Raw genomic sequence first — 144179 nt, 5'->3', positions numbered from 1 at the left:
ACAGGTTATCTCAATACATTTTCTCATGGGCAAAATACAAATGCTATTTTCCTTTCCCACTGGGTTGTGCACAGCAGTGGAGGGTTGTAAGAGCTTTACAAATGTTCAATAGCATCTTTACATTTTTGTTCCCTTTAAAAGTCTTAGTTAATTGCTAAAAGAGAGCACAAAGAAATTGATTTTTTTATATCTGTCTATCCTTTTATACTGCAAAATTCCAGATTAGCATATCAAAAAGATTATTATCTTCCTTTGTGATAGACTCCTCTGTAAATGCTGTCAATAGTTACCTACTGTATTAATCAAACTCTTGAATCTTTGAATACAGTATGTGTTTCTGTTACTCTCTCCTATACCTTCAGCTATTGATATTTAAGGCATTTCTTATCTCTGGAGTATATACATATTTTCCAAAATGTTTTTCTTTCAATATTCACTGTATGTCTTGGAATGATTTTAATCTTAGTAAGAAATGAAATTGTTGTCCTTTGGGAAGGAATCAGATTTTAGATGTTGGCTCTCATAAACTGATGTCTTCTGTATTTACTGTGTATCTTTTGGGAAAATCCTAATCTTTATGTATCTCATATGTCAGTGGGTAAAACAAAATCATGTTGAGTCAGCTCACAATACCCAAATATATTTAAGCTAAAAAGAATCAGATTTCCAACAAGGCACTGGAAAAAATATATTAAAATATCTTCTCAAGTATGATGACTTCCTGTATTGCCATTCAACACTCAACTCTTTAGTTTTTTGACTGACCCTTCTTGGTGTCTTACATTCTTATAAGCACACAGTGCTTTTCCATATATTGTCTTCTTTGACTGCAGTACAGTTCTGTAAGTCGTAAAGGCAACGTACCATAATGGTTGGGGCACAGGCTTTGCAGTAAAACTGTTACACCTCTAATTAGTTGTGTGGACTTGAGCAAGGTATTTAACCTCTCTGAGCTCAATGTTTTTGTTGTAAATAAGTAAAAATAATACTGTTCATCTCAGATCATTATTAAGAGAGTTAGACAGGGGGAAATGAACAGATAACAGGGGCTACATCTGTTGAAGCTGAGGTTCACTCATACCTACATGTGAACTTGGTCGATGTGTACACTGGCTCCAACCAGTGTGGCTTTTTCACTCAAACATGTGTTTTAAAACTCTATGCATATTAGTGCAAAGACATTGGCCTCCTGCCCTTTAAAAAGCCATAGAACATTTCATACTATAAAAGTTCTCCAGTTTGGTTTTGCTTATGTTTATGTTTTTGCTTTTATTGTTGGCTGTTCCGCTATGGATAGCTATTTAGGTTGCTGCTAACATTTTTTGCTATTACAGCCATAATGTGATGAACCTCTTATATATTCACTTACACATTTACACAAGCATTTACTAGGGTAAATGCCAACAGGTGAATTTCTGGGGCATCAGGTACACACATTTTTAGATTCTATAGGTCAAACCAAACTGCTCTCCAGAAAAGCCCTTCAGAATGCATTTCACCTCATCTTTGACAACATATTACATGTCATAAAATTATGCAAAGTTTTAGATGAAACACTCAACCAACTGGGAATAAAAAAAAATGCAGCTCCACATAATAAAGCCCATTTATGAAAACCACAGTTAACCTCATACCCAACGGTGAAAGACTGAAAGCTTTCCTTTAAGAGCGCCAGGCAAGCATGCTCTCGTTCCACACAGTACTACTGGAAACCCTAGCCAGAGCAATTAGGAAGGAAAAAAAAATAAAAGGCATCCAAATGGGAAAGAAAACAGTGAGATTATCTCTGTTCACAGATGTAGAAAACCCTAAAGATTTCACACAAAAAAAACCCTAAAAATTGGACACACAAAAATATACAAGTAAACAAATTTAGCAGTTTTAGGATACAAAATCAACATTTGCATTTCTATACACTAACAATGAATAATACAAAACAATGAAAAATTCTATATTTGATGCCATCAAAAAGAATAAAATACTTAGACCCTGGCCAGGTGGCTCAGGTGGTTGAGTGTTGTGCTGTACACCAAAAGGTTGTGGGTTTGATCTCTGGTCAGGGTGCATGTGGGAGGCAACCAACTGATGTTTCTCTCTCTCTCTCTCTCTCTGCCTTCATCTCTTTCTGCAATCAATAAAGCATATTCTCAGGTAAGAGTTGAAAAGAAAAAGAATACTTAGAAATAAACCTAACCAAGGAGATGAAAGACTTGCACACTGTAAAGTACAAAGCACTGATGAAAGAGTTTAAAGAAGACAAAACCAAATGGAAAGCCATCCTGTGTTCCTGGACTGGAAGATGTAATGCTCTTAAAAGATCCATACTGCCCAAAGTGATTTACAGATTCAATGCAATCCCTATCACAATTTCAATAACTTTTTTTTGGATAAGTAGAAAACTTTATCTTAAAATTCATATAGAATCTCAAAGTAAACTGAATAGTGAAAAACAATTTTTAAAAAGAAAAGTTAAGTGGGAAGACTCATGTGTCCTAATTTCAAAATGTATACAATGATCAATACAGTGCGGTACTGGCAGTAAAGACAGAAGGTAGATTAATAGAGTAGAACACAGAGCCCAGAAATAAACCCTCACGTGTACGGTCAAATAATCTCCAACATGGCTGTCAAGATCTCTCAACAGGGAAAGGACAATCTCTTCAACAATATTGCGAAAACTGGATATCCACAGGCAAAAGTATGAAGTTGCATCCTTACCTGAAACTTAAACAATATACAAAAATTGACTCAAAACAGTAAAGACCCAAAATTATAAAATTCATAGAAAATGTATAGGGAAGCCTTCATGACATTGGACTTCACAATGATTTCTCAGATATGACCACAAAAGCACAGGCAATAAATGCAAAAATAGGCAGGTGGAACTACATCAAACTTAAAAACTGTGTGCACCAAAGGACAAAACTAACAAAGTGAAAAGGCAGCCTATGGAATGGGAGAAAATATTTGCAAATCATACATTTGATAAAGGGTTAATATCCAGAATACACACAGAATTCCTATAACTCAACAGCAAAAGATTTTAAAAAATGGTTAAAAATGGCACTATGATTCAAATTATATGAAGTACTCAGTCAAAATCACAGAGATAAAAGGCAGAAGGATGATTGGTTGCCCAGGGCTGGGGGAGAGGAAATGGGGAGTTATTACTTGATGGGTATTGAGTTTCTGTTTTGCAAGGTGAAAGAATTCTAAAGACAGAAGGCAGTGATGGCTACCAAACAATATGAACACACATAATACCATTAAAGTCACACTTTAAAATGGCTAAGATAGCAATTTTTATGTTACGTGTATTTTATCCCAGTTATAAAAACTGGGGGAAATGGCCAAATTAGTTGAATAAATATTTCTCAAAAAAAGTTATACAGATAATCAATAAGCCCATGAAAAGATTGAAAAGATACTCAATTGTCAAGTAACATAAAAATTTTATAGACGATTTTGATTGGGATCCCATTGATTTTACTGATTAATTTGAAGAAAACTGACATCTTTACCACATTGAATTGTTCCACCCACAAACACAGTGTACGGCTCTTTTCACTCAGACCTTCTCTCATGTTGTTCAATACAATTTTGTAGTTTTTTTTCTATAAACTCTTGCACACTTACATTAGACTTCTTCCTAGTCACTTCAGAGTTATTTTCACAATGAATGACATCATTTGTCTATTATATTTTTAATTAATTATCACTGATACATATGGCTTTTTATATGTTTAATTTTTTTTTGGCTAACCCAGTATGTTTCTCTATTGGTTCTAATAGATGGTTTCATGACTATTTTCCAGAGGGGTGATAATATCAAAGGTTCTACAAGACTGCTATCAAAGTTGTTAGCCTGGCTACGCTCTCCTCTGGACACTTAAGTGGGGAAGAATCGCTGCTAATCTCACTCAGGGTGGCAGAATTCACTTCCTTGAGGCTGTAGGACTGAGGGACAAGCTTCTGTCTGGCTGTCAGGGAAAGAGCCTTCCACTCCTAAAGCCTGGCTACAGTTCCTACAAGCCAGCGATTTCCAACTGGTGTGCTGGAGAATTTTTAAAACACGCAATACCTGACTATTTTAGTCAGGGGCACTGAACTCTTTTCCCTTAGAGAAAAGAAGCCAGTGCCCTGTTTATTTTCCCTAGGCAGATAAAAAACAAATGACAACAGCCAACACAACAATAACCATTCATGTGAATGAACCAAAATTATACCTATTATTTTTGGTCAGATCGTCTAAAATTTTGTTGGTGTGCCACAGAATTCCAGTAATCAGTGCCATGAGATGAAAAAGGTTGAAAATTGCTGCTATAGGCTGTCCACAGGTCCTTGGCGAGCAGCTTTTTCTAACATGGTCATCGAACCCGCAGCGAGAATGTCTAATGAGAGTCTGCTGGTAAGACCAAGTCTTATATAATGTAACATAGTTATGGGAGTGATACCATTAACTTCCGCAATATTCTATTAGAATTACAGGTCTTCCCCACACTCAGGGAGGGAGATCACACAAAGGCATGAGTACCCAATGTCAGCGTATTACAAAGGGGACCACCTTAGACTCTCTCTGTCATAGTCTGCATATGACATCAAATTATTAGAATACATTAATATTCCCTGTTTAGACTACTGTTTGTGTGACATTTTGTAAATATATTTTGTGTATTTAAAAGTAATGTGTAGTTAAGTTCAAAATTCTACACTCAGTTATCAAAGTTATCCAAATCCTCTTTACCCTCACTTACTTTGTTTGCTTGATCTAGGGGTTTCTAAGAGGTTTTACAAAAGTGCTTAATTATTAATCTGAATTCACAAAATTATTATTGTTGTCCTTTTTTTCTTGATAAGTACTTGGAAGGTGTGTGGTCAGGTGTATACTTCAGGATGGCTGTATCTTCATGGTGAATGATTTCTTTTATCCGAACTCTCTCTCTGTCTCTTTTAATGCTCTTAGTCCATGGATCTACTTTTGCTTGGTGTTAACAGTAATATTGGTAATATTACTGTTACCAATCTTACTATACTATCGGTGTTTGTATTCCTTTTTATTATAAGAGAAATAAGCATAGTAATTTACTAATGATTCGATTTTAGTTGTTTTCCATCGAAGACATATTTCCATATTACCCAAAGAGCAAAACAGTTCCACGCCGATGGAAATTTTCAGTCCCCCCGACCTGCCACTGCACACACGCTGTGCGACCGTCCCTTATCAATCACTCACCACACAGTAGCATGCTCACAGCGCTACTTCTTGATTTTTCAGTTGGAACCATAAAAGTGAGAATACTTCCCTACAAACACACACATTCCCCCCATTGTCACCATTTGGATACACCCTTACCTCCTCTTCTCTTCATAGAGCTAAACCAACCCATAGAGCTATTGGTTGAATCTCTATTTAAAGTTTTTATCCTTCTGACAGTGTAAATGCTATTTAGAGGTGACATATATTTCATGCTATAATGAGCTTTTCTTATTTGGACTGTGTTTTTATTTTTCTTGGAATTAATAATTGTCTCGTGTTTCCATCTACGTATTATTTATCACCCAAATCTCCCCCATTTTGGTAAATCCCTCTGGATACATTTATAATCTTTTCTTGAACTTCCCTTCTTGAACATTTTCTCCCCAGAGTCTCTGACACACCCCACTCTGGATGTGTGTGAGCATGCGGCCGGCCACCAGGCCGTTCTCACAAGATGGCTTCTTGGCGTTTCGCTCCCTTCGTCATCTGTGGTCTGCCTTCCCTTCCTCTCACATAGGATCGTTATTCCCTGCATCCCACTCTCCTTCTTTCTTAGCTATCCCCACATCTTAGTGGAACACATTCTCTTCTAGCTTCCTTATAAAAGATGAATAAATAGTACATTTTTCAGACCCTTGAGTCTGAAAAGGTTGCACGAGCGCTGTGCACGGCAGGATGTTGGTAAGAGTCCTAGGCTGGAGTCAGAGCCTTGTTCTCTTGTTCCATGTTCGTCACCTTCATGATCTTGGGCAAACCACAGAACTCTCTGGGCCTTGATTTCTCTTTCTGAAATGAAGGATAATCCAAGCTGCGCCTGCTCCTAGGGTTCATGGGAAGGGGCTTTATATGGTGAAAGTTCTGTACAAACGGCATGTGCTGATACCAACTCTGCTGGCTCACTAGAGCCTGTTGTTAAACTATTGACAGTCTGAAATTGACCATGGGGGAGTATTTATACCATAGAAATTGGCAAGTGCTACAGAGCCTTTCTTTTTCTTTTTCTTCCTCCTCTTCTTCTTCATCCTCTTCTTCTTCTTCTTCTTTTCTTCTTCTTCTTCTTCCTCCTCCTCCTCCTCTTCTTCCTCCTCCACCTCTTCCTCCACCTCTTCCTCCTCCTTCTTCCTCCTCCTTCTTCCTCCTCCTTCTTCCTCTTCCTTCTTCCTCTTTCTTCTTCTTCCTCCTCCTCTTCCTCCGCCACCTCTTCCTCCTCCTGTTCCTCCTCCTTCTTCCTCTTCCTTCTTCCTCTTTCTTCTTCATCTTCTTCCTCCTCCTCCTCCTCTTTGAGAAAACCCGTTTAGGAGCACACCACTTACAAATGGAAGTGATTATTACAACTGTTTTCATTGCTGTGCCCTCCTCAGCATTGCCATGGCCTGACACATGGATCAACTGCAGCACTGATCACATTGTAACATTATTATATAATAGACCATGAACTCCTTGAGACGTGGAACTGTCTTATTCATGGAGCTACACCTCCCCTGCACCCTGCTTGGCCTAGTCTCTAACACATTGACGGGCACGTTATTGACACTTAATTCCATATAGATAAATGGCAAAAATGTTTTCTGTCTTTGTGAGTCTGAGTTGAAGACAAAAATAGGGAGAAGAGAGTTGAGGGAAGGGGTTAGGGGAGGTGTAATACCTGAAACACATTTTGAGAGGGTGCCCCATGGAGCTGTCATTAATGGGGAGTTTTCTATGAGCCAGGCATCTGGTCAAGGTGCTGTCTAGATATTACCTTATCTAATCTCGTGACTACTTACGAAGTAGCCGTTAGTCTCCCCATTCACAGATGATGAAAGCAAGCCGCCCAGAGTTGAGTAACACGCCCTCGGCCACAAAGGCCAAGGTTCAAATCTAATGAATGCCAGTGTTGCTTCTCCATATCCCTGCGCCGGGTAGCTGCAAACCACAACATCTATGAGCCTATAGATATTTAAGAATTGAGAGAAACAAGTCCATTTAAATAAGGGGAGGGGTGAGGACTATAGGAAATTCAAGAGCCCAGACCCCATCTAAAGGGAATAGCTTTATGACAGGCAAAATATGGCCTAATGAGGCTAGAACGTTGGAGTTTTCTCATGAGAAGCCAAAAATCTGGACTTTTGCCTCCTGAATTTCAGAAGTGAGTAACTAGTTCTAATTAAAAATTTTAAAGACTCATGAGATGAAACATCTGTAAACGGGCTATCTGTTTGCAAACTTGAATATACTGCCTCCCCCAAAATAAGTTTTGAGCAGCCAGGGGGCAGCATGAGGGTGGAAAGTGCCATCGGAGGATGAAATGGATAAACTGGAAGGCGAGTCTCGTCCACTTCACAGTTTTGCCCGGAGTGCAGATGAGGGCCCGCGGGGGAGGGGGGGCGGTCCAGCTGTCACGTGGCCGAGCGAGGCCCACGGAGGCTGGAGGAGGATGAGGTAAGGCCCGGCTGCTGGTGCACATTCCGTCTTCTCCCGGCATCCCCGGGGGAGGGCACATTCCTCATGGTTACGCAGCAGAGCTGTTGATTTTAAAGATTCTTAGAATATTCTATTCAATACCCCAGTTGGTTTGTCTCCCCTTGAAAACGATACAGTCAGACCATCCCTTGGACCGCGGGACCTCGGTCAAGTGAGTGGGAGGACTGTCCTGACTCCAGGTCCCCAGGCAGCGTGTCCTGGGGCCTGGCAGGTCCCTCGCCCAGGGCTTGCTGTTTCCTTCCCAGGGAGGAGCGCGGTCCACGCTGCCAAGTCACAAGCTACTTCTCCTTTCTTTCCCATAAATTTTAGCTTCTGCAGAAAATTGGAAGGTTGACAATTGTCACATGGTGAATCTGCAGTTTCCTTTTCAGTGAAGTTTTAAAATCGTTGCAAAGTTACAACTGCCCCTTGAAATTGTAAGTAGCAAACCCATAAATCCATGCTTCCTTGAATGCAACTGGCTGCCTGAGATGATTTAGGGAGTCTGGACTAAGGATGGATGAGAGATGATGAGGATGCAGAGAGAAGGTCCCCGCAGGTCCAGGTCTGAGGAAGGAGCCCTTCATTCAGGGATCTGACTGTGAGTCGGGAAGGGAAAGGCTGGGCCTGTGATGGGCTGTTTCTCTCAGCAGGAGGCCAGTTACGGAAGCCCAGCCGGATGGGCTGCTGGGATGTGTATTTGGAAAAAGCTTCTCCGCTATTTCTAATATCCTCTTCCCACTCCTGCTCATACTCCCTAAAGCCGAGCTGAGAATCCCTGCGTGTGGTAAAGAAAAGAGATGAAGAAGTTCTCCTGGGACAGCTGGGCTGTGGGCTGGCCAAGCTAGACTCAGAGAACAGTGAAGCCATCCCCAGGATGCTGTGAATAGGTCCTTACTGTTCCCTGCATCCTCACTGTGACTTGGTTGCATTCTAACCGTCCCAAGGAGGCCGGGAGGAGATAACTAGATACAGTGCTTTACAGAGCAATGCTCCTATTGTTCCCCTAGAGTACAAGGCCCCTAGAAGATGGTACCCTAATGCTATAACCATCATTTCTTTTTAACATTCACAACCAACCCACTAGTGCTTGCAGATAAACACCCCAGAGGTATTTTGCCTGCTTTCTCAGTGGAAAGGAACTGAGGCCATGCTAAGGTCTGCTGCAGAGCAGAGCAGAGTATATCTTCCATCTCGCATTCATCCCCTCCACTGCAGGCATGTAATGCAGAGCTGTCCCTACACACACACTCTCCTCCTCTTGGCCCTCCTTTCATGCCCCCTCCCATCCCACCTTCCTGCTCCAGTGCATTCCAGACAATCACCTAGCCAGCCGCTGCTCTGTCCCCATGGCCCCTGGGCACACTCTTGCCCCGCCCTCCACAGCACCAGCTCTCTGATTGGTGACTCTCAGCCATGGATTCCCCTGTTCTTGGCTCCAGTTCTATTCTCTCATCTAATCCCCACACTGGTTTTACAGATGAAGAAATTAAGGCTGAGAAGCTAAGGGAGTAAGTTATCCAGAATCACAGTTCATCCAGAATGTAAATCTGGACTCCAAAGAGTCCCTCTTTCCGTCACCATGCACTGGATTCCTCCGTGCACCCAGCCCTTCCTTTCTCTTGCCCACCTCGGCTCACCCAGCAAACGTTCAACTCTCTGTTAAACGTTTAGTCACACTTTCTCTGACCCCTTCTCTTTGCTTCCTCGTGCTCAGTTTCCTGATAAAAAGTTCTCTCGTATTTTTCCCATACGTTCAAACTGTTCAGTTTGTTCAATGCGTGAAGAAGTGGTACTAGGCAGGGGCCTATTACAGAAAACAGGAGTGGTGCCCTTATAAGAGAAAAGTAGACTTCATAAACAACAGCACTATTCAAAGACAGAGGTACCCCAAATTCCTCTGGGATTTTATAGAAAAGTGCATCCACTTTCTCCTCCTTCTCAAACGAAATATTCTTTCCTTAGCCATCAGCAGTAGGTTGTATTATTTTCAGTGTGGTTTAGTTTGTACTCCAAAACTGTGATACGTCAGCTGACCTGGGAACCTAATCACCAAACATGCCATGGTAACTCAGAAAAAGGAATTCTTCGAAACCCCATTACAGCTGCGGTAGCTTGCCTAGTTTGTAAAATGTGTGCTGTGAAAATGTATGTGTGTAGTGTCTCTAGTGAAAGCTTGTGTAAGTTGGTACAGTAGCCTCCCCTTCCCCATAATCGTATACTCCAGAGGGCCGTCACTCATGTTTTCCCACAAGGATAATGATCTAAACGTATTTATCCTCTTATCTCTCTCGATTGCCTGCCTGCTTGACCGCTGACCTCACAGTTCATTCTCCTCCCTTAGCTGCCTGCCGTTCCTCATTACACAGACCTACGCCTCACTGTGGAGTTCGCCCACGCGGCATGAAGGGGTGAGTGATGTTGTGGATAATTGAGAGATGAGACAAGATTCGGGATTTCATTTCTTACACCCTGACTCTTATTTTCCAGTTTGGTGTCAGGAAGCCATGCTTCGGTGTCCTCAGAAACTATGTTTTGTCATAAATGTATTTTTATAAAGGGCTCCTTTATTTATGAATCAACCTCCAGCTATTGTTGGTGCCGAAAAATGGTACTTGTTCAGACATGGAGTCCTAGCATAGGACTTATGAGGACCTGACCAGTTCTGTTGCAAGACCATTTGTGTGACCTCAGGCAATAAAACAATCCTGTCGTCCTCTCTATGACTGAGACACGGTTGCTTGCTTCAAAAGGAACAAGGTCCTATGGACTTATTGTTTCAGAGTATAATTAAGCTCTAAAAATTGTCATGTATCTAAAAATGCTATTGAAAATCAGAAAATGGATGTTCCCGTGGACTAACACACTTGGCAATGACTTCATGGAGCAGAAGACATGCAGCATGAGTCCAAGTGCACGGGCAGGTGCAGTGGTCTGCCAGACTAGCCATAAAACACCAGACACTGGGCGGCTCTCCCTGCGATCTGAAAGCTAGAAGGCTAAGATCAGGGTGCCAGCCCGTTCAGCTCCTGATGAGGACACTTCCTGGACTTTAAAGGCCATCTCACCATGTGCTCATGTGGCCTTTCCTTGGTGCGTAACTGGGGATAGAAAAAGGAAGTTTTTCGGTGCCTTTGCCTATGACGACTAATCCCAGGAGATCAGGGCCCTGCCCTTAAGACTTCATTTATCCTTAATTACTTCCTTAGAGGCCCCATCTTGAAATGTAGCCAACACAAGAATCTGCAGGGGGCACAAACATTCAGCCCATAACAGTACAATACGAGCAGAGTGTGGGGGAAAGTGGTTCGAACCAAGGACAGGGTGAGAGAAAATGAGGAGGTGGGCAAAGTGTGTGTGTGTGTGTGTGTGTGTGTACACACACAGAATGCTCGGTAAGCATTCTGAACAAATGCTTACCGAGTGCCTGCTCTGGACCGGGCACTATTTCAGGTATATGGGCTGCCCTGATGGAGTTATTTCTAGCAGGAGAAAACACACATATACATAATAAGTCAATTACTTAGTAAATGTTATGTTTGTATAAGAGTGATGCGAACTACGGAAATAGGAAGAAAGTGGAGCCGGAGCCGGAGGTCAGGGGCAGAAGCGGTGAGGGAAGAGGTTGGGAAGATCAGTTAGGCAGTCAACATAGGCCTCCTTGGGAAGAAGGGAACTGGGCAAAGACTTGAGGGGGTCAGCCAAGTGGATTAGTTGGAGAAAGCATTCCAGGCAGAGGGAAGATAAAGCAAGAGCATAAGAGGCAGGAAATTCTTGACATTCAAGAAAGAATGAAGATGCCAATGTGGCCAGAGGGGAGTGAGGGCGGGAGCTGTAGGAAAGGTCAACGTGGGCCTCAAAGGCCACTCTCGGGACTTTGGAAGTTACTCTGTGTGCCTTTGGAGCCTGTGCAGCGTTTGCACAAAGGAGTGACGAGATCTGACCTTTCAAACGCTCGCTCTAGCTGATGTGTGCAGGGTTCGGTGCTGGGAGGCCAGCGGGCATTTGTTGCCGTAACCAGACAAGACATGATGGCGGTCCTGACCAAGGTGGCAGGAGGGGGAGTGGGGTCCACGGTCTGAGTGTGGATTGAAGTCGACAGCAGAGCCGAGAGAACTTACTGACAGACTGTGAAAGAAGAGGAGGAATCCAGAATTATTTTGAAACACTAATTCGCAAGAATACACACACCCCTATGTTCATGGCAACACTATTTGCAATAACCAAAATATGTAAGTGCCTCAAGTGCCCATCAATAGATGAGTGGATGAAAGTTGTGATACATTAAAAAAAATTGTGGTACATTTACACAATGGGATATTACTCAGCCATAAAAAAGAATGAAATCTTACCATCTGCAACATCATGGATGGACCTGGAGAGTATGACACTAAATGAAATAAGTCAGACAGAGAAAGACAACTGCAATATGATTATATGATTTCACTCACATGTAGAATCTAAAGAGCAAAACAAATGAACAAACAAAGTACAAACAGGCTCATAGATACAGAGAACAGAGGGATGGTTGCCAGAGGGGAGGGGCTTTGGGGAGCGGGTGGAAAAGGTGAAGAGAGTGAGAAGTACAGACTGGCAGTTACAAAACAGCTGTGGCATGGTAAAGTCCAGCCTAGGGAAGGTGGCCAACAATACTGTGATAACTATGAGGGTGCCAGGTGCCACTGGGAATATCAGAAGGAACACTTCGTAAAGTGTATGGTTGTCTAACCACTATGCTATACACCTCAAATTAATACAAAATAATGTTAAATGTAAACTGTAATTGAAAAATACAATTGAAGTTAAAAAAGGATGACTGTGAGTGTTATGTCCACACATTGCACAGTATCGTTTCACTGCAGAGCCCTTCTCCCCCCTGCCCCCACCCCACCTCTGTGAACTTTGTCGGTGAGAAATGTGGGACTCGGAGACCCTCGCTGCATTAGCCAACGTCTCTATGTGAAAGGATTTAGAGCCAAAATTGTTTCTGTTTGTAACAGACAGTACAATTCCACTTTACACTGGTTCGGTGTTGTCTATATTTTCATGTATGGACATGCCCTGATCACTCTCTACGAAACAGCACCCCCGCTCGCCCCAGTTCCCTTTCTTAGTTTATTTTTCTCCCAAGCAATTGCCAACATCTAACAAACTATATATTTTATCTACATATCCTGTTCACAGTCGTCTCCTTCCACTAGAATATAAGCAGCAGTCTTTCTCAGTTTGTTCACCTCCACTGCCTAGAAGACCACCTGGGATAGGATAGGTGTTCGCAAATGTGTACCCAGTGAACGCATGCATGCAAGCGCGAGTTTGCAGTTCACAAAGCGTGTTTTATGTGTCTTACCCAGGACTCTGGGAATGTGCAGAAGAAAGGAGGGAGAGGGAAGGAAAGGAGAAGGGTCAAACCGCATTGAGAGCACACATTCCACACTTCCCTTTGCTAAGGGACGAAGGAAATTGAAACTCTCTGGCTCTTTAGGTTTCATATATCCACACACATACATGGAAATAAAAGAATGAAAATTAAAAAGTTATAAATAAATTAAATGAAGAATGGTTCATTCTTAAAAACCCAATGCAACTTTTATGCATTCGTGTCCCACAAATTATATCGAGTCTGGGCACATTTTCTTTGCTCCAAAAGATTGGAAACCATGCCATTTTCTACTGGGTGGGAGATGAAAGCGATGGTAGGAGTTAGAGAAGCTAGGATGTAGATTTTTCTTTTAATGAGGGTTGAGCAAATAAATCAACTGAGACTGTTCTTCCAAATAATGCTGAACTATATCAGCAACATTTAGTGGCTCAGCGTTCTGAAGCCCCTCACTGAAGAAACTGTGCTATGTGCTTATTATGTATGAACCAAAGAATTGAAATTTCAGGGCACAAGGTCAAGACTCAGAAAACTGACCTTTCCAACCCCTAGTCCCCATCAGTCAAAATGCAGTGTAGCCAGCAGGCAGTGACTTCCTGCCACTGCATCAGTAACGCCGTCTGCTGCAACTCTTCCTACATTTGGAAAGGGCTTGAATTAGACCTACCCTTAGATTATTTTCAGTTAAACCATATGTGAATCATGTTTTCCATTTACAGTTCACAAAGCACGTTTTATGTATCTTACCCATCCAGTTGGCAAGGTGGAGTTCCTTTCCCCTGGGAAGGGGCAAAACACTTAAGCTCTTGAGTCCCCCACGGTCCCTGTGCTGGGTGTATTCCTTTGGCCACTCTAGACCATTCTCCTTGCTCCACCCCCTGCCCCTTCTCTGCCCTCTGAACCTGGGAAGCCATTGGCCTGCAGCAAGGACCCCCTGCTGGCTTCTTACTGGGATCAGCCAATGGCAGAAACTTGTAGGAGAGAAGAGGGTAGTGGAAAGTAAGCCTGAGCCTTTATCTCCCCTGCTACCTTTCAACCAGGTCACAGTGAATGACCTGTACCCTGCTGGGCAAGCCGCAGCTCCCCGCTGGTGGCATGTCTGTGCTCCAACTCCGCCCCTTCCCCTTGCCCCTTTGGACCTAGAGATGGTATTATGTCAGTTGCCCCAAATGCCGCCCTACTTGCTGATTTTCTTGAACTTGGCCTTTGCTTTGTACATAGTCCCATTATTAAACCCACTCTCATCACTTGGTTTTAGTGTGTACTCTGTTTCCTGCCAGAATCCAGCCATACACACACTTGATGGGGGAGAGGAAGAGCAGGATTTGCACCCGAATCTGTTAACTCCAAGTCCAGGTCTCTGCCCCTCTTTAAAGATCGAGGCTGTCAAGTGATAAGGCCACATGCCTTCAAGGAAACCCGATCACCTGCCCCCTTCATCTTGCAAAAACACAAATGCCTCTCTCGCTTTGAGTACCGTTTATTCAACCTGCCCACCAACAAGTATTGAGAGTGCATTCTGCGTCAGGCAGTTTGTTGGGAGCTGGAAATACAAAGATGAACAAGGCACAGTCCCTGTCCTCAAGTTTTGCTCAGATCAGAAGGTAGGTGTCGCACCGTGGGGTCCCTGGAAGCTGACATGAGGTGGAGATCAGATTGCAGGAGACCCATGAGGGAGCTCTGGGAACCGGCACCCCAGGGAGGGCAGGAAGGAAGCAGGATTAGGGACATCCAGCTGTGATACAGGCTCAATGGAAAGCCACAGCCGACCCTGCAGAAAGTTCTGCAGCTCAGGTGAGTTTCAGATGTGAGCGCAGTGTGAGGGCTGATCCTCTCCACTCCTGCGGTGATCAGTTATTGGAGGGTGACCACCCCAGAAAAGGAGCATGACCTGGCTCAGGGGGCTCTTTTCAACAAAAACGATGCCTTCAGGGAGCTGTCAGCTGAGGCCTGTCTCCGGAGGCACTTCCAAAATCTCAGGGAATGTGTTCTTCATCCTGAAGTCAGAACCATGTCCTTTGGAGTAGGGACAGAAGAGACAGGTCATTACACAAAAATGCCATTAGATCAACCACGGAGATATACACAGAGTATTGTGGATGCCCTGAAAGGCAACCTATTTCAGCCTTGGGAGTCTTGAAAAACACTTTTGAATAAGATTATATTCAACTTGAATCCTAAAGGCTAAAGAAGACATTAGCCAGACATAGGAGGTATGGTGTGCAAGGTCGTTGTGGGTCTTACGGACAAAGACGGGGACTGAATGAGCATGGTGCATCTAGAAGAAAGACTGTCAGTGAATTATGTTTGAGGTTGGAAAGACAAGAAATTAAACTGGGAAAATAAGCAAGACCATATGAGGGAAGCTCCGGACACTGGGTCAAAAGTCTGGGGCTTTAGCCTAGAGGCCAAGTGAGGTCACTGTGAAGGAAGAGAAAGCCTTCCCCGGGACATCGCCTGCTTATGGAGGGTTTGCAGTGGCTGGGGAGGCCCTGGCTGGGGTGAGTTTCAAGTTCTCCTCAGCTGGGTTCGTGTTTCTGCCGTGATCACACGCAGCTTTTTCCTTTTGCTTAGCTCCCTCTTTTCTACTCTGAAGGATGTTCTCATGGAGAAGGTACCTGCCCAGTGGCAGTTGTTCATGAAATGTCCCACCTCTAAATGCAGATCTACTCGTAGCCCGAGTGAGAACTCAGAGGACCAGATCTCGTGGGAAACCACCCTTCCATTCTGTTCAGTGTCCTGTGCGTCCATCAGCAGCCCCAAGATGCCCAGAGGGGGAGAGTTCCTGATCCTCATGCTGTTGCTCTTCTACCACACCAGCCAAACCCACAAGTTCTTTTCTTCTACGTGATGCAAACCCGGAGTAAAACGATTTAATGTGAATCAGAAGGAGGTTAGGATCCTACAGTGGCAACTGTCGAACACGAAACTCTCTCTGGGTCAGCCAGGTGTGCGGGCACCGTCCTGCGTTGTGACAGATTCAACTGCAGCAGAGGAGACAATCCAACATGTTGTCTGTACCCTAGACAACCACACCTTCCCACGATTCTATTGAGATGACAGTTTAGAAATATGTAGGACAGTTGACCATGACCTTTAATTCCGGTTAACAGGCTTGATTTCTAGTTAAACTGTGTAGGATTTGTTTGTCAAACATGATGTTTTTCCCAAGTGAGACAAAGGCTCCGAGTTCAGTGTGTTTGATTTAGACTATTAAAGTGTTAAATATATAGTGCTATGAACAACAACAGTCCGCACACCTGGATTCTTCCATTCTCCTGAGAAGTGCCCTTGGGCTCTCCGTACTGGCGACAGAAATTTAAAGATAAAATTCCACACAGAACATTTTGCTCTCTTCCAGGGAGTAAAATGAGAAGACCAGGGGGAGAGGAAAGCAGCTTGGGCCAGGGAGGAGCCCAGTGAGGGTCAGAGTTGAGAACAACCTCTATTTGTCCAAGCTGTTGCTATAGATTTAAAATATATAGCCACGCAGTGTTTTTGGCGGATTTCCCAGGGGCATACATGCTCCAAATTCCTAGCCCATCTATCAAGAGCTGCAAGTTGTTTGATGTTGCTTAAGACACTTTGGGCGTTGCCAATACATTCTTCCCTACAGGGAGCATTTTTCCCTTTGAACGTTTTTTCGTCTTGGCTTGTTGGAGGCAAAGGCTTTCAAACACATCAAGCACTTCAGCCTGGGTATCACCACACCCTGACTGCTCCTCCTCATGCTATACCTCACAATGTATAGAAATGAGGTTTTTTTGTTCCTTCTCTCATTCACCAAGGCTTTAAGGATTATGTCTGTCCCAGATACTAAGCTCAGAGGACCGAGGCAAGTGGAAAAGATCAACAAATCAACACCAAACCATAACCCAGGGTTATTATTGCAAGAGATTTGGAACAAAGTACTTTGGGAATATTTTTCAACAAGCTTGTCCCCAACTAAATGATGGGCTCATCTCAGTGACTTTGCCTTCTTGGACTTTTCACTATGCCCCAAATAGAAACATCTCTCCTTGAGCTCAGCCCTTTCCAGAAAGGAGCATTATTCTCCAGTCTTTCCAATGAATGGGCCTAGAAAGCCTAAGCATGTGTTATACAAAGCTACTCATTGTTTATTCTGTTACAGCTCTATTATCGTCCCCCTCTCACGCAGGTCACTGGGAGATTTTTGACTCTCTTCTCTAAGGTTCCATGTCATCCCACGTAAAGAAGCACCTGGGCTTTTGTGCCATGGAATTCATGCAAGAGGAAGAGAGGCCTTCCTCTTGGAGGGTTCTGTGCAGAATATGGGAGATGGGAATCCAGTCATTGGCCGAAGCACAGGGATCTTTCAAAACAGGAAGGAGCAGCAGCTACATGTTCTTTCAGTTAAACCGTCTGAAAACATAAACACAGGAATCCCACTTCCTTATCAGTTTATCTCCGGCGCCTCTGATGGGTAAGAGAGGTGATCTCACTTTGTCTGTTTGGATGGGTAACTAACTATCTTACTTAACCTCTCTTGCAACAAGACATGATTTGGAATAGGTTATAGGAAAGAAAAAGTCATGCCAGTTTTTAAGAACAATTATGAAGAAACTGCCCAGGGAGCTGGCATTTCTTTGTAAACAGTTGGCTTTCGGGCACGCCAGTGATGAATCGACTGGAAGCAGGGATGGCCTCATCAGCCTTCACCTTGACGTCATGAAACTACCATCGCTTGCTCTTCTCTCCCTCACACAAAAGCACTCAGCTCTCGGCGAGTTTATATGCCTGCTCCTATCACCAAAAGCCCTCATGCCTTTAAATGGTGATGCCTCTCCAAAGAACCCACAGCCCTGCCGGACCAGGAAGAGGGAGAGCAAACAGATGCTTATCTCCAGGGCCAGAGGAACAAACTGCTCCCCGGCCTGAACCCGGGCCTGCAGCTGAGCCAGGCAGCTGGGGGGTGCCGTCTGGCAGCAGGCCATGGTGCGGCCCTCTGCGGAGGCCCAGCGCCCTGAAAGACTTCATTCACTCCACGTGGGTGAGCAATTTCCTCCCAAGTGGCTACTCACCAATGGCAGACCCAATTACAGGCAAGATTGATGGGTCTGCCTGGCGTGCTGATCTACCTTCATTCTTTTTTTCTCTCCTCACACACAAGAACTGAAACTCAGGGACAAATCTTGCCTCGAAGAATGGGATGATTTCTTTAAATGGAAGGAAAGAGCAAAGCCCCCAAGAAATATGGCAGAAAGTGACTCAGGAAGCACTGACTCCCACACCACACATGCACACACACGCGCACACACACACACACCTCAGAAGGACAATAATTCTCGGGGCCAAGAGTTGAAGCGGCTTTCTGACCAGTGTGGGAAAAGCCATCCGCTCTGTCCACTGGAATGCCCTGGGCTCTTGGGGCTGCGTTCTCTCCCTCCCCGCAGGGCTCCTACAGCCCGGGTCAGAAGCTAAGGGGGCGAGTCTGCCTTTGTCTCATTTTGTCTACAAGAACTTCTTGGTAAAACTCTACTCAAACCCCAAACCCTCTGAATTTCACATACTAGCCTTTTTTCTCTGCAAAATGCAAATGTGGGCCCCTTGTCCACAGAAGCAGGAAAACAAATTTTTCTCTTTTTTTTGTTGTTGTTGTTGCCTCTCTTTCAGCCTGTCAAGGTGTCTTGTATTTGCTATTTACTGCTGCACTCCCTGGAGTGCTACGGAGAACTCAGGCAAGTGGAAACCTCATGCGCAGGCATCCAGGGCCTCACTCAGCCTGCAGCGGGGGTTAGGGGGTGAGGCGTGTGCCTGGCCCCTGCCCTGTTTCCAGCCATACCTGTGCCCCCACCAGGGAGAGGAGACAGCAGCGGTAGCTGGGCTGTCCCAGGGAGCAGGAGGCAGACAACACAGAGGTGGTGGGCGACAAGAGCACAAGTAAGCCAAGGCTCCAAACCCTCTGTGCCTGCGTGGTTGTCCCATCAGACTTCACTTACAAAACACAAATTCAAAGGTAAAATTATTAAGGATTTTGCGATGATGACCACAGAGCATTAAACCCCACACACGAACCCCTTTTCTCAGCGTGGAACCCCGTGCATCCGCACAGGTCACCCACTTATGAAGCCAGTCCTGTTTTCTTCTACTACAGGAAATATGGATATGAAAGAACACATTCCAGGAGCTTCCCCAAACATGTAGGTTTGGATCAACAAAGGATGCATGCACACACGCATTTCTGTGTGTGTGACCGGGCCTTCCCTGCATTGTTTTCTTAAACCGGTTGCTCAGACGTCGGATTAGAGACAAAGGTATAAACATCGTTGATGGGCGCTGACAGATTATTTTGCTGAAGGGTGTGGTGACTTCCAGCAAACCCCAGGACCAGCTGACTGTGTGTGGTTAGACACTGGGGGCAGGGGACTGTGTGCTGGGGGGACAACAGTGTTGTTCACGCACTGTGACAAAGAAGGGCCTAATTTCATGTTCACTAGAGTTAAATATTATGTCTGTAATCTTTCTATGTCTGAAATATCTTGCAATTTTTTAAACCACCAAAACTTTTTAAAACTTTTAAAAAAAATTCCAACTGAAGCCCTCTGCTTAGTGATGTCAGGTGGTTGACACTATTTTAAAATGCCACCTTTCATGTTGATCTTAATGGGCAGGTCTGTGTCTCGCAAAAGAGGAGAGGAGAGGAGGACAGGAGAGAAAAAGAAAAGGAAAAGGAAAATTCAACCACAATGGAAAAGTAACTTTCCTTGTGGGTGTCATTGTGAAATGTGGCAGTTGGACAAGATCACTTGTCACTGTTTGGACAAAAACACCTGGTCCAGACAGCGTATGCTATTGCGGGTGTTCATCGTAAGTCCTGTATCACCTGCTGCTCTTCAGGTAGTTACCTTTGGGTGTGCTGCAGGCCTCACCCTTCCACCCTCAAACAGATCACAAGCCCCTGGGTTTTATGCAGCTCTGCATGACCCCACGATGCTTAGCAGTGGGAAGCACTGCACATAGTGGCCACCAGACTTCCTGAAAGCATCGGGAAAATTCAGACAGCTTACATGTGTTGAGGTCCCTCGTCCACTCTCTCTCCTGTGTAGTTATTACGAGATTTATGAAACTTGGGTTAGAACCAGATAAAGAGAAAAATCCCAAATCATTTGTGCTATGCATATAAACGCATACACAAATATATGCATACATAGGTATACAAATAGAGGAGAATGACGTTTTGTGAAACTTCAATACCTGCATCATTCAGAGCACACGAAAGTTGTACTTTTACCTAAATTATTTCCTAATTAATATCTACACTCAGTAACTTTTGTATGTAATAGAAGAATAGTTCATCTTTAACTCAGCAAGTAAAACTATGTATATATTAAAAGTTTTGAATTAATTAAACATGAAAAGTTTACAAATATTGTGATGAAGCTGACAAAAAATTGAAGTTACACATATCTACAGTCAAATACTTCACAGACTAAATATTTTTCTTAAGCCAGAGCTGAAATCAAAAATAGTAAATGGATAATTTAATGCAAACCACTTTACAAATGGAGAAAAATACTTTTCAAGGAGATTCACCAGACAATGCAGTTACTAGACACAAGTGTCCTGGCCAGTAAGAAACTCCATATATACACCCACACAAGTGTAGATGATATAGACATGGAGATACTGTATTATGGATTATTCAAAAGACTAACATCACTAGGATCTCCGGGAAGAGGAGGTACTATGTGAAAAGACTAACAAAAAACAGAGTTCATTGAGCATTGGTGATGTGGATGGTATTCTGGATTATTTTATTTAATTCTCAAAACAACCCTAAGGAAATAGAGACTTGGTACCTGCCTTTTTTTGCAGAAGAGGGAACCAAGACTCAGGAAGGGGAAGCAGGCTAGTACGCAGTGGGACCAGACTACGACCCCAAGCCATGAAGTCCAGCTTTAGCATTTACATTTGTCTGCTTCCCGTGGTGTTAGTAGTGAGTTCACTATCTGTAAAGCTTGGACCAGGCCACCAACTGCTTCTGCTAGGAGGCCAGCTTGTAGGGTTGCCAGATTTATCAGATTGAAAATGCAAGACACCCTGTTAAAATTGAACACCACATACACAATGAATATTTTTAACATATTCCCAATGTTACATGGGACATACTCATATTAAAAATGATTTCATAGTTTATCAAAAATTCAAAGTTAGCTCTGACTGGTGTGGCTCGTTGGTTGGAGCATCATCCCATAACCAGAAGGTTGCAGGTTCGATTCCTAGTCAGGGCACATGTCTAAATTGTGCATTTGATCCTTGGTCTGGGAGCATAAGAATCCGGCTCCTGGTGCATGCAGGATGGCAACCAATCGATGCTTCTTTCTTGCGCCAATGCTTCCCTCTCCCTTCCTCTCTCTCTAAAAGCAATGAAAAATGTCCTCAGATGAGAATAGAAAATACAAAATAAAAATTAATTCAAATTGAACAAAGGGTCCTATTTTGTATCTGGCATCCCTACCAGCTTGCCATCTCCTAGTACTTCTGAGTGACCATCACAGTATCTGAAATGACAACAGTGTGGCTTTTTGAGACAGATAGAGAGTAATTCTAGGCTAAAGTCATAATCAGAGACAAGGATAGACCCTGTTTCCAGAGACAAAAATCTCTACTTCCTAGCAGCCAAGATGAATATTCCCCCTTAAGCTGGCACATGGGGTCAAATGGCTCCAGCAAGCACCTCCCCTCCTAGGCCCTGGAACCCTTAATCAGTATTTATAGAATGAGGCCCTTCTGACCTTCAGACTGCTCACCTGGTAAATAATGATCACATTTCACTGAGTTGTTGTTTTGGTTTTTTTTTTTTTTTTGAGAATAGTTTCTTTTTTTTTAAGATTTTATTTATTTATTTTTAGAGAGGGAAGGTGGGAGGGAGAAAGAGAGAGAGAGAGAAACATCACTGTGCGGTTGCTGGGGGTCATGGCCTGCAACCCAGGCATGTGCCCTGACTGGGAATCGAACCTGCGACACTTTGGTTTGCAGCCCACGCTCAACCCAATGAGCTACGCCAGCCAGGGCTCACTGAGTTGTTTTGAAGGTCAAGTGAGGTTATGTATGTAAACATTTACTGCAAAATGGGGACTCCTGTTTCCAGACATATGAAATTAAGAAGTTATATTTTTTCTAAGAACCAAGAATAAATGTTGTTACTTCAAACCATTTTCAGGGGGCATTTAAACCAGGGAAGCCTAACACTTAAACAAATTAAGATAAAAACTAATATATTTGAAAGTCTATTTTTTAAAAAAGAAATATTTTAAATTTTGGAATCAGCTAGAAAAAATCACTTAGCATCTGTTTAGGCAGTTACTTATCAGTAAAAATGGCTCCTTATACATGATATATGTATTATTTATTTATGCAATGCCAACTACTTTCAATGATATGATATCAAAACCAAATAATAGTAATTAAAGATCATCTTTTTTTCCCTTTTTACCTGAAAATTACAAAAACAAGTACATAGAACAATGATCACATAAAAGCTGCCGGTAGCCAAGAGCACTGAATGAGAAGAGGAAAAGTAAACATGCATATACATACAGGATGACCGTGAAACAATGATTGTTGACGTTGTTTCAACCATTTTCTGATTTATCAACATTTTTCAGATATTTCCTCAAGTTCTTGTTTTTTAGAAGTCTTCTGTTTTTCTTTGGGACACCTCCCTTAAACCTGAAAATAGGAATCTCAGACTCTTTTGTTCAGAAGGAAGAATTTTTCTTTAGGAAAAAGAAAACATCTCTGAAGAAAAGTTAAGTGAACAAAAGTCTCACGTATTCAAGTTGGACTGACTGGCCAATGCAATTCGTTCCCCCAAATTTCTTTGCAGACGGGCAGCCCTCAGTCTCATCAGAGTCAGACTCACTGGAATACAATTCTACTGATGGATTCTTCTGAAAGAGTTTGAAGAAGCTCCGACTTTGAAGAGAAATGACAGAGCGATGGAGCAGCGAGAAACAGTGGAAACTGGTGGATCTGCATGTCACCCTGAGAAGCCGGAGAGAAGCGTTTGTGAGGAGCAGCATGCAGCCCCTGCAAGGCAACAAAACCTGGATTCTTATCCCGGCTCCACGGCTAACTTGCTGGGTGACCCTGGGCTGACGCTGCAACCCCTCAGAGCCTCCATATCCCCATCTTCACAATGGAGACGATAATTCCTCACAGGGATATTGTGAAGAGGAAATGAGATAATGCAGCCAAAAATGCACTTATTTAAGATTATTAACTGGTTGCTATAAACAATGCTCTTAGAATATGTGTAAGGGAGTAAAACCCAAAGGCTAGATAAATTCAATGGAGGGAGATATCATAGGCAGAATTCAAAAACTTCATACAGTGAAGTGCATGTAGGTGCAGCGAGAGGAAACAGGATGGAAAGGTAGACAGAGAGTCCAGAAAAAGAATTATAGTTCCAGAAAGTTCTGAGGTTAACTGGGACGTAGCCAGTTAAGTGGGAAATTACTTTAAAGACTTCCACTGTCTGTGCACTCATAGGTAAAGTCGTTGTACATAGAGTTGGCCCTACAAAATCACTTCACACGGTACTAACCTCATCTGGGCTGTGCCTGAGTCTAAGCGGAGACAACCCAGGATGGGAGCAAAGACTCGGGAGAGTATAAAAGGAAGGTCTGGGGTTTGGAAGAAAAATGCATGATTGGGTGTGATGGAGGAAGGTTTCCCAAGTGTCAACCAAACCAGATGGATGCATTCTGCCTGGATGATTTCACATTTTGCAACAGTTCCAAATTGAAAACAATTGGCAGATAGTCAGAGAGGAAATCAAGTCGAATAAAATCAATTTATGAGTTCAGTTTCATCTCTCCCCTCTGCTGCCTTGCAGGTAGGGATATAGGATGAATGAGGTATTAGGCACCACATTCCCCAAATTCCAATACATGCATGTAAGGCCAACTGAGTGGCTTTCTTGGAGTCCCCTTCCCCAACTTGGCTTAGGGAGAAGGGAAGTGTCTCCTGCCCCCATTCGAAGATGTGGGTTATCCCCCTCATGCTAAAAATGTTCTCCAGTGATGTGCTCCCATTAGCTTTGCCAATCTTCTTATTAATTCATAGCCTTTTAAGAAAACATAACTTCTTATATGAGCTAATAATGGCAGACTTGGATCACTCACTTTACAAATCCTGCATATTCTGATAACCCTAGTGTAGAATGTAGGGGTTGGCACCAACTGTGTTATTCTTGACTTTATGGACTTCCAGCAGAACTGAGACATCAAGAAAACCCTCAATTAACATCCCATTTCATTAGCATGTTGACTGACAAATCTAAAGGAATATGCACAGATATACAGTGATTTTCAGGGAAGTGGGGGGTGATCACAAGGGACTTTAACTGTCTACCTGGCATAGTTCTACTTAGTTCAAACGTTTTGTAAGTCTTTTTTTTACTGTGGCAATAAGGGAAAGAATCATTAATGTGAATGTTCCCAGGATCCTAGGTTAACATATTCATAGGGAATGTTGACTTGAATATGAAATCCAAGGAGAAAGACTCTGGCTTCAAGGTAAAGTGAATCTGTAGGTTTAAAAGATGACATCAGCTCCCTGTCTGCTCCCCTTCCAATATGTGCCTTTGCTTTCCCCTGAGTTGGCTTCATTCCCAGGGAGACCATCCCCACGAGGAAGCAAGTGTGCCTCCAAGAATTTCCAAGTTCACCTGGTTTCTTGGTGCTCACAAAGTTAGGAATAGGGTAAGTTTCTCCTTCATACAGGTCATAGTGATCTCCCCAGCCCCAAAGGTTCTCAGTGGCTCTGCTGGAGCCATAGGGCCAGTCCCAGTCTCCTGGAAGTGGAGCACTTTGACTGGCCAGCGTGTCAAGGGGCTACCACATGTCAGGTGAAATAGGAGGCACATGATTGTCAGCCCCATCTACATACATGTAAAAGGGAAGAGGATGTTCCCTAAAGAGATGTAGGGTGAGCACAAAAAGAAAGGAGGAGGCAGCAAGGGAGGGAGGGCAGGAGGGGGGAAGGGAGGAAGGAAAGGAAGAAGAAAAGTAAAAGATGACTACTATCTCGGAAACTTAACATCTATAGGGAGCATTTATTGACCACTTACTGCATGCATGCTACTGAATGAAGATCTTTGGAAATCTGGAATTTAACATTGAAAGTTTTAGCTATAAGAAACCTCAAAGATCCAAGATATGGTATCATACAATCAAGCCTATGATGGTTCCCAAACTTTGGTGTGTATCAGAAGCACTTGCTGAAACACAGATTGCTGACCCAGTAAGTCTAGGATGAGGCCTTAAGATGTACATTTCTAGCAAGTTCCCAGGTGATGCTGATATTGTCAGGACCATACTTTGAGAAGCGCTGCCCTACCTCAAAGGATTTCATGAAGACAAAAATAAGTAAGGTGGCTCCTACCTATTTGAATCTCTGGTTCAGCAAGAATGGTAACCTCATTTGGTAAACAAGTCAATTCAACTTCTGCATCTCAGGTAGTGGTGTTCTTGATTTTAGGAACACCCTCAAGTCTATTGGTATGTTCTTCATAATTATTCAGGGTGTTCAAGGAAGTTTACCCAAGGGTCCACCCTAAAGGGCAATGACACTTGATGGCAAATGCTGGTTCTCTGGCTGAAGCTAAAGCCTAAAGCAAGTGCCCACAATGACCTTCCTCCACTGTTGCCCCACCCTGTAAAAAACAATGCAAGGCATGGCCAAGTCAAGGGCACCGTCAGAAGGAAGCCAACAAAATAGGCAGAAAAGACACCAAGAACTTGAAACTCAAGGTGCTTTCATCTCCAAAACAGCATGTTCTTTCTCTTTGGTCCACCCAGTATTTCTGACGGAAGTTAAATTCTTCTCTGGCATCCAAGAAAGATTTACGACTAAAAAAGAACAGATTTTACCTGGCAGCGGGTATGTGCAAGGTTTGTTCTCTTTCATAGCAGGCCCAATTGCTCTTTATTTTGCAGATGCTAATATTAGACCCAGTTAATCATTGCACATTCCTTTTATTAGGTGAGGAGCTACATTCTTGAAACCACTCTCAGGAAAACAATCCTTTACTTCCAGACCACCCTGAGTTGTAGACTTGGGTTTTCAGCAGTGGTAGCACTGTTGGGCCATGTGGCAGACGTCTGGGCAGCCCAGAGACATCTGCTCTGCAGCCTCAACCCTTTGCAAGTGGTTCAAGAACTTCCTCTTTTCTTGTTCACTTGGCCCAAGGTTGCTCCTTCTATAAACATCCAGAAGGTGTTAGTACCACCAGAGTATCAGACTTTATTGCCTCTTCCCCTGTGGGCAAATCAGCCTGTAATGAGGGCAAGGCTGTTGGAATAGGATGCATTCAATATACTTTATGTGCTGGCCCTAATTCAAACAAGTTAGAGCCATCTGAATTTTGTGCAAAATATGAAATTGTTAGGCCATATTCAGTTTCATTAGTTCTCAGTGAATACATCTTGATTTTCATAGTCATTTCTAAGTTGATTATTGGCAAATTAATAGCCAATTTGCCATAGAAACATTGTGGTTAGATTCTGAGCCAGCCCCCAGATGCTTCCTTAACTGGTTTTGTGCCTGAAATATAGTACTACACTAATACTACCGTGAAATCTCATCACCGTGTTCAACTCTGCTTTTGAAATTAAAACATCCCGAGTTCCAACTCAGGACCCCAGGACTTCAGGGGGTGGTTGCTGAGAGTCTCCCTCATTCATTTCTGTTCCAGGCATGGTCATCTGCAGAGCTCCCCACAGTGAGATGGGGATCCCAGAAAGCAGAAACAGGGTGGTAGGGAGAGAAGTCGAAGTCTTCAGTAAACATTGGCAAGCAGTAGCCATTGTATACATTTTTACATGGTGGCCCCAGGTCTTGCTCAGTGACAGTGGTGGTGGAAATGGGGAGTAAGGAAAGAGAAACAGGAAAAGGTGGTAAGGTGGTCCCTCACGGAAGGAGCAATGCCCACAGGGAGATAAGCTCGGAGTACAATTCACCAGAAGAAAATACTTGGGAGTCTTGAATGAGGAAGTGGCCCATATGCTGACCACAGTAGAACCGAAAACATGTTGCCAACAAATCCTGAGCAGGATCTTTCAGTTTAATAAAGGGCATCATAAAAATGACTTGTTGCTAAGTTAATCCTTCGGGAAACTGTGGGCATCATGGAGTTTAAAATTTTTAATATTGGTCAGAATAGTAGCTGTAAAATGGAACGCTAAAATAGGTGGAAAAATCTTCTATAAGGTGTTCATCGTTGGTCAGAATGCTCTTCTGTTGGCTTACAGTATGCAACATAAACCTTAGCTGCTATTAGTGGAGAACTGCCTTCTTAATCTAAGGCTTCTAATGCATTGCTGTAAGTGATTATTTTTAAATAGTTGATAAATCTTCATGATATTCTTTATTTCTGTGAAACTCAGCTACAGTTAATGCCCAAATAACCTATCATGAGTAAATAGGTGGATTGATTATTTAAATCTAATTTTTAAGAGTTATATTTCCTCTGGAGGTGGGGAGGCAGTGAGAAGAGTAGATAGACCTTAACCTTTAAGTTTTTGAAAACATGTGCAATGTAGCCCTGGCTGGCGTAGCTCAGTGGATTGAGCACAGGCTGCAAACCAAAGTGTCGCAAGTTCAATTCCCAATCAGGCCACATACCTGGGTTGCAGGCCATGGCCCCCAGCAACCGCACATTGATGTTTCTCTGTCTCTCTCTCTCTCTCTTTCTTTCTCCCTCCCTTCCATCTCTAAAAATAAATAAATAAAATCTTTAAAAAAAAGAAAATATGTGCAATGTTCTAGACATCAGCAAATGTAAGTTGAGGCAATTTACATGGTTTAGTTATTCACCTTAAATTTGAACTATGGCTTATTTTATACATGATATTGATGTACACTGTTTCTAATTGTTTTATATGGTTTAAAAATTCTGCCTTTAAAAGAAATTCAGAAAGTCCACATGGTGTACACACATTCTGACCTCCTGAGGAAACTGTATTTATATCAGCATTGAGTTTTGGCCCATGCTCCAATATCAGAAAGTTACTGTTTTGAAATAAAGCAAACTTTTATTTTCCTGAGACATAAGAAAAAAAGATCTTTAGAAGACCCACTTTACATGCACACACAAAAAAATCTATAATTGACACACTGATTTGAAACATAAATATGCTTCAAAATCACATATTCCCTAAAGTCTTTCAGCACCTACTTCCCTGCCCACCGCAGCTTCCTTATCAGACTGCCCCCAGTGACTGTTTATTGACTACTCCACGCCCAGGTCAGCCTCATAGATCTACTATTAGTTTGCACAGCCTGCAAAGCATTTGCTGTGTACCTGAAATAAACTCACTTGCTTTCTTCTTTCTCACATAGTACCCTCTGGGTCCCTCTTTCTCTCCTCATTTCACTCTTTCTCTGTATCTCTGAGATTCATTTAACCTGACCAGGACCTCCTAGGCGCGCTTGTGGGTACTGCTCATTCCAGAATCTCATTCCTGGTCATATCCCAAGCCCAGATAGACAAGACCCTGCCTGCTCCCAGGGCAAGGAAGCAGACACCACCAGTCCTGGCATAGCCAGACTATGAAACAGTCTCTATTTCTGTCTGCCTTTTGTTTCCTAAGCTCTAGTAAGGTTTGCTTCTCTTTCTTTTTCCTTTCCATCCCATGTTCTTTCTTCCTTTCTTTCTTTCCCTTCCCTCCATTTTTCCCCTTTATATCCTTCCTTTTTCCTTCTCTTCCATTTTCCCTTCCTTCCAACCTTTATCTGTGATATTCTTGCATGCTGCTAAACAGTATGGAGAAGCGGGGAAGATATTAAGTATATACATGCCTAACTCATACAAGGGACAGATGCACATGCCAGTGATGAAATGGTAATCCAGAATTCCATCCCCAACAGAATTCTACTTGGGAAAGGCTCCTTACAGGCATTCGTGGGAGACTCCAGCCTCTTACACTTAGTTTACATTTCATAGCGTTTACTGAATCTTCTTCAACTTGTCCCTCCAAACATACTTCCCTGGGCCATAGACCATTTCTGGTGAAACTTGGATCATACTTGATACAATTCCTGTAGCTTCGTGAGAATCTGGGACAAGCCATTCATTCCTAAGCAAACTTCTCATTGAAAAGATTGTGTTTGCCATCTCCCCATCAGCACTACCAATAGCTCAACCCTCCCTTTTTCTGATGGCCATGTTGGTCTGTATCTCCCTAAAGCAGTCATTACTGGGACCCTGCTTGCCATTTTTAAGCCATTGCTTTTTTATAGACACATTTATTTATTAAACCATGAACACATCTGAACTGTTTGGGGCCAGATGGGAGAGAAAACCTAATAACATTTGATACTCCCAGCCCTCCCCCACCTGTTCCTTTTAAGTAGAAATCTTTCATAGTGAAACTTATAGCAGACAAGGCTTAGAGGTGACTTCTTCCAGCTCACTGTATGTAGCTGGGATTTCGGGAAGAGAGCATCGAGGTAGTGACGAAGCTCTTGCTTTATTACATCATGAAGGTGACCTCTTACCTCCAACCTCTTACCTCTGTGGGTCTGAGGGGTCTGAGAAGTCAGAGGAATTGCTCACTGGCCCACTGCTTCCTAGAGTTTCACTTTTTAGATGACCGGGATATAATTAGGAGGTAGCTTGGCCCATCAAGGCCACCTCAGGGAGGGGGCTTCTCCTGCGGGAGGGGGTACTGGTCCTGCCTCCACCTCTCCCTGGACATGGGTTACACAGAGGCCAGCTCCTCTGTGAGCCACCTGGGAGAAAGACAGTCTCTCTCCTGGGAGTCTAGCCAAGACAAAGAATGTTTTGTTAATCATTACTCATTATCAATTTGGCCAAAGAATTATGGGTTTGTTTTTTATTTTCCATCTGGGTGGTACAGACTCTGAGCAAATTTCATCACATCAAAAGCCAGTTTACAATTCTGGGTGGTTTCCCTGGGGCAGAAACTCACAGACTTGTCCTTCTGAATTTCCAGTGGGATCTCTTTCACCTTAACCCAGACAGACTTGGCGTTTGCAGTCATCCTCTTGACTGGGTAAAAGGGAATTCTCCAAGCATCTCTTCAGAGCTCAGGAGGCTTTCTTGCCAATAATAATAATAATAATAATAATAATAATAATAATAATAATAATAATTGTTTCTACAGACTATCATTTTCATTACATTTACTCTAAAATGGAATAATCATTCAAAACACTTCTGTGTATTCTCCTGGCCCCATCACTTGCACCACAGACTCCAGGGCCCGGCTTGCCTTTGGGGAAAGGGAAACACTTTGTAGTACTGGTAGTGGGTTTAACTTTTCTTCCTCAAAATTAGTTATCTAAACAGTGACCTTATTTGATTTAAACAAGTCGTGTTCGTTCTTCTGCCTTCAACAGATGGAAAAATTTGGTAGGAAATTCACGTGTACTCTTGTGGATGGCAGATACGCATTATTAATGGCTCTAATCCTCAAAGGCGATTAGAAACCTGAGTCAAGTTTTCATCTCTCCTGATGGCCCCTGGGGAAATCTCAGGCAAAAATCATTTGCTTAGGTAGGCAGGAAATAATTGTTAGTATTTCATTTTGTTTCATTTCCTGAGAGGACTTGGAAAAGCTGAGAAACTTCCGCCCCTCTGATATAGGATATAGAAAAAAAATCAAAATATTCTGCTTAGAACCCACTAGAAGGCAACTTGAACTTGCCAAGATTGTCCTCATTCTAAGAAAAAGTCAACTCATTCAGGCAGAATCAAACTGTACTTTTCTAGAAGGTTAATTTAAGACAGAATTTTTTAAACTTTTGTTTTTGCTACAACCCACAGCAAAACTATGTCTTACATAATTTACACACATATATGTATTTGCCTGAAATACATTTTGTGAAACATAATTTACCCTTAGTACATGCTATGAACCCTGATATTTTTGTCTCTGCCATTTCATGTTATTCAATTCTATCCCATTCTTTTCTAAATGCTAGCTGTGCCCACAAAATTCATTTCCTAAGCAATGACCCACAGTGTGAAAAAACTATTGAATGTGAGGTATAAAGTAGTAAATTCTTATAAATCCTCTAAGTGGTCCCACTTTTATTGGAGATACTCAAATATCCCCATTGAGGATGTCATTGCCTTGGCTAAAAATGTTCTCTCTTATTAAAGTGTAAATGGACGCTGAATGAGTCAGAGACAAAACTTGGTCCATCATTTACATTTTTATGATACTGAGTATATACTAGATTACATCACATCACATCCATCACATCACATCACAGTAGAGAAAGGAGGTCAGGTTGGATAAGGGAGGGGCTGGGAATACGAACACAAATGTTCCAAGGAAAGAGTGAGTAAAGAGCTTCTTCTGAGGTCAGAACACCTTAGCGATCCTAGGCCTTTGCCCCCTCCCCACGTGAAGGGGGAGAGAACCTAGGCTGAAGGCCTCCTCAGCCCACCCAGCATCCCTTGGCTGCCCCACTCCACTCCTGCACATACCACGGGGCAAGAATGGGAAGCAAAGTGTGTACAGGGAAGGGTCAGAGCCAGGAGCCCTGAGGCCTGCAGGGGTCTTTCATCAAGCACAGGAGAAACGTGGGACCAGGAGGCCCCACCTGGCCTCCTCTTCCCTTCCCTACATTCTTTCTCCCTCCGGGAATGTTACTCCCATTCCTCTCCACCTTGCTTACTTTTTCCATTAAGAGGTTTCCAACTTGGCCAGCCTTTCTGAGGGCCCTAGGATCCCTTTCTACCAATACCTCTTCTCTGTCCTTTCAAAGCAACTTGCGCACACGTCCATCAGTGTGTGAGAACACTGTGGATGGCATTAGGTTGTCAGTTCCTTCAGGATCCTGTGGTCATCTCTATACCCAGCTAAATGAAGATGCCCCCTCACTCACTCACATATTCTTTCATTCATTTAAGAAATACTAGTATAATGCTAGTACACTGGGCCAGGTGTAGGGAGTGCATTGATGAGTTACACTTGTAGAGCTCGTCTATTTGCTAACGTTCTCTACTTGTTAATGAACGAAGATTTGCTGAATGAATGAAGGGGTGAAAGAGTGAGTGGCAGAACCCTATACTGCCATATATTGTTATCTCACTGCTACATCACACACGTCCATCCATACTGGAACAGTTCTAATTACGAGGACGTCCTTCTATCGAATCAGTCTGTTGCCCTGATGCTGCTGCGTATTAGCGAATAAAGAGGAACCACTGATGACAGCTGCTATGTCCCTGGGCTGTCTGCTCTCCAGATAAAACATCATCAGTGCTTCTCAAGATAGATATATCAGCAATAACATTAAATGGTTTGAGTTACCCCAGCAGCCTCCTTGCCTCCCTTGAAATGCCCTTCATTTGGTCTATAATCTCCCCTCAGTATGACCCCATAACAAACACCAGCCTCCAGATGTGCTCACTGCTGACCCTGAACTCCACATCCAGAGACCCAGCTTTCTGCCAAACATCAGCTTCTCCAAAAACCACGCTCTCTCATTGACTTAACATGAACAACGGTGACCACACAATCACACTTGGACTCCATGGGTTATTTATCCAGAAATTCCCTTTACTTCTTGAAATTTTGCAAGAGCCCTCCCCTCCCCCTTCCCCATAAACACACTTATTTTGAGACCTGTCTCCTTTCACATGACTCTGTTTCACTGGCTGCAGGAGAGCCCTTGCTAGATTTCCTATTAGAATTCTTCCACAGACTTTCTGGAGTTTCTTACTCCAGTCTAGTAGCAAAAGTCAGAAGAGGTGAGACTCACAGTATTTAAGGGCCACAACTCTGGAGATGCAGGAGAGAATGTCACCCAAAGAGAAGCCTGGAGCCTGGAACAGAGAGAGCCCCAGGGCCCTGTGTCCCTTGCCCCATTTAGCCCTGAAACCCCTCCTTCCCCTAGTCTGGTTGTTCTTGGATTCCAAGAGCCAGTAAATTCCCTTTTTGCCCTTTTGCCTAATTCCAGTTGGGTTTCTGCAAGTTGCAACCCAAAAATTCCTGACTAATAAACCCAATTTTTTCTTCCTGAACGCTGCCACGCTGTTCCTAAACCAAATATTCGCGTCCTCTCCTTGCGAGTTTTTTAACTCAAAGGCAGGACCTTCCATTTGCTGCTGTGGAACATCATTTTGTTTTGTTTTGTTTGATCCATAATTCTAGTGTAGCTAGTCACAGTTTTGGATAACAGAGCTAGTCACCCTCATAAGACCCTGCTGGGTAGCAAGAAAAAAGTAAATTTTCCAGTAATGGTGCTCATTCAAAAAGACTTTTAAGCCGGAAGGAAATGGTTTGGTTCTTTTGAGTAAATTGTCAATTCTCTGGAACACTCCTGCCCCTTTTCTCCCAGATGTTGACTGGCTGAAGGAGGAAGTCATGAGACCACATGATGATGGAAAAAAGTCCCAAAATCCAAGTGAATTCTCTGGTCCTCTTGTCTAGACTGTGGAGCAACTTGTCCAGTCTCGTCTCTGAGATGCCAATGGCTCATCTGAGCCTTGGGTCAGCATAGTGCCACCCACAGCTAGACTCGTGGTCCTGGCCATTTACTTGTGGTCACAATTCACTGTATGTTGTAGGCAAGTAAAGACAAGTCTGGACTTTGTAAGGAGAGACTTTATTCAAGAGAATTGTTGCAAAAGGAGGAAGGATAACTGCAGTGGCAGGAGGGGCTATTGTAAAAGGGAAGATTCCTTGACTGTAAGGTCTACGGGCATCTCAAGAGTTCAGCAAAGGGTTTTTCTTTCATAGAGAGGAGCCAACAAGGCCAAAAAGAACTGGCTGTGGGAAAGTGGGATGAGAGGGTAGTGTGATGGAGTAGCAGATCAGAGAACATTTTACTGTGAGGCCAGCCTATGTTTTAAAAATTGTTAATCCTTACCCAAGAATATGTTTATTGATTTTTAGAGAGAGAGAGAGAGAGAAGCTCCAATGTGAGAGAAAAACATCAATTGGTTGCCTCCTGTACCTTCCCCAACCTAGGATTGAACCCACAACCTAAGTATGTGTCCTGGGCAGGAATTGAACCTGTAACATTTGGGTGTACATGACAATGCTCCAAACAACTGAGCCAGCCAGTCGGAGCCAGCCTATTCTTAAGAGAGGTTGTACGCTGGTTCAGGCCGAAAGTGAGCCAAAGCTCAGAGACCTGGGGGAATGAGTCCTAACTGTTACTCAGCATTGACTGATGAGTTTTGTTTCCATTGATCAGTAGATAAAAGCAGTTCAGCTAGTCATTTATGAGTCAAAAATGATAATTTAGAGGGTGTGTGTCTGGCTTTGTGGTAGGTAAACCCGGTGGCACCAGAGTCTTATCTAGGTCATATGGGAGAAGGTGACTCTTTGCAGTAAGTCCTGTCCTGGGAGACAGAAAATGGGGGACTTCTTCTTACCCTTCCCTCCAAGACCTCTTGGCATCTCCATGTGCCCTTCTGGCACCCAAGAATGACACAAACAGAAGTGGTGCCCTGGGTCCATCTATCAAGGAGCCCCTCTGTCAGTGATCCATGACACTGAAATGATGGCTGCCCAACTAAGTGTGAGACCATTCCCAGAGTTAGCGGGTTACCTCCAGCTATACCTAAGGAAACTGATCTGTCACCCCAATATGACTGCTTATACCTATCTGGCTATTCCTGCAGCCCTTGAACTGTTGGCCTTGAACCGGTCCCTGAGGGCCCTGCCATCTGACCTCCCTGTCCTGCTCTGGCTCTTTTCTCCTTCCCACAGCCTTCTGAGGTTGCAAAGGTCACTGTTCCTCCTTCCTTGTCATCAGATGCTTCTGTAACATCATATGTAAGTTCCCTCTATCATGTTATTTATATTAAAACTCAGTAATTAAAAAAAAGTCACTGAAAGCTAAAGAAGCTTAGAAACTCTATTCTCTCTCACCAAAGGCTGTCTTTCAAAATGTTGTTAGTCCCTGAACTCAAAACTTTCCATTTTGGAATTTATCATTTCAGCATTGCCTTTGTCCTTACATTCCTGCTGCAAAATTCTAATTTTCCCCCAAAATAATGGATGCCTCTGGCAGCCTAGGAGGTCACATAGAAGGAAATTCAAATACAAAGATCATTTTAATATAAATCAAAATTATTACTCCCCATTACACTATCATGGAAATAAAAATGGAACCTAATTGCATCACCCAAATTATTTGCTAACTCTGATGTCAATGACTCATAAATTTGAAAAACTTACTTTTGTATCTTTGTAAAGACATTGACAAAAAGGATAAAATTAATTAATAAGATAGAGGATAGAGCTTGCAGACACACCAGGAGAAACGTGTTTGCAAATGACAGTGATCCACGGTGAGAATATTGTTCACCTGGCATTTATTCCTCTATTAGCCCAGGTAGATCACTTTTGGGGGGGTTGTAGTAGACATACCCTAAGGTGACCCCCAGTGAACCTCATCTTCTGATATTCATGCTCTTTTTGGGGTGCTACTTGTGAGTTGCTTCTAATCAATACACTGTGGCAACCGTGATGCAATATGTCTCCTTGACCGTGTTAAGTTATAGAAGACTATCTTGCTAGAGACTTTCTCACTTGCTGGCCTTGAAGAAGTGAATGGCCATGTGAGAAGTCCACATCTCAAAGGGGTGTGGATAGTCTCTAGCAGTTGAGGAAGGCCCCCAGCCAACAGCCAGAAGGAAGCTATAGAGTCCTCAGTCTCACAGCCACAAGAAAATAAAACCTGCTAACAACCCGAGAGAGCTTGGAAGAGCATACTTTTTTAGCTGGGCCTCCAGAAGAGAATGTAGCCTGGTGGGTGTTTTGACTATGGCGGCCTGAATCCAGAGAATCCAGCTAAGCCTTGATCCGATTCTCGACACTCAGAAATAGCAAGATATATGGTATAGGATACATACAGTATGATAAAGTATATAATAGTGAGATAGCAAATGTATATCATTTTAAGACACTATGCTTGTGGCAACTATACCATAGAAAACTACTCCGGGGCCATCGGTGAGCAAACATAGTATTCAGATACATGCCTCGGTTCTTCTCCCAGTTTCGGGTCATGTGGCCTCTTTAAGCAGGTAGCTGAGTCACAACTCAGAAGAGCTAAGATCTAAGACAAGTCCCATTAAACGATGACCAGCAATCCCCTTCCCTCCTCTGTGCCTCATTTTTCTCATCTGTAAAATGAGGACATCCTAGTAGGTGAACTCTAAGGGACCTTTCAGCTCAAAGGCCAGATGTCCTATGCACACCACAAAAGATAGATGATACCCTGGAAATGCATTTGAACTGAGGGGAAGCAGAAAGGAGTGAAGTTTAGAAATAATGAAACAGAAGATAGGCAAGTGCTGAAGACTAAAAGGAAATCCAGTTCTAAACAGAAAGTTGAAAAACCCCTGTGCTGATAGCCCCACAGAAGCCAATGAAATGAGTGGCCTCGGACCAGTGACAGACGAGAAGCTGGCCCACCATGCCAGGTCAAGGACGGGGCCATTGATGTCGCCCCAGTTGGTCTTACAGATTTCATCCTGAAGACATCTGGTTTTTCAAAATCTAGCTCAGATCTTTTCCAGTGAAAGAAAAAAGAACCTACCCTCAGCCCAACTCTAAGAAAGTGAGCGCGGAATTTCTCTTTGCGTTCTCCACCCCTAATAACAGACATCGCTCAGTTATTAGACCACTGCGATGACGTCTGGTCAGTCGGAAGAGCAGCGCCAATGTTCTTAGAAGTAAACCAGAGCGACAGACTCGTGTGAAATAGTTCTGCGGGCCTCCGTTTTCTAATGCTACATAAAGAAAGGCTTTGAATAGTGCTGGGTTCTGGGAAGAACCATGGTGAGTATTTTCTAAGATTTCAAAGTCAATGGGGTATATAACTGGGAACATAAATTCTAAAACCATCTTAAGCTGAATGTTGGAAAAAGAGAAGAAAGTGTTCTTTTTCAGTGCAAAAAAAAAAAAAAAAAAGCCTGCTCATTAGGGCCTTAGAATGAATCTACTCTTACAAGTCTAATCTATGAATAAACTAAGAAATAGGACTTTGCTTTAAAATTCCTCATGGATTTACAAGTTGCTATAAGTCCCCAAGGAGTGGGGTTTGAGCTGTAAAGTTGCTTGAGATACACAGACCCGTACAGTGTAGTGAAAACCTGAAAACTGATATCTTTCCACAACAAAGACACTTCTGATACCCAAGCCAGACCTATCTGGCTTGTCGTCTTCTATGTTAAAGCGGTACTTAGTTCGGGTCGAAGAGTAACTTAATGGCTGGTGGCTCAAAAAAGAGGCAATTCTTGAGAGATTGTTGGGTGTGTGAAAGTGGAAGTGCGAATCTAGATTTCTTAAAAACCTGGGGCTTGACATCATTTCATTTTTATTTGAAACTGATAGTTATAAATGGTTTCATAATATTCAAAATTCTTAGTTACTTCAAACATATTGGTAATACAAAAAAACCCATGCACACATTCCTTGATGCCTCTTATCAAATGAAGTAACAATGTTTAAGGCTCCAGCAAATAGGAAGCACCCATACATGTCGGCTTCATTTCATCTTCTGTTCTATGCTTTATTTGCTTTTTTACCAACTCTTAGGTGTTGTAATGAACTCAGATAAATATTAGACATGTTGTTTTGGGTGGACATCAGGTAAAAACAGTCACAAAACTGGACTGTATTAGGACTAAAGCGATAATATTGACTATCTTGCAGATTATACAATCTCTGGTGCTAAATTCACTTTGGAAGCCTGGTTTGGCCAAATGCAACATTCCTTTCTTCCTCAACTGATGAAGGATCCTACTGGGAAGTACTGTATGAGATAGGAAAATGATCAACTTTCTTATAAGAAAGCCTGGTCAGAGTAAGGATTACTGTATCTTCTGTATGTTTGGGTCATTAGACTGAATCAGAAACCTGTAAGCCAGTGATTGGTAGTGATCACATGACCTTAAACAAACAGCCTGGATGCTCTTCATGTGGAAGACCTCAGAGGAATATCCAATGACCCTTAGATCCCTTCAGGATGGGTTTTTATTTACCTTTAAGTTTGATCAGACTTTCTAGTTTGTGTTTAAGAATTCAATTTTTAACATTTGCCAATTTCACTCAGTATTTTTAGTCACTTAACAAATATTCATTCATCAAAGAATGTATTGGTGTCCAACTATATTCAAAACACCTCGATAATTAGAGGGAACAGTTTCGGGACAGACATAAAGAAATAAATAAGACCAAGAACTGTGGGTCTAGTGAGACAAATATGACATAGTCACAAACAACCACAATGCAAGGTAGGCCATGCCATAGGAGGAGTATGGAGTCCCTATCATATACATTGACAGTTCAAAGGCAGAGGGATTATCTGAGTTTTGCAGGATTCAAAAAAAGATTCAACAGTATTTATCATTGATGCCACAATATGGAACAATCAGAATTATCTTAGAATCAAGGATCTCAGAAGTAGTAGAATTCTGAGAAGTTGAATCCTCTCGCCTATTGTTCTTTTCATTTATTTTTAGTTACGGTGGGCATACCGTGAGTCCTACATGTACAACATAGTGATTGAACATTTGTGTATCTTAGGAAGTAATCATAATAAGTCTAGAAGCCTTCTGTCACTGTACGAAGTTATTACGATGTCATTGACTATTTCCCTATGCTGTATATGGCATCCCTATGACTTATTTCATAACTGTAAGTTTGAACTTTTTAATTCCCTTCCCCTCTTCTACCAATCCCCCTTTCCTGTCCCCTCCAGAAACTATCAATTCGTTCTCTGTATCTATGAGTTTGTTTCTGTTTCATTTTTTAGTTTGTTTTCTTTTTTAGATTCCACATATAAATGAAATCAGATGATATTTGTCTTTGACTTATTTTACATAATACTCTCTAAGTCCATCTATGTTGTCACAAATGGCAACATTTTATTCTTTTGTGACTGGATAGTATTCCATTGTCTATGTTAACTACAACTTCTTTATCCAATCATCCATTGGTGGACACCCAGGCTACTTCCATATCTTGGCTATTGTCAACAATGCTGCAGTGAACGTGGGGGTGCATGTATCTTTTCAAATTAGTGTTTTCATCTTCTTTAGTAAGTACATAGAAGTGGAACTGCTGGATCACATGATAGTTCTTTTTTGTTTTTTATTGTTTGTCTACATTTTCCCCCCACCACTCCCCACCACCCCAGCTCTCCCCACCTCCCTCCCTTGCTTCCACCCCCTCTTGGTTTTTCCATGTGTCCTTTATAACTATTCCCTCTTGGTTTTGTCCATGTGTCCTTTATAATTGTTCCTGAAAACCCTTCCCCCCTTTCCCCCATTATCCCCTCCCCTCTCCCCTCTGGTCACTGCCAGTTTGTTCTTAATTTCAATGTCTTTGGTTATATTTCGCCTGCTTGTTTGTTTTGTTGATTAGGTTCCAGTTAAACATGAGATCACATGGTATTTCTCTTTCACCACCTGGCTTATTTCACTTAGCATAATGCTCACCAGGTCCATCCATGCTGTCACAAAGGGTAGGAGCTCCTTCTTTCTTTCTGCTACATAGAATTCCATTGTGCAAATGGACCATAATTTTTTGATCCATTCATTTACTGATGGGCACCTAGGTTGCTTCCAGCACTTGGCTATTGTAAATTGTGCTGCTGTGAACATTGGGGTGCATAGGTTCTTTTGGATTGGTGTTTCAGGGCTCTTAGGATATAATCCCAGCAGTGGAATTGCTAGATCAAAAGGCAGTTCCATCTTTAGTTTTCTGAGGAAATTCCATACTGTTTTCCACAGTGGCTGTACCAGTCTGCAATCCCACCAACAGTGCACTAGGGTCCCCTTTTCTCCACAACCTCTCCAACACTTGTCGTTTGTTGATTTGTTTATGATGGCCATTTTGACTGGTGTGAAGTGGTATCTCATTGTGATTTTAATTTGCATCTCTCTGATGGCTAGTGATGCTGAGCATCTTTTCATATGTCTCTGGACCCTCTGTATGTCCTCCTTGGAGAAGTGTCTGTTTATGTCCTTTGCCCATTTTTCAACTGGGTTGTCTTCCTGGAGTGGACTCATGTGAGTTCTTTATATATTTTAGAGATCAAACCCTTGTCCAAGGTATCGTTGGCAAATATGTTTTCCCACACAGTTGGTTCTGTTTTCATTTTAATGCTGTTTTCTTTAGCCATGGATAAGCTTTTTATGTTGTCATATGATAGTTCTACTTTTAGTTTTTTGAGGAATCTCCCAGGGTTTTTAAGTGAAAATCCATGGACCAAAGTTAGGGTATTCAGACCCTCCACATTGCCTCTCATTCTGTGTCCTTTGGAGGGCTCACCCTCTTCTGCTCTGTCATAAAATACCGAAGTTCCTCAATGATTCACCCCAGGCCATCCAATCCATATTCATGACTTCAGTAGCTATATATATCAATGACTCCTAAATTTATCTCTCTGGACAAGATCTCATTTCTACATTCCATATATTTCACTGCCCACTTGGCATCTCCACTAGGAAAACTTAAATGCAGGTTACATTCAATATGTCCAAGATGTACCTCATAATCTTTCACCTCACACTTGGTCCTCTTTCATACTTTTCCCTCTGCATCCATCCTTAAAGCCCCGCAACCCCATCTCCGTGCGCTGAAACTAGGTTAGACTATCTGTTCTGGACCCACAGCTGATCATTGCACATTTTTGTTGAAAACTCTTGGCAGCTTCCCATTGTTCGTAAGTTAAAGACCAAGTCCTACACATGGCTTCACAGTTTCAGATGCTTTGGGCTGCAAAGAACAGAAAATCCTCACTCAAGAAGCTTAAATAATAATGATGTCACTTAATAAGAAGTCCTTAAAATGCTGGCTCCAGATGGATCATCAGAATTTCCAAGGAACGAGATTCTGTCCACCTTTTTTCTCTATCACTGAATTTTTTTTAAGATTTCTGGTTTATGATCATCATAGTTTTGGTCATAAAGGAAAAATTTTCTTTCCATGTTAATACTTCCTTGAACTGTTACTTAAAGTGCTTTTCATTTTGTCCCTTAATTATAGTGAGAACACTTTTCCAAGGCATTTTCAAGTGTGAGTAGGTAGGGGGCACCCACTGTTGCCACACCAGGGAACACAGTTTTGAGAGCTCTCACCCCCTTCACATGACCAAAAAGTGTCATGGTCCCAAACCAACTTCTTTGTAAAACAGCAGCAGTCAATGAGCTTCAAGGTCAGGAGCATTCAGTTGTATGGATGAAAATGTTCTTAGAGTTTGGTAAAGCATAGATTGGCACACTGTGTTGCCTTCAAGCTTTCTCCCAATAAGATAAAATGTCCATCAATTGTGAGTTGTAAATTCTCCTCTTGCAATGTACTTTGCTGTGTTGAATAATTGCAGGCCTATAACTGAAGACATAATAGGGAAAAAGATATGCAAGAAATAGGATTTTTTATTTTAGAGCCATGAATTAGAGGAGAGGCATGCCAGGCAGAAAGGCACCATAAGATACCCTCTTTGGGAATGGCATAATGCTGACAGGAACACAGGCTGCCAAGCTAAATACACCATGTTCTGATCCAATATGAACTTCAAATAAAATCTGATAAACAAGAAAGTCATTCTCAGTGAAAATGATATGTAGGGGCTGGTCATTACTTATAGCCAAGGTGACCCTTCTGACCTCCAAAAGAAGCCAATCACCCCAGCCTGAGACCAAGATTTAGACTCAGAAGGGAATGGACTCCTGTAGTTAGTTCTAGTCTAGTCCAAGCATATAAAAGCTGTAGCACAATGACTGTAGCATGAGCTCACAGAAGAAAAGCAGAAGCCAAGATGAAATGGTCTTTCCATGATTAGGCAAACACACTAAAGGCTTGTAAGGAGAGCTCTATAAAATTTAGGCAATGAAGCCAGGTGGCATTTGGTGGTGAACATTAATTGAGTGATAATTTTGGATGGAAAGCAAACATGAGTGTTCTGGATGTTTTCCACTATTGATCAGAAAACTCTTAATTTGTTATAGCTTCATTGAATTTTGAAGATCATTTGAATCCCCTTCTACCACTGAAAGTTGAACTAAGCATCCAAGGGTTGGCTGACTAGGCATTTTTGAAACATCCGTAGTTCCAGGGATCTTATGAAGAAGTGTAAGAAAGACATTGTCACCTCATACCTATTAGGATGGATACTGTAAAGAAAAAGAGAAAATAACAAGTGTTGGCAAGGATGTAGAGAAACTGGGACCTTTGTACTGTGTTGGTGGGGATGTAAAATGGTGCAAGTCCTATGGAAAACAGTATGGAAGCTCTTCAAGAAATTAAAAACAAAACTCCCATATGATCCAGCAATCCCACTTCTGAGTATATATCCAAAACAATTGAAAGCAGAATCTCAAGGAGATATTTGCACACCCATGTTCATAGCAGCACTATTAGCAATAACCAAGAAGCAACCCAAATGTTCATTGACAGATGAATGTAAAAACAAAATGTGGTATAGACATACAGTAGAGTATGATTTGACCTTAAAAAGGAAGGAAACCTTGCCACATGCTGCAACACATATGAAGCTTGACAACATCATGCTAAGTGAAGTTTGTCAGTCACAAAAAAACAAATACTGTATGAGTTGACCTATATGAGGTACCTAGTAGTCAAGTTCATAGAAATAGAAGGAAGAATGGTGGTTACCAGGGGCTAGGGGAGGGGGAAAGGAGACTTGTTGTTTAGTGGGTATAGAATTTCAGATCTGCAAGATAAAAACATTCCTAGAGATCTAATATACTTCACACTACTGAACCATACACTTAAAAATAGCTAAGATGGTAAATTTTATGTTATGTTGCTTTTACCACAATAAAAAAAGAAGACATTGACAATTTCCTCATCAGCCATTAACTTCAGGAGTGGATGGGTGAGACACAGATAACGGGAAATGGACAGGGAAAAGAACACAGAGAGTTTTAAGGAGTTTGGACTGGATGTCCTTCCTACTAACTTAGGAGCTACTGAGTCTATGGAGTGTAAATGAAGACAGAGCTGAGATAATAACTTCAGAATTAAAAATGGATTGAAGAGGTTCATGCATGACCTCCCTTCCACTAAGTCCAGGTCTCCTCGATTCTGACTGCCTTGATAGATCCACATATTTTGATAGCACAGGCCCACCCACTCTACCCTCCTAGAATCTATACTACCTGAACTCTCAAAGCATAGTCTTCATAATGATTTGCCTCTACCCATGCTAGGGAGAAGACTCAAAGAAAGTACTGTATCTCAGGAGCTAAAACACAAGAGTAGATTGGACCTGGGGGGACAGCTGGGGACCAGGTGAGCCATCTAAGGGTAGATATTTATGATTCTTTAGGTTGAAGTACTCAGTGAGAAACCACAAGATAACAAAGTACTGAAAACAAGGCCAGCCAGTGGGTCAGGCCCTACGGAACAGAGATTGGTATGGACCATAGACATGAATAGAGGCCCCCGTTCCCCAGTGGGAGGTATGACCAATGGAGGTTTAGGGACTCAGTCAGGGGGTCCAGGAAGCAGACCCAAGAGTGCCACAGCAAAATGCAGCTGATTCCCCCCTGAAAAGCTCTTTCCAAGAGTAATACAGATGACCCCATGCAGAAACTCACCTCACACCTCAACAACCCTGTGATTTAGGACTTGGCCAAAGCCCGGACCATCCTACTCAGGGTAAGAAAAGCCATCCATTGTTGATCTCTCTCAATCACCTTTACATCAGATTGCAAAAACTTCATTGCTGGCAGGATGGAAAATACGATTACCTGGAAACTGCCTACTACAAAACGGCTAGACATACTGGATGTATACGACAAGCATTCTTGTAAATGCATAGCTGAGCTCACCAAAAAGTAAGGGGAAGTGCCAGGGGCCCAACATGCAGGAGAAACTGAATGAAAAGCAGGGCTGCAAGAGCAGGAGCCAAAGAGCCACCACCCTGGGCACAAAGTGGGTGGGGAGTCTCCCAGTTCATGGAAACTGGAACGTGGGTTTTAAGAGCCATGCAGGAACCAAGAATGAGGATCTCAGAGAATACTTAGTATAATTATGTATCTCTCTTGGGTTACCTTGGGTGACTTTGAGCCTCCTGGTCAGAACCAGCCCCCAGCTTTTTCTCCACATTAGCTGATCCTGAAGATGGACGTAATGAACTTTCTTCAGCGCTTCTTCCAGTTATTTATCTCGGAAAGACATTGAAGCTTCGCAAGTACAGCCACAAACACTGAAAGCCCTCAGAGTCCTCTAGCTTTTGCAGCATTTAGTCACTCATGAGCCTCAGTTCCTCACCTTCCTCACCAAGTTCACAAAGATTAAGGGCACATCTCCCTGCCCCATTACAAGGCTTCTTGATTTCAGAATCTATAGTCTAGGTGATCCTGGACCTACCTTGCCTTAAAATGAACACTCAAGCCTAGAATGATCTTTCAGGAAAATTAAACACTATACCTTTCAGAAGGAGAGAGCCTGTGTTTTTACAGCCAAATATGATGTTTTTCTTTTAACAACTTTCTGTAGTGACAGTGACAGCTTGATCACGGCCACCTTAAGTCTGGAACCAGCGCCAGGGAGAAGAACTGGAGGTCTCAGGATAGGCACCAAACTGTCCTGTCAGGAAACCAGACACCTGAAGGAAAAAAGGAACACACAGCTACAGCAAAAACAGAGTTCCTTATCAGTGATGTTCTCTCTCCTCAAACAAGGAATTCCGTGTTTTCCTGAACAGGTAAATATGAGAAGGTCATTAGCCCTGAGATGACTCACTGAAATGCACCCAGAGTAACTGTATGTTCACTGGGAGACCCCCATTGGCATTGTGGGCTGTAAATTATGGTCATTCCTGAGAGGTAACAAGAGAGGTTCTGTCAGCTGTGCAATTACTTTGTTTTGGCAGGACACTTTGGAGTCAAGAAAACATTGGCTGGAGTTCAAGGCCAAGATTTTGGATCAGCTGCCACCATAATTTTTCAGAAATGTGATGACTGTTCCTCAAGAAATAGTTTCCTAAGTAGGCTGCAGGAATGTCTCCTGTACATGTTCGAGGGAAATTTAAGGAATGAAGCCCTTGGGGACCTCCTGGTTCAGCCGGGTCACCGTGGGTTCTCAAGCAAACAGTGAGAAGTCCGAGGTGCATCAGAACTCCTCCTCACCAAGCATCATGAAGGAATCAGAAGCTGGGTCTCACTGAGATAGGGCATTCCTGGACTCCGTATCTCCTGCACAGTGTATGAGCACAGCAATGGAAAAACCTACCAGGGTCGCTCAGCTAGGTCTTCTCTCTGCTACATTGGAAGTTGTGTGTTAAACTAAGCTGTGTAAGCTTCCTACACTCAATGCTATGTTTGGATGGATGTCATAACAGTGAAGAGGAGAATTATGTGAACATCTAAATGACTCCCAACCTTTCCATAAGGGCCACTGGATGCACTGTCTCATTTCTTGCCTACTCACAGACATTCCTTTATATATCAGAAAGTAGCATGCATACTTAAAAAAAGTCAGGGGATCATTGCATTGAATACCCAAGTCTATAGCTTGGCATGGAGAACATTATCTGTCCATTTCTAAGTAGCATAACATTGCAGCTAGACAAACTCTATTATTAACACCAGATACTGTGGTTGTCAAGGCAAACATTTACAATGTACCTGAGTTCCTAAGATGGGGGGGTTATAAAGATAAAGTTGAGGTGATGGTAGACTGGGGGCAAAGTTAAGAGTCAAACGTTGATCAGAAATGCCATCACGGAAGTACACGTGAGCTGCCTGTGAGCCTGAGCATCCTTGGCCAGTGAGAGCTGAGAGCGAAAACTCCAGCAGCTGGGCAGACAGGTAACACCCTGAAAAGATGAGGCAAGCTGCTATTTCACTGTCAGTTACTACATTTATTTTATTAATTTCATGGAATAAAATTAAGTATATTAAAAACACTGTTTGCTCCATAAGAGGTTTTGAAGAGACAGTGGCGGTTCTCTGAGAGTTTACAGAGTCAGCACAAATGGTTTCCAAAATGGAGGCCAATGCTGGATTCTTCACCCCTGGTTAGGGAATTTCACTCATAACTCTTGAAGAAGCCTGTAAAATTTCTGTGCATTACTATGAGTGCGCTTGATTCTACATTATGAATATAATACTAAGAATGTCACAGGAGATAGTGTGCGAACAGATAGGGACTGAAGTCTTACTTGGAGGCCTACTATATACCAATTGTTTCTCATTAAATTTTTATTTCTATTGTCTTTATCATGTTTCCAACTTTCCCACGTGTGCCATGTATGGATATGTGGCATGGGGTTGGGGTCTGTAAATTCAGGAGGAGGTGCGGGTCTAAGAGTTTCAACAGCAAGGCTTCCAATTGTCAGGTGGTTGGTGACTCATCCTTTTGAGCCTTCCTGCTTCCCATCACCCAGCTCCAGTGCAGACCTCACCAAAACACCGAGGGTTTCTTGTGAGATAACTCAGGAACACTAGCTGAGGCCACAAAAGCATTTTTGTATCTTAAGGATTTCTATTGTAGGAATCAGAACCTTCGATCACTTGGCAGATACTCAGGGCAAAACTCTCTCTAGGGGTATGTTAACCTGGGAAATTCATCCTAACATTCAAGGTTCTTTTCCAGGTCCAAGGTGTCCTTCTCTCTGAAGCATGAAAAGAGCTCTAAGCCTGGAGCTCTAGTGCTGGTTATCAGCTGTGAGATTGGAGGACATCGTTTAACTTCTCAGAACATCAGTTTCCTTATCAGTGAAAGAGAAGGTCATTGATGGATTAAGTTCTGGGTTCACCTAGTAAAAGACAACAGTAGACAGTGGTGTGCTGGTGACTGTTGGTCAACCAGGTCTCTCACAGGAACACACATGGACTGTAGCATTTATTGATTTCCTGGGTGTAAACACTCATACAATGGTCGACTTCAAGCCACTGATGTGATGTCACTGAACGTGGAGCCAGGAAGAGATATATGGTAGCAGACCATTATTTTTTATTTCTGTATGGATATCTTACAGATAGAGTAGATATAATGAACTTCAGGAACTTCCAGCCAAGATGGAGGCATAGGTAGACACACTGTGCCTCCTCGCACAACCAGAAGAAGGACGACAACAATTTTAAAACAAAAAACAACCAGAACTTCCAGAAGATCGAACTGTATGGAAGTCCAACAACCAAGGAGTTAAAGTAGACACATTCATCCAGATAGGTAGGAGGGGCGGGGAACAGCAGCCAGGCTAGCTGGCTAACACAGCAAGGCAGCTGATTGTGGTGCAGGCATAGTGCGCAAGGTGGCTGGCAGACTGGGTGGTCCCATATTCCCACACAGATAAACCAGGTGAAACTGAGTAGCAGGACGGACCACATAACCCAGGGCCCCAGCACAGGGAAATAAAGCCTGAAACTTCTGATTGAAAACACCTGTGGGAGTTGAGGCAGCAATAGGAGAAACTCCCAGCCTCACAGGTGAGTTCATTGGAGAGACCCACCAGGTCCTAGAATGTGCACAAACCCACCCATCAGGGAACCAGAGCCAGAAGGGCCCAGTTTGCTTGGGGGAAGCAGCAGAAGTGACTGAAACCTGGCAGAGAGTGGAGCAAATGTCATTGTTCCCTCTCAGACCCCTGCCCCACTGCAGTGTCACAACCCAGCGATTGGGTTGACCCGCTCTGGTGAACACCTAAGACTCCACCCCTCATACGTAACAGGAGTGACCAGACCAAAAAAAAAGGTTCAAACAGAAGTACAAATTAAAGCCCCAAAGCCAATACTTTTAAGCGACCAAGAGATAGCCAACCTATCAGATGCACAGTTCAAAACACTGGTAATCAGGATGCTCACGGAATTGGTTGAATTTGGACACAAATTAGATGAAAAAATGAAGGCTACACTAAGTGAAATAAAGGAAAATGTAAAGGGAACCAATAGTGATGGGAAGGAAACTGGGACTCAAATCAACAATGTGGACCAGAAGGAAGAAAGAAACATCTAGTTAGAAAAAAAATGAAGAAACAAAAATTCAAAAAAAAAAATGAGGAGAGGCTTAAGAACCTCCAGGACATTTTTAAACATTCCAACATCCGAATCATAGGGGTGCCAGAAAGAGAAGAGGAAGAGCAACAAGAGGAAAAGTTATTTGAACAAATAATAAAGGAGAACTTCCTCAATCTGGCAAAGGAAATAGACTTTCGGGAAGTCCAGGAAGCTCAGAGAGTCCCAAAGAAGTTGGACCCAAGGAAGAACACACCAAGGTACATCATAATTACATTAGTCAAGGTAAAAATAAAAGCGAGACTCCTAGAGGCAGCAAGAGATAAGGGGACAGTAACCTACAAAGAAGTTCCCGTCAGACTGTCAGCTGATTTCTCAAAAGAGACCTTGCAGGCAAGAAGGCGCTGGAAAGAAGTATTCCAAGTCATGAAAGGCAAGGACCTACATCCAAGATTACTCTATCCAGCAAAGCTATCATTTAGAATGGAAGGGCAGATAAAGTGCTTCTCAGATAAGGTCAAGTTAAAGGAGTTCATCATTACCAAGCCCTTATGATATGAAATGTTAAAGGGTCTTATCTAAGAAAAAGAAGATAAAAAACATGTACAGTAAAATGACAGCAAACTCACAATTATTAACAACCACACCTAAAACAAAATCAAAAACAAAAACAAACTAAGCAAACACCTAGAACAGGAACAGAACCATAGAAATGGAGATCACATGGAGGGTTAGCAACAGGGGAATGGGAGGAGGAGAGAGGGTTAGCAAAAGGTACAGAGAATAAGTAGCATAGATGGTAGGTAGAAAATAGACAGGGGGAGGGTAAAAATAGTATGGGAAATGTAGAAGCTAAAGAACTTATGACGCATGGACATGAACTAAAGGGGGAATGTGGGTGGGAGGGAGTGTGCAAGGTGGAGGGGATTGAAGGGAGGGAAATGGGACAACTGTAATAGTATAATCAATAAAGTCTATTTTAAAAAAGAATTGCTTTGTTTACTAATCAGCTCACAGAGTTTCTAAAAATTTAATGAATTGTTCTCACAAGCTAGTACAAGCCAGCTTCAGCATACCCCTCAGTGGGTTTCATTTCTTTTACATGACAGAAAAGAACCAGACAATGGCAATTAATTATTAAATAAAATGGAAGAAAGGCTTTGGGCCAAGCTTTCCTTGCATGAGAAGATATACAATTTTGCATGGGTGGAAATGAGAATGAAATACAAGAAAAGTGGGGGGAGGGGGTGATGGGGGAACGAAGGGGAAGGGCCAAGTCAGAACACGCATAAAGGACCCACGGACTAGGACAACGGGGGAGGGGAGGACCGAATGTGGGGGTGGGTAGGGCAAGGGAGAGTAATGGTGGGGAAATGGAGACAATTATAACTGAACAACAATTTAAAAATTGGAAAAAAGCCCTGGCTGGCATAGCTCAGTGGATTGAGCTCGGGCTGCGAACCAAAGCATCGCAGGTTCAATTCCCAATCAGGGCACATGCCTAGGTTGCAGGCCATGGGCCCCAAGCAACCGCACATTGATGTTTCTCTCTCTTTCTCCCTCCCTTCCCTCTCTAAAAATAAATAAATAAAATCTTAAAGAAAAAAAACATTTTTTTAAATTTGGAAAAAAATTAAAAATTTAAATAAAAACAAGAAAAGTATTCACACCAATATACACGGGTTGGGCACCAGGGGCTTTACTTTTCTTCTGTTAGGTCAAAGCAGCTGTGTTTAGAGAAGATCTAAAGTCAAATTAAATTAAGATGTTTTAATGTTTTCATTTTGAAGGATACGCTAAGTAGAAATCTCTGATGTGTTGTGGCCTTATTATCGTTGTCGTCCTCGGCGTCGTTATTATAAGCTGATGAGCGGTGATCTGTTTCAGGATAGAAGCTTCTGGCCAACGTAGCTGGAAGCTCCGCCCTGCAGGCTGCTTTGCAGGAAGAGCTAGGAGAGCATGCGAAGGGAAGGGGAGTGGGCTGAGCTGTTTGCATTGCCAATGGTTTCGGTTTGAAGCTGACAAGTCAGTGTGAGGGATCTCTCAAAGGAGGACAGAGAGAAACTATCAGGAATCTGGGCTGGGACGCAGGTTTTGTGTGGCCCTTCGAAGAATCAGCCAGCTGATATCTCCAAGTCAGTGGGATAAAAACTGGGGAAGCCTGGCCCAGAGGACAAGATGTGTTCTCACGTTACAGTGAACGCAGAAGCAAAGTCACGTCCACTTCATCAGACAACAGACTAACACAGTGTGTCCAGACTGAAGGATGTCATGAATTTCAACCATTTTTGCCAGACTTTATATTCTGTAAAGTCAAGACATAACAGAAAAAACCCACTAACTAGTATCACTACTGTTTAATCATAGAAAATGTATTTTCACAATCCAGATACAAGATCACAAAGTTAATCTCAGGGTGGGGAAAGGACAGTGATTTAAACATTGAATCAATTTGTGTTTATGACCTTCACCTACTATTGTCTTAATTTTTCTTATTTCAACACAAACTGAAAAGTTTCCCCATTGACACTGGCCTGCTGATGGTGTTTGGGAAACTGAGCTGTCTCCTTCGTGTAGCCTCACACTGGCTGTGTGACAGGGCAGAGGTGACAGAGGATTAACGGGCTGGAAGGTCTCTGAGTTCCCGCTAGGCACAGCATGTGCTGCGGCCCTGTGTCGGAGCGGGTAAGTGTTCAGGCTCTTTCACACCCTGACTCTGTCATTTCCCGGGGCGGGGGGGCAAGGCTGGGGGCTTCAGCAGTCAATGAGTCTCTTAGAGGTGACCTCAGTGCCTATCTCAGAGGGCTGTGGTGGGGATGGCATGAGACCAGTACCTGGTGGAAATGCCCCCCCCCCACAGTCGTGAGCTATTGTCCTTGCTCTCTGCCACAATTCTGCCTATGCCTAGGTGTCCTCATCTACGAAATGAGGATAAGGATCAAAAAGGTACATATCTCCCAAAAGAGCCTCAGGAAGGGCCAGGCTTGACACCAAGATCCTAAGAACTCGAGGTGCTCAGGAAGGCTACCTCCTGAGAACAGTGCTAGTGCTCAGTGATGGGGCTTCTCCTGCATAGCGGGCACCGCTTGAAAATGCTGCGAAGGAGTAATTATTTTCCTGATTGTACAAAGAAGGAAACTGTGACTCAGAATGGCCTGGTGTTGGCTGAGACCCCACAGCTAGTAAATGCAAAAACAGGGATTTAAGGTCCAGAGTCCTTTTTATTAAAAGCCATTTAAGAACATACCTGTTTTAAGAAAATTGCAAAGCAGAAACATTGTGGAGTATTAACACTACAAAAAGTATATGGAGTTTTACTGGGTAATAATTCCCCTGGTTCAGGAACTATTTTATTTTAGAATCACTTAATATTTGACAAGCTAAAGGGACAGAGACAACCTGAACTGTCAGGGAATTCAAGAGGACATGCAGGTGGCCAACAGTCATATGAAAAGATGCTCCATGTCACTAATCATGAGAGAAATCAAAATTAAAACCACAATGAGATACCACTTCATTCCTGTCAGAATGGCCATTACCAGTGAAACAACAAACAACAAGTGCTGGGGAGGTCATGGAGAAAAGGGAACCCTAGTGCACTGTTGGTGGGATTGCAGACTGGTGCAGCCACAGTGGAAAACAGCATGGAGTTTCCTCAAAAAATTAAAAATGCAACTGCCTATGACCCAGCAATTCTACCTCTGAGTATATATCCAAAGTAACCCAAAACACTAATTCTGAAGAATATCTGTAAACTTCCAGCCAAGATGGAGGCATAGGTAGACACGCTGCACCTCCTCACACAACCAAAAGGACAATAACAAATTTAAAAACAAAAAACAACCAGAACTGCCAGAAAATCAATCTGTATGGAAGTTTGACAACCAAGGAGTGAAAGAAGAAACACTCACCCAGACTGGTAGAAGGGGCAGAGATGGGCAGCCGGGCAGAGAGGACTCACGGCAAGGTGGCAGCAGCTCCCGGACCATGCGAGGTGGCAGCTGGTGGACCGAGCAATCCCACATTTGCATGTGGATAAACTGGGAGGAACAACTGGGGAATGAGACAGACCTCACAGACCAGGGTCCCAGCACGAGGAAATAAAGTCCCAACCCGCTGATTGAAAACACCTATGGGGGTTGAGGTGCCAGTAGGAGAAACTCCCAGCCTCACAGGAGAGTTCATTGGAGAGACACACGGGGTCCTAGAATGTACACAAACCCACCCACCTGGGGATCAGCACCAGAAGGTCCTGGTTTGTTTGGGGGTAGTGGGGGAAGTGACTGAAAACTGGCTGAGAGCTGAGCCAAGTGTCATTGTTCCCTCTTGGACCCTTCCCCCACATACAGCGTCACAAAGCAGTCACGTGGGTTGCCCTGCCCTGGTGAACACCTAAGGCTCCGCCCCTCACTGTGTAATAGGCACACCAAGAGCAAAAAAAAAAAAAAAATGGCCCAAATAAAAGAATAGGTCAAAGCTCCAGAAAAAATACAACTAAGTGACGAAGAGATAGCCACCCTATCAGACGCAGAGTTCAAAACACTGGTAATCAGGGATGCTCACTGAAATGGTTGCAAAATGGTCACAAAATAGAGGAAGAAGTGAAAGCTATGAAAAGTGAAATAAAGGAAAACGTACAGGGAACCAACAGTGATGGAAAGGAAACCGGGATTCAAATCAATAGTTTGGACCAGAAGGAAGAAATAAACATTCAACCAGAACAGAATGAAGAAACAAGATATGAGGAGAGGCTCAGGAACCTCCGGGACAACTTCAAATGGTCCAACACCGAACCATAGGGGTGCCAGAAAGAGAAGAGGCAGAGCAAGAAATTGAAAACTTATTTGAAAACATAATGAAGGAGAACTTCCCCAGTCTGGCAAAGGAAACAGACTTCCAGGAGGTCCAGGAAGCTCAGAGAGTCCCAAAGAAGTTGGACCCAAGGAAGCACACACCAAGGCACATCATAATTACATTACCCAAGATTAAAGAGAAGGAGAGAATCTTAAAAGAAGCAAAAGAAAAGGAGACAGTTCCCTACAAAGGAGTTTCCATAAGACTATCAGCTGATTTCTCAAAAGAGACCTTGCAGGCGGCAAGAAGGGGCTGGAAAGAAGTATTCCAAATCATGAAAGGCAAGGACCTACATCCAAGATTGCTCTATTCACCAAAGCTATCATTTAGAATGGAAGGGCAGATAAAGTGCTTCTCAGATAAGGTCAAGTTAAAGGAGTTCATCATCACCAAGCCCTTACGATATGAAATGTTAAAGGGTCTTATCTAAGAAAAAGAAGATCAAAAACTATAAACAGTAAGATGATAACAAACTCACAACTATGAACAACCAAACCTAAAAAAACAAAAACAAACTAAGCAAACAACTAGAACGGGAACAGAATCACAGAAATGGAGGTCACATGGAGGGTTATCAGTGGGGAGGGGGAGAGGGGAGAATGGAGGAAAAGGTACAAGGAATAAGAAGCATAATTGGTAGATACAAAATAGACAGGGGGAGGTTAAGAATAGCATAGGAAGTGGAGAAGCCAAAGAACTTATATGTACGACCCATGGACATGAATTAAGGTCGGGGGGAGGGACTAAGGGTGGGAGGGGGCATGCAGGGTGGAGGGGAATAAAAGAGGGGAAATGGGACAACTGTAATACCATAATCAATAAAATATATATTTTTAAAAAGAATATACACACTTCTATATTTGTTGCAGCATTATTGCAGATTTGGAAGCAACCCAAGTACACATCAATTGAATAAAGAAGCTGTGATAAAGGTCATATAAACAATGGGATATGACTGGGCCATAAAAAATGAAATATTACCATTTGTGACAGCAGGAATGGACCTAGAGGGTATTATGCTAAGTGAAATAAGACAGACAGAGAAGACAAATAACAAATTATTAAATTATTTCCCTTATATGGAAAATCTAGAGAGCAAAATAAACAAAAACAGAAACAGACTGACAGGTACAGTGAACAAGTTGAGGGTTGCCAGAGGGGAGGGCTGGGGGACTGGGTGAAAAAAGGTAAAGGGAGTAAGAAGCCCCAAAACAGTCACAGGAATGTAGAGCACAGAATAGGAAATACAGTCAATAACATTGTAAACACTATGCATGGGGCCAGGTCGGGAGGATCACTTTGTGAGCTGGACAGTTGTCCAACCATTATGCTGTACACCTGAAACAAATATAAAATAAAAATAAATAAATAAGGTGTCAGGGAGTTCTTCGAAGACCAGCAACTTGGAAGTTATGACCCTAAAAGGATAAATAAGGAGACGTCACCATCACACTCTACCTGATTTTGCATCAACTGCACAAGCAGAATTTATAGCGCCAAAGCCCTGATGAGAATCGGTGGTGAAGACTGGAGGTAAGGACATTGGGATCTGGCAAATCGGAGCGCATTCTCTCCATCCAAAAGCATTCAAATCCCTTTTTGTTTTCTCCCTAAGCACTAGCTGGGCAAACAGAAGGCACCTGCAGACCGCCCATTCACAGCCCCTGAGACAATAAACACCACAAGATGAGACAGCGCTCCCCTGGAGCTGGGCAGGCAGGGACGCTGACAGAGGAACCCAGAGGGGGCTGCGGGTGAGGGGTGGACCCACGGGAGAGCGAGGGTTTCCAGGAGGCAGGAATAATGGGGCTAAAGAGTAGCAGGCAGGAAAGTGCGGGGAATGCTGAGTGGTGGCGAGCAGACCTTCAGGAGTCAGTCAAACCAGCACATTTTGAAAGAACCAAAGGAACGGTGAATAATCAATTAATAAAGCAAGATTGAGGGTGCAGGGCCATGAACGCCAGGCACAGACTATGTAATCTCATCTGTGAGGATGGGGGGGGTCATTAAAGGTCATTGAGCAAGGCGGTGACATTATCAAAACCCTATTTTAGGAAGACCGACGTGGCAGTGGTGGGGGAATGAGTGAAGGAGGAGCACTCAGAAATAAGAAGTTAGGAGGCTGCTCTCTGCCAGTTTGGGGGTGAGGTGATAAAGGCCTTGTTTAGTGGCAGCGAAAAGGGGGGACAGGGATGGGAACCAGATGGATGTGGAAGGTGATGGAAAGGGAGCCAGGTCTACCTTGAGAAAACGGGGTCAGGCGGGGTCTAGAACCAGCAGCCTCACTCCAAACTCCAGCTCTGCCACTTAGATGCTGGGAGCCCTTGGGCAAGTTACCTACCCTCTCTGTGCCTCATTACACACCTCTAAAGTGAGGAGAATGACCATGGCCCTACTTCACAGGGCTCACAAGATGGATAACCACATAGGCCAAATCAGTGAACGCACTCAAGGTGCTTAGCCCAATCTTGGCACGTAGAGAGCTCTCAATAAACAACTGCCATTAATGAATGGAGAAGACTTGTACACTTGCTCATTCTTCAATTTCCTTCTGAATGAAATGCTGAGAATAGTCATAAAGGGGGATCCAGTTAAGATATGAGATGGCGAGTTCTATTTGGATACAGTCTCTTGCCGGATTTTTGCCTGAAAACATAAAATGCCATCGACACCACCCAGGATGCTCCTGCCAGGAGAACCAGGGTCTTTCACCCGCAGCTGGTTTTTCTCAAGCATTCCAGGGGGCCAGTCCGCCGCAGCCCTCAGAACCCCCACCGCCACTGTACTAACAGACATGGGGGTGGGGGTGGCAGCGACCGGCATGCAGCCTCTCAGATCTGCCGACCCCACCCTCATTCCGACTGTCGGAGGCCCTTTTGGAAGAGCGGTTTTGTCCCTGTCTGGCCTCTGGGCCTCCAGGCCTGGGGGAAGGAGGCTCCCCTAAGTGTCAGGAGCTTAGTGTGTTTGCTGCAGTCATTTTCCACCATGCTGCATGACTCCTGTTCTCCCTTGGACCACAGGAATAGCCGTGGGATAAGAGCCCCCTTTTGTCTACACTGGGAAATGTCCCCATCCTCTAACACTCATTAGGTGCTGCTGTTGCACTGGGAAAAATCCCAGCATTCTCAAGGTAGACCTGGAGTGAGGGCAACCAGGGGTCACCAGGGGACATGGAAGGGTCCTTTACATTGTGGGGAGCAAGCACTGCCAGGATGGGTCACAGTTGCCAGGTCATTGTCGGGGGGGGGGGGGGTTGAAGTCCAGGGAGCAGTTTCCAGGTCCCTCTCAGCCAGTAGCAGAAGGCAGGTGTGTGTGGCAGGTGTGACCCACTGGTCCAGTTGTGGCACCTCCATTCCACAGAGAAAGCAGGTTTGAATGAAACTGCTCTGTTCCTCTGAGCTTCAGAGGCAATGTGGCCATCAGTGACCCCCTCCTGGCCCTTGTCATTGGGGATGGTATACAGAAAAGAGACCTCTTCTTCCTCATTGCCACTCTTCCTCCAAAAGGGCAAGACTACTTGTTCAGAAGTCAAACTGCCTTGAAAGGCCTCCAGAATGGCCAGCTGAGGGGTTTGTCTCCTCTTCCAAGGAAACAGGAGAGTGTGACAATTACGCTATTGAATGCTTCCCTGTGTGCTAAGTTTGAAGTCCTCAGAGCAGCCCAGGGAGGGCGGGGTGGTGACTATCCCCATTCTCACCCAGTCCGCACAGCCGCAAGGGTCAGAGCCAGGCTGTAAACCCCAGGAGTCTGGCTCCAGCGCGTCCTCCTCTATGAAATGGGAGCAATAGCGCTTCAGCAGCCAAGGATGGTCAGGGATGCACAAAGCCTACAAGAGGAATTATTTTTCTTGGGTCTAGTTTGGTGCTAATAGATGGTTCATTAAATTGCTATTTTTTTTAAGACACACAGACACTGGTACCTCTCCCAATCCAATAATAGTTGCTATTTAAGTCAACCCCAGAAGCCCATGAATTAGGGTTAGGGTGGGGCCCTAAATCAATGGTGTCTGGAGCTCCCTAGGGCTCCTCCAAGGGACACATGCCCCCGCTGGCCACAGTCATGAGGCATCTTTGGCCCATCCTGGGGTGTCGGGTATGCTTGAGGTGGAAAGATTCGGGGATGCCCTGGTCCCCAAGGCAATATGGAAAAGTAGTGGGAATACTCTGCGTTATAAACTGAACGTGTGTGTTCCCCTAAAATCCCTCTGCTGAAGCCTAAACCTCCAATGTGGCTGTAGCTGGACATGGGACTTCTAAGGAAGTAGTTAAGGTTAAATAAGGTCACAAAAGTCGTGCCCTGATCTGATAGGATTAGTGTCCTTATACGAAGAGACACAAGAGATCATCCCTCCTCCCACACACACACAGGAAAGGCCGAGTGAGGATACAGCAAGAAGGCAGCGTCCAGGAGCCAGGGAGAAAGCCCTCACCAGGAGCCAGCCCTCCAGAACCGTGAGGGTTAAACGAGTGCTGTGTAAGCGCCCTATTCAGCGGCATTTTGTCCTAGCAGCCCAGGTGGCCTGTGTTTCACCTGGGGGTGCATCCTGTGTTTCCTGGAGGTTTCCTGGCCTGGCCTTCGTTCTTGCAGTGCCCCCCACCCACAGCCTGTCCCCCACTCCCGCTCCCAGCGGAGCCCAGAGCGAGTGGCTACTGCAGTCTCAGGAGACCTCGCTGGCAGGCACGGCAGCAGCAAGACGAGGGAGCCCTGCTCCCATCACGAGACCTGCCGTGTGCTCCTGGGGCTTAAAATAAAACACGAGTAACTTCCCAGATGGTGAGGCAACTTTTTACAACCCAGAGGCAGCTGCGGCTGCTTGAAGCTGGTAGTCTGCTGAGCATGGTGCTCTTTAGAGTGACAAAACGAACCAGGACCTCTTCAGAGCGGGCAAGGATCCGCACGTCCATGAGGCCAACTGCGGAAGGATACAGTGCTCTCGAGCTGGGGAGACTCGAGATACTATTATCCATGAAGATTTTCTCCCCTTCCCTGCCAATGCAAGGTTGACCCTTCATTTTAATGAAACTACTTTCTTATTTCTGCACATTTTCCTTCGCTGGGCAGAAATTCTTGAGTTGTTTCCATAGGTACCATCAGAACGACAGAGTTCATTACACCCACTAGTGAATCTTATCCTTAAACTCCTCCTAGAGGAGTCCTTAGAGAATATGGAATGGACCGTGTACATTGGTTGAATTACAAACAGAAAAACCTTCTGTGGGATGTATCTTTTAATGAGAACACATTGGTATACTGTGAGCATGTGGCATTCTTGCTGAATAGAAACATGTACAAGAACACATACACATTTATCTCCAAACACCAAATGAAGTAGAAGCTTTAAATGACCAGTTTGCACCAGAAATAAAATATATTATACAAAACAGGGGTTATATCCACAGTCATTAATTCTCATTTTCTACACAACACAACAATAAATTAAATCACATTATATGCAGATAGTTCTACTTACATTAGAATAATAAATTGTATGTAGCTTGTGCAGCTCTTACTTCGTTTCTACCAGACTCACGGTAGGTTTGTACTTAAATTAACAATGACTAGTGTGGCCCGGAAGACAAGGGGTGCAGAAGGACTCCTCCACCGTGTCTACACCGAGCCCCCTCGGTTCCACCTAGCCACCGCGCACAGGGAACAAAGCTCGGACTCCCAGGACCCAGCAGAGAGGTCTGTGAACTCACAGCCTCTCCAGGCTGTCGAGGGCATTGCTCCTTTGTAAGTAAGACACACCACAGTGAACATGCTCAGATTTGGTATTGAATAATATATGGGGCATCCTGCTTCAAAATCCAAAATTTCCTTTCTCAGCCTTCTCTGCCCTATTACTATGTGCTATGACAGCTTTGCTCTCCTGGCAAATAAAAAAACAATTTGGTAGCCTATGTTGTGACTTACCCTTGGTGAATGGGCCCTTTATTCCTTGTTGCACAGAAATTTAGGTCTTTAAACATGTGAATCAGAGCAATGCAGCATTTTTTTTTTGCCAAGTCTTAATTCTGCTTGTTCAGATCTCTGCTGCAGGAATCATCCTACACCTGACACATCAAAGAGCTAGTGTAACACATGGATTTTTACTTCTGAGACTCAGCTCCCATGGAAACCCTTCCCCTGTGTTTGAAGCAGCTTAAAACATGAACATAAACAGCATCAGCTCCGTTAGAATTGCTTTGCCTTTGGTATGAATTAACATTAGTGGTTAATGAGAAATTTGAACAAACTCCAATTCAGCAACTTTGGAAAGTCACTCTGACCCTGGAGTCTAGCTGTGGGGTGTGCCTGCAAGAGATGCCTGGGAGATCAACATGCCGAAAATCAAAGCCAGGTTTCTTGGAGTCCATGCACATCACGGGCTTGAACCGCCCCGAGGGCGTGTGTGGTCAAGCAAACGTAAGGGTTCTGACCACAAGCCAGCTCCATTCCCACAGCCAGCACCGTGCTGTCTTCTTTCCCTCTGTGGAAGCGCGGCAGTCCCGCTGCGAGTTTCCGCCTGCGTGGGCAAGATGCTGACGCATTTTTGGAGCCACGGTGGAAGGTGAGTAGCGGTGGGGAGGACGGGGAGGAGAGGCCGTGGCAGCTTGCCCTTGTACCCTCTTCTGTTGCATTTGGACATTCGAGCTCCTGATTCTTCTCGCTGGGTGTGGCCTAAACTTCTTGCTGAGCCTGGCTGTTGAAGAGGGACTAAATGATTGGTTATCCCGCACTCCTACACACCTACTGGAAAAGAAACAGATGCCCTGCACAGCACCGTCTTGTTCTCCGCTGCCACGCTGCCCCTAAAACATACGCCATGTTTTTAAGACAATTTCAGTTTCTTTCCACGGAAAAAGAAGTTCAGTTCACTACCAGCTTCCTCGTGAAGCATTCAACCACGGGGCATCACTGAACAAACCCATGAAACGTAGATCCAAGGACTTAATTTTGATTGTCATTTGACTTTCTGACTACATGAACTCAGCATCTAAGTTCTGTGTGTCCCGAGAAACATGGGTAGACGTGCCTTTCATTTATAAGCTCTCCCATAACACCGGTGCACGCCATTCTGTTTGTCTCCTAGGGACCCTTCCACAGAGAGCCACTGTACACTCACTCACAAGAAGGGGATGCCCCTGGAACCTACTCCCCGAATTCCTGTCCCCGTCTGTATGAGGTCTTCACCATGGCCTTCATTTCACTGCCCACGGCCTGTATTACCCTCCCCAACCCGCGGCAGCCAGGAGGAAAGTGGTGAGTTCGGGGCAAAGACCGCACAGGTGCCTGGAAGAAGTTTATGACCCTAGAAGCCTGTGAATAGGGAGCAGTGTCTGGACATAAAGTCTTTGAATTTCAGGAATTCGTTTCCATCTATTCCTCTCCTCCCTCCATTCAATATCGCTTCTGAAATGTAAAGAACCATTTTAAAGCCTGTGGAACCATGTCTGTGGTTCAGGAAAGGACAAGCTAATGGTTCTTCCAAGAAACAAGATGTTTACAGGGGCTTCCTCGTGGAACCTGCGGTCAGTCTGGGGGAAGATATGCACTCTAAACAGAAAGTGTTTTCTGAGTCCAGGGGAAAAAAATCTGAGAAGGTGACAGCGATGATCATAAAACCTGCACTTATTTCCAACACCGTGGGTATGTACAAAAAGTACGTACTTTGACCTGTCTCCACGTCAGCCGGTGTTTGGCCAGATGAGAAAATACCGATGAAGTATCTCTTTCTAAACCTGAACACCCTGGGCTTCAGGGTGAAAATTTATAGAATGACTTAAGAACTAAAGCCCTATTTATTTTTCTGTGTGATATATGGCTACTGGCGGAGTATAAATGACTAGTTGTCAAAGATGTTGCTTAGCAGTTAGGAACTTAACTCCAAAATGTTGATCTCCACAGGTCTGAACCCAGGGTAACCTTGGGCCAAACACCTACACTTTTAGCAAAGATTTCCAACTGAATGGAGTTTTCAAAATGTAACAGAGGGTTGGTACTCATGTGATGATTTCAAGGAAGAAATAACAGACAGCAGACATAAACAATCAACCTTAAGAAGCCTAGAATTGCTTTGAGATCGGAAGAGCATGGCATCCACACATGAGAAAGCTCATGATTTACATGCCATTTTTAAGACTCCGTTCTCACTTATTTTTACAATTTTATCTGGAGATAATAGTATAGGTTTAGAAGTATTCCTCTACCTAAAGTAGAAATAAAAGATATTTGCTGCAAAAATGTTCGAGTTCATGGGCCCTTATATAGATGGTAGAAAGGTTAGAAATGTTTAAACGCAAGGACTGCAACCTGGTAGTGTTTTTCCCCCTGAAATAAGCACATAGGCTCAAATTTTAAATTTTTTTACAAAGACAAGATAAAAGAAAATGAATATTTCTAAAATATATGAAAAACATCACTAAAAAATAAACACTACAGAGAAGTAAGTTCTTAATTCATAAAAAATAGCCTGGATGCAAATCTTCCATTCTGTTTTCGGTTTGAGGATCCTGAACAGTTAAATGCTCTGCTTTCCTGAAGGCTGGTTCCCACGTGCTCTTTCTGCATTAGAATTGCTGCAGCTTGCCTTTCTCGCCTTCTTTTTTTCCATCCTGTTTGAATTCAGTACTTCTTCCTGTGCCTCTAACATGGACAACTACCACCTAGCTGTTTCGGCTGATCATCATTAATTCTTGGATTACGTCCTCCGGCTGCCTGCAGAACATGCCTAAACTATAAAAGGGACATACTTCACCCCGAAATAATCCATTCACTTTGATTGGCTGAAGTAGGGGTGACAGAAGCTGACTCTCCCAGGAAGCAATCTGGGGCCACCTTCCAAGATGCACAGCTTTGACTCATCTGCCTCCGTTGCTACCTGTGCGGACTATGACCACCACGATGGAGGAGCCGCTCAAGCTCCCCTATTTACACAGGATCTTCTGTGGACATCAAGATAATGTTTAAAACTATCTTCCAGATGCTCAGAATGTTATCAAGGGCCGAGTGACAGAATTACAAGGTGGTATGCTAACCCCGCGATGTCTCCCTCTTCCCTCACCCTCTGTTTTCTCCGCAAGTCATAAATCAAAGTGGCAACCTGAATTCCAAGCGATGTGCAGAGTACTGGGTGAAAAGTAGATATTCAGTAAATACTTACTCAACTTTGTCCAAGTTCCTTATATCCACACCCACAATGACTGTTACACAGGTTATTAGTGGGCGATTACAGAACTTGATGGAGTTAACTGAAAGGGAATAGAGAAGCTATTTGGATTTCCTCTCTTAACCAGCATCATCACTGTGAATTTGGGTAAAATGTTAATGTGTAAATTTTTTCAATTTGTCATCTCTGCCAACTGTCAAGATCTAACTCTCTATAAAGTTTCTCTTGAGGAAAAAAAGGCTGCCTCCCCTTATAAAATCCTACTTAATTCGAGTAAATTTCACCCTTGATCCTGAAACTCATCATTTGGCCAGAATTGGAAGAGGCCTATCCCTAAAACAGCTTGCACGTAACACATGTACTCAAGTTCACGTACTCCTGTAGAGTGTGTGGTCTGAGTACATGTCTAGGTCTCTGTAGCTGAAACAGCGACTTGCATCTGGGTACGGCCAAGGGGAACAGGGCAACGGGGAGAAAAAGAGAAGCCTCTTTCATCATTGTTGGTTAGTTGTGCACTTTACCCACGCTTTTCAGATATAAGTGAAATTCAATCTCCAAAATGAAAAAATAGACACATTTTCTAATAGCAAAATATAAGACTAAAATTCTTAAAACTGAAATGTTAGTGCGAAATAGGGCCTTTTTACATTTAAAAAAATGAACCACTTTAGATTTGTTTTTTATGTGTAAGTCCCCTTATCTCAGGGATAGTTGCCACTGCCCCGAGCAAGTGTTATGGGACACTGAAGGAGGCAGGGAGGAAATCTGTTTTCAGGATACAAAGTCAGGGCCTGGACGTATACAGCGTGCAGAGCCGTCCTCCACTCAAGTTGGCTGGCCGGCTCTAGGGAAACGAAGGCTGCATTTCCAGCCTTGAGATTTTTCATTGCATTTTCCTCTTCTTGGATGTTAAATTCTTTCTAAGAATATTCTACTTGTAAAAATGATTTTATTCTAGCTATAAAACATTTCATTTAGGGAACCACATTTTATAGCCTTGTGTGACATGCCCCCAAAAGCTATCAAGATATGGAGACATCAGATTCTCAACACATAAATCAAATCATATGCCCTTAAAACAATATGAATGTTTAACAGAGTGACATGATATTCTTATATTTGTTCATCGTGAGATGAAAGGCCGGGAGGCATATGATGATTAATAATAGTTCCTGAGCTTCTAAAGAAATTTTACAATGAAATGACTAAATGCTTAAAAGAATGAGTTCTTCAAGAGCCCCTTCTGTCCCGTGGATGTCTTTCATCGCATCAATCTCCTCAAAGAATCTCAGGCCGAAAAAAAAGCCTTCCTTTTAAGCCACCGAAAAATGGGATCTGATGGAATCTTCCCGTAACTCCCGATGTTTTCCAATGTGACTCTCTTCTCGCTGGTTTCGCCTCTCAATGGTGATTCTGTATTTCTTCCTGGGTAAAGGGAAAGTAAATGTAGTAATAAAAACCTCGCAGGGGAACAGAATACTATGGTTTCTCTTACAAAGAATGCCCTCAAGGGACATCTGGGTTTGGGCTGATAAATGAGAAGTGACAGAATATGAAACCCTGGTCAGAGATTAAAGTAGCGTGCCCCAAGGCGGTATGCCCTCATTCAGGGAGGAAAATTGGCCTGCTTTCTGAAATGCCCTAGAACAAGCCTTCCCCTTCTTCCCTGGGCGCCTGGTGGGTTCGGTCTTGTCTATTCTGCTGCAGGAGCTCCCCCAGCTCCCAGGATATGCCCTAGATAGAGATCAGATTACATGTACTGCGACCAAAGGAACAGGAATACAATTGTTCCCACAAAGAGTCACATACACCCAGAAGTGCATTTCCATGCAGAAATGAAGAAATTGTGGTCTAAAGACTTAAGACAAAGCCACAAACTCAACCACCAAAGATTACAAAGGAATGGACCGCCCTCGTGGTGCGAAATTGTTGGTATCTTGGACACACAGAAATATTACAATTTTACAAGCCTTGGGGCTTAACCACGGCGGTAACTAAGTGTGTGGGTTCTCCAAACACTGAGCGCAGACCAGCCTGAGCGCATGGACTGCTCCAAGCCGCCGCCTCCTCTTCAGAAGGTAAACCAGGCTCCCGTTTCTGACCTGGAAAAAGCCTGAGAAGGAGTAATCTTCTTCCCCTTTGTCCGGATTCCCTCTCCCCTGACACAGTTTGTGGGTGGTAGGAATTCAGGTCAGAATATTTGTCATGAAAGGACAGCAGCATCTCTGTGGCTCCCAGGGAGGGCTGAAATATAAACCCTTGCGCCTCTCCCTAGCACGCTAGCCCACTGACCACCAAACCAGGTGTCACGCCAAAAGATGGGTTTGTTCTTCTAACCACGATGCTTTGGGGGTTAGGAGCAAGATATGGGCAAGTCACAGGAGGATCATGCAAAGGCAAGTGACAATGGCAGTAATAGAGTTGAATTTTTAAACCCTATAATGAGGTCCTAACCTGAAAAAGTAGAAAGCCATGAGCAAGCCAGCTCCTAGTAAGGCCCCCACAACGATTCCTGTCACCGCTGATTCTTCTAGGCCACCTGCTTGAAGGAGAAACATAGATCATCAGAGCTCATTTTGAGACACAGTTGGAAATGCCCCTTCCTAACTTTTCATTCATTGAAACGTTTCATTCACTGGAAGGTGTTTCTCAATTTCCCACCTGAGGCAAGTTTGCCTTTCTTTTCCGGAAAGATTTCTAGGGAGTCCTGCCTTTTTCCCAAATGCAAAGCTTAAGAAGCATTTGAGAAAACACTGGATGGAAAAAACACTGCGACAAGACAGGGAGGGCAGTGGGGAGAGAGCCGGTCCGAGAAGGATCTGAGGGAAACTGGAAACTGCAGTTTCAGGCCTGTCCACGCTCGTTCAAGTTTACAGTCATAGAGGACAAGGGGACGGACCTCGGAACTGGCCCAGCACTTCTCACTTCCGCAGAAGCAGAGGGACGCTTCAGCGTGCTGAAAGGTTTGGTGACAACGGCACTGGGTTCCTGTTCTGTTTTTAGAAGTTCTCTCACCAGAGCCGGAGTTCCGTGACAAAGTGTCCTACATAGCTTTGTGAAAATGTGAGCAACCGTCGGAACAGTCAAGTTCAGCGGCGTCCCAGTTACTATATAAAAATGATAAATAGCTAGCTTGTCTGTAAAGAGTTCGGGCTACAGCCTTCAGTGTATCATCTCATTTAATTTTCCAAACAGTCCTCAGAGTTGGGTACATTTCCTTCCTTTTACATATGAGAAAACAGAGGCTTCAAGCAGTACAGGAACACTCCTGGGGTCACAAAACCTGGATTCGGGACTTCAAATCCAGGCCCAATAACTCCAGAGACTCTGTCCTCAACACACTCTGCCTTACCCCCTCCCACAGTTTGAAGGCTGTTCCCCAAAACACAACGTGCACACCTACATTAACGTAAGTGGCCACCTGGCCTAAAAGAGCAATATTAGCTTTATCCTTCCTCACTGACCTATAAAAGGGTCTTTCTAAAACAATGATATCCAAAAATTTTCCTATTTGTAGCCCCCTTATGAGAACATCCACTTGTTTCTATGACAGTGACAAGGCTGCTCATAACCAACAGATTAAATTAACACTTATTTGCTGATGTGTAAACTGGTAGGTGTTTAAGGGGCATCATCTGTTTGGTTCTCAGGGGTCGGAGGACAACTTCCAACTCTGAATATCACAGTGAGACTGCTACAGGAGACGAGTGAGTGAGTGACGTCCAGTGTCTGATATTCCGATTTCCCCCGAAGGGGCAAACTCAGATCCTCAGTGCTGTTCCGCTGTTCACCTCCAGTAGCCAGTCTCATTCCGATTTTCAGTTTACTTATCACAAGAGATGCAGAAATGAGGAGAAGCCTTTTACCAGCTTGGAAAAGGATGGAAGGGAAGAAGAAAGACCTAGAAGCTTCTGAAAAAGGTGGGATGTCAATTGGTGAATTGTTCCCATGGGTTTCCCACATCAGAAAAGGAAATCCGTCCCTGGCTGGCATAGCTCAGTGGATTGAGCGCGGGCTGCGAACCAAAGTGTCACAGGTTTGATTCCCAGTCAGGGTACATGCCTGGGTTGCAGGCCACGGCCCCCAGCAACCGCACATTGATGTTTCTCTCTCTCTCTCTCTCTCTCTTTCTCCCTCCCTTTTCTCTCTAAAAATAAATAAATAAAATATTTTTAAAAAAAAGAAAAGAAAAGAAAAAGAAATCTAAGCTTCCAGAATAGGAGCTCCCGGATTACATGTCTCTCAAACTGGCGTCACCCTGACACTCTCAACGACGGAACCCAGAGCAAATTAAGGCTCTGAACTTACACGATTTGCAGGGAGAGCTGTTGGCGTGCTCCACGATCCTGGTTTCGTCTATTCTCAGTTTCAAAGGTCCCCAAGGATATTTGACGTTGGGCCGCATTTCGAAACGACCTTCTTTTCCAAAGTAGTCTCCGATAACCTGTACAAGGGCAAAACACAGGCATACAAACTCAGAGGTCAAAGTTAGCTCTTTCCAAAGGAGGCACAGGGTGGGCTCCCCCACGGCGCACGCTGACCCCAGCAGTGTGTTTCCAAGGATTTCGTAAGTCAGGTTGCCCGTGTGCTCTTAAGGTGAGCATAACTCAGGGACAACTGTGGTTTCCTCAAGGCAAGGAAAGTAGTGGCTTACACAGAAAACAAGAACCTCGGACTTCAGGGCTTTCCCCTTGCTGATCCAAGAGGCTGCAGAGCAGCTCCCGTGGCCAGTCAGCCACTGAGAAAGCCGGGGCTCAGAGAGGCGCTCACAGGCCCACGGCCTCACAGCACTCAGTCAGCTCCGCGTGTAACTGAAGCATTACAGAAAGAGTCAAGTTCCTTTTAGGAACCTCCTTTTCCCCCTCCTCCAGTGGGAAGGCTACTCCTCATCCTGACTTTGGGGGTGACATTCTCCTCGCTGATCAGTTTAGCCTATTTGCACCCCATTTCCAGGCTGAACTCTTTTTCAGTTGGCTCCTCCTGTTCCTGAAAGAGCAGTATTTTTTTTATGTGCAGTTCAAGGTTCTCTTTCAGTTTGTAGTTTAAGTGATGTTTCCTCCCACCAGGTTCCCAGGGACAGTTTCTTTTTGGTCTGGGCACCAGTACGGTGCCCCAGAGGGGCCCAGTGGCGTCTCTGCCACTCTCCTGGGACCTGACACGACAAGCACTCACAGGCTCTTCCATGTCCTGGTAAAAAGAATTCTAGATAATCTCCCAAATACAACCACCACTGGCATGCGCTGAGAACCTACCGAGTACTTTACGCACATGCACTCCTGGCCCCCAACAATGACCCTAGAGTAGACCACTACCGTCCATCCTTTACAAAGGGGGAACTACAACATACATGAGATCCAGACTAGTCCTACTAACATTGTTTGACCTGGACACTGCCTATGTGGATCATCTTTATTTGTATATTTTTCATTTAAAGTTAACATAGTAGATTCCTAGGTTTCATTTCATCTCGTGCTGTCAATAATCCTGGGACATCAAGGAAGATATGATTTCCAACTAACAGACAAGGACACTGAGGCAGAGAGCTCACACCCTAGTAAGTGTCAGGGACTCATCTTTGCACCCAGAACATTCCTTTCTCTTCAAGATGCTACCCTGAAACTCCACCATCTTTTGAAATATCAGCACATGCCCAGTGTATAACTTCCCTCCAAAAAAAATTTTTTTTTCAAATTATAAAGGAGGAAATAAATGGTTTCACTTGACCTGTCTCATCCAATGATCCTTCCTGCACCTAAGGGGTAAGGTGGGATTTGTGGCCACTTGAAAGGTAGGACTTCCCCGGTGGGGATACACATGGACCCATTTCCTGAAGTCAGCCCTGATGCCCTCCCTCAGCGGGACATGAGCCCTCCCCACTTGGGGGCCGCCTTGGGGACAGCTACTCAGACACCGGGACAAACACATTCCTGGGGATCTGAACGAGCAGAAGGAGCAGCTGGGGCGGACGCCGGGCTCCTCACCTCCTGGGTGCCCGCCTCGGCGTCGGTCATGGCGACCACGGAGAAGTCCCCGTACCGGTCTCCGTTGGTGTCTATGGACACCTGCCCAGCAATCCCTGGAGGACGAGATGAGAAGAGCGCCCAGTTAGTGACTTAAAGTACCGCCCACTGCCAACAAAAACAAGAAAACGAATGGACGGGATTTTTTGAGCAGACTCATGCCACAGGGACTCGCATCAGACGCCGGGCGTTTTTGTTGGCGTTTGCGAAGACATTGTAATTTCATCTGTGTCTGCATTCCTAAATTCTTAACATTTCTCCATTTAATAATGAAGAGAAAAAGAAATAAATGACCTTCTTTGAGAAATATGTTTTTAAAAAAGGAAGAGTAAGGCTAACCCTGAAAGCAGCAGGCTCATATCCGAGTTTTCTATTCATTTAAAACGAAAACAGAGGGCCAGGAGGGAGAAGGGGAGGCGTGGTTGACACTCGTCGAGGGTTCCCCTTATCACCAGACAAACATCCCAAAGGAAAACCCATTCCGGCCCGGACTCTGTGCAGAGCCCTGCTCTGGGCTCCTTCCACGCCCAGGAGAGCGGAGGGCCCGCCTCAGGGATCGCAGGGAGTGTGTTCATTCATTGTTTTGTTTTTGTATGGGGAGAGGCTTTGCCTGTTTTATCAAGATATAATTGACGTACATCATTGTTTGAGTCTCGGGTATACAGCATAAAGTTTTGACTTACAGAGACTGTGAAATGATTACCACCCTGAGTTTAGTTAACATGCATGATCTCATGCAGATACAATAGATCATCCAGTGTTCATCCAAATGTTTTCTAGGTGATTACCGAGTGTTGACTTCGAGGCAGAGACGAACTGGCCCTATCTTCCACTCAAGAGTGCGGCAGCCCAGAGTAGGGACTTTGTAGCTTGCAGGCAGTGGGATCCGAAGGTTTGCACTGGGGTCCCAGCTCTCAGTTACAAGCTCCGTGCCCTTGGAAAAGGACTTCACTCTCCGAGCCTCAGTCTCCAGGACTATAAAAGAGTCGCAATAGTACCTCCCTGCCAAGAAGCCATTGAGGACACAAAACAGGCCCTTTCAACACAGGTGTGAGAGAAGTTAGTGGTTTTCTCCTGTTGTTATCACTGCTTTTGCTCCGCCTGAAGTCCAGGAGAGGACATCTGGCCGTGCTCACACCACTCAGAGGAGGAGGACTCAGTGAAGAAGCGGTCTTTTGCAGGAACGCTGCTGGAGTGTGTGATTTGGACAAGCAGCCATCAGAGAGGAGGAACATCTGAGGCAGAAAGGCCAGCCTTGTTAGTATTGACAAAGGCACAGAAGCTGGGAGGAAGCACAGAGGCCAGGAGGTTTCTGGGAGATGGCCCACATGCGTGGAAGGACGCGGTGAAATGTACGGCTGGAACAGAGTGGCCGGAGCGTGGGGAGCCCCGAGTGCCCTCGTGGACGGCTTGTACTCGCTTTGGCTAGCAACGGTGGCTTGCAGCAGCCAATCCATAAAAGCAAATAAGTATCATTAGTTGGTATTAAATGTCTATACCACAACTTTCATTAACTAAATGATAGAGTGCATATATCAGCTACATTCTAAGGAACGAAGGCTATTTGTTTTCTTTGATTTCCGACTGTGGTCGAGTTCAGTGTAATTGTTCATTGATTTTTCCATTGATCTGGTTCTCTCCGGAAGTAAAATGAATGTCTGGGAACAGGGATCCCAGGGGAAAGTTCCATCCTCAAGTGTGGTTTGGAGAGGGCGCGTATTTGGGTTTACTGTCCGTGGGCTGTGGTTGGAAGGCCTGCCGATTTTTCCAGACTTTGCTCTGTGTTGCCAGACACAGAATGGAGCTACCATTCATCTGAATGTGTTGTCTTCTGAGCATAGACTGGTTACAGAGAACACACCTATCTCAAGCTTGTTTATCCTTGATGGCCTATACAACTTTTAAGTAATGTCATTTTTTAAAAAATGCATCTATCTCCAAATATATCACTTACCCAAAACCTTTTATTTTTTTAAGATTTTATTTATTTATTTTTTTAGAGAGGGAAGGAAGGGAGATAGAGAGAGAGAGAGAAACATCAATGTGCAGTTGCTGGGGGTTATGGCCTACAACCCAGGCATGTACCCTGACTGGGAATCGAACCTGTGACACTGGTTCGCAGCTCGTGCTCAATCCACTGAGCTACACCAGCCAGGGCACTTACCCAAAACCTTTTAAAATTCTGTCTAGAAGGGTTTATGATGGTGTGTTCTGTAAGTGTTTTTGCGGAGTATTTTATAAGACAAGGTGGCCCTAGTAACCCAAGACCTCATTACGCTTTAAGCTATTACAATTTCATCAAGAAACAAGGTGAGATCCCTCAGGGCGGCCACTTAGCAAGTGAGACTTCACCTGAGAGCACTGTACCTAAGGTGTGATTGTCAGGCTGACAGCAGAATTTTCCTGTACATCAGCAACGAGACTTTCTCCCCTCATTTCTGTGGGCCTGTCCTGGAGCTCAAGGTTCGAGCCACAGTTCTATTTACCTTGTTGCTCTGACCTCTCACACACAGAGGAAATTTAGCTTCTTCCCAGGCCATGGTTGAGAGCTGCTTGTAGGTTTCTCGGTAATAAAATCTAAATTTGTCAAACAACATCCAGAGTATTTTTCCCTTGAGAACTTAATGGTCACTTATGGTGACCATTAAAATTAAAATTGTTTTAATTTTAGAAAAGTGAAAGTTTTCTTAGAGTTTTTTTATAAGATGGAAACTTACCTTGGCTTCGATTATCTTTACATTTGGACAAAGGAGAGTCTAAGGTTAAGCTGAACTATAGCTTGGTTGTTTCAGAACTCACTTCACGTTGCCTGTGCAGACCTGGCCCGAGGATGGAAGACCAGGACGGCCTGTGGGTGAAGGTAGTCCATGCCCCCTACACAAAACTGAACTGTCCAGCCATTGTGGGCAGACCTGCCCTTCCCTTAACAAGCTCCCTCAAACGACCAAGAACAAACGACCACCCCGCGTAGTGAGAAACAGCTAAGAACACGATGTGGCCCACCCAGACTGTGTCTACACACACACACCAGTTTCTTGGTGTACTGGGCACAACTTCTGGGAAACTTGACTCTGCCCTCACATGCCCCCTGGACCATCCCCCTTGATTCCAGCTCCTCGCCTGAAGCAGTCAGAGGTCGAGCAAATGCTGGAGGCTTATTTGTTCCCATCCTACAATCTCTCTAAAGTTAAGCAGATGTCACTCTAGTTTTGAGTAAGGTGTGGCATCCACTAAAACCGCTTAGGAGAAATGAAATCTATCAGTGGTCACCATAGCCATGGCCCAGACATTTCTAGATGGAACTTGACCCCTTTGTACAGTTCTACCCCTTCTACTAACTGAGAACAGAATGAGACAGTGGGGTGGATAGGAGTCTCAACTGGGAAAAAAAAAAAAGTGTGTGCCTCAAATCTAGACTTGGCAGTACTTGTTCCCATCACTGAAAATGTCATTGGTTGGATTGCAAATAAATATAGGCCTAACCCCAATGCATGAAAGGCTTCCAAGGAAGAGTTAACATGATGTAGAACTGAAAGGACCCTTGCCAGTCATCAGCTCCTCCAACCCCCTGGTGACAAGGGATGAGAGCAGCTGAGGGACTCAGAGTGGAGTCAGGGGCTAGGGGGCAGGTGTTCTGGTCTAATGATCTGCACTCTATGTCAGTGGTTTTCACGTGATACCCATCAGCATACTACAGTTTGTTTTCCACCTCGCCCCCGTGAGGACTGCTTTAAAAACTCAGGACTGAGCACGTCCTTCAAAACCCTCTGGCGGCTTCCATCTCACTCTGGGTGGAACCCAAAGTCCTCGGTGCAGCTTCCAGGTGCCCATGACCTCGACCCCCACCCCACTGTCTGGCTTTGGCCCCCATCACACTGCCTCTTGCGTGCTCTTCTTCAGATGACTTGCTCATCTGGGGGCACAAGACTCTCCCACCAGACACACTCGGGGTCTCTGCATTCATGGCTCCCTCTGGAATGTTCTCTCCCAAACATAATTTCTTTCACTTCTTTCAGGTCTCTTCCCAATGGCCACTTATCAGAGAGACCTTCCCTGATCGCTCTAATTAAATCAGCAGGCCCACCCGATGTTTTCTGTCTCCCTATCCTGCTTTGTTTTATAGCCCCTGAAACGGCATATTTATCAATAATTGCTTATCACCAGTTCCCCCCACTACCATGGAAGTTCATATGATTCCAGGGAATGTTTTTAGTTCACTAATAAATCCTTAGCACCCTGAACAGTGCCTGGAAACACAGTAGGTGCTCAGGAATATTGGGTGGATGGATGGATGGATGGATGGATGGATGAATAGGAAGCTGAGGTCTGCAGGGCTCTGGCAGCTGCCCCATTCTCGCACTGAGTCTCATGTTAATTCTCCCAGAGTGGTAGGCCAGAGGAAACCAGCACTCTATACACTGTTAGCAAGAATGTAGGCTGGCAGGCCTCTCTGGGAGACATTTGGCAATATCAAATGTACTTTAAAAGGCACCAACATACTTTTGGACCCAGACATCCCACCACCAGGATGCTTCCCTGCTGGGTGTACTCCCAAAAACTCATCAATATGTGTTAGATGCTTGTGATAGTATTTTGCATAACAGCAAAAACTGTAAACAACTGAGGCGTCCATCAGGAGACTGGCTAAAAAAATTTTCCTATAGCCACATGATTGAAAAGTATGGAACTATCGTCAAAAAATGTGCTGAATCTATGACGACTCATATGGAGAATTCTTGGCACTCAAGTAAAAAGGCTATGACGAAGTATGGCATTCATGGTATGATCCCTTCTGTAAAAATGTTAGATAAGATATAAGATAAATGCATAGGTGCTGGCAAACGACACAAAATATTTTTAGACTGAGTCATAGGGAATTGTTCAAAGTGATCACATTGGGAGAGGGTACTAGGGCAGGGAGGAAAGCTTTCACTTTTCATTTTGTACATTCTTGTACTATTTAAATTTTCCAGCCAAGGATATTCTCATTTTTGTATAATTTTTTTCATGTCAACAGAGGTTGCTTGAGTGATGAGATGATGGGCCATTTTTTGGTGGTTGTTCTGACACTTCTCTGTTCTTCAGAAAGCTGCAGTGAATAGGCATCCTTTTAAAAATAAAATAAAAGCAGAGGGCTCGCCCGACCTGCTCATCATCTCAGACTACACAGGTTTAAACAAAAAAATGTATCCCTGGGAATTTTCCTTTCAAAACTGATTACAGAGCTCTTCACAAACTGATTACTTGCTGTGAATGAAGCTTGTGAGGACTTTAGTTTTAAGAAGCAAGGAGTTGTTACCCCAAAACCAGGAGACAGGACACTTTCTATTTCAGTGGGACTCTTTCAAAGCACTTGCACATGCCTCATGTCATTCAATTTTCACAGCAAGTCTGCAGGGGGGGTTGACCTTGACTTACTCTCCTGACTTGACCGCTGAGAGAAGCAAGGTCCCACGGCTGGTTGCAAGAGAAACAGAACCAGTAAGACGCAGCTCACTGGGCTGCAGAGTGTCATCGCCTAATAGACCAAATGCTCACCTTCAAATGTTCTGTTCCAAGTCTGCTGGATAATTTTCCCTCCATCCTTCTTGCTGTAACCAGCTCTGAGTACTTCGTGTAGAGCCAGGACGTAGAGGAGAATGGCATCATGGAACCCTTCAACGAACATGTTAACCTGGAACGGAAACCCCAGCTGGGTGAGACCAAACAGCAAATGACTCATGTAGGGGGAGAATATGAGTGAATCAAAATGGTTAACAAGTTAGACCCCAGGCCCGCAAGCATGACAGAGGTGGGCGGAAGAGCCGCTAACCAGAATCAAGACATGATTTTCCTGGCTCTGGCTTGGTGAGGAAAACCCCTCCCCAGTTTGGGAATTTGGAAAGAAACCAACAGTGTACAAAACAACTGGACCCGTTGACCAGGGTGAGTCAACAGGGAGAGCAGCCTTTGCCCGTAGCTCCCACCGCACGTGCGCCTCCCCCATCCCCGCACTGCTCTCTTCCTCAGGTCAACTGAGTCCAGCCTCCCCCTTGAGGTCTTCTCCTCCCTCAACAGCCCTCCAGGCTCTCCATGCTCTGAATGTGGAACATGACTAAAATATGCGTTAGGGTCCACTGATTCATATTCAATGCTGTTGAATGCCTACTAGAATGCTAAGGACGCAGAGTGGAGTGGGCACTGCCATTTCTGCCCGCCAGCATTCATGCTCTCTATCCTGTCAACAATAACACCTCAGTTTCTCTTTCTAATGTGTGTTCTGAGTAGCTTTGCTGCATCTGAGTGCTTCTTGCTCCACTCCCTGCCACGCTCCCAGGGCAGGACTGGAAACAGGTCTGGACCATTGTTTTATCCCAGCTGAGTCCTGCCCCAAGTAAGGCAGCCCTTGCCCTCAAGAAACCCACAGCTTCGTGTGAACTTGGGGAAGTCACTTAAATCTCCTTGAGCCTTATTTCTTTATTATAAGCACCATTTGGTAAGTTCTAATACCATATTTAACCCCAGTGTAACATTCACTGACCATGAAATAAGCAAATACAATCCTGAAACACTGCATAGCTGACAAATTCTGTACAAGAGTACAAAAAAAAAAAAATCGAACCTTTTAATTTCAGGAAGAAGTGCCAAGAATGACATACCATACAACAGAATGATCTGCACATCCGATGGACGCGCACGTGGAGATTTGGTGAATGCTGTTCCCTGCCCCACCCCTAGGTCAAATACAAAACCATTCGCAGAAGACACAGTTCAATGTCCGGCTCTACTTGGCCTCACCCATCCCCCACCCCAAAGGATGGTAAGTCCTGTTTGTGTCCCAGAAGGAAATATTTCAGATTTGTCAAAGCCTCCTACTGAGATGCAGGTTAGAATAATGGTTCAAGGGCCCGGGCCGCTACGCAGCGTTGCCACTTCCCGGCTGTGTTTCTGGACCTGTCTGGGTCTCCGTTTTCCCATCCGGAAAATGAGGGAAGTGGTAACACCTATCTTCCGGTGTTGCTGTCAGGCCCGGACAAATCCATAGATGGAAACTGTGCCTGACCGTCAGTACTCACAGTGAGTTTGTGTTGTCGTTGTCTAGGGAGCGAGAGTGACACCCTGGTTACCTTGTAGTGATCAAGTTACTGGCATGGCACATCTTACTGACCCATGTTACGCTTACCAGAAACAAAGGCTCCTTGTTCGTGCTTTGACACCCCGAGTGGTTCTCTTACTTCCACAGTGTCCACCCTTAGTTCCACCCACGTATGGGTGCAGCCCAAGCTGGCCAAACGCCCTGACCCTCTGGGACGAGTGGAGGATGGAAGAGAGTGCTGATTCACAGGGGACCTCTGAGGTAGCTGCTGGGCCCAAAATCTAACCCTAGCCCTGATGAGTGACTTAATCTGTCCCATCTCCCCCTTCCTCGCTGGTTTAATGGGGGGTTAGTGCCTACTCACCTCACAGAGCTCTCTTGGAGATTAAATAAATGAGTGCATGTAAAACATCTGAAACAATTCCTGGGCCCGGGAAAGCAAAGCCTAGGCAATCACTCTTGCTCTTAGCCGTCAAGCTTAATTCTCAGAGTCGTTATTTTCTTGGGCAAAGCCAAGGGTGTAGAAATAACATCTACTAGTCAAAGATAATTTTCTGCTGATTCGGCTATGCTAATTCAATTCTCCAAAGGTATATGAAATTTTCACTTACACCATGAAGTCATCCTGGCTTGAAAAAGCATGCATGCTGATGAGTTAGTGAGTTTTAATCAGCGAGCTTGAGCTACGTAACTTAATTCTCAGGCCCACTAAAAAAACAAAATTTCAAAACTCTCTCTTCTCTTTGGTAAATATATAAAAACCACCCTGCTACAGAGGGAAGCCACGGAATGGCAGAGCCTGGAGTATGGAAGGTGGAAGGTGCTTTAGAAAAGCTCTGGTCTGATCCTCTCCTGACACTGAAGACCAAAGAGCAGCGCTCGCTCTGGGCCCTCCTGCGCTCTGTAACTCGGGGCTGTGCCTTTATGCTCCTTGTTCCTGGGGAGCCTAGGAGAGCCCCTGCTTCCAGTGCAAAGTACCAGCTGCTGGGCATCACCTGTCCACCTCTCTTCCTCCTCCTCTTGACTGCTTCTCAGAATCCTGACCCAAGGCCACCATGCTACTGTAGGCCCCCTGAAGCTCTGGATGTGTCCCCAACACCACCCCTCACCTGGCTCTTCCCTTCCTTCCTTCTTGATGTACCCTCTGAGATGCCCCCTCTACAACCCACGATGGGAAGAATGATTATCTGGCTGAGAAGCATGAACTTGGATTACTTCTGTCCTACCAGGTTTATGGTAGAAGAGAATAGATTGAATCTGAACATATGCCCAGCTCTGAAAATTCATTCTATCTTAATTTACACATGGATGGCAAAATTTACTTTCTTCCCTTTTAAAGTAGCTAAGTGTCTCCCTCTCCTGCCAAAATTAGCTGGACAGCTGTGGACCCCCACGAGGTTTGCTGGCACCCCGGCCTGCTGCGGGGGAGGTTTCATAACACCTACCTCATAGGACCTCAAGCCAGAAGCAAAACCCTAGAGACTTTCTCTTCTTGAGGAGAACATTCTCACATTCACACGTGTTTTTAAGTGGGAGGAAAGCCCGTTAGCACATTACAGATACTGAAAATTGGAAGTGCAAATTTAGAAAGAAAGAAAGAAAGAAAGAAAGAAAGAAAGAAAGAAAGAAAGAAAGAAGGAAAGGAGGAAAGGAGGAAAGAAAGGAGGAAAGAATCCAGAGCATTAAATTGTCTCTGTAACACTTTCCACTGGACCTCCAGGCTCAAAGGAACAAGGTCATCCAGTCAGCCCCCTGCCTCTGGTCCTGACAGACTGCACTCTTGTTCCTGAGGACAGGAATTAGGGTTCCCTCTCCTGACTGCCCTGTTCTAGTACTTCGCATCATTTCTAGCCAGAAAGCTCTCCCTCACTGTCATTAGCCATAAATCCCAATTAAACTCCTTAGTGCAGCCATGCCCCTGCTAGATGCTGCACGAGCAGTGAAGGGAACAGTGAATTCATGAGCCCTGGGAGTTCACAGTCTCAACCAGTGTCCCGGCTCCATGCAGACACACAGGTGGACTCTGTGCAAGGTGGCTGTAAAGTGGCCCGTCACGAGGGACCAGGCCCAGGCAACCACTGTCCGTGCACTGTGTCATTCGAACAAGACGGACATCTCCCGAGCATCCTGGAAACTTGGCCAGACCCTGGCAGCAGCACACTGGCCTTGACTCTCCCATCATTTCATCTCAACTCGTGATTTTCCCTCTATGGCTGGCCAGCGGCAGGTATGCCAATGAAAGAATGCTGCTTTTGCCTTTGGCTTTTCCCTCTCGCTGCACTTGTCAATCATGCCTATTTATTAGTGGGTTTTTTTTAATCTATCATGGGGAAAGCTCAATAGAAATCTTGCATATTTTAACTGAGCACAAAGAGTGGCCATTCATGACACAGCTCCTATCTGTGAGACAGGGGTGGAGTCTTTCTCGTTCCTCTTTGAGGAGGCAAATTCCAGAGGAATTCCTCAACGCTGTGTTCCAAAGACGAAAGCAAAGAATGTCGCCTGGCCGGGCTGTCCTGTAAAGCGAGAGGGAACACCGCGGCAGTCGTCTACCTCCCGGGGCGTCTGGGTGTCTGAGAATGCCTGTGAAGCTCCCACACAGAGGCCATGGGGAGAAAGCAACCAAGGTTAAATGCAAGGCTGGGCTGCCCCGGAGTCTTGCTTGTGGTGTTCGCGTGAACTCAAGCACATGACCAGGTGGCTCCCTCTTCCTTCTCACACACCAGGGACCCCCAGTGCAAGGAAGGAAAGTGGGGAGTGTTAGGCAGCACATCTCAAGAGTCTTTTCAAAGCACATGACCCTTAACCTCCCATGGGGTGGAAGAGAAGATGGAGGGAAGGGAAATTTGAGAGATGAATTCAGGACCTGTCTTTCCCCATCCCAGCAGAAACAATGGCAGAAGCATCTTATCTAATTGGTAGTAAGACCCTGAAAATGAACTTGGACCTCCCCTCCTGGGCCACAGGAGATGGTGGCCAGCAGAGGAGGGCAGCCTGGGCGTGCAGCCCGGGCAGGTCAAAAGTTAAAGAAGATTATGCATTTGATGAGCACTGTGCACGTGACGTCCGTACAATAAAAATATAGATATTGTTTTCATTCCATTTTCTTTTGAATCATAAAATTTTAAATCTACACCTTAGAGTAACAGGAACTCCATAAATCAAGTGATGTCACAACCTCCTGAACACCAAAACGGGGGTTCTTCCTCTTGCTGACAGACACCATAACATTTGTTCTTCTATACCGGGCCTGCCTTCGTGAAATTCACCCTTGCTCACTTTTTGACTTCTTTCAGCCTTGAAGAGCGTAAAGCTGAAAGTCTTCATCCTCATCCTGGCTGAACTCTGGGGCAATGCAAAGGACAGGGGTCTTACAAAAGATCAGGGAGGGAGGGAGCCAGGGCCCAGCCCTGCACTTGACCAAAGCACCTCCATTCAATTGGGCAGACTCTCTCTCCCCACACTGCAGCTGTGCCTTGCTTGGGCTGGAGGTCTGCCCTGACTTGCCCAGACGGCTGTCTGCATCCTGGGCTCTGCATCCTCGGCTCGGCCTCTGCCCTTGTAGCAGTGCCCTAGGCTGACAAATGAACTCAGATCTTACAACTGGCAGTGTGGCCACAGGTGAATTGAAGCAATTTTTTTTTTCTTTCTCATCATCTGAAACAAAATGGATTAAACAAAAGCAGTCCTGGGAAGATCATTAATTCAAGTATGGCCATGCATTCATCTCCTGTACTGCAGCACCGGGCTCCCCTTTGATGAACAGAACAGCAGCGCTGAGCACAGGGCCACAGAGCTGGCACATTGCATCCATTCACTTGAGCAAACCTCAGCACGGAAGACGGCAGGGCCTGCCTGTGAGGGAAATGAGCTACGGGAGAACTCCCTGCAGCTGGACTCTCAGAATCGGTGGGTGTGGAGCACAAGCAAATGAGAATGACTTCTAAAAATTCTCCCAATGCTCATGCAGGAAATTCTGCTACATGCAGTCATGTGATATATTTGAATGTGTCACACACACACGCTAGATAGGGATACTTCCCATCACCCATCATCATCACTCCTGAAGGTTTAGCTGAGAAGTGCACACACTTAATGACACAATCACCCCGGCTTTCAGGTGATCCAATGAGCAACGTCTGCCCTTGGCCCTGATGTCCACCAGTGCCCAGTGAGGTGCACCCTTGGAGAGCCTGGTGACCTGAGCCCCACAGACTGCTCTGGACATGCACGGGCCTTCCTCCCAGTGGTCTGCATTCCCGTGAGGCACAGTGTTGAGGGGGGTGAACACGTGACCCAAAACCCAACAGGAGGAAGGCGGAGGCAGGCCAGGACCAGGTGCTCTGCAACGCCCCTGCTGGGAGGTGCAGAGCAGCGTGTCCGAACCCAGGCCAGGAAGTAGGGTGAGTCAGTCAAGGGGAGACAGAGACAGGGGGGCACAGGAGGGCAACTTCTCGACTCGGGATGTCAGGAAGGCCAACATCAGAAGGCGCATGTGCATTCTCATTTATCCAAGTTGTGACATCCTTTTAATCTAGTCCTGAGAACTTCAGAGAGCGCCCCCTGAATTGCTTGAGCCACCTGAAGATGTGATTATATGAAAGAAAAGAGCGAATATTCAGGCTTTGCATAGGGGTGACCTTTTTTCCTTTCTGTTTTACATCTTAAGATGAAACCCCTCCCTTTTTACTTAAGGATTTCAGGGTGTGGTAAAGGCTGAGCTATGATCCAGAACCCCAACTCCCAGTTCAAAATTGACTTATTCGCTCACTGTGAACAGTCAGCAGCCTAATTCCACTCCATTCACAAGTCGGAGTTTCCCGAGGTGTTATCCTTAGAGCAGCAGCACTCCTTAAGGTGTTAGCAGATGTTCTAGAAATGCCAGAATTCTGATTAAACAGGTTCACAAATGCTAGATTGCATGAAGTCAAGCAGTTCTCTTTATTTCCAGGTAATAATTACAATAGCTAACTTTTACTGAGCAGCCCCTCTATTCTAGGAGCTGAACTCAATAGAACCTAGTTTCCACTGCATTTAGTCCTTACAAAACTTTCACAGATGGGACCTGTCATCAGCCATCCTATGAGACAGACCAACTAGCATCCTAACAGAAAGAAGAGATGGTCAGAGGATGGAGTCAAAACTCCAGAAAATGTTGGGTGGGTAGGTTCTTAAGTAGGGATTGAAACCAGTCTCGCCTAGTAATGTCATTTATCCTACTGACACATATGTTCAGCCAACTAACATGGGAAAACAGCTTTGTGCTCTGTTTTCTGTCTTTAACTGGCCAATACTTGAGTAGCCCTACAAGTTGAGTGTGTGGGCTGGAAAGACCAGTGAGAGTCTATAAAAGACAATCTGAAGACTGACAATGTACTGCGGGGTGAGGGAGGGACAGAACCCACACCTGGAGAGGGAATGAGAGGTCTGAAGAAGAGAGGAGGAGAGGGGACATGAGGGCACAAGCTAATTGTCACTCATCTCCAAAGCAAACCTCTAAGCGAGCAGCTAATACAGCATGATTCAGATCAAGCGAACCGGGATTTCTGAAAAGTCATGGGCTCAGCTAAAGTTGCCACCGCTCCGGACGTGACTAAGAAGGCCAACTGTGCCAGAGGAGCACCTAACAAGCTGGATGTGGCGGATGAGGGCCCTACTTCGGAGACCAGTCTGCTCCAAGCACATCAGCACCCAGGCCAGGTACTAAGAGATCCACTGATTTAACGCTTTCTGGCCAGCACTCAATACGAAATATAATGAGCTTGGTTTTGGAGGATCCTTCTTCTATATGGTCTTGATTCTTGATGATAATCATAATAACCTTGATAAAGAATAATAAATGTAGCAAATCTTCATTTACCCTATCTCATCAGGGGCTAATAAAAGAGGATGTTTCATGTAAGCAAATATTCCAGATTATTAAAGGCTTTAAAAACTTTTTGAATATAAACATCTTTGATGGAAAGGCTAACCACAGTTTCTTGCCTTGGGAACAGAACTATGCTGAATGTGCTATTATCGCGACTCGCTCCATGAAAGGTTACGACAACGAGCAGTCCTGGAGCCTCCATCACAACTGGAGAGTGGCTCGTGCTATCTGCACGATGCCGGCACCAGGCTTGCATGTTTCCAAACCACCTTTCTTCTTCTGTGTGGACAGGACATGAGCTGGGGGCCTCCTCCCTCCCATAATGCTTCTTTCCCTTGACCCGTATGTTTTCGCCCACAGGTCTGTTTCACTTCTGCGTGCATGCATACCCTGCTGGCCCACAAGCTCCTTGGTGCACAAGCCCCATGGTGGGTATGTCAGTGCCCCTAGGACCTAGCCCTGCCTCTAACACAGAGACGGCACTCACTTGACTTGCCTCTACTGTCAGCTGTCACTACCTGCTACCTCGCTGTGCCTGCCTCTAGCATGTCATCTTCCTCTCTTATCTTGCCACTACCACCGTTCTGTAAACTGGGGAAGAAATCACAAAGTGTGTTACAGCTGCATTTAAATGGAGTAAACAGATTCTGAGTGAGATCTGAGAGATTCCTCTACAATAAAATTAATAGATTGTGTGTCCATTTTAACTGCTCAAAAGCCTTCACATTCTTCCTTACTCTTAACTGGGTCTCGCAGAGTTGAGATTGCTATAAAAATTGCTTCAGCAACACCTGCTAAGGAAGCAACGTCTAAGGTTCAACGCTGATACAGGATGTTCATACTGAAACTAGAAATACAATTTGCAGCCAATAAATAAGTGAACTTATTTTTTTTATCTTTACACAAGATTTTGCTACCAAAAAAACAAATGAAAAAAACTAACTATCTTCTCCCTCACAAGAAACGGAATTCCTTACATTTTTAACACTGTTTATTGATGAAATTAAGGAATTATTGAAAACTTTCAGGTGTGATATAAGTATTATAGTTTTTTTTTAAAGTTCTTTAAAAAATAGTGGCAGAGGAGTTTTTGTCAATTTAACCTTTCCCCCAAAATTATGTACTCTGGACAAAATATTTTTAAAAGAACTAATTGAAAGTGGCACTGGACACTGGGCACTGGAAAGTGACGAGAAGCAGGCAGAAACTGGAGGAGATTTGACCCTTGAAAAAAGGGACCATATTGCATGAGAACTAAATGTAAATGGCCTGTCTTCAGATGGCGCTGCTGATGGGCAGCTAGAATTCGAGCAGAAAGTCACAGGCATCTGGGTTTTGGAGTCCAGAGCTGATACTGAGGATGTACAATGAGGAAGTGAGTCCTGGGGAGAAGAGAGCCACAAGGGGTGGGGTGCCCAAATCTGTCCCTCAACCTCTGCGGTCCTTGGTTGGTTCCTACAGTGCACACGCACAGGGCCCACCCCGAGGCAGCCAGTGGGCAGATTTTTTATTACAAAATCATAGCATGTCACCCTGCATGTTCCCTTGACCCGTATGTTTTCGCCCACAGATCTGCCTCTGCTTGGGAGAAAGTCTGGAGCTTCGATACCGCCCACTCAGAGAACCTTGGGAACACCTCAGCCTTCCCAGTAGAACTCTGTATGGGCCACACCTTAGAAGTAAAGACTATGTCCAAGGACTAAGGATTCATCCTAAGACTCAAAGCAAACTAAAGCAGAGCCATTTCCTTTCTTCTTAAAAAAATAAAATAAAAGCACACCCAAAAATTCCAAGTGGCTAGTCAGTCAAACTGCCTGCTGGAATAAAATGTACTCTTCAGAGGAACAAAAGTGAATACAATCTCTATAAAATATAGTCTACAACATCCAGTATAAAATCAAAATTTACAAAAACTAGACACGTAGGAGCAGGGGAAGTGATCTATCGTCAAGAAAAAATAGTGAATAGAAAATGACCCTGAGATGATGCAAATGCTGGAATTCACCGATAAGGACTTTAAAGCAGCTACTGTAAATACAGGGTCCGGCAGAAGTCCTACTGTAAATACAGGGTCCTGCTTGGGTGTGGTTGGTAGGGTGATAATATGGCTGTAATAATTCATAGTTTTAATTTAAACATTTCACCTAATATGTCATATCATGTGTTTGAGTGTGATATTATGTTACAGGGTGACATGCTATGATTTTGTAATAAAAAATTTTGTAATAAAAAAGGGGTGTTATTTGCACCAGACCCTGTATGTTCAAGGGCTTAAAAGAAAAGACAGCTTCAGAGAGGGACTAAGTGGGGAATCTCAGCAGTGAAACAGAAGTTATAAAGAAAAATAGCAGAGGTATTCTAGGGCTGAAAAGTACAATAGTGAAAAAATTTTTTTCATTCAATAGGCTTAAAAGCAGTTGGCATCTATGGTCTTAAAGATATGTCAATAACAAATATCTCTATCTAAAGAACAAAAACAATAAAAAAGCAATATACAAACCCAATTGTATTTCTGTATGCTAATAATAATAAACCACTGAAAAATGAATTTTTATTCTGCTTACAAAAGTATCAAAAAGCATCAAATTACTATCAATAAACTGAAAACTACAAACATTACTGAGAAAAACTAAAGAAGGCTCAGATATGTGGAGAGGTGCCCTGTGTTCATGGATTGGATGTTTTTAAGGTGTCACTTCTTCCCGAAATTAGTTTATACTTCAATACAATCCATATCAACCATCCCAGGAAGTTTCTTTTTTAGAAATTGACAAGTTGGTTGTAAAATGTATATCAAAAAAAGAAAGAACTCAAATAGACAAAACTTTCTTGAAAGAGAAGAACAAATTATAGGACTCACCAGATTTCAAGATTTACTGTAAAGCTACATTATTCAAAACACTTATGACATTAGTATAAGGACGGACAAACAGATGGAGGAAACAGAAAAGAGTATGAGAACCATGTTTACATGGTCATCTGAGTCTGAACAAGGCACTCAATCAACCCAATGGCAAAACAAAGTTTTTTCCACACATGATAGGACAAACTGATAAAAATACAGGAAAAAAATAAACTTTGATTCCTACCTCTTGGCATATACAAAAGTTCATTTGAGATGGATCACAGGTATAAATATATAGCTAAATATAAATCTGTGAAAGACAATAGGAGAATATCTTTCTGTCTTTCAGGTTGGCAAATTTTTCATAAAGAGAATACAAAAAAAAAACACTAAAGATATTTAAGAAGACTTGATCAATAGTTAAAATCCTGCTTATCAAGAAGCTTCATTAAAAATATGAAAAAGCAAATGAAAGACTGAAAGTAATTATTGTACATATATATGCCATATCCAGAATATTTTTTAAAGAATTCCTTAAATCAATAATGAAAAAAGATAAATAACCCAATGTATAAATGGTAAAATACTTCAGCAGTGAGACCATAAAAGTGAAGTAGCCAACAAGCATCTGAAAAGAGGGTAGAAGGTCACTAGTCACCAGGGGAATGCAATTTAAAAACATAATGCAATACTATTTCACATTTATCAGAATCACTAAAATTAAAAAGCTGACAACACCAAATGCAAATGAGATTGTAGAACAACTCTAATTCTTATGCATTGCTGGTGGGAATGTAAAGTAAGACTAGTTTGGCAGTTTCTTATCATGTTAAACATATACCTATGCTACAACCCAGCAACTTCATTCCTAAGTATTCATGCAAACACTAGAAATGAAGACATATGTCCACACTAAGACTTATACCAGAATGCTTATTGCACCTTTACTTGTAATAGTCCCAACTGAGGTGGGAGGGAGTCCATCAATAGAAAAACAAATAAGCAAATATGGTACATCTACATAATCTACTATTACTCAACAATTTAAATGCAATTACTCAATAATTTGCATGCAATACCATGCAAAATCTCAAAAGCAGAAGATGGAGTGAAAGAAGCCAGATACAAGAGGATATACTACACGATTCCACTCATACATTTTGTGGTATACGACTTCAAGAATGGGCAAAACAAGCAAGGTGGTAGAAATAAGAAGAGTCATTACATCAAAAACAACAGAATGCATAGAAATAAATTTAACCAAAGAGTGGAAAGATCTGGACACTGGAAACCATAAGACACTGATGAGAGAAATTGAAGGCACAAATGAAAATGATATCCCATGTTCTTGGATGAGAAGAATTAATATTGGAAAGACACCCATACTACTCCGAAACAATCCACAGATTCAATACAATCCCTATCAAAATTTCAGTGGTATCTTTCACAATAAAACAAAAATACCTTAAAAATCTGTATAGAACCACAAAAGCGCTTGAATAGCCAAAGCAGTACTGAGAAAGAAGAACAAAATTGGAGGCATCGCATTTCCCTATTTCAAACTATATTAACAAAGCTACAGTAATCAAAACAGCATGGTGCTGGCATAGAACAGTAGACCCATAGAAGAGAATCAAGAACCCAGAAATAAACCCACCGATATGATCAACTAAATTTTTGACAGGGAAGCCGAAACTACACAATGTAGAAAAGGCAGTCACTCCAATAAATGGTACTGGGAGAACTGGGTAGCCACATACAAAAGAATGAAATTGAATGCCTGCCTTATACCACTCACAAAAATTAACTCAAAATGGGTAAAAGACTTACATAAATGTAAGACCTGAAACCATAACACTATCAGAAGAAAACATAGGGAGAAAGTTCCTTGACATTGGTCTTGGCAATGGTTTTTGGGACACAGCACCAAAAGCACAAGCAACAAAAGCAAAAACAAATAAGTGGGACTACATCAAACTAAAGAGCTTCTGCACGGGAAGGGAACCATCCACAGAATGAAAAGGCAGCCTATGCAAGGGGAGAAAATATTTGCAAAGCTTATACCTGATCAGGAGTTAATATTCAAAATATATTAGGAATTCATACAACTTAATAGCAAAAACAAAAACAATCTGATTAACACAATGATCAAAGGACCTGAATAGATTTTTTCCCCCCCAAAGAGGACATACAGATGGCCAACAGGTACGTAGAAAGGTGCTCAACATCACTAATCATCAGGGAAATGTCACTCAAAACCCAAATGAGACACCACTTCACACCTGTTAGAATGGCTATTACAATAAAAAAAAAAAAAAAGACAGAGATGGCAAGTATTGGTGAAGATGCAGGGGAAGAGGAAAACTTGTTGGTGGGAATGTAAGTTGGTAAAGCTATTATGTATAGAAAACAGCATAAAACTTCCTTCAAAATTCAAAAATAGAACTACCATATTATCCCCACAATCCCACTTCTGGGAATTATATATGAAGACAATGAAATCAGTGTCTCAAAGATACGCCTGCACCCCATGTTCACTGCAGCATTATTCACGATAGCCAATACACGGAAACAGCCTGAGACTGTCAACAGGTGAATGGATAAAGAAAATGTGCACATACATGTAATACATGAAATACACATATATACATATATACACATAGACACTGTATGTATATACAATATACACACAATGGAATATTATGAGGCCCTGCAAATGTAAGAAATCCTGCCAGTTGTGACGGCATGGAGGAGTCTGGTGGGCACTGTGCTGAGTGAAGTCCATCAGACAGACAAAGATGAATACTGTATGATCTCACACGTGGAATCTAAGAAAGTCAAACACATAGATGCAACATTGAATGGTGGTTGCCAGGAGCCAGAGAGTGAGGGGAGTGGGGAAACGTTGGCGAAAGGGAATAAACTTTCAGTAACAAGTTGAGTAATTTCTGGGGATCAAATGCACAGCATGGTGGCTGTGGTTTACAATACTGTGTTGTACACTTGTAATGTGCTAAGAGAGTACATCTTAAACGTTCTCACCACCACCACCGGAAAAGTAACTGTGTGAGGTGATGGACATGTTAACTAATTTAACTAACTTTTTTGTGGTAATCATATCGCAACATACACATGTATATCAAATCATTATGGTGTGCACTTTAAATTTACACAACTTTACTTGTTCATTATCCCTCCGTAATTTGCATGGTTTGGCTCCTAGGGCGGGAACGCACTGGGGAGAGACTCGAGGGAACCCCAGGCGTGCCAGTCTCCCGTGCCCTGATCAGAGAGAGCGGCAGCTGCACAGACACACACGTTCCTCAAAGCTGATCGAGGTGTGCAGTTGTGAGCTGCGGATTTCACGGTACCTAAATTGCATTTCAATGACATAATTCAGAGCCTTATCTTTTAGAAGCACACTGAAATATTTACAGATGAAATGAGGATGCCTTGGATTTGCTTCAACATTACCAGGGAGTCGGTGGGTAATGGTGGGGAAAGGTTATAGATGACACTAGACTGAGTTGAAAATTGTTGGAGCTGAGTGGGAGGGACGTCGAGTTACACGACACTGCACTCGCTATTTTTGTGTGCATTTAAAGTTCCCCTAATAAAATGTTTTCTTCACTAACTAATTCCCTAAATGAATAACCAAAGCCTGAAAAAACGTGGAGCCCTTTCCAGTCAGCACTACTGGAACATATGAAAATACATAACAATACAGTCAACATTCGCATTTTGTCCAGTTCTGTGTATTCCGTCACGTAACCAACTTCTTCGTTTTAAACAGATAATTATTTTTAAAAGACATTTTTCAAAAAGACATTAAAAGACCTCAAATATCAGCCTAAAAGAACAGGGGAACACCCCAAAGTGATCAACACCCTTCTCCATCCCATTTGGGATCCATCATAATGAACTGATCGAAATCACTCTGGAACGCATTTAAGACAGCTTTTGGAAACTATGCAAGTAATGAGTTTCATATGCTTACTAACTACCAGGAAGAATAGGCATTCCTTGTAATTATCATGAAAGGATCCCTTCAAGTCTATGGTTTGAGAATTCTGTTAAGTCTTCACATTTCAAAAAATGCCCCACCGTCTTCACAGGTTGAATCATACTGCATCGTACACATTTTGAAGAGGCTGATCTTTTTAAGACCTTTTCTTCATAAGAAAATTGTTCCACTCCTTTAGGGAATTACTATAGTTCTTTTTTAAAACATTCAGGGCTAACATACTCTACTAATATAAGGAGACTGGTTTCTCTTAAGAGACTTACCCAAACTATGCAGAGTATTCTAGATGCAGATGTATCAGGACTGTCATGGAGGTAGTCCCAATATTTTGAGAGGTACAATGACAGCGAGCTTAATGAATATATTGGCCGCAATGCAGAAGAGACCCCTAGGTACATTTCTTGGGTACTTGCATTATTTTAACCTCATAGGCATTTCATAACAGCCCAGAGCAATTACAGAATCATAGAAGTTTCCAACTTGAAGGGAATTTGGAACTCATACAGTCCAACCAGGTTATTGTGTAAATGAGAAAGGGAAGCCCGCAACAGTTGCCTGGTTCACTCCACATTGCAAAGAGTACGGTCAGAGCTGCACATGGAATGCAGGTTTTCTGTCTCCAACCAGCACCTCGCCCTCAGTGTAGATTTGTTTGTCAAGCCCAGCAACTACCTAAAGACCAAACTAACACCCAGGGATAATGCACCATGATTACCAGCCTTTTCTTTTGAAGACTTAATATGACTTCTCAAACATATATAAGATTTCCGAGATGTTATCTGCACATCAGAACAGAGGGAAAAAAAGAGAAAGTTTGCCCCAGCAAAAACCTTTTCAATTGACTGTCGGGAAAACAGAATCAAAAGAAAGGAAAAAGAAATATCGGATACCAGATCGTTCAAGTCATCTCCAGGGTTGCTTTAAAAAAATTGTAAATTGACATTAAGGCAGGAGGGGAAAACTTAATCTCCTTGAGCCTACTGCTCGTGATGTCAATATCATTATTATTTAAGGACCTGCTATATTTTTTAAGAGCTGAGATATGGAAAAATCCTAATCAGAGATTCTGTTCTTAAGGAACTGAGACATCAAAAATCCTATGTCACATACCACTGCCATCTGAGGCAGGGACTCTCCCTCACTCCGAGGCACAGTGAATGCATTACAGAGGCTGGCAGGCAGCTCATATTCTTACTCCCCACCCACACTATTGCATTCACACTGGGCCATGTCAGTGTGCCTGTGCATTATCCATTCATTCAACACCGTAGCCTCTTGGCTCCCTGACCACCATTATTTGGTGAATTTCATCTCCACTCAGTTTCATCAGCTCACTCTCACACACATACTCTAGACCAAACAGTTCACCTGGGAATCTTATTCACATGCAGGTTCAGGGTCAGCAGGTTTGGGGGATGGGGCACTAAGGTTCCTCATTTCTACAATTCCTTGGTGATGCTAATGCAGCCGGTCCACAGAACACCCTTTGAGCAGCAAGACCCTAGACCTCACCATCACCTGAAATGACTCCACCTTCACAATCCTTGAAAATCTCTTTCTGACACCAACCTCCTACTTCCAATTCCCTTCGTGTGCAGAACAAGTTCTTTGAATTCGCTTCCATCCTCCCTGACTCCTCTCTGTACATGGTCCGGCAGAGCTCAGAATGGAGGTCGCAAGGGGAGGATGAAGCAGGGTAGACACAGTGTTGCTCAGGCAGAGAGGCCAGTGGGAAATTGGAGGCAGGGGCTGTCACTCAGGAGGTCGGACTTAGAGATATAAATTTAGATGTTAACCACACAGAGATGAAAATCCCACCCAGGTGAACGGCTGCGCTGCCCAGAAAGTGTTTGGAGAGGAAAGGGCCAAGGGAAGAACCTTGGGAAACACTAATATTTGTGGAGCAAGTGGAAAAGGAGAGAGTCATGAGAGAAGACGGCGATGCAGGCAGAGAGCGTGGAGACGGTGGTGTCTTAGCAGCCCAGAGAGGGGCAGATTTCCAAAAAGAGAGGACCTCTGCAAACAACTCCTCCACAGAACCCCTCCATTTGAGCCAGGCTCTTCTGCTGTTCCCTAAATGTGTCTAATGCAGTCCTGCTTCTAGGCTTAGATTCCCTATTTGCCTCATTTGGGAGGCTTGTCTGTACCCATCTCTTCTTCCCGTCCTTCAGGAGACACCCGCATGAGTGTGAACTCCCCTCACAGAACCTGGCACAACGCTGGGATCCAAGGAGGGACTTGGGGAGTGCACAATGGTAGGAGACAGGTCCAATCATTGGACCTGTCTTCTGTGGGCTACTGCCTTCTGTGGGCTTTACTATCTGCACAGCAATACACAGGGTCAAGGGGTCAGCAAAAATACATGTGCACCCAAAGGACATATGAATGGGGTCTAATGTCTGTTCTACCTGAGAAATCCTTGGGCATATGGTTACCATGAGTATATGTCACCGCTGAGTAGAGAAAAGAAAAAAAAATGGCCTAAAATTGAAATGAATGTAATTTGTTGGGCAACAGTGGGCAAACTGGGTTGCCAATCTGACACAGGGCCATTTACTAATAAATGAAATGTCTGTAAGGTCTGTAAGATAGGGTAGGAACACAGCTTTCTGATTTAGTGATCTAGTAATTATCCCACATAGAGATGACTGGGTAAAGGAAATAGTTCATACGGACCTCCAAATTTAGGTCAATTGTCAAATTGTTTATTATACAAAAAAAAAAATGCTCACCTCCTCCCTACCTTTAAATCACAGCCCATGGGAGTGAGATTTTTAGAACCTCACAAAATGAAGCAAATTTCACTCCAGGGAAGGAAAAAAAAATCAGAAGGTAAAGTCTCATCCAAAATAATTTCCTATAGCTTGAGCTATTTTCGAATGTCCTAACTGGGAAGGAGGGTGAGTCCCCAGCAATATATTATTCTAGTTCCTCTGTGTTTGCGATTGGCTGGAGCCCAGCGAGGAGGTCATTGAGAACGGCTACTGTGCTCTGCTCGCAGGCCCCGGGATGCTCCGCTCCCAGCGGCCGGGCCTGTTTTCTTTGGATGCTATCGCTCAAAGCGCTTAAGCTTATAAACTCCTTTACAATCATTTTTCATAACTTCCAAGAGCAACTCAGTGTGGTTTTTTCCATTTCACAGATTAAAGTCTCTGGCACACAAGGTGACATGCCCCGGGGTCATCAATTGTTTTAATGCCCATCAATTAATATTTATTGAACCACGAGCTGGGGCTCCTCCACCACATCCACCCACATGGACAGCAGCATCAATAGCCAGGCCTTATGAATGAGGACTCTGCCCTAGGACTTTAAAAACCTGTGGCTGCTGTCGGCATCAAACACCAGAGTCCTCTGTTAGTGCAGTGGCCAGTGAAGCTGGCAGGGGCCTGTCGGCCTCCCCTCTTCCAAGCTGGAAGGAAGGCTGGACACATGGGCATTCCCTTCTGGTGCCCGTCACATTATGTGAAATGTGGGGTCCTTTTGTTGCAGCCTGGGACATAAAACGCAAAGCTTCCCCTCAGGGAGTTCGGTTCGAAAAGGACTGCGCTGCTGCAGCCGTGGGGTTGCCGGACTAAAGAACTGTTTCCTGTGCGGAGCTCTCTTGTAGGAAGAAGAAATCCTGGCTCATCTACTCCACCTGACAACAAACTAGCACCTTGAGATTTGTTTACTTGTCAGGGGTGTCCAACCCGCGGCCCAGGATGGCTGTGAATGCGGCCCAACACAAAATCATAAATTTACTTAAAACATTATGAGATTTTTTTTTGTTTTTGTTAGTGTTTGTGTGTTTAATGTGTGGCCCAAGACAACTCGTCTTCTTCCAGTGTGGCCCAGAGATGCCAAAAGGTTGGACGCCCCTGCTAAGCCTCCCTTTTCCAGGTTCCTCCTTTCAGTGCAGCGCCCTGGTAAAGCTAATCTGCTGACCCCCCAGCAACTTTCTGTGAGTTCCTTGCCAAAGAGAAAGAGGGATGCTGAGACTCGGGGGCTCCAGGAGCACAGAGGCATGGGGGGGAGGGGGAGAATGGCAAAAAAAAAAGAAGTCTGGGCTTCCATCCTCTATGATTTTGCCCCGAGCTTCTTCACTTACACTAATGGGCATAATTGTTAGAACTGACGCATGTTCTTTCTGCGGGCCGACTGGTAATGTGTCTGCAGCCATATTTTAAGTGACCCGACTATCCTAAAAAGGAATTGGTTTGGGTTTCCATTGTGAAAAACCTGGCCGAACACACTGAAATGCCCTTCTACTCGTGCAGCGACAATGGCGGGGGGAATGTAACAGCCTAGCCTTTCCGTTGTGAAATGTATTTCCACACCGAGTTGCTATTTTAGTCATGCATATCTGGGTATACCGTCACCATTTTTGCAAAATATCTAACTGGAGTTACGTCACCATATATGATGGGGGGAAAAAACCCACAGAGATGGTCCTTTGAAAGGTCATAGGGAAGCCTATTGTTTGGAAAGGCCATTTGTCCTAGGTGCAGTGGGTTTTCCTTGAACATTTTCAGATTACACCAGTTCAGTATGTTTTTGCAATTAATAAATCCACATCTGTCTGCCAAGATGTGGAAATCACAAGCAAATGGATATTTATTTACAATAAAAAAAAAACCTTAATCAGGAGATTCCCAAGTTTTCTTAATATTCTAATTTAGTACAAACAAAGCTATTTGAAAGACACAGAAATAAATAGCTTTACAGCAATTTTCTATTTCATTTCCAGAAAATAAGGGTGATTTTTTTTTGGCTCTCAGTATACCTTTATTTAAACATGTTCTGAAAGGTAACTCCAATTTCTTTGGCTAGACAAAAAGAATGGCTTTTAACAAGTCATTCCTCCGGCAGGGCCTGGCCCACCTGATTACATTTTCCTAATAAAACTAATCTTATTAATATGTTGGCATGTGAACGCATTATTTTGCTGTTATTAAACGCCAACTTGTGGTTTGCTTTTATTCTCTCAAATACAATTAGCAAAGCTCTCCAGTGCCTGAAAGGGCCTTTTCATTTGGACAAATTATTCTCTGGCTGGTTTTAAAGAAAGGGGGTGAGGGCAAAGGCGGTGGCATTGGAGGGGGAGTCGCCCCCTGTTCCGACGGCGCTCCGGCAGACACAAAAGCCTGCCTGTGCACAGTCTCCCCAGAAATGGGGCAAATGTGGCCTTTATCTGCTGCATTTTTTTTCTTTCATTAGTTGCTGAATAGCTAACTTTTTAAAACTTCAGTAAGAGTATAGAGTTCCAGTCAAATGACATTATGGAAGACAAGAGGGGGGTGAAGTGTCTGGCCAAGGTTTTATTGATGACCTGATAATTTTTCAACGAATGTGCCCTCCCACACTGCTTCTGTGCAAAACCAGTGTCAAAATACAAGCTGGTTTAGACAGTGTAACTGCCGGGCCTTCCCCTCGTTGAGGGAAATGAGAGCGTTGTTTTTCAACATGTTGGACTTTCTAACTTGTCATGTCTGGCCTATCTAAACAATGATTTACTAAACCCTGTCCCTGTTCAAACACCTCGGCTAGATAAATGGCCTGCTCCCCCAGCTCCCAGTCCACGGGCAGCATCAGAGGGAGCCCCGGGGGACAGGGAAAGCCCGGCCACGTCCCACGTCCCTGACAATGCTGCGGACCGCGCTTCCAGCGCTGCCAGAGTATTTGTTTAATTAGTTAAATTTTCGACTTTTAAATAACAAGAAAAAACAAGCTATGGGTGGCCCGCTAACCTCAAACGAGCAAATATCCAAGGTTATAAAATCACCCCCTGCTCAGAATACCTGGTTAGAAATAAAAACAGCATTTACCAAATTCTACCCCGCGACAAGAACAGAGGTCGCATTAAGAAGTACGAAACTGAATTGGAGAGCTGAAGTACTAAGGATGTCCATTATTTCATAAAAAATGGACTCCACACACTGTTTGTAACTAAAATACCTTTCTCTAACAATAACAACAAAAAAGGCATCTCTGAGATTCATTAGAAAAATAACTAAAAAAAAATAAAAACGCTTCTGATCTTAAAAACGAGGCTCTGATTTTGTGTCTGCAAACTACACTTGCAGCCGTGTCCCTGAAGACACAAATTAGACAGAACACATTGTGATCACTTACTTCGTACACACAAAGCTGAGTTTTGCGTATACAAACAGTCACATGCCGTAGCAAGGTGAGAACAGTTTGGAGCTGAAGAAGAGCTGGTCCTTTGCATTTTAGAGCTGGAGTACTGAAAATCTCCAAGAGAGCTCTCTGATATAATGTCACAGACAGTAAAGACCTTATTAGGGTACAATTCTTCTAAAATGGTGGGGCGAGGCTAGGTGGGGGTGGGGGGTGATTGTTTCACTGTGATCTTTCAATAAGGGATAAGTAAATTCCACACCCAGACAATGGCAACGAAATGCAGCCTCTATGTCACAGGTGGCAAACATGAGGCCCAAGGACCAAATCCAGCCCTCCACCTTGGGGAACCTCCACCTCGTGGCACCTTGTTTCTACCCAGTGGCAACACCGAGCTCTCGCTTAACTGTTAAGAAGTAGTTACATTTACACAGTCCTAAAACGACATTCGGCCCTTTGAAGGCAACCATGAGGCTGGTGCGGCCCCCAGTGAAAATGAGTTTGACACCCTGCCCTATGATAAGACTGAAGTTAGCAAAACACTTTCAGCTCCTAACAGGAACCTGAGAATGGGAAAGCCCCTGGAAGGGATGGCCCAAACCTTGGCTCCTACAACAGAGGGAGCCCTAAGAATAAAGGGACCCAGCCCAAGGCACCCTGGGCCCAAGTCCACTGAGCCAGCCCAGGGTCAGGAGCTCCACCTCCCTCCACCTTCCCTCCAGCAGCTCAGTGCAGCTGAGTTGCCGGGTCTCCAGCTGCAGTGATGCTGTGGGGAAGTCACTAGGCAGTGGATCCCCTTCAGAACAGAAGGCCTCTCTCTGCCAGGGACGGTGCTTCGGAAGGTAGCTGAGCCCCGCATGGGAACTCTCTCAACATTTATGTCTTCAAATGTTCAACTTTTTTTCTGAAGTATTGAAAGACTCTTAAGAGATTCTGGAAAGGGTGTACAATTTCTACCACTGCATTGCTGATGAATTACAAATAACCTGCCGGGACACATGGGCACATGATGCAATATACAGGTGATGCATTATGGAAGTGTACACTTGAAACTTGTATCGTGTATTAACCAATATCACCCCAATAGTTTAATTTCATTTAAAAAATTTTTTTCTCCAAAATCCCCACCAAAATGACAATAAATGAATTTTTTAAGTTGTAAACGTACAAGTCGAAAATATCTGGAATTTGGTAGGAATAACTGACTTAATAACCCTGAGTAACTAAAACCAAAGCATTCACATGGCTTAGAACTCCAACAAGAAGCAAGGACCTCCCATCCAGAGGCTCTGGAAATGGGACACTAGTCACCTCTGGTCGGGGAGCATGCTGGGGGTAGGGGGATTGAAAAATAGCAGGATTGTTGAAAATTTGTATAAGGAGCACTTGCATGCCCCTCCACCCCCAAACCTTAGAGGACAAACGGTCCCTTCCCATCCGGGCAGAGGACAGGAGGGTTATTGTTTGGAGATGTTGACATGGAAGAGACCTGAATGAGTGGGTATCAGGCACAGCTAGAGAGCTGGTGCCGCAGAACTTGGAAAACTGAGGTACAAGTGAAAAGTGTGCCATCCTCGGGGTGAGACAGGGGGGCCTGTCCCTGAACGCAGGGCAGCTCCCAGAATGGCTGACTCTCAAGAAGGGGTCTGGACGACAATCCTTCAGTGACACCAACCAGCCTACGAGAAATAACCGCCAGATTATCCTATTTGGAAATCACCCTTTGGAAAAGCTAGCTTGAGCCTTCGTGACCCCACAATAAGCTCTGCCACTAGACCGGTTCCCATACACATGGATGTTCTGAGAGCTCTTTGATGGCTCACCCTCACACGTAAACAGACAGCCGTGGATTACCAACAGTTTAAGAAAACCTTGTCCTGTGAAAGAGAAGGAAATCAAAAATCTTATTTTAAAAAAGAACTTGAAAGAATAAGCAGTGCAGGAAGTAAAAGAAAACTTAAAAAAAAAAAAACCCTTATCAACAAATGTAAGGTACCAGCAACTATAAGCCCCTTTGTCTCACATGCCCTTAGAAAATTTATGACAGCCCACCAATTATAAAATGAACCCCAGCTTTAAAATATGAAAGAAGTGCACTCTAGAACTAATGAAAGGGTATCCTCAGAAAAATAAGATACTGCACCTAGGAAACCAGGTAATTTTTTAAAAAAGAGAGGCACTCGGAGAATAAAAGAGAGCTCCTGGAAATTAAAAACATGATAGCAGAAATTAAAAATTCAACAGACCGTTTGGAGGATACAACTGAAGCAACCCCTTGGAAAGTAAAAGGCAGAGTTGGAAAACAGGAGAGAACACTGGAGAGTTAACTGAGGAGAGCCTACACCCAACCTTTACATTTCCAGAAAGAGCCAAGTGCCCAGCACAAAGATTTTTAAAAGGTCCACATCCACGCACATCATTGCTAAATTTCAGAACACCAGTGAGCCGGCTGCCTGCCCGCTGGATCTCTGGTGCATTCATCCCCCTCCCCACCTCTGCTCCGCTCTGTCCCACCTCCAAGGAGGAGGGCCCTGCCAGGCAGCACTGCCCTGCCAGCTGACTTCCGGTTGGTTCAGACAACAGAAGCCCTGGTGGAAAAGCCAGGAAAGCGGGGAGCCAGGCTCCCTCTCCCTCTTTAGCTTAGGTAGCCTCTCTGGCAGAGGCTGTCTCTTCCCTGCTTCTGGCTCCCGTGAGAGCTCTAACTCTTGGATCCCGGTAAAACTCTCTCTTCCCCATCCCTCTCACTCTGGAAGTGGTCATAACCGTTTGCTCTTGCTAATCTCTGGCTTGCCTCACTCTTCGATTTGGCATGTCAGCGCTTCTTATACCTTAGTTTCTCCCATTAAATTTCTTCTGTTGAACTATCTGGTGTAGACTAGACCCTGACTGATATAATCAACAATACAGAGAAAATGCTGAAGGTTTCTAGAGACAGATAAAAAAGAAAGTAGCACGACAAAGATAAATAATCAGATTGGAAAAACCAAAGGCTGCAAAACAGTACAGCAATAACATCAAAATTTTTGAGGAACATCATCTTCAAACTAAAATTTTCATACCCAGCTAAATGAGCAACTAAATAAATAAATAAATAAGACAAAATGTTTTCAGTATGCAAAGTTTCAAACAATTGTCCACATATACCCTCCTTTTCCTTCAAAACTAAGGTGAAATTTCAACAAAAAAGGAGATCAGTAGCCAAGAAAAAAAGAGTCCGGTACAGGAGAGAACTGAAGGTTGATATTGAAAGAGAAAAAAAATTACTCTTAACTGGGGCAGGAAGACAAAGGGCTGAAAAAAAATAACATTACATAAAATTCTTTATTAAGAGAATAAGAACAAAATAGTAAGAGCTACATGAAAGCAATATAAAAACTAAGGAAATTATTAACTCCAGAGAAAATGAAAAGCTACATAGGAAAGAAAATGTAATCATAGAACACTACATGATTCTCTTGTAAATATAAATATATATGGCATAATAATACTAAAGACTCTGAATGTGGGGAGTGCTTTACTTCATATTTTATCTTGTGAATATTCCTTTAACTAAAAACTACATAATAAAATATTGTCCTGGCTGGTATGGCTCAGTGAATTAAGCACCAACCTGCAAACCAAACGGTCACTGGTTCAATTCCCAGTCGGGGCACATGCCTTGGTTGCTGCCCAGGTCCCCAGAATGGGGCACGTGAGAGGCAACCACACGTTGATGTGTCTTTCCCTCTCTTTCTCCCTCTTTTCCCCTGTCTAAAAATAAAAAATAAATATTTGGAGGAGGAGAGGAAAAGTATTAGTAGAGAAAGAGTGCATAAAGTAATCAAGGGATAATATCAAAACTTTTCATATCAAAAGCAGCACTATAAATCAGCTATTTTGGAAACATGGAGAGAAGTCATTGAAAACGTTAAGGATTATTGCCTCTACAGAATGGGAGTCAAAAGTGGAGAAGAACTGGAGATATGTTTGTGTTAACTCTTATAGCACTATGAATTTATTTTTAATTCAGGGTGGGCTTTTTAATTCATTTTGTTCAGTCCGGAAAGTCACGTATTATTTTGATTTTAAAAACAACAACATCAGGAAGGAAGGTGAGCTGCACCTAAGGGCAGAGCTGTTAAAGGGCCAGCTAGTAAATGGGCTCAGAAGTGCCAAACACAATAGGGAGGATGGGGCAAGGCCAAGAGTGGGGTTTACAGGACCAAGAAGTCAGAGCGACTGCCAGGGGGGAAAGATGTCTCCAACACAGGCTTGGTCTAAACGGGAAATTCGTAGCAGGGACAAGTTTAAGTCTACCTCTTAAAGACATAACGTGAAAACACTGAGACTTGGAAAGACTGAACTGACTCCCTAGTCCAAAAGGAAGAAATAAGGAAATGCATTTCCATCTCTTTCATCTCCAAAGTAAAACTAATGGGTTTAGAATGTTTGGTTAGGAAATAATAGGGCCTTCAGGTGTTTTATTCCAGGGGAGTGACTCTGCTCCTCCATGCAGCCCTGCGTGCGCAGTGTTGTGCCCGATCCAGGTGAACAAACCAGGCTCGGGACAGTAACTGGGCAGATGGCATGTTGACCAGCCGTGGCCTACTTCAATGATTCCTAGCTTTTTGCAGTACTGACCTCGGTCAGAATCAGACAAGGGATGTTGGCACCCCTCCTCAGAAACATACACGTGTGCACTTACACACAAAAATTTGTACATGATTGTAAAGAATTGATGCACCCTAAGTCAAGGGACCCCCATCCACTGAAAGAGGTCATGGAAGCTGGCATGACTTTGGCAGCAGTGTCCCACTAAAGTGAACCCACTCTACTCTGTTTCATTCCATTTCTCTGGGAACCTTGATATTTTTACACTTGTGCCGCAGCTGGTCTGCTATGAGATAAACTGTCCAGTCTGTCAAAGTGCTTTACACTGAGGTGCATGATGGTTCACGTCCATGGTGGCATAGGAATGGAGCTCTTGTGAGCTCCAGAGTTCACGGCCATGGATGTTTAACACTTGCTTAAGTATATTTAGGTGATGAGGACCCCACCCCAGACGGGACCGCTGCATGGTGCAGGGTAGAGCTCACAGCCCTGTTCCCTACAGCCCTCAATCAACAGCATCTGCGATCTAAGAAAGGACAGGTTACACATCAGAAGAAAACAGGTCGCTGCAGATGAAGAGACAGAGTCCTCAGCAGACTTTGTCAAGTGTGTGAAACAGTCCAGAGAAACTGGTATCTGAAAAGTGTGTACTGGGGCAGGCGGGGCACAAAGAAAGGAAGGACGTGCTTTAGCCTGTGGGCCTGCCAGGCTCAGCTGTAGGGCCCAAGACACTTTATCTCTGGGTCACGGGTTTGCCCCCATACTGGGCACATTGCTATCAACAGAGGGGTCAGACTGACGCAGTGGAAAAAGAAAGGCAGCGCACCAGGAGGCGGTGGTGCAACTAATCTCAACTTGGCCACTGCACAGCTCATTGTAAAACCAAACACCAGTTCCAGAACTGGAACCACTGTGTGGCAGAGACAAAACACCTCCATCAAGACACCCCTGAGTGAACACCACTGCACATGGGAGCCACCCAATAAGAGCCACCAGAGGAACAGGGGCCGGCACTTGGTAAACATCATCCGAGCCACACTGAGTGCCCCACCAATACCTGAGAGCCTCTCTAAGGGGGTTTAATACAAACTTTAAATTTCTGATGACCCCTCGGAGGGTCTTCAGAACCCCCATTGTGAAAACTCATTACCACCCCCAAACAGCACCTTTCACAGTGTAAGGGAAACTGAACTCCTGGCTTTGTGGGCCTGACAGGGTCTAGGCACAGGACTGTGTCACCCCCAGAGGTGTTGTACTGGTTGCAGCATATGGTTCCATTTGGAAAGGCCACCTCACCTCCCTGGGCCTCAGTTCCCACCACCGTACAAGGAGGGCATCGGAGTCTATGTCCTCTGGTTCAATAATAACTAAAATAATGTGCATAGTAATAATAGCTTCCTTTTACTGCCTGCTTCCTATGTGCCAAGCAAACAGGAGGGGAATGCAAAAGTGAGCAGAAAAAGATATGTTTCTAGTCTCACAGAGTTCGCAGTCTGGTAGAAGAGGCCACGTTAACCAGAAAACCCCACACCTGCGGGGAGGGGTTGCAGCCGCAAAGACGGGCCCAGACAGAAAGGAGCAGAGGGCGGGAGACGGTCTGCAGAGTTGGGAAAGACTGTCTTGAGAAGGTGGGTGTCTAAGGTTGGATCTGAGGGGTAAGTAGGAGTTCTGGATCCATCAGGCATGCAAGAACATCACATCCGTTGGTCTGGAGTACAAGAAACAAAGATGAAAGAAATAATAGCTACCACCCCTTGAATATTTACTAAGGGCCTGGCATTGTGTTAAATATTACCTGCATACAGAATTCTCAAGTTCTTTCCACAGCCTTCTCAGTTAAAAAATTATTATCCCCCCCTACAGTCAGTAAACTAAGGCACAGAATTTCAGAAATGTGCCCAAGGTAAGAGTAGTAAGAGGCAGAGCTAGGCTGATGCATTCTCAAGCCTGTATGTTTAACCATCAGGTTGTACTGTCTCCAGCGGTGGCCACTGGGCCCTATTAAAACATAATGTATCAGAACAGAATTGGTTTCCATCTGGTTCACTAGTAAGAGGACAAAGGTATGCTTTAAAACATTATCATTTTACCCATAGGAACTGTGGAGACACTGTCCTATGATACATGGACTAATAACTAGCCTGTTACAGCACACACAACACCCACAGCCCCAGTGACAGCCCGTCTCACTGCACATGTGCACCCGCCCACCAGCCACCAGAGATGAATGAACCAAGAGTAGATATTTGACCCAGAGATGCCAATGTACAGGCTGCAATAGCCTTGGAGATGACCCATCCCGGAAAGCTCCACCTAGACAGACTTCTATAGGTTCAACCAACCGTAATTATATTCTCCAAAGTATGGTCTGGGAAAGAGAAAAGCTCAGAGTCCTGAGGTACAGAGAGACCAGAGTTATTCCAGGAATGCAGAGATGATTGGAATTAGAAAAATGTAGTAATGCAGGTGACCAAAGGTACAAACTGAAACTTGTAAGATGAGTGAGTTCTGGGAAACTAATGCACAGTATGATGACTATAGTTAGCAGGACTGTAATGTACACTTGAAAGTTGCTAAGAGAAAAAAATTTTTGTAATTATGTGAGGTGACAGATGTTAACTAAAGTAATTGTGGTGATCACTTTGCAATATATACGTATATCAAATCATTACATTGTACATCTTAAACTTATACAATGTTATATATCAATTTATCTCAACAGAACTGGAAAAAGAGAAAAAATCTAGCAATACAATAAACTATGATAGAAGAAAGAAAAAACATCTGATTATCTCAACAGATATAGAAAAGGTATTTGATAATATGCAAATACCCTAACTACACAGGCGACAAAATTTCATAGAATTTAATACACAAACCCATACACACATACAAATAAAACTGAGGAAATCTGTGTAAGATCAGTGCATTGGATCAGTGTCCACATCCATTTGTGATCTTACACGTAATTGTCCAAAATGTTACCATTGGGGCAGACTGGACATGCATACTCTCCGTCCAGCAATCTCTCTGTATTACATCTTAAAACTGCACGTGAATCTGCCATTATCTCCATTAAAAAGTCACCATTTAAAAGGGTAAGAGATGGAGATGGAGAGAGGCAAGTGGGAGGAGGAAAGAAGGGGAGGAAGAAGACACCAACTTTAAGGAAACAAAATTTCATTACTCCATCAAAATTTGGTAAGTTAAAAGTACAGAATAATAATTTTATTTTAAAAAGTATAGGCACTCCATCTTTCCCATGTTTCAACATAGGCTTATAAAAATTTGAAAGTTTCAGAGCTTTGCCTTGTGAGAAGATCACCGGCCACCAGCGTGCTAATGTGATGAATGCGATAAGAACACATACGGCCTAGATCAGGAATATAACGCAACTCATAATGCCTGCAGTGAAGTCCTGCGCCCAAAGCCTTCCCTGAACTTACACTGCAGAAGCTGTGATTTTGTTGTTTTGTTTCCGTTACCCTAATAAATGGTGTCATTTTGCCAAAAACAAAACATCCCGAACAATGAATAAAATGCAACCTCCATATTGCATATAGCCTCTCCCAGAAACGCCACAGGCCACATCATGCTTACGCGGCAGGAGGAACAGATAGGAAATCTGCTGTACGTTCTTCCAATCAAAGTTAAGAACAAGGCGAGGATGTCCACCATCACTGCTCATATTCAATGCTGTATCGGGATCCCAGCCAGGCCCATCAGACGTTTTTAATTTAATTAATTATACTTTAACTCATTTAATAGACTTAATTAAGTATACTTTTGTATTGTTGTTCAATTACAGTCGTCCCACTTTTTCCCCGTTGCTCCCCCCTGCCCTGCCCATCCCCCCTCCCACAGTCAATCCCCACCCTGTTGTCCACGCCCATGGGTCCTTTATACGTGTTCCTTTACTTGCCTGTTCCCCTTCTCCCCCCCTTTTAATGAAGCCTTCTTAGAAGAACTGACAAGAAACAAATTTGTCCCTATGGGATGGTTTCGAAAATGCGTGGTAAATTGCAGAACTCATCAGAGAGTCCGTCAGAGTTTCCGGATGTGAGATCCAGAGCAGGGGCTGAGGGAGCCCACCGTGGGTGTCGCGGGCTTCAGTCCTGAGTAAGCGGATGAGTACAAGGCGCAGAACAGAGAGGCCCGGAAGAGAGCTGAGCCCTAGAAGGAAGACCACCAAGTCTTGCTAGTCTCGTGACGCATCTCCTGCCGCATGTGATCAAAGTGCAACACAGGGTGTCCAGGCTTTTGGCATCTCTGGGCCACACTGGAAGAAGAGCTGTCTTGGGCCACACATGAAACACAGAAACTCTAACAAAAACTGATGAGCAAAAAAAAAAAGGCCTGTGCATAATTTTCCTAATATCAGCCACCACAGATAAGAAAAAAAAGTCCTCACATAATGAAACTAATTATGCAGTGGCCCTCTCGATACTCTTTTAAATTCATCAAGCAGGCCCCAAGTGTATGATCACTGATATAGAAAATGCACATATCTAGATAATAAAACTTAGTGAAAAACTTAGTAATAAAACTAAGTAATGTTTTAAGCAAATTTATGATTTTGAGTTGGGCCGCATTCATAACCATCGTGGGCCTCGGGTTGGACACCCCTGGACAGCACGTGGGAGTGCTGGCCACACTAGCTCCTGGTCGTGGGCGCCCATATCCCCCTCTTCCGCAATGGTCACCACAACCGCCTGTCCACCTGTCCGCACTGGCCTGATGGACCTCCACAGATGGCGCTCACAAGAGCCCGAGAAACACATCATCACTACAAAAGACACACACATCTTCAGAACTGCAATAAGTTATTATAATAAGCTCTAATTCTACATAAAATGATTATTTTTATTTATAAAGTCGGTTCTAGATGATCCCACCATCAGAGAGCAGCAGTATTGTAATCTGAGATGCAAATAACACCTAACGCACTCAGTTTGGAATGGACCATGGATCTTTGCGGCAAGTCTACCGTCCCAAGGAGATTTCTCGTAGGCTGCCCTTGAAATAAGATTTAATATTCTGAATACAGAAAAACTGATCACCAAAAAGAATTACCCAGGAGTGCTGGCATGCCCACTTTTGCCCAATGAGTATCATTCTGTTGGACAACCTATATTGAAATACGTGAACTTCAGCAACCTCAGGAAGAATGCCCACAAAAAGACCGCATTGTTGAGCTTTTAAGCCATAAAGTTAACATAAACCTGGTAGAGTAAAATAAATCAGTGGCCTATGCACAAGACTTAGATGTTTTCCATTTGGCCCAGGCCACCTTAGCACCACTACAGGAAGCTCGGTGCCCTTGGTGTTCTTCCATATTCCTGGGACAAAGGCTCTCGATGACGACGGTATTGCCGTAGGTTTCCTTGAACCCGGGCTGCATTATAGCAGGCCTATTTCTGTCATGGTTCTGAACACACTGTCCAGTACAGTGGCCTCTAGTCACCTATGGCTAGCCAGCCCTTGAACTGAACATCTGCTATAAGGGTAAAATGCACATCGGAATTCAAAGACTTATATAAGAAAAAGAATATACAATCTCATTCATAATTGTTACAATGATTAAATGTTGAAATAATATTTTTATATGTGAGTTAAATAAAATGTCTTATTAAAATTAATTTCACCGGGCCCTCTCCAGTGTGGTTCAGTTGGTTGGAGCATGGTCCCATGCATGGAAAGGTTGAGGGTTCGATTCCCAGTCAGGGCACATACCTGAGCTGAGGGTTCAATCCCCACTCAAGGAGCCTATAAGAGGCAACCAATCGATGTTTCCCTCTCACATCAATGTTTCTCTTTCTCTCTCCCACTCTCTCTCCCCTTTCTCTCTCAAAGCAATTTTAAAAATGTCCTCAGATGAAGATAAAAATAATAATAATAAATAAATAAATTTTAAAAATTAATTTCACCTGGTTACTTTAACTTTTTTATATGGGGCTACTAGACCATTTTAAGTTGCATATGTGCTCACTTGTGACTTACACTGCACATTTGCCAGACAGTGCTGACTCGGAAAGGCAAGAGGTATTTTAAATGACATATGTATACTATCTAACATCTAAGACATTAGTAAGTATGTTCATAAGACCCTTTGCATGTATAGCAATAGTATAAAAGAGACATCATTTATTGAGTTCCGACTTTTTGACAGGGATCTTGCTAAATGCTTCAGATAGGTTATCTATAATCTTCCGCACAGGGGAAATAATTTGGATCAGCAAGACTAAGTCATTTGCCCCCGATCACACAGGCAGAAAGTGCAAGGTCCTGGCTCTGACTGGAGGTCTGCCGGAGGCCAGTGCCTAGCCCCTGCCGAAATGCAAAGGGAGAAACTGGGGGTGTCTCTGTTTGGAAGTGACCCTCTCTTGTAAAGTTGGTCACTATCTACCTCGGGCAGGGACTGTCCAAGCCAAAAATATCTATCAGTCAGAAGGTGCTCCCACAGAGAGTGGACTGGGGATTGCCAGAAGGGAGGGGGTTGGGGGACTGGGCCAAAAAGGTGAAGGAATTAAAAAGTACAAATTGGTAGTTACAGAATAGTCACAAGGAGCATTGTGCTGAGTGAAATAAGCCAGTCCGAGAAAGACAAATACCATATGATTTCACTTATATGTGGGACCTAATGAAGAAAATAAACAAACAAAATAGAAACAGACTCATAGACACAGAGAAAGGACTGACAGCTGTCAGAGGGGAGGGGTTGTGGGGCTGGAGGAAAAAGGTGGAAGGATGAAGGAATGCAGATCGGTAGTTACAGAGTAGTCCCGGGGATGGAGAGTAGAGCACAGGGAATATTGTCCATGATATTGTGACAGGTATGCATGGTGCCAGGTGCGTACGGGAGATATCAGAGGGCACACTTTGTAAAGTATATGATTGTCTAACCACTATGCTGTACACCTGAAACCAGCACAAAATAATACTGAAAGTAAACTGTAACTGAAAAAGTAAGTAAACAAGTAAATTTCTAAACAAAATTAAGAAGGTGCTGCTGTTCCAGTCCGGACGCTGTGGAGTGAGCCGTTCGTTCTGCAGTGGCCGGGGCCCGGGGCGGGGCGGGGCGGGGTGGTGGGGGGGTGCGGCGAGGGACCATGCAGCAGAGACAACGGCACCCAGTGAGGTGCGGTCAGCGGTCTTTGGTGCCACCAATGAGACGAGTCCGTCTGTTCCATCCCTAGCCTGGCCTAACCTTCTGACTCTGGCCCACTCTTGGAAAAGGCCCCCGTAACAACAGCACTAATTGAGTGGGAAGCTCTGGAATACTTGGGTAGGAAACAGCTCGCAGCCAAGGGGCCGCGACACAGCCACAAGAGAGAGGCAGACTCGCCGTGGAGCTGGGACCGTCTGCCAAAAGAAAGAGCCTTCTAAAACCCAAAACATCTTCTGCCACCAAGCTTTGGAAAAATTAGGTATGCAAACCTTTGGCCCTCTTTCATGCATCTTCTCCCCCAACACACTCCCGGCCGACTAAGTGATGGAAGTCTACAGACATCTGCTCAGCATTACCGCAAGTGCCCACAAAAAGCAATTTTCCTTCCTGCAGCAGTTGGAAAAGCGTAAGTGCTGGGTGGGGGTGATGGGATGGGGGCGGGGGCGGGGGCGGGGAGGGAGGGAGGCAAGCTGGCCAGAAAAAAAAAACACACACACAGAAAGCACAGTGACATTCAGACATGAACCTAGGAATTTCTGAATGGTTCAGAATGGGACACTTTGTCACCTCCGATTTAATTAGAAGACTGTTTGCAGAATGCTGAAGGTCTAGGCTTGTAATCAAGCACTTACGTAATCCTCCTCATTGAGCCCTTGTTTCTCAACAGAACTTTTCACCTCCATGGAAAACTTCTCAAACTCAGGTTTCACTGTCCTCAGTAGAGTGATTGTTTGGAGGGATGAGTATGCCTGCTTAGCTTCAAAGTCGTGTTTGTCTCCTCTCTTCCACGAGCCATCTCCTACGGGAGAAATGAAAATATTTAGAATCCCCAGCCAGTCACCATAAAGGGGCCATTCTCCTTTCTCAACTGCGATGTGTCTCTGCTTGTCACTCTCGGCAGCCGCGACGAGAGGCATTGTCATGGTTTTGCACCTGGGTGTAATGTGACAACGTCACGATCCCCAAGGAGAAGAAGGCTCTTTAGGACACGTGTCCCTTTGAAAGGGGAGAGAAAGGGAAGCACTGTGGCGTTAACTACCTTATAATAAGCACGTAACTGTAATTTTCAGCCCCCGAGAACGACCGCATTGCGGGGGCAGGAAGGAAGTTTCATTCCTCCTCGTTGGCGCTCAGTTTTTAATAGCTACGGTCACCGAGGGAGGTCAACCAAGGTGTCGCTTTGGGGCAGGGAACCTGATGCTGTGGAAAGGTGGTGGCAGGCATGGCTGTGTGTGACAACAGGGATGCATGCATGTGATAACATGATATCATGATAACAATACCATGATAATACGGTACTGTTAAAGAAGTTTGAGATTATTGATAGTTCTTAAAATATTGCCGGAATCTCTCTGGAGTGAGAAGTGGCTTGGGTGAATGGGAGAATCTGTATCTCTTGCTTTGGCGACATCATCAAATTATTATCGGACAGTGTTTAGCAGCGCATCGATAGCAACAGAATGAAAACCGCTAACATGTATTGAGCAGATATAAAATAATACAATCATCTCTACTGAGTACTTTGTATTTAGAGACTCACTTAATCCTCACGAGACCCAGCGATGTGGGTACAATTACCGTCTCTATCGTACAGATGAGGAAGCCGAGGCAGGAGAAGTTGGGTGCCCCGCTGCTTCACAGCTCCCCCTACACAAAAGCAAAGGCAAATCCCTGGGGAAAAAATCATGACTCTTCTCTTTATGATTTCATTTTTTTAGACAGTACATGGCCTCCGGGGCCCCATTCTTTGGGGCCTCTCTCTACCTTTTGACATCTAGCTGTTGTTTCTACAAATTATCAGGATGATCCCTGCAGATCTAGAAATAAAACAAGGAATTCAACCTCTGCAGTCCACCACCAACATCCTTTGTCCGCGCTGAGCCCCCGGTCCACGGCAGGTGCCCAGGGCCCCGTGGCTGAGCAGTGAGGACGGCTCTGCAGCTGCAAGGCCCAGGCTCTCCCTCCCCTCTTAATGGAAGAAAAAGCTGATGGCCTTGGAATTTCTATCACAGCTTAAATCAGACAGACATGGACCGACTGAAAACTGTGTTCAAAGTCCGTGGCAGCCACCACAGTGGGCGTCATAAGTGTCTTGAACAGTCTCCAGCACCTTCAAGAGAAGGATTTAGAGACAGACGTGTAACAGCCGAAGTTATCACAGGCTAGCAGCTTACTGGGGGATGGAGGAAAGTCCGTGGATATGAAGAAACAGTGAGGGGTACAGAGGAAGAGACAACCAGCCCCACGGAAAGGGGGCTCCCTAGGAGGAGGAGGAGGAGGAGGCATCAGCTGGCCCTAAACGTGCGAGTAGGATTTCGCTGGAGAGGAGGGCGTAAAGGTATGCTTGGCCAACCTAAGGCACAGGCTGAGGTGCAAATGGGCATGACGCCCGGTAGGCAGCAAGCTGTTAAAAGGTAAGACAGAACTGAAGACAAAATTCATTAAGGGCTAGATCTGTTCTCAGTGAGCACAAGATTAAATTTCAAGCCACCAAACAGAACTTGACAGAGTCCTCCTCCTCCCACATGCAGCCTCCCAGATGCGGAGGGGGCCTCAGGGCAAAAGCCAGCAGAGGGCTGGTGATCTGCGCACCTGTCACAGGCCAGGGTGAGCCCAGCTGGGCGCTCGGGACACAGACATCGTGGCCTTTGTGACGGGGCCAAATCCATGTGCCGGGAAGACCCCAAAGTCTGAAAATGTCCAGGACATCCTCACCCCATGAAGGGACCCATTTCTCCTAAGCATGCATCAGTATTTATTGATTCATTTTGAATTGATTTGAGGTATCAGGACTCAGCGGGAGTAATGTTCCTTAGGCACAGAGGCTCAGAGTCCCTCGGCTCTGGGAAAACTCTCTCCGGGAAAGACTTAACCCCAGTGGCCCTCCCAAGGGGGCCGTGCTGCGTCATTAGGAAGCACACGTGGAACTGGAAACAGCAACTATCTCAGCTACTAAAATGGGGAAGGCACTTTTTTTTATTTTGAAGGAAACGAAATCCAGTACAATAAATCTGTCTACCATAACCTAAAAGATAATAACTTTGAAGTTTTGTTTTCTAGAAAAAAAAATGGGAACAAAAATAGTGCTTAATAAATTTAAGCCGAAATAAATAGGTATCTAGTCCCACACTCAAGGGATGCAGTGACTTCCTGCTTTTGTGGGGACGTCTCACTGTAAAGTGTCAGCAGCATCTCCCGTATGGGGCAGAGGTTGGCTCTGCATGACACCCCACCAGTGGGCCGAATTTAGCTCAGTGGACACCTGGGTGCCCCTGGAGAGTCCTGGGAGGAACAGAGGAGTGACACGGTCAGAGCGGTGCCTCGGGAAACAGCAGGGGACTAGAGTGGGGAGACACGGGGGGTTCACGGCCACAGGAATCAGGCAAGACGTTATGAGAGGCTAAATGTGGGAAGTCATCCCCTCCCAAAATTAAACATGGTTCTCCAGGTGGGGGGTCGAATCACGGGCAAGTTTCCTTTTCCTTCCTTGTCTTTTTCCTTTTGCGCGCGCGCGCGCGCGTGTGTGTGTGTGTGTGTGTGTGTGTGTGTGTGTGTGTGTGTCTGAATCTGGGGAGTTTTCAATAATAAATGTTTACTGCTTTTTTAATCAACAAGAGGGTGAGCCTTTGAGAATGAAAGCAGAGGACCGTGCGAGAGGAATCTCAAGACTCCAGGAGAATGGGGGAGTGAGGGACGCCGGAGAGGGAGGTGCGTCCCCAGTGCTGCAGAGGAAAGGAAAATGGGATGTCACTGGAGGAAAGAGCAGAGTCAGGCGGAGGAGTTGGATATGGGAATTACAATGATTTCAGGGAGGGTCATGGTCAGGCCAAGGTGACGGCTACAGAACGCCCAAGTGACAACACCAGGCCGGGGTGGAAAATAACGGTCTAAACAGAAAACACCAGGCCAGGGTGGGAAATAATGGTCTAAACAGTGAGAGGAGTGAGGGCTCGAGAAGGTGCTGGATGCCACTTCCATATGGCTTAAAGTCGGCACCAGGGACTGGCTGGCTGCCCTGGTTACGGGGGTGCAGGGGAGGAGGGGGAGGGGGAGCACAGACACTGTGGGGATGCCGCTTTCAGAGCAGGAGTAGGAGGAGATGGAGCAGCTCACCGAGAACCAGAAGAATGCAGTACCACCAAAGCTGGGAAAACAGTGTTTCCAGAAAGAAATGGGTGGAAACAATACTGAATGTTCTAAAGCTCTAATAGAGTAGTCACTAGCCACATGTGTGACTAATTAAACCTTCACTAAAATTAAATAAAACTAAAACTTCAGTTTCTCAGTTGCACTTGCTACATTTCAACACAGAATAGAGCACAGCTGGTAGCCCAGAAGGCCCTATGGCACAGCACTGCCTTCCAGGCACCAGGCATGGCCCGAGGTAAGGCTAACGGCCTTGGCAATGAGGTGGTCACCGGTGACCTTAAGGGCAGCACTCTCAGAGAAGTGGTGGGCGCCAATGTCATATTCTTACAGTGGTCCTGAACAAGGGATTAAGAAGAGGAGAAAGAAGTCTTCTCATGATAAGTTTCGGGAATAAGGGAAAGCGAATTCGCCTTGCTCTGCTCGGCTCTTTCTGTTTTGTTTTAAACATTTCGAGGGAGAAGGGTACAGAATATCTTTGAACGAGGAAATGACCTGCTCAGCAATCCTGCGACTGGCCGGGGAGCTGGCGGGGGGCAATCGGCGGTTCCCACATTGAGATGACTGTGTCGTCCTGTCGCTCTCGCTCCTTACCCAAGACCCAGCACCCAGGAGGCCTTTGATAAATGCAGGCTGAATGGCTAGCTGTAACACCACAGAACACATCCAAGATATGAATGCCCGGAGCTCATCTGGGCTTCCACGCCTGAGCCTACGCTCTCCAAATGTCCGGGCGCTCCAGGCCTGCCATGAGCAAGGCTGGTCTGGTCCCTCCCACCAGCAATAACAGTACCACATACTGGGTGACACCATCGTGAACAGCGTTGCCTGCACCATTTCGTTCTTTGATCCACATATAAATTCCGTGAGGTACATTTAAATGCCATCCCCATCTCACAGATGAGGAAACTGAGGCTCAAGGAGGTTAATGGGCCCGAAGTCACTCAGCTAATGAACAACAGAAGCAGGATTCGGACGCCAGCCAGACTGCAAGTGTTGGTGCCATGCCTGCTCCACATAACAGTGCGTCAGAGTGTGGGGTGTTCGAAGATGTAAAACTGCAAATGCGGGGGGGGTGGGGGGGGTGGCAAAACATGTCAAAAACAGAAGTAACGGGAAGAACGATCAAAAGGGGAAGTGCCTAAATGTGGCTTAACAACTGTCAACAGTTGAAAGATTGTGTCAGAATTCTCTTTCTTTTCTCATTGTCCCAAACTGACTTGAATGTGCATGTATCACTTTGATAGCAAAGCATAATAAATCCAGTCCCTCCCCTTTTCTGCCATTTTTTCCATTTCTACTGAGTCAAATGATTTGTGTGCATCCCCTAGCTATACTACACTTCCAGCCTCACCTCAGTTAGTGTTCTCTGAGCTCTCAGGAAGTCAGGAGAGTTCTTAACAGTCCCAGGTGGCATTGCCCAAATAACCTTCCATGCGACTTACATCCAAAGAAGCTAACACCATAGAACAAGAATGCCAGTAGGTGCTGTTAAAAACTCTGCAGGACAAAACTAATCATCTTCTCTCTAGATTTTTTAACCTATTTTTTCAATCTTACTTTCCATCGCTGGAATTCCCCCATAATATACTCTGAACTCCTGTAGCAATATAATCTGGGCAGATAAGAGGCTGTTTTTGAGTGTTCAATAAGATCCAATAATGGAGTAATCAGGAAATATGAACACACTGTCAGTATGTTTTTTAAAAATCCAACATCAATAAGTACTAACAAAATAGAACACTTTTCCAGAATGGGTATAGAGTTCGGCGTGAGGATGCACAGGGAGAGGAGCGTGTTGAAGAACTGTTACGAACATACATCTGATTCTTCAGCACAGCGTCTCAGAGGAGGCCCTTTCCTGCGGGACACCAGACCCTTGCTCTCGGTCCCTCTGCCCACCCTAAGGTTCTGTTTACTGCTCCTGCTCCGAGGAGGGAGGGCGCTTCAGGGTCTGTGGCAAACACGGACGGTGGCTTCTCTACATGTCTTTTGCCTCCTTCCTGAGTAACAGATTCCTAGCCCGCTGTGGGGTGGCAGTGAGTTCAGCTGAAAGCACACATCTGCTGGCTCCCCTCACGAGTGGGGGTAGGCAACCATATGTCAGCAGGAGTTGGTGAGCGGGGCTTCCAGAGAGCTCTGCCCGCAGAAGGGAGTCAGCTGAGAGGATCTCTCTTTTGCCTCTCACCTTGCCCTCATTGTCTTGACTAAAATCACGACACCATCCCTGGAGCCCCAGCCACCATCTCGTGTTCTTGGGGACGGAAGCCATTCGCTGAGATGGAGGAAGTGAAAACACAGAAGAAGCTTGGATCCCTGGTGACTTGATGGAACCACCATACCTGCCCAGGACGTCTGACAGGTGAGAGAATTAACCTCTCCATTGGTTTAGCTCAACAATCACTATTGTTGACCATCTTGGTTATTTGCATGCAGGTATAACTCCCAATGCATCCAGGTCTTTAGGATGTATTAGACAAAAGTCAGTTAATTTGATAACAAAGTATGGTCTAAATCAATCTATGAAACTATAGCCCAGAAAACTGTACAAACTTAACTTATTTTTAAAGTTCCACATGTCATGGTCAAAGTAAACTAAGACTAATGATAAATATAGCTAACATTAATTAAATTCTCAAGTAGCTTGCTACGTACCTCACATACCTCATCTCATTTATCATTCAGCCTGATGCCATTAGGTAAATACTATTATTGTCACCATGAGAGGAAACTAAGGCTTGCATGAGAGGGCAGGGTCACATCCATGTGTCAAGAGCTAGTAGATGGCACAGCCTCTCAAGCAGACTGACACCTAGCCCAAAACCTGAGCAACGGGGCTTAAAAAGGAAAAGACAGGGGGATCTGATCAGAAACACCGAGGATACTTTGTAGGCTGTATAAAAGCACACTGTGTACTGTATAACTATATAATTTTTCAAGAAGCAAAGCAACTGAACTCAGAGAAGTAAGCTTTAAAAGTTGGCCCCAAATCACCAACAGTGTCATATACATGTATATGTACTTACAGACAAAAAGTCAGAAATTAAAGTACCACCATTGTTTCACAATATTAGTCTAGAAGCTCTTGTCAATACAATAGGAAAAGAAAAAGAAATATGATGTTAGCTATCAGAATGAAGGAAAAACTTGTTATTTTGAAAATTATATCAAAATTATTGGAACATGGGTTTAATATGTGGAATTCTTGTAACACAAATAAGCAAAACTCATAGATTTCTCTAGAACAACGACAGTCACAAATGCAGTGAGAAAAGGTCATGCTCACAGTGACCACCGGAAAACATAAAATATCTAAGAATGAACTCGACAAGGATGTTGCAGAACTCAAACAAAAATAAATGCAAATCTTTGCTCATGGACATAAAAAGAAAGTAAAATACATAAAATAGTTGAAGAGTTAGGTGATACGAAGTCGACAAGGATGTGGGAAAACAGATAATCTCGTACATCATTGCAAAAGTGTAAACTGGCAAACCTCTCTAGTAGACAACTTGTCAGTATCTCTCAAGACTTAAATGTGTATAGCCTTTGACCCAGAAATTCTACTTCTCAATATTGGTCCTACAGAATAAATATGTGTGCATATTTATATGTGGGCACACACGTGTGTGCACATGCATGTGCACTCAGGGCAACTCGATATAGCCTCATTCTTAGAACAAAAAAGCTGGGAATAGCACAAACATTTAAAAACAGGAGACTGAACACGTAAAGATAGCATGTCAGCCCTGGCTGGCATAGCTCAGTGGATTGAGCATGGGCTGCGAACCAAAGTGTCGTAGGTTCGATTCCCAGTCAGGGTACATGCCTGGGTTGCAGGCCATGACCCCCAGCAACTGCACATTGATGTTTCTCTCTCTCTCTCTATCTCCCTCCCTTCCCTCTCTAAAAATAAATAAATAAATAAAAATATTTTTTAAAAACATAAAAAAAGATAGCATGTCAACATTATAAAAGACTGTGTACCCATTCTATAAATTGTGTGATCATTTTATTTAAAAATATTTTGTAAATATATACATATTGTAAAATAGACACGATGGACACACTTCTAAATATTACCACTGCACTTTTATCTGGGTGACAGAATTATGGTAACTCATTTTCTTCTCTGTGCTTTCCCATGTTTCTCAAACCTTCCGTGATATTCGTGTGTTGGAATGACCAGGGGAAAGGGGTGTGTGTAGACGAAAGGAATGCCAGCACCTGAGATCTGCGGTGCATTTGCCCATGTATAATGTGCCTTCACATGCATTGCCTCCAATTCTGTGTTTGCAGTTGCCAAGTTGCAAAATTCAGAATGAATGTCTTTCATTTCATTTTTCACCAGTCTCTACCGCTATCTCACCGAAGTCAGTACTGCAGCCAATAATGTAACTGCATTGTGATTTGGGGTCAAGAAGTGAAACTGCCGCTTGTGAAAAAGAAGGGGGAGATGGTTGTGGCAGCGATGAGGGAAACCCCGGGCGTTCATCCTGAAAGCCTCCAGTCTCTGATGTATCCACGACAAGAAAGCGGTGGCGACTTTCAATTCAACAACTTTTTTTGATCGGCATAAGATGTGTCTTTTACTGTCTGTTTATGTGCAATGATCTATTGCTTAAGTAAGCCAGGGTCTGAGCGGGGAACTGGGGTGTGTATTGTAAGGTCCAGACCCCATCTAACTCTCTCGCAACAGCCAGAGCTGGGAGCAGGGGCTCCGCATCAAGATGCCTTCTGTGACGTGCAGGCACAGTGCCCCTCCACAGCCGAAGGGCAGTGTCTGAGAAAATGGCCTGTAGCCTGACAGTGTCTACGTCAGAGAGAGCTCTGACCACCCTGGGAAAAATGTTCTGTCCTTGTGATCTCCGTGAACTCCTTAAACACTCTCCATCACAGGCACCCTGGAGACTGTCCCAGGCCCATTCTAAGAAAGTAAACACTTTCAGTCCTGTATGTTGATGGCTCATGAACTTCCATATGGGAGACGCATAAGGAGCTGTTGTCGGAAATGCCCGGGGGCCTGGGAGCAGTGACTTTCGAAGTGTGGTACCTTGTTTTACAGCGATGGTTATTTTATTTGTCTCACAGCGTGGCCCATTTACAAACATGTAGGTAACACGCATAAATGTACATGCACAAACACACAAGCATGTCCCTAAAATAAAAGTTTTATGCTACGTGTGACACACTTTGATGTGTTCTATTCTATTGCATAGATATGTTCTAGTCTATTCCATTCCATTAAAAATGCTGCCCACATTTCACTAAAATTATTCCAACAGTCAATCACGGAGGCAACCTGCAGTTGGAAACACACTAGGGAGGGGCCTTTTGGGCCTGGATTTAGGGCCATTTGGAGACAAGTCCCTTGGCATCATGGGTGCATGGCAGGGGGGGCGCTGGTTTGGGTTTTGTGCTCTCTCTCTCTCTCATACACACACATTGGTTCTCCGAGAAGAAAACCTAGAAGTGGTGACCATGTTCAAACCACAGATTTCTAAAACCCTAGCTATGGAAGTCAAATGTGTTGACGTAACTCCCACTGTTGGCTTTTTCTGGCCCCTCCCGACACCCAGCGGCGCACGCGAGGGCAGGCGGACGGGGAGTTACCGTAGGAAGAACTGTTGAAGAGCTCGATGTTGAAGAAGGCGTAGTCTCCGCTGGTCATCCCATGACGGTGCGCCGCCAGCATGATGCCCCGGACCGTGTCGCCGCTGGCACACATGATCACCACTGGGGATGGAGGAGCAAACAACACGTGTGAGACGTTGAAACCAGGGGGCGGCTGACAAAGCACAAGGTACCATACTTACACCGTCCTCAGGTGTCCTCACAAATCACATATCACAACAATTATGCAGGAGGCAAACAGTAACTTCACAGTGGAGAAATCTAGTGGATGCCACCATAACCAAGCGATGGAAGCCAGAGTCACCAGCCATGGGGACGGATTTCTGAGCCTCCTGATGTGACACACCCAGGATTAGAACCGTCAAAATGGGTAGCCCAAAGCTAATCAGGAGGACGCAGCTGCAAAATCAGCTTGGGGACAGTCTGCGGAAGGGCTGGCCTATGCTTTTCGAAATGGTCTATTTCAGGGGTGTCGAATTCATTTTCACTGGGGGCCACATTAGCCTCCACACGGTGGCCTTCAAGGGGCCGAATGTAATTTTAGGGCTGTATAAATTAATTACTCCTAGACCTGGCTGGCATAGCTCAGTGGATTGAGCACAGGCTGCGAACCAAAGCATTGCAGGTTCGATTCCCAGTCAGGGCATATGCCTGGGTTGTAGGCCATGGCCCCCAGCAACTGCACATTGATGTTTCTCTCTCTCTCTCTTTCTCCCTCCCTTCCCTCTCTAAATTAAGTAATTAATCAATTAACTACTCCTTAACTGGGGGCCAGGAGCTCCACATCGGCCCTTTGAAAGCCTCTACGAGGCTCATGTGGCCCCCGGTGAAGACAAGTTTGACACCCCTGGTCTGTTTCATGGAAAACAAAGACTAGCTGAGGAAGTATTCTAGAGTAAAAGACACTTAGAGGAACAGAAAACTCAGTGCAATGTGTGATCCTGGGTTAGATCCTGGATCTTAAAAAAATAATAATGTAAGTCTTGCTGTATGTTATTGAAACAACTGGAGAGATTTGAGTAAGATCTGTAAGTTAGATAATAGTATTGCATTTGTGGTGATATTCTTGCTTTTCATAATTCTACTGTGGATATGTAAGCGAACATCCTTTTTCTTAAGTAATACACAACTATTTAAGGGTCAAGGGGCATGATGGCTGAACATATTCTCAAATGGTTCATTAAAAGATAGTAATATTTGTGTGATACATATGTTTATAAGTTTGGAGAGAGGAGAGAAGGGGAGGGGAGGGGAGAGGGAAGGGAGAGATTTGGAATAATAAAGCGTAAGTGGCAAAATGTTAACAACTGGTAAAAATCTGGGTGAAGTCTATACAGAGGTTTTTTCCTATATAATTTCTTACATCTTTTCCAAAAATGTAGAATAGTTTTTAAAAAATACTTCAAAAGAATCACCAGATTTGCCCAATAGGAGACAGTGAGGAGCATCAACTGCTTTTTAAACGTAATTGCAGGGCAAACACACTTTCCTGAAAAAGCAAACTGAGGGTTTTAGGAAGACCCTTCATGTGGCAAATCAGAGGACGCGGCGGGTGGGGCAGGCTTTCTGCTGTCTTCGTTCTGAAACATTTCTCTCAAGCTGTCTCAACATACGTGGGAAAAGATTAGCAAGACTCCAGGCCCCTGCCCATATCCTCTCAATTTGTATCCACACTGTCGGATTTGAGAGGCTTTAAGCAGCTCCAGAATGTTGTTGCCTGCCTCGTGAGAGCTTCCACAAGCTAGAGAGAAGTGGAAACCTGGCCGTGACCCAGTTAATTTGATCACTGTTGCTGACCCTTGTCCCCGAGACGGGGACCACTGTGTTTCGCTGCAAGCACAGAGAAGAGGAGAGCCCTGGAGAGGCCTGAGCGCTGTAACCACGTTATCACCGGGCACGCCAGCTCCCAGAGATGTGTATGTTCTTTGTGAAAGCATGGGTGCTGAAAGACGTAAAACAAACTCCACGCCGTGCCAAAGCTGTCTTGGCAGCTCTCGCGGAGGGTTAGGGCTTGTTGATATTTCATTCACGGCAACCTGCATTGACAGTGTTAGATCACGACTCCGACATTCCTCAGTGCAAAGGGCTCCATGGGCAAGCTCAGCTCTCTGGGGAAGTTTGTTTTTAAACAATACAAAACTCGTGAAGAGCTATCACTGTGGGAGTGGGTGTTGTTTGTGCCCAGAAATACAGTGATGTAGTTGAGTTACACAGTCAGATTCCAAGATGCCTCAGTGAGGAAGCTTTCGAAGAAACCCCTCGTTACTCATGGTGACTTAGACCCTTATTTTAGCAATGTTTCAGCTCTAGTCCCTTCCATTCAAAAAGAGCCAAGGTGTCCCACAAAATAGCCAATGAGGGGCTGAGACTGGATGAGTTTGAAGAATGTGGATTCCAAGCAGGGCAGTCTTGGAATCAACACGCCCCAGGAGGGTCCAGTAGACTCGGGCAGACCGTCTGCCAGGCAGCCCTCATCATTCTGGATCAACTCATCAGAGCACAGGGCCTGCCTCGAGAGCCCTAGACACAGAACATCATTCTGTCAGCATGTACATGGCAGAGTCATTGCTTGAGGACAGAGACCCAATAACCGCACTCAGACATTTTTAGATCATCTGAAATGCAGATTACTTCAGTTCAATGAGAACCAGAACAGCCATGAACATATCTGTGTCCACAGGTACCTGTGCATGCTCCCTGGGGAGGAAAACTATAAGGAGCGGGGTGTTCGCGAGGATGAAATCAGATTCAGCTAAGTCGGCTGAGTGATTCAGGCGTCTAAAGCCTGCTAACACTAAGCATCCATCTAAGAGATACATACCCAACCCCGGACCAAACAGCCTGGGTCCTCAGGCCAGAGCACAAGCTTCCATAAGTCCTGGCTGGGCTCTGTCCAACACTGGCCTCTCTGTCACTTCTTTTTTTATTTTTACAGTCCTGGCCCGCCTCCATCTCTCTATCCCCATCACCGCAAAGACCAATTCCTCTGATTGACACACTCTTTCTTTAAGGCCAGTACCTACCCAGACCGAGAAAGAGTGATCCAAGCGGCATAGTGTCTATCTGAGCAGCTTCGATTATTTTAGATCTCGTCCACTGTGTTTTGACCATGTGGTTTAACTCTCAAAAGGAACCTTTAACTTCCAAGTCCATGGGCAGGGTTTTGTCTTCCTTGCATAAAACCCACAGTGCACACTGTGGTTCGGTTTAAGTTGGAGCAAGCACGCAAAGATGCTGGCAAAGCAGTCCGAGTGCAGAATCCTTCTGGATTTGCAGGATAACCCCTAATCTCCTATGGTCGTTTCATTCAAGCCTAATTCAACAAGCAAGTATTTTTAGCAACTTGCCTTTACATAGTCCATCAGAAGATTAAAATAGTTTTCACTAAAATAGCATTCTCTTCCTACTCATATTTCATCAGTTTACATAACTCATTAAACTACATACTTAAAATAAGCACAACCGGCATAAACAGATTTGGGGACAGCTCTTGGAAAGTATGCGGACAAGTGCGAGAGCTCTGCCGTCACGCTCGCGAGATGGGTGCTACCTGCCAGCACTCGCCGGCAGCCGGTGAGGTTTGGAGCGAAAAGAGAGCATCAGCGAATCCTGTGAGTACACGACATGTAAGACAGTTTTAAATCCGTTCTGTTTCATTTAAGTATATTGAAATATACAAATATGAATCTGGGGGTCAAATTGTTAGAATTCTAAAAGGGGGGTGGTATGATTCTAAGTTGCTGAATAGACTTTTTGGCCTTCTTCCCTATTTTCTCCAACTTCTTAAAGACCTTGCAGCCTTCCACCCTCCACAACCCCATTCCCCCGTGTCTGCTGTCAGAGGCTCCTGGCTGCTGCAGCACTTTCCTGCCATCACTCGAAGAACTGCAGAGAGGGTGCAAAGAGGTGGCTGCAGAAGTCAGTTCAGAGAACCCAAAAACACTCCAGGTAGCATGCCTGAGTTGGGGGTAGGCATGCCTTTCCTGGTCTCCGGTTTCCATGGTGGAGCAACCTCTAACAAGGTGACACTCCAGTGTGCCTTCAATTACCCCTTTCTCCCCCCACTCCCCAGAGGAAAATGAGTGTGCCGCCTGCCCGGTGAGTCTGAGAGAAAAAGCCGGGGGCACATTGGCTCAGCCCTTCCTCCCGCCTCTTTGAGGTGTGTCTTCGTTCAGAGAGCGCTGCACATTCCAGGCAACTCTGGTCACAGGGTAAAGGGCCTATTCTGGGGGGGGGGGGGGGGCTGCAGCTGAACCGCTGACCTGTAATTGAGTGGACGAACCTGTCTTATTCTGAGAGGAAGTAACAAGAAGCCCTTTTGGCAGCAGATCTAAATCCATGTTCCCTAATAGGTTTCATCTATAATAAAAACAGTGTTTTCGTATTGTCGCTGTGACTCCTACATCCATCTCCCACTTAAATCCAACCCTGGAAGAGAAAAGGGATGCAGTTGCACGGGAGCAAAGGAGACGTGCCACATGCTGCGAACTGGAAATATGACAACAAAAATGAACGGCCAGATCTCCACAGTGAATTGGGGGGTTGAATTGGGGGGTTGTCAAAGAAATACCTAGGCAAGAGAAATTTTTCCAAAGACAGGGTAGGAGAAAGGGGATTAGAAAAGTAGAGGGTTTCAATCCAGGAGATCTAACATTCAAATAAAACAAATTCTAGGAAGAGAAAATGGAGAAAATGAAGGGGATAAAATCACCAAAGAAATAATTTAAGAAATTTTCCCAGGACTAAAAGACGTGAGCTCCTGGATTAAAGAGGCCTACCCTTCAATATCTTCAAGTGCATAAGGCAAAATTCTGGCATGAAAATATATCATAATGGAATGTGAAACATTGCAAACAACAAAAAATAGTCCAAAAATTTCCAGGGGAAAAAAAATGCAACAAACAATAGATAAAGAAACAGAATCAATTCTGGCTTCCTAATAGCAACATTAGAATTTAAAAGACAATCCTACAAATTTTGAGGGAAAATAATTTCAGACCTAGAATTCTATAATTACATATAATGGTAGGATAAAGAAATTTTCAGTCATTCAAGGTCTCAAACTTTAGCTCTTATTCATCCTTTCTGAGAAAGCTCCTGGAGGATGTACTCTATCAAAACAAGAGTATGAACCAAGAAAGAGAACGCAGAAGAATCTAGCTGGAGAGAAGGGGGTGAAAGTTGCAGGAGGATGTTGAAGAAAGAGCCCAAAGTTACAATTGTGCAGCATGTTTAGAAAGTTACTAAACTGGAGCAGATCAAGAGCCTTAAAATATAAAATATAGAGATGATTTACTTATAAGTCCATAGGAAACTAAGCAAACAAACAAAAATAGACTTTTTTTAACCCCAAGGAAAACAAGTAGGGCAAGAACGAAATGTCAGCATAGTTGCCTGTGTGGCTCAGCTACAAACAGCATTTAGAAAGTAATGACAATGTAGACACTGAACACTGCCGATCTAACCAACAATTACAATACAACTGTATTGGAAGGAGGACTAGAAGGAAAGCCTGAGTGTGTGGTTAACAGGGAATTGCCGAGAACTCAGTCAGCATGTCCCACTTGGGATGACAACAGATAAAACCTAAAGCTGAAAATTAAAAACTAACATGTGATTTAGAGGTAGGAGGCCAAAGACCTACAGAAACTGCTACAAGAGTTGCAAACAGTTGCCCCTGGGAAGTGAGACCCGGGGAGTGGGAGGCAAGAAACTTGTTCCTAATAACACCTGTAACTTTCTTTTTAAAGTATACAGCCGTATAACTAACTTTCATAAAAAATAAAATCTGTTTTTGAGAAAAAATACTTCTCTCTGGCTGTTTGCACACTGCAGAGCAATGGGTTTCATTTGCACACGAGAGGTTGCACCTTCATTTTAATGTTCACGCAGTTTCCTCTGCTCCGAAGGCTTTAGAATCTCCGCAGGGTGGCCTACAAGGCTCCTGTTTTCTCCTGCTGTGTGTTAGCTATCTCACTTATCATGGGTTCTTTGCTTGAAAATTCTGCTGTTCAACCACTTGCCCATCCCCCCCAATTCTAAATATAAATGATTCTGTACTGGTATCTCTACAGTTGTTGTGCAGGCCCACATTCATGATATCATTAATAACTAATAAGACAAAGCTACAGTTCTTCATGCAAAATGCATGTAAAACACTTCTAGTTCTGTGTCTTTTTTTAATATTTTATTTATTAAATTTTTTAGAGAGAGGAGAAGGAAAGGAGAGAGAGAGAAACATCAGTGTGCAGTTGCCTTTCATGTGCCCCCGCACTGGGGACCTGGCCTGCAACCCAAGTATATGCCCTGACTGGGAACCGACAACTGTATGATTCACAGGCCAGCGCTAAATCCACTGAGGGCTAGTTCTGTGTCTTATATGTAGACAAAACAACTGCCAGCTTTTATTATTTGAAAAAATATTTTTAAACTTGCCTTTTTAAAAATAAATTTATCATTGAGGGTCGAATATTTAGGGCAGTAGTTAGTTGACCATATAATGGAATTGCTTTTAAAGAAAGATCTTTTCCTGTGAATGACATATGCCCAGTGATGTTGGCTAAAGATATGACAGAAAAAAAGCTTTAATTATTGACTTCAATGGTAAACCCCTAAAATGAAAGAATAATTAACATCCCTTAGTTTGTCTTTCTACAGTAGAAAACATAGCCAAATGAAATTTTAGTCATATTATTATTTAAAATAGTGGCATTGCCAGTTTTTCCCCTGTCAGAGATTCAGAAATGTGTGATCTGGCCCTGGCTGGTGTGGCTCAGTTGTTTGGGTGTGGTCCCACAAACCAAAAGGCCGCTGGTTCGATTCCCAGTCAGGGCGTGTGCCTGGTTGCAAGTTTGGTCCCGAGTCAGGCAACATATCCATCGATGTTTCTCTCCCTCTCTTTCTCCCTCCCTTTCTCTCTCTCAAAATAAAAATAAATAAAATTTTTCTGAAAAATTGTGATCTGATTTTAAACATGAACTTCATTCTCAAAAAAGTGCTAAAAATTTTCTCTCCGAAAGGGGTGGTGGGCACTCTCTAGTTCTATGGTGTTTACTATAGAATTTTCAAGGACAAAAACACAGTGGGTTACATTCTTGCCCTTGGGTGAGCACAGGTCAGAACCATCAACCATCAGCCTGAAGGGGCCTGGTTCTCAGGCGAACTCGCTGTTTCCCAGAGGAGGAGATTCAGCCTGGGAGAAGGTAAGGGACTTGCCCAGGCCAAGTAGCTGCAGAACGGAGATGGCAAGTCCAGAGCCTCTGCTCCTCGACCCAGCCCCAGGGGTCTTTCCCCGGGACGGGACGCGGTCTCTCCGTCTAGTACAGGTCACTGTCGTACCTATAAACTGGTAACCGCTATAACAAAACCGCGCGTTTACTGAGCACCGCTGTGCCTGCACTGTTTCCGCGCGTTCCTCCGCGCGTTAGCTCAGTTAATCCTCCCAGCACCCTTAAGACGGGGGTGTCCCCACTACCCCCACTTTGCCTGAGGAGCCTGAAGAAGAAGAGCAGTTTAGTATCAGCCCAAGCTCGCTCTCCAGTGAGTGCCTGCGCCACGACAAACGCTCTAGAAATCAAACTCCATCGAACCCCTGTTTAACCCATTAACTGCTTATAGTAAAGTCATGGGGATTTAGCAAAAGGTAAAAGATCCCTAGAGAGAGCTTTGCCATTAAGCAACTTTTTCCCCTGAGGGTAGGGAATTTCCGGGAGGGGGGTGGGGAGGGAGGGCTTAGGGGAGAAACTGTCTTGTATTCCTGAACATCTGCCGAGTCACTGCTGGAAACAGTCTTGGAGCCGGGATGGTAACCTTTGTCACCTGTAAAGTACACAGAGCAACCAAGCAAACTTTCACCACTAAATCCCAACTCGGGAGGAAGGGGAAATAAAAGCAAAGAGGCTGGGAACATCGGAGAGGCTTTTGGAACTGAAAAGTAATCTGCAGCGGCAGAACACAGTCCAAGCCCTCTGAGGCCCCCAGGCCGCCCAGAGCAATGCTGCCTTCTCTGGGCCCTCCCCTCAGCCACCCCTTGTGAAGCTGAGGGGCGCCCTGGCCGTGGCCGTGGCCGTGGCCGTGATCTGGCCCCTCATCTGGAATGACAGATCCTCTGGGCCAGGAATCCTAGGCCACGTGCTCAGGAATCACTCCCGGCACTGACACCTTCAGGGCAGCGGCAGCGCTGGCGTGCCGGCAGAGCTCGCGGGAAGGGGGACACACCCCCACCGCCAGCTAGCCCTGGGAAGTCTCCAACTCCTAGGTCCCGGCCTGGGAAAGCCGAGAGCTCAAGACTCGGGTTCCGGCGGCCAGAGCAGCCCGAGGTCTGCTGAGGTCTGCAGTAACCTGGGGACCTGGGGTTAAGAAGGAGGTGTGGGTTTCTCGGCGGGGCGGGGCGGGGCGAGTCCGCAGCCGTTGGAGACAAGTGCCCTTTTTCATAATCAGCAAAGCCCGCGCGCCCCGCCTGCTTGGCTGGCAGGGATTCGGCGCAGGCAGCCCGGAGTTCGAAAGCTCAAAACTTGGCCAAGCATCCCCACTGTCAACACCTCGCGCCTCCACGCTCTGGAAAGTGCGTTCACTGCGAGTGCGCGGTGGCCGCGGTGCCAGCCTCCAGGGCTCCCCTGCCCACTCTCACCTGTTCCCGAGACTCTCGGCCTCCAGCTGCGCGCGCTCTCGCAGCCAGGGCCCAGCTACCGTGCCATGCCGTGCCAAGTCGTGGGCCAGCCCCGCACCTGGCTCAGCCCCTGTCCACTTCCGTCTCGCGGTGGCGTGGGGTCGCGGGGAGCTTTGCTGGGATTGCTTTGTTTACCATCCAGGCGCGAGCTGGAGCAAAGGCTGATTCCTCCAGCTCTCTGCTCCGCAAACCTGACACCCGGGGCGGAGGAGGGTGGGGGGGACTGCGTTTTGCTGTGATCTCAGCCCGCCATTCCCGCAGTCTGCTCTGCAGTAAGATGGGCCACATTGGGGACTTTTGTGGTGCTGTACCCGCGACCACCCGCTTCTCCCCCTCCCTGTAGCCGTAGCCACCATCCTCAGTCGCGAGCTCTTCGTCCAGTTTGGTGCTTAGTCAAACCCCTAAAGACCCGCGCAGAAAACTTGGGGAGCACGTGGGAAGGAGGTTCAGCGCCCGCTTCTCCAGAGCGCGCTCCTGCAAAGCTTCCTTTCTGGCGCTTTAGAGACCGAGATGCCCAACACGCCCCGGGAACTGAGTGTCGCCTGAATCCAGACACAGCGAGGCATTTTTGGTAGAAACCACAGAAGCTCGTTTATAAGAGGCTGGAGGGGCAGTGGAAGGAATGAAAAGGGCGATAAATGAGCCTTTAAAAGAAAGCTGGGGTCTGTGGAAGGAGCAGCCGGGAAACCCGGAGACCTGAGCAAGCCCCGTGGCCGTGCGCAGGCTGCAGAATCTGCACACGCTTCCGCACTAGGAGGGGGCACGCGCCAGGAAAGGACAGGGAACAAGTTCTTTCGGCCTCCTTATGCTTCCAGATCCTAGTCGAAGCAAGGCACCAGGAGTGTGCTCCTAATCGGGAGTGCACCCCTAAATCGCTAGCCAGGCGCAGGTAAGGGGGAGCGAGGAAGAAAAAACCCGCGCGGCCTGACAGCACCTGTCGGAACTGCGAGTAAGACGCCCCTCCCCCAGGCTGTCCCTGGAACCTTCCACGTACACCCCACGACAGCGACGGACTTTGATTAAAGGTCGCGGTAGCCAGGCAGAGCCCACCCGGGCGAGTCCCCGAACACTCGCACTCCCAGTCCTTAGTGCCGCAGGGGGGTGGGGGGGAGTGGGGGCCACAGAGGCGTGATGGGTGTGTAGCGAGAGCCGCGGAGAGAGAGCCGTGGGGTTACCTCCCGCAGGGGCCCGGGGGCCCCCTCCTGCTCACCTCGCTCACTGGCCTGGATGTAGCGCACAATGTCCTCCAGGTCCACGTCTTTGGTCTCATCGAAGCTGTAAGAGGACGTGTGCAAACCCTCCTCCTGGAACACCTCGTGGACCCCCTCGAGGGTGAAGTAGCAGTTCCGCTCCAGCTTGTCGTCGCTGTACACCAGGGCAGCGCGGCTCCACTGGTGGTGGCGGAACAGGGCGAGCATCATCTCGCCCATCTTAGCGTACGCGGGGGACACCCGCGTGAGGTGCGAGTATTCCGTGTCCTTGTGCTGGAAGCCGGCGGCCAGCGCCCCGGCCGACAGCATGGGCAGGTCCCAGTGCGACGCGAGCCGGGCCACCGGCGCCGCCGCGTACTCGCACACCGGCCCGAGAATGAGGTCGGGCTTGGCGCCCCGCGACGCTGCCACGCGGTCCACCAGGCTGAAGAGTGCGCGGTTGCCGCAGTCTGAGTCTTCATAGGCCACCTGGAAACGGGTGCCGGGCGGCAGAAGGCGCTGCCCGGTCCCATTGCCCTCCACGCTGCGCAGCGCATATTCGATGGCCGGCCGCACACGGGCCAAGGAGAACAGGTAGGAGTCGTCCTGCGGCAGTAACACCAGCACCTCGATCTTCTGCGGTGACAGAGCCTCTCTTTCCCGGCGCCCGCCGCTCGGGACCTCGCCCCCGCCGCGGCCGCCGCCGCCACCCCTGCCGCCGGCTAGCAACGCCCAGCCAAGCAGGACACACGAGGAGAAAGTCCGCACCAGCAGGGACGGCATCGTGCTGCAGGAAAGCGCCTGCCCTCACTGCCGACTCGCCCTCTGCCCCCCACCCAGCGTTCCTCTTTCCTCCCCACTCTTCTCTCCGAAGGCCCTGCGCCCCCTTGGGCGCTCCGAGAAAATAAAATATCCCCTTCGCTAACTCGCCAAAAGATAGAGAGGAAGAAGAGTCCTTCTTTGCAATATCACTCGTTTAAAAAAAAAAGAAAAAGAAAGAAAAAAGAAAAAGTTCGCCGGGTGTAAACCTGTAGGCCTGTAAATATTTACATATACTTATTATAAATATATATATATATATATTCGCCCTCCCTTACATATGCTATTTTGCCTAGAGGTGGCTTCTATCTGGGCGTTGCTAAGGTAGCTTTTGAAAGCGTATTTGTAAAAGAAAAAAAGTTAGACTTTCCAAGTGCTTGTAATTGACGGTGCATCTCCCTCGCGTTTGATCTCATTGATTCGCGCCGGTTCCTGGATCCATAACTGGCGTTTAAATAGCGTGGCCGCGGCGGAGCGTGTTACCACACAAGGCGCGCCAAGGACCGGCTTGTATTTCCAGCGGGCGGGGAGGTGGGGGTGGGGAGCCGTGGGGGTTGGGCTGGGGGAGCCTCTCATTAACATTCTTACATCAGGGCTCCTCCCCGCACCCCTTCCCTTCCTTTCCCACCCCTGTCCGTAACCCCTGCTCCCCGCTAGCCCTCGGCCCTTTCCTTAAAGCCACATACGCCCCCGTCTGCACCCGCTGGAGACCCCACGGTACTGCAACGCCTCCGGGGTCTCCACCTCTCCCTGGCCCCGCACGGGAGCCCTCTCTCCAGCATTAGGCTTTCAAAAAGGAAATGCTTTCGCAAGTACACCAGCGCGTGCAGGCACGCTCACATCGTGCAAAAATAAACAACAGGGTTAGAGAAAGGGGTGGTCCTAAAAATTGGTAGTTTCGGTGCAAAAGTCCGTAGGTCGGATTCTCTCTCACCTCTTTCCCGGTCCGGCCACCTTCTCTCCGGACGGACGCGCAAACTCGGGCCGGCACGCGACTTCCCTGTCCCCCGGCGCAAAGTGAGGGAACAGGGACCGTGGACCCTGTGCTGGAACCTCGATCTCGGACCTCGGAACACCCTGCTAGCTGGGGCGTTAGTGGCGCCTCTCCTTCCCCAGTCTAGCGTCGGTCCCCTGCCCCTGGGCTGCCGGGGTTTGCGTTAGCGTCACTGCGTTGCGGAGATGCCCGAGTCCTCGCGCACCGACCCTCTGCCGGTGTGCTGCGAGCCGGAAAGCGAAACTCGCTGCTCCCAAAGGCGAGCGAACGGTTCGGTTTCTGGGGGTGATAAAACGCCTGAGAAGCATCTCCAAGAGGTCCTCCGAACTTTGTTTGCTAAACCAGGTAACTAAGTAAAGAGACCTTCTCCCCAAATCGTTCCCCCGAGGGTCCCCTGGGCGCAGGCGCACGCTCAGCTCCAACTGAGCGCTCAGAAATCCTACCGCGTCTCCTCGGGAGCGCGCGAACCTAGGCTCTGGATTCTGCAGTGCCAGGAAAGGTCTTTCCTCGGAGACCCAGTTCTGTCACTGGTCACAGCCACAACCGCAGTAGAGACCAGGATGGAAACGGCCGCCTAGAAGTCCGGCCAGGGGAGTCCGCCGTGCTGCAGGGCTGATCCCAATGGAACTTGACCCTCTGACCACGGTAACTAACACACTGAGGTCATTTGCAATGTGAACGTGCTACATTGGACAGGAAAGTTCTGAAACTTAAGTCCCACAAATTAAAATAAATTGAAAATGTTTTAAAATGTCTTTCATTTGACTACTGGGCACAGTGTCCACAAATGTGTATTCGTCTTAGACTAACGCCCTCTTTCGGCAGAAACTTGAAGCAAACTGATATCGCTGGTGCCCCCGTTTGTCTGCCAGTTTGTGTCTGTCTGTCTGTCTGCCAGTCTGTCTGTCTGCCAGTCCGTCTAAACGCCGAGGCCCGAAAGAGCAATCGCTCTCGCTCTCGTTCGTGACCGTGAAAAGGCAAATCGGGGTCCCCAGAGATGTGGCAGTTTCAGGCATCAGCGCCCGCTGCCGTCAATAGCATCCTCCTTCGGTCTTTCTGGAACCGAAAATGTAATCATGGGTAGCTTTTTATCCTCTGGATCGTTTAAATTTCAGATTATGCACTATGATTCCTGATGTAGGAGCCTCTAACTCCTACGAGAACTTTCGTTTATTTAATTAGAGCTGCTAACCAGCCGCGGAAGAGGCGTCTCTGTGCAAAATTTACATCCACAAACAAGGTCATATGCACCCAATGGGAATTCAAATTTAGAGCTTCACAGCGATTACATCTTTCCTGCACTCCTAGGAAGAGAGGGAGAGGGGAGGGAGGGAGAGGAGGAAGGAAACAGAGGAAGAGGAAAAGAAAGAAGGAAGGAAGGAAGAGAACAATGGCTAAATCCAAGGGTCTTGAATGGATTTCCAAACCGGTTGCCAGGAAACGTCAAGGAACCAGGGTTTCCTATTACTGCCGGCCCTGCCCTGCGTCCGCGGAACACCGGCCAATGACGGTACGACTCTGCACTCTGTGGAGCCTGCGCTTACTCAGGACTCTGGGATTTCAGTGGCACCGGGCGTGAATGCCTCCCCCCTTCGCAGGCGCTGCCCAGGGAGCAGAGGGTCACACGCAGGGCAGTGGGTTTACGCTTGGGTATCGGCCTCTCGGTGGCCTTTGGATTAGAGCTCTCAACTTCCAGCTTGTCACTCAAGAGCACCAACAAACCAGTCTGTGGCTGGGAAGAGCCCTGCACAGCAGAACCAGAAACGCCAGCGATACTGCTCGTGCGGACGCTGGAAGCACCCCTTCAAAGAGCAAAAATTGGGATTTTTTTTTCAAAATTTGTTCAATGAAAATAGGCGCCAGAGGATCAGACGACCCACCAAGTAATATAAGTATACAGATTTTAAGATGATGAGTTTACTTCCATCAAATTAGGTTTTTCCCAAGCTGCTGAAAGTCTGTAAATATTGAGTGTCATGGAGTTCTCCAACCTGGAGGCTGGAAAAGACCTTAGAAGTCACCCAGCCGGACACCTGGCGCTCTCTAGATAAAGAACTGAGGCCCAAAGAATACAAATGGTGGATTTAATAACTCTTCATCCCCTGAGAATATTTTCGTGTGGATTCCAAATAAATCACGTCCCACCTATGACACCATGTAAAACAGGGAACAAAGCCAGCTTTCACTCTAAGTAATAGCTCTCTTTATATCGAAACTTTACTTCATGTGAAGTTTTGTGAATATACAGCACAGTAAGATCGCTAATATTATAATAGAATTTCTGCAACATTATAATCATGAAAATGAATAAAACCCAGAAAGAAGGGGGAAAAATGAAGTAACTCATCCCTAAGACTCAATTTTAAAATATTGTTCCTTTCCAATCTGTAAAACACTGAAATAGGGCGGGAAAGCACTTTTTTAACATTCAAAAAATGGCTAACTGTTCACTGAATGTGTGCTTTCCGGCTACAATTGCTGGATGAAAACAAAGAAAAGCCGCAAAATAAAATAAAATTAGCCAAATGAAGCTTAAAGGCAACGTTAGCCCTAAACATGTTGTGACAGAAACCAATGCTCCTTATAGGATTTAAAAATGTTTTCATCAGAATCCACAAACCTTATTTTTTTAACTTTAAGTTGCTAAAATAAAGTGGCAAATTTTCTGTAAATTACATCGTTATTAGTTTTTCAGCTCTGTGAAACGAAACCAGTGTCTATCCTTCTGCTCAGGAAAAACAGCATTATATAGGGAATCTTCACATGTGATTCTTCGAAATGTGTTGGAAATGCTATCAGAGAGAAGTTTTCTCCACCAGTTGTAATCGTCTAGTCTGTATGACCGTATGACCGTCTCCCTCAGAGTCCTGGTGGCCATTCTTTTGAAGTGACAGCCCTCACAGATTTTCAGAGAGAATCTCTTCTCCCTGCTAAGCCAGCCCTGCAATCACACTGGAGAGTATCCCTTGATGCCTGCAGCTGACAAAGAAAACCTTCTGAGGACGGAATTGTTGAAAACACACTTCCCCCTAGAGGCAGAAAAGATGAAAGAATATTATACATAACCCAAGAACATTTCTGTAAGGTAACGAACGTTGAGATCTTATTTTAAATAAAGTTGGTGTTTTAGAGGGAACATTCATGACGCAGGAGAAAAATCAGTGGACACCAAAAATTTGAATTAAAACTTCACTCACACCAATACTGACCTTAATTGGTTTATTTGGTTGTATACTGCATTATTTCTGGGGGGAAAAAATGAGAAGGCACATTAAAAAAAATGAAATTTTAGAAAAGTTTCCTCAGGGCAAAAATGCAGCCATTGGGTCCTGTTCTCTTGGAGGTGACTTTGTTTCTCAAGCCTTCACTAATGATTCCAAGCTCAGCAACATCTTCCTCCCTCAAGTTTCTATCGAGTTGCCAATCACACTCCATTTTCTTTCTGTTCACAGGGAGGTGTTCCGGGTGGGGGTCCAGTCTTGGGAGAAGTATGCCGCGGAAACAGCGTGCATTGGGAAGCCTCGCTGGCATGTCCAGAGGCTATCTATCACCTAGCCTCTTCAACCTTCACTTTCCCCACTTGCCTCACTTTTCTTACTGCTAACATGGAGATGATAATATCATCCTGGTGTTGCAGAAGGATCAGAAATGATGGGTGCAAGTGCTTCAAGTACAGTAGGAAATTAATAAATGACAGTCCTTGGTGTTACAGTTTCTTTAATGCCTGGTAAAGAGTGTTATAGACAAGTATGAGTTCAATAAATGCTTATGAAATAAAGAAATATGTATTCCAAATAATATGGCTCTGTGTATGTTGTTTGGAATTAGCTATTGCCTAATCGCAATAGACCTTATTTAATAAAGTTGGTTTGGTGACAGTGGCCTTTCTGTGGGAACCTCCTTGGCAATGACTCTGATATTGGCCCTGGATTCCCACACTCAGATATTTCCTGGTACACTTGAGACAAGAGCTTGTTCAATATCCTCTCTTCCATCTATGTAGTTTCGCAAGGACAACAGCAGCTCGACTTGCTGCCCCAGAGCTGCCCTAAAAGCTATGAGGCTTCAGAAACTCAGGCTGCTTCCAGCCTTCGGGAACATAACAGAGCAAGGGGAGACAGGGATACATGAGAGTCATTAAAAAAAAAAAAAGAAAAAGAAAAACAGGAAAAATTAGAAGTGGCTGTGCAAATGGGCTGGACTTTAAGGATGAGGGGAAGAATATGCAGATTATATGGAAACAAAAGAGGATTATACTGGAAGGAATGTATTTGATTTCTAGATCAACAGTATTATTAGTAATGATAAAAAAAGTAAAATGTATCCCAATGTACTACATACACAGGCTATAAAGATGTCAGGCCCAGGGCTTAATGCGCTTGTTTCATTCAACCTTTTAAACACCCACAGTGTGTCAAGAACGATGGTGTCCTCGTTTAAGCCTATTGTAGCAGGCATTCTTTTTTTTTTTTTTTTTTGCTTGAGGGTGTGATTTGACCTAAGTTATACTTAAATCTTTAAGATAGTCAATCTTTAAGATAGACAAGTAAGCAGGACAAAAATATATTTCATTTCAAAAACATCTTATAAAAGTCATTTTCCTGGTGCTATTATATTACAATATTGAACACTTTATGCTCTAAATTAACCAACACTAATCCATTAGAATGTAAACTCCATGCAGGCTAAGATTTTTTTTTCCTTTTAATCCTGCAGTCTCTCCTTGAATGATATAGGTAGTAGGCACTTAAAATTTTATTTGAGCAATGATAAATCCAAAAGAGAAGTTAGCACATGTATATAAATTCATATGTGTAAACTGTTAAAACAACTTTCGGAATATTCCAATAGTATCATCTTGTGATTCTGCAAACAATATAAGAAGCCAAATATCCTAAATACTGATTTTGGGTCTAAGCACACCGCTATGCCAGCCCCTCATCACTCACACTTGACTCTGGATTATTTCCTTGCTAATGGGAAAATGCCATGTCAAAAAAAAAACATCAGTACATTATTTTTTATAATGCTATAAACAGAAATTAAAGGTGATGAGGAAAATTTTTATTACCACCATGTGCAATGTTGGAAGATTTATTTTTTTAATTTCTTTCCAGCAAGTACATTCCACTAGGTATTAAATCTTGGATAGCTGATGCATGAGACTAAAATAGAATAGAATGCCATGAGGAAAACATCGGGAAAATTCTTAACATTTGCCCTCTCATATTTTTGGTGATCGTGTTGTCAACATCAAATTGCACCCTGACATTAGTGGAGAAAGTTGTTTCTTCAGGCTGACATGGTTTTTTTTCTTTTTCTTTTTGTGTGATTCTTTTTTAAATATATGTTATTAAATATGCTATTATAGTCGTCCCAATTATTTCCCCTTTGCCCCCCTCTACCTGGTATCCCCACTCCCTCCAGCAATCCCCCCTTCATGCATGTCCATGGGTCATGCATTGAAGTTCTTTGACTACTCCATTTCCTATACTGTTCTTAACCTCCTGCTGTCTATTTTGTACCTACCAATTTGTATTTCTAATTCCCTGCATCATTCCCCCCCTTCTCCCCCTCCCCACTGATAACCTTCCAAATGTTCTCCACATCTTTGGTTCTGTTCCTGTTCTGCTTGATTTTTAGTTTGTTTTTTAGTTTCAGTTGATGGTTGTGAATTTGTTGTCATTTTAATGTTCATAGTTTTGATCCTCTTTTTCTTACATAGTTCCCTTTAACATTTCATATAATAATGGCTTGGTGATGATGAACTCCTTTAGTTTTACCTTGTCTAGGAAGCACTTTATCTGCCTTCCCACTCTAAATGATAGCTTTTCGGAATATAGTCATCTTGGCTGTAGGTCCCTGCTTTTCATCACTTTGAATAGTTCTTGCCAGTCCCTTCTAGCCTGAAAAGTTTCTTTTGAGAAATCAGCTGACAGTCTTATGGGAACTCCTTTGTAAGTAACTATCTTCTCTTCTCTTGCTGCTTTTAAGATTCTCTCTTTATCTTTAACCTTTTGGCATTTTAATTAGGTTGTGTCTTGGTGTGGTCCTCTTTGGGTACATCTCGTTTGGGATTCTCTGTATTTCCTGGACTTGTATGTCTATTTCCTTCACCAAATTAGGGAAGTTTTCTTTCATTATCTTTCAAATAAGTTTTTAATTTCTTGATGTTCCTCTTCTCCTTCTGGCATCCCAATGATTTGGATGTTGGTATGTTTGGAGATGTCCCAGAGGCTCCTTATTCTATCCTTTTTTTTTTTCAGTCTTTTTTCTACTTGCTGCTCTGATTGAATGCTTTTTTTTTCCTTGTGTTCCAAATCATTGATCTGGTTCTCAGCTTCATCTCCTCTACTGTAGATTTCCTGTGTATTTTTCTTTATTTCACTTAATGTAATCTTCACTTCTGGCTGGGTCTTTTTTATGCTGTTGCAGCAACCAAAGAGTTCTTTGAGCATCCTGATAACCAGTGTTTTGAACTGTTCATCTGATAGATTTGCTTATCTCCATTTTGTTTAGTTTTTTTTTCTGGAGTTTTGTTCTGTTCTTTCATTTGGGCCATGTTTCATTGTCTCCTCAAGTTGACAGCTTCCCTGTGTTTGTTTCCATATTTAAGGTGAAGCTGCTTTTACTCCTTGTCTTAGTAGTGTAGTCCATTGTAGAAAAGTGCACCTGTAAGTGAAACTGGAGCCTTAGGTAATTGCCAGGGCAGGGCAACCTGTTTCACTGCTTTGTGACTCTGTGTGGGGAGAAAGCTGAAGAGGGAACAATGCTGCAACTCCCTCCAGAATTTTGCCCTGGAGGAAGCTGTCTCCTGGCACTCACCCTGTTGCTGGTCACTTCACTTTCTCCCTGTATACCACCCATGCCCTTCCAATTGTTGCTCTAGTGCTGAACCCCAGAGAAAGTGGGTCTGCGTGAGTCCTGAGAACTTTTCGGGCCCTTTAAGAGGAGTCTCCTGAGAATCTTGCAGTTTCTTCTGTCACTCCAACACCACTGGTTTTTACAGCCAGAAGTTATGGGGACTCATCTTCCCGGCACTAGAACCCTGGATTGAGTGGTCTGGTCTGAGGCTGGGATCCTTTGCTCCTGAGGTATCCCTCCCAATTTTAATCCACAACAGGTGAGTGTGGGACCACCTGCTCTACTGCCTCTCTGTGCCCCTCAGCATCTTGGTGCCTGTCCTTGCCTCTTCTCTCCACATCCCCGCCCCTCCTACCCACCTGGATGAATGTGGTTTCTTTAAATCCTCAGTTGTCAGATTTCCATATAGCTCAATTTTCTGATGAACCTGGGTGATATTTGTTTTGTTAATCTAGTTGTAATTTTTGCTGTAGCTATGCAAGGAGGTGAAGCGTGTTTACCTATGCCTTCAATTAACTGGAAATCTTTTTTTTATATATATAGCTATGTATTTATTGCCATTTTTAATTTTTTCTTTTTTCTTCTTCTTAAAGAAAACCCATAAACATTTCTTTTTTAATTATATTAATTTTTTTAATGTTTTAATTTTTATTGAACTTATTGGGGTGACATTGGTTAATAAAATTATATAGGTTTCAGCAGTATAATTCTATAATGCATCATCTGTATATTGTGTTGTGTGTTCACCACCCAAAGTCAAGTCTCTTTCCATCACCATTTATCCTCCTTTAACCTTCTTCCACCTCCCCCCACCCCCTTTCCCTCTGGCAATGACCACACTGTTGTCTGTTCTATGAGGTTTTTCCTTTGCTTAGTCCCCTCACCTTTTTCACCCAGCCTCCCACCCCCAATATTGTTATTTTTGAATTGTTGGTAACTCCTTTGACATTAAATGCTCTTCACTCTTCATCCATCCTACAAAAACATTCTTTTAGCCTTTGTTTCTTTTTCACTGCACTTACTGCCTGGGGGTTGGGGGAGAATGATAAAAAGTATTTTAACCCAAATCTGTTGTTTTACAGACTCTTAGAAGTCTTGACATATAACATGGAAATGACTTTTTACGTGGGCAATTTTTTATGTTCAAGTGTACAAATTATTTCAACATGTAAATCATTCATGTTCTCATAAATTGCTTTGGCTTTTTTAACCTCAGGTACAAATTTTTTAATTGACCATATCCTCCGTTCTTGGCACATTCAGTGTCAGCCTGCAAGGTTCTTGTCTTAACTTCTTCCCTTCACTTCCCTCTTCACATTCCTTCTGCTCTATAGGACTCTCTTACTGTGTTTAACACATGCCATAGATGGGTCTGTCTTATTGAAAACAGTATTTCTTGTGCATGTGTGTTATTTCCATATAGAAATTGTATTACACCATTTCTTATTTTCACAGAGAATGACGTGGATAGATCTTAATTATTGGAAAATCCTGCACTATTGCTTTGGTTCTAACTTTTAAATCTGGTCATCTTTTTGCAAACTTTATTGAAGAATAACTGAGAAATATGGTTGTACATATTTAAAGTGCACACCTTGAGTGGAATCACTGTGGGGTGCTTGCCAAGATGAAGATGATTGGTGTCTACATTCCCTCATATTCAGCTCTGGGTGTGTGTACGGTGAGAACGCTTACAGTCTGCTCTCAGCAGCTGTCGAGTGCCCAGTGTCCTGTTATCGACTGCAGCCACCACGCTGCACAGCCAGCCCGCAGGACTTCTTATCCCTGAGCATTTGTGCCCTTGACTTACATCTCCCTGCTTCCTCTTCCCCCAGAGCCTGGCAATCCCCATTTTATTCTCTGTTTCTGGGGAATCTTCTTTTCATTCCACATCTGTGATGCCATACAGTATTCGTCTTTCTCCGTCTGGTTTATTTCACTTTGCACAATACCCTCCAGTTTCTCCCGTGTGGCCCCAAATGTCAGCATTTCCTTCCCTTTGTGGCTGAATAACATTCCATAGTATATTCACTGTAATGTTCCATTGTGTGCATGTCACATTTTCATTATCCATTCATCCACCGAAGGACATTCCAGTCATTTCCCTGTCTTTGCTGTTGCGAATAACGCTGTAACACACCTGGGAGTGCGGCTATCTCTTTGGAATATCGACTCCTCTTCCTTTGGGTACATTCCCAGGAGTGGGATTGCTGGATCACATTAGTTTTCTATTTTTAATTTCTGAGGGCCGCCACACTGTTTTCCATAAGAGCTGTACTAATTTACATTCCCACCAACAGTGTGCTAGCTCTTGTCCTTTTGGTAGGAGCACCCACAGCACACTACAATGACTAAGTTTTGAGTCACCTAGGGAAGAGGTATGACTCTCTGGCCAAAAACTGAAACTGGGCAGGACAGGCCCAGGGAAGTATTTGGCTCTTCTGTCTCAAGCGTGCCCAAGAGCCTCAGGGAGCACCGACGTAGTGGGCCCTGCAATGCCACCTCCTTGTGGGAACTGCACAGAAACCCCAGGTACACGCAAAACACAGCCAATGTGGCTTTGAGCTTTTGCCAGCTTTTTGGAGCCGAAGGGCAACTACTGAATGGGGCTTCTGAGCCATGGACGCAATCTGTGACAAAGAGGACTGGTTGTCCATCCAGCACCATTCTCCCCTTTGACCTTAGTAACAGAGCCCATTTTATCCAAGGCAACAATCCTCTCTGTGAAAAACACTGTACTGGTTAGGCTCCCATGACCCTGAGTATGGCCATGTGAAGCTAAGGATGGCTAATCAGATGGAAGTGGAATTTGTTGGTTAAAAATATTTTAGGAAGGCTCTTTAAAGCGAGTCCCTTGGCCCTTTCTCTCCCACCTTCCTGGGAATTTTACATGATGGCTAGAGCTGCAACAGTCATATTAGAAATGTCTTTGGGGACTGAGCCCTCATGCTAGGGGTGGTAGAGTAGCAAAACCGGGGTCTGAGTCCCTAGTGATAAGCCTGCAGACATCTTTTACAAAAGTGAATAAACACATATATTTTTACACCATCCTTTGAGTTTTTGGCCAATACATCTGAACCTAATTTTAACTTTCACATCGAGGTAGGTTGAATAACTTGTAATATGTAATTTGGGCTGTTTGTGGCTTCTTAAAACTTGGTGTTTATTTTCCTTTTGTTGTTCCTGGTATACAGAAAAGTATTTTGAAGACTTTTCTCCCTGCAGTGTCTACAGACCTAGCAGACCGACTGTGGACCAGAGTCAGGACTCCATTTATTACCTGGTCTCCCACCTGCCCCCACGATAAATGTGGTCCACAAAAATGTTCTGGGTCCCCAGAGAGCAATGTCAACTCTAGGTCCCATAGCGCTTGAAGTGTTGGACTGGTTATCTTAGCAAATGGTCATAAGTCTCTCCGGGAAAGGATCAGGGGAATGGTTACCTTATACATTTGCCATGGTGCTGCAGGGTCCTTCCTCCCGGAGACATGGCCTCCCCTTAATTCAGAAGTCCTGGGTCTTAAAGCAGGTTGGGTCTAGAAACTGAGCAAGGAAGCATGACTTTTGGCCTGCATTCAACCTTCTTATCATCTCCCTTTGATTTCTCTTGATTGCATAAACTAAGCAATACCTGTGGTGCCTGCCGCCTGTCTTGCTCCTAGACATTTTCCATTAACCAACTCCGTAGGCTTCTTAGATGTCAGATGAACTTACCCCATGCCACCCCAGTCTCATAGCCTCATTGCTTCTGGTGATTGAAGACCAGCTGATCCTCATTATTTTTCACTCCTATTATCTCCTCGTTATCAGGCAGCCCAGTTCTACATCAGCATCTCCTATCATCAGCCGTGTCCTATGGGGACAAACACCAATGAGAACGTCAGGGACTCCGGTGCCCTCCGACCAGAATGTTCTTTAATACATTGATGAATGCCTGTCCTCTGGGCCCTCCCCAGAACACAATCAGCCCGTGGGCTTTCTGCCCTCAGAGTGCATGTCCGCTCTAGCATGCCCTCTTCTCTTAGCCTTCAGATCTATTTTTCCACTGTCTGCCACCACAGTTCTATCATTTCTATTTCCTGGATGCGGGCCTTCCCTTTCTTACATTCCCAAGAGCCACCGTTCCCCAGGTCATTGCCCAATCACATACCATGGAAGAATGCTCCCATGATAAAGTCTCCCTCACTATGCTCTAATGTTCCTTCCTTCGGGCCCCTCGGGATCCAGCTCCCTACACTTCACCCTCCCAGCTGCTGTACCCGAGATCCTGCAGTCCCTTGCTCAAACAGTCCCTGTCCTTTCTGAACTGGCCTGAGTTTTATTGTGATTTAACCCTAGTCACTGGCCTGCTGGCCAGGATACAACATGGGTGTAGATCCCAGGGCAGGGTTGGGGGTGGCGCTTCTCATTGTCTCGCGTGGCAGAGGCTTCTGCACCGTTTCCAAGCACAGTCCTTTCACAGGGAGTAGCGTGCCCCTTCTGTGGGCTTGGGAGGCTCAGAGGAACCTGGAGATTCAAAGTTTTCTAATGGGCCCCACTCTCTCCCAGTCAGGGCCCTGAGCCTGGTGCCACCGACTGCATAACGTGGAAAGTGTTCTTAGATTTGTGCGCTGGGCCCCACCCTTTGGTCCTTCTGCCCTCCCACTACAGGGGGAGTCTATGTGCATGCTGCCACAGAGGCCTCTTTCACATCTAGCCTTTCATCAGTGACTAATACCCCTCAGTTTTTCATTATATTTTATTCTTATTCTATTTCATTAACTACCTCCAGCAAGAGCCATCCAGTTCCCCAGTTCTTATAATTACTACTTCCACCAAATTTCCCACACCTGTGGTATTGCCCCTACCTCTGCTTTCCTGTCCACAAGCCACCAATCCATTCCTTTCCATAGGTGCCCCATCCCATTACACCAGCAGTGAACGTCTGAATAAATGCATCACTACAATAAGCCAGGGGTGATGGGTATTCCACGTGCCACCAGTCACATGATCTTGCTCCAAAATTTCATTGTAGGGGCTGCTTCCTCATGCCACACCTGCACCCCCTGTCAGAGGGGTGGTTCTCTGAGAGGAAATGTGCATGCAGGAAGTTTATAGGTAGATGTTCTCTTGACAACCATCTGCGGCAGTGAACGGAGAATCAGGCAGAGGGACAGGTTGCCCCACAATGCAATCCCACCAAGAGCTTTGGAACTGGAATGCCCAATCATGAAGCAAGGTGACCAGCTCCACTGACCTCAGGGGTGGGTGAGATCTTGGATGAAGTGACTTTCTCCAGCTGAATGCCATGCCTGGAGAGCAATTCAGCTGACAACCCTCAGCTACCAAGTTCACAGCAGCTGGTGGGATGAGCTCCTCCATCCTAATGAAGGGGCCCAGACAGCATAACACGCATTCATGATTGCTAGGGAGACCCTGCAGTTGAAATGCTCTCTTCAATGCCAACAGGAATGCAGGAATGCCATGTGTTAGAGATGCCAGAGATGAAGCAGCAGTACCCAACAATGGGAGGTAAAATGGAAACATGATGACTATTGCATGGGACCAGGGCTAGGGCAAGGCAATGGGGCACCTAGGACCCCAAAGTCAGAGAGACGTTCAAAAATGGAACTGCCTTTTGACCCAGCAATTCCACTGCTGGGATTATACCTAAGAATCCTGAAACACCAATCCAAAAGAACCTATGCATCCCAATGTTCATAGCAGCACAATTTACAATAGCCAAGTGCTGGAAGCAACCTAGGTGCCCATCAGTAAATGAATGGATCAAAAAACGATGGTACATTTACACAAGGGAATTCTATACAGCAGAAAGAAAGAAGGAGCTCCTACCCTTTGTGACAGCATGGATGGAGCTGGAAAGCATTACACTAAGCGAAATAAGCCAGGCAGTGAAAGACAAATACCATATGATTTCACCTTTAACAGGAGCCTAAACAACAAAACAAAGAAACAAGCAAAATATAGTCAAAGACAGTGAAATAGAGAACAGGCTGACATTGTCCAGAGGGGAGAGGGGAGGGAATTTCAGGGGAAAAGAGGGAGGGTTTACAGGAACAAGTATAAAGGACACATGGACAAAATCTGGGGTGGGGGGGTGGAAATGGGAGAGAGGTGGGGAGGGCTGGGTGGGTGGGCTGGGATAGAAAATTGTACTTGAACAACAATTAAAAATTTAAAAAAATAAAAATTACTTCATTGTTGTTCAGTTACAGTTGTCTGCATTCCCCACTACTCCCTCCCACCCCAGCCAAACCCACCTCCCTCCCTTGCTGCCACCCTTCCCCTTGGTTTTGTCCATGTGTCCTTTATAGTAGTTCCTGAAAACCCTTCCCCCTTTTCCCCTGAAATTACCCCCGCCCCTCTGACTATTGTTAGTTTGTTCTTAATTTTAGTGTCTCTGGTTATATTTTGTTTGCTTTTTTTCTTTTGTTGATTATGTTCCAGCTAAAGGTGAAATCATATGGTATTTGTATTTCACAGCCTGGCTTATTTCACTTGGCATAATGCTTTCCAGTTCCATCCATGCTGTCACAAAGGGTAGGAGCTCCTTCTTTCTTTCTGCTGCATAGAATTCCATTGTGTAAATGTACCATAGTTTTTTGATCCACTTATTTACTGATGGGCACCTAGGTTGCTTCCAGCACTTGGCTATTGTAAATTGTGCTGCTATGAACATTGGGGTGCCTAGGTTCTTTTGGATTGGTGTTTCAGGGTTCTTAGGATATAATCCTAGCAGTGGAATTGCCAGGTCAAAAGGCAGATCCATTTTTTGATTTTCTGAGAAAATTTCATACTGTTTTCCATAGTGGTTGTACCAGTCTGCAATCCTACCAGCAGTGCACTAGGGTTCCCTTTTCTCCACAACCTCTCCAACACATGTTGTTTTTGCTTTGTTTATGATGGCCATTCTGACAGGTGTGAAGTGGTACCTCATTGTGGTTTTAATCTGCATTTCTCTGATAGCTAGCGATATTGAGCATCTTTTCATGTGTCTCTAGATCCTCTATGCGTTCTCCTTGGAGAAGTGTCTGTTCAAGTCCTTTGCCCATTTTTTAATTGGGTTGCTTGTCTTCTTAGAGTGGAGTCATGTAAGTTCTTTATATATTTTGGAGATTAAACCCTTGTCTGAGGTATCATTGGCAAATATGTTTTCCCATACAGCTGGTTCTCTTTTTATTTTAATACGGTTTTCTTTAGCTGTGCAAAAGATTTTATTTTGATGAGATCCCATTTGTTTAACCTTTCCTTTATGTCCCTTGCTCTGGGGGACATATCAGCAAAAATGTTGCTGCATGGAATATCTGAGATTTTCCTGCCTATGTTCTCCTCTAGGACTTTAATAGTGTCATGGCTTATATTTAAATCTTTTATTCACCTTGAATTCATTTTTGTGTATGGTGTAAGTTGGTGCTCAAGTTTCATTTTTTTGTGCGTAGCTGTCCAGTTCTTCCAACCCCATTTGTTGAAGAGGCTATAGTTACTCCATTTTATGTTGCTGCCCTCTTTGTCAAATATTAATTGACCGTAGAGACTTGGGTTTATTCTGGCTCTCTGTTCTGTTCCATTGGTCCATGTGCCTGTCTTTATGCCAGTACCAGGCTGTTTTGATTACAGTGGCCTTGTAATACAGTTTGGTGTCAGGTATTGTGATCCCTCCTACTTTGCTCTTCTTTCTCAAAATTGTAGCAACTATTCTGGGTCAGTTATGGTTCCATATAAATTTTTGAAGTGTTTGTTCTATGTCTGTGAAATATGCCATTGGTACTTTAATAGGTATTGCATTGATGAAGTAATTTTTTAAAAAAATACTGTGACTGAAGAACAATGAGTAAAGTGGGAAATGCCTTGAACATATTTAATAAAAAATGTAAGTTATAAAATTACATGTTACATGAGCTGCTTTTCTGAAAAAAAAAAAGAAAAGCATTTACAAACATAAAGAAGAAAGTCTGGGAGGATATGCCCAAGATAAGGGCCATAGTTATATGAGTTGTGGGGTTATAGTTGATTTATGTCCTTTTTTTCTCCTCTTTTGTATTCTAAACATTTCTATAAGCATGAATTATTTTGTAAAGTTGAAAAAATAAAAATATTTACTTTTATAATACTGGAGTTCCTTTTCCCAAAGAAGTTTTCTCCTGCACTTGGCCCTGTGGGGTCATAGGACTCCAGTCACAGGGCAGCTGGGACCCGGGCTTCGACCTGCTGCAGAACCAGTCGCTACTGCTGGCCCCACTCAGAGCTGGCACCCTCCGGGTGGCCCAGTGAGTGAGTGAAAGCAGCGTGCCCCAAGTGGGTATCTATGCCTCCAAAATCCAAACAGGCTCACCCAGCTGTGCACCTCATTCTCCGTGGTGAGCAAGGCAAGCTACGACAACACGTCTCTCACTTTAGAAGGAATTTCCCCAGAGGCCCAGGTCACTGGACTCTAGAAACTCCCCCAGAGGTCAAGGCCCTAAACTTGCTCGGGGCCCATTTTCCACCACACAGCATGCCGTGTGTCATGCTGAGACATCAAGGTATTTGCTGCTTCCTGACCAAGCCCTGCCAGCATAATTCCATCAATAGTGGGATAACAAGATGATCAACATTCCTTCCATCTGCATTGTGATAGAGAGCAAGAGAGCAGATTTAGCCCTTGAGATGGGATATATATTCCAAACACCTTGGAAAGTATAGTCTGCCACTCGATGATGGCTAAGTCCTGATTTGGATTAACCAGTTTGGCACACCATTGCCAACACATTAAATCTGGAATCCTGGAAGAGCTCTCCAGAGTTAATCAAGTCAAGCCAAAAGAGCTTTACATGCTGTCCTTCTTGGCCTAAAACCTTTAGAATCCACTCCCACGTTTGCTCCTCAGACTCCTGCCACCTCCCATCAGTGACCTCTTGGACCAGGCGTATCAGCTCTCCTTTCCCAGCCCAGGCTTTGTCCCTCTTTATCAGGGGCCTAGAGGCAACGCGTGGTGATACTGGGTTTGGGAGGCAATTGCCAGGCATTCCCATGTAAATGGCTTTTAGTCGAGGAAGGCTTGTTCCCTTAGAGAGAGTGGCGTTTTTCTCCGCTAGCAAGAGAGTTAAGGGGAAGTGGCAGGTTCAAAGTTCTCAGCCTTCTTTCTGTCTCCTCCAATGTCTTCAACCCATGCCTCATGTCCCGGTCCAGCCCTGGTGGTGCCCTGACCCTAGGGTCAGACGCCCAGCAGGTTTAAGCATTTAATTAGCTCTGTAACTCTTCACCCTTTACCCCTTGGCCGTATGAACTCCGCAATTGCAGAAGATGAAGGATTCCTTCAAAGCTGTCTTTGGGTTCCCTCTGTGTAGTAAGCCTACGTTCAAAGCTTTTTGTTTCTCTCATGTCATGTAGGGTTCTCAGAAGAAGCCAAGTGACTCCACAATCTTTACAAACACCGCCAGCACCATAGCAACAAAGCCCCACAGCCACGTGATCTCCCCCACACCTTGCCCGCCACCTCCCTTCACTTCTTGCTGTGATGCAGCGATAACTTTGAGTGGTCACCACGCCACCGCCCGCCTGGAGTTGCCCAGGTCCCATTCTCCCCTCCTCCTGTCAAGGAAGCAAACTCCGTTCCCTGAACAGAGGTGCCACCCAACCCCCAATTCCTGTTTCAAGGGTCTGCTTTCTGAGCATGCAGTGAACTAATAATATAAATCAAAACTGGGTGTTGTCCCTTAGTCAGTGATCCCACACAGAAAGCCAGAAATAAAACCCAAATGATGACTATTCCTTCATTTTGTGCAGGCTGGATCGTAGCATCGCTTTTCACTCTAGAACCTCCTCCAATCGGCCGTTCTCTGGCAGACTGAGGGTTGTTTTTCTCCGCCCATCCTCATCAACCATTAATTAAGCATTCCTTGCAGGTGCTTACTTCCTTGTTTTTCACCTGAAGCAGAATATCAATGTGCTTCTTCAAAGCCAATGGGTCTTATGAGAAGATTACAGGTGGATTTAATTTCTTTTCTCTCATCTTTTGCAGCCCCAGCACGCAGCTCACTGATTGGCATATAGAACATATCAAAATTATAATAATAAAATAATACCTCATACAGGGTGGGGGGAAAGTAAGTTTACAGTCATGAGTATGGGAAA

The 144179-nt window shown here is 44.6% G+C and overlaps 1 protein-coding gene across 2 annotated transcripts; it reads right to left on the bottom strand.

The window, feature by feature from the left end:
• Positions 1–58106: 58106 nt before the first annotated feature.
• Positions 58107–126699, bottom strand: NPR3 (natriuretic peptide receptor 3). Of its 2 annotated transcripts, none has more exons than XM_045847861.1 (8): positions 125411–126699; positions 115512–115634; positions 106385–106551; positions 73600–73735; positions 68023–68117; positions 66350–66485; positions 64496–64583; positions 58107–63466 (listed from the first exon to the last, which is right to left on the bottom strand). In XM_045847861.1, exons 1-8 carry the CDS (start codon positions 126171–126173, stop codon positions 63355–63357), a joined length of 1620 nt encoding a protein of 539 aa, XP_045703817.1. In that variant the 5' UTR covers positions 126174–126699; the 3' UTR covers positions 58107–63354. The 2 variants fall into 2 exon arrangements, with proteins under 2 accessions (XP_045703817.1, XP_045703818.1); XM_045847862.1 differs by having other exon boundaries at positions 64496–64580.
• Positions 126700–144179: the final 17480 nt, after the last annotated feature.

The sequence above is a fragment of the Phyllostomus hastatus genome, unplaced genomic scaffold (genome assembly GCF_019186645.2).
Source record: "Phyllostomus hastatus isolate PE091 unplaced genomic scaffold, TTU_PhHast_1.1 phas_contig_58, whole genome shotgun sequence".
NCBI classification, from domain to species: Eukaryota; Metazoa; Chordata; class Mammalia; order Chiroptera; family Phyllostomidae; genus Phyllostomus; species Phyllostomus hastatus.
The sequence above is the reverse complement of the archived record's forward strand: the minus strand, read 5'-3'. Positions and strand labels throughout refer to the sequence as shown.

What these genes read in the sequence shown, in the direction of transcription:
- NPR3 (XM_045847861.1), bottom strand. Translation starts at nt 126,173, where the DNA reads ATGCCGTCCCTGCTGGTGCGGACTTTCTCCTCGTGTGTCCTGCTTGGC. An exon ending in CATCCAGGCCAGTGAGCGAG is followed by an intron (nt 115,635 to 125,410) that starts GTGAGCAGGAGG and finishes CTCCATCCCCAG; the next exon opens with TGGTGATCATGTGTGCCAGC. An exon ending in ATGGCTTTCTACTTTTTCAG is followed by an intron (nt 63,467 to 64,495) that starts GTTAGGACCTCA and finishes CCCTTTACCCAG; the next exon opens with GAAGAAATACAGAATCACCA.